This window comes from Euleptes europaea, chromosome 11, assembly GCF_029931775.1.
Source record: "Euleptes europaea isolate rEulEur1 chromosome 11, rEulEur1.hap1, whole genome shotgun sequence".
NCBI classification, from domain to species: Eukaryota; Metazoa; Chordata; class Lepidosauria; order Squamata; family Sphaerodactylidae; genus Euleptes; species Euleptes europaea.
In genome coordinates this window covers 74,560,478-74,678,191 of record NC_079322.1, presented here as the reverse complement: position 1 = coordinate 74,678,191, position 117,714 = coordinate 74,560,478, and the positions used below count along the sequence as shown (strand labels likewise).

The following is a 117,714-nucleotide window of genomic DNA, read 5'->3' as shown; positions in this document are numbered from 1 at the left end:
TGGGTTAATAGTTCAGGGACTCGCAGCCTTCTAGTCCAGGGGTGTCGAATTCATTCATTACGAGGGCTGAATATGAGAAAAATGTCACTTGGTCCAGCTGGGCCATGCATCAACAGCCCAGATCGGGAGGGGGGGGGCTGCCTTGGTTGGCTCGTGGGCCAGATGGGAGCTTTCAAGGGTTGTGGTGATGGCAGCCAACTTGGAAGGCTTTAAGAGGGGAGTGGACATGTTCATGGAGAAGAGGGGTATCCATGGCTACTAGTCAAAATGGATATTAGTCAAGATGCATACCTGTTCTCTCCAGTATCAGAGGAGCAGGCCCATTATATTAGGTGTTGTGGAACACAGGCAGGATAACACTGCTGCAGTTGTCTTGTTTGGGGGTTTCCTAGAGGCACCTGGTTGGCCCCTGTGTGAACAGACTGCTGGACTTGATGGGCCTTGGTCTGATCCAGCCGGGCTTTTCTTATGTTCTCATGGATACTGGTCATGATGCATACCTGATCTCTCCAGTATCAGAGGAGCCTGCCTGTTATATGAGGTGCTATTATATGAGGGGCTTTTCTTATGTTATGTTCTAAGGGAGATGGTGGGACCGACAGGGCGGCTGCTGCCACCACAATCCATGGTTTGAGGTGACAGCTTCACCTGGTCTTCTTAGAGAGCCGGCCCTGGTCAGCACAACCTTTGTGGCTCTCAGCCCCTCTGAAAAGGAGCCGAACCTTTGGAAGGAGTTGTGTTTTTGTCTGTCCAGGTTTTGCAGCAGCTCTGAGCACAACGTGGAATTCGTCTTGTCTCCATTCGGCGCAAAGGTCTCTGAATTCCCCTCAAGTTATCCATCTGGCTCTTGACATTTGGTTGGCAGATCCTTGCTTTGAAATATCATAGATATGTCTCTAACAACCCTCCTCCACCCTATCCATCTCTCATCCAAAACATAGCAATCCCATGGATTTCAGAGTTGCATAAATATGAGTATCTGTCTGCTCTTCAGAACCTGCTGCCACACAGCTAAACCACACAGGTTCTGTTTCAACAGAATGTTGGCCAAGGAACACAGTGTTTTTTCCAAGGTAAATTTATTATTTATTTTATTTGACTTCATTTATACTCCACTTTTCTCTCCAGTAGCAGTCTGAATAGCCCAGCTTAGCCTGGGCTCATCAGATCTTGGAAGCTAAGCAGGGTCGGCCCTGGTTAATACTTGGATGGGAGACCACCAAGGAAGACGGAAGTTGCTATGCAGAGAAAGGCAACAGCCAACAACCTCTGTTCATCTATTGTCTGGAACATCCCGTGAACGGGGTCACCATGAGCCAGTTATGACGTGACAGTATGTTCTTCTTCTTCTCTCTCTCCACTGTGGACTCAATGGTTCTCCTGTGTTCCATTTTATCCTCCTGACAACCCTGTATGGTAGGTGAGGCTGAGATTATATGACCTACTCAAGGTGACCCAGCAAGCTGCCATGGCAAAGTGGAGGTTTGAACCTGGGTCCCCCAGATCCTAATCTGGCACTGTAACCACTATGCCATGCATATTTGCTGTGTATCTGCTGTCGTGTACTTCCTGTCTTGGAGAAGCAACAAGAGGGCACCCAGATATACCCCTGAAATATGATTCCATAGCAAACACTCCAGCTTACCTAGGAAAGTGGGAACATTTTATTCCTTTGGCAATTGTTGAAATAAAACCATGGTATTCAGCTTTCCCTGGCCCAAGACTTGCTCTTCCAAGCTGTTACAGTTGCCAACCCCAAGGTGGGGCCTGGAGAACTCCCAGAATTACAACTGGTCTCCATGGAAAGAGATCACGATGGGTAGCCACGTTAGCCTGTCAATTGCAGTAAAAAAGAGCAAGAGTCCAGTAGCACCTTCAAGACAAAATTTCTGGCAGGGTATCTGAAGAAGTGGTATCTGAAGAAGTGAGCTGTGGCTCACGAAAGCTCATACCCCTTCTCTAGGAATTTCCAAACTTGGAGTTGGCAACCCTACTTCCATATGAACCCATGAAGCTGCCTTTTACAGAGTCAGCCCATTGGCCTATCGAAGTCACTATTGGCAGCAGCTCTCCAGCTGCAGCAGCAGTAGCAGTAGCAGTAGCAGCAGTAGCAGCAGCAGCAGCAGAAGAAGAAGAAGAAGAAGAAGAAGAAGAAGAGTTTTTATATGCCAACTTTCTCTACCACATAAGGGAGAATCAAACTGGCTTACAATCACCTTCTCTTCCCCTCCCCACAACAGACACCCTGTGAGGTAGGTGGGACTGAGAGAGCTCTAAGAGAGCTGTGACTAGTCCAAGGTCACCCAGCTGGCTTCGTGTATAGATGTGGGGAAACAAATCCAGTTGACCAGATTAGCCTCTGCCACTCATGTGGAGGAGTGGGGAATCAAACCCGGTTCTCCAGATCAGAGTCCACTGCTCCAAACCACCACTCTTAACCACTACACCACACTGGCTCTCCCCATCATCTTCTACCTGGTTCTTTTAATTGAAGATGCCAGGGATTGAACCTGGGAACTTCTGCGTGCAAAGCTGATGCTCTACCACTACGCCACGGCCTCGTTGGAGGAATGCTGCTTGGGCCAAGGAATGGATACACAGCAAACATTTCAATTTACCTTGGAAAATATTCAGTTCCTTTGCCAATACACTGTTGAAATCAGGCTTCGGACTTGGATGAGCAGGATGGTAGGTTACAAGCCAGGGTCAGAAGACCAAAGAGGAATTGGCTCTGAGACTCATTAGACTGAGGTAATATTTTGCCTTTTCACATCCAAGGATTGTGTGCTCCGTTCTTAAAAAAGCAAACAAAGCAAAGATTGATGGATGAGCTCTCCCTGTGAAACCATTAGGATACCGAAAAACAGAAGAAAAATACAATAAAATAAATTGCTTGCAAAAAAATGAAGACAAAGTTGCATCAAAAATGATAACCATGGGGATGTTATTAAAAGCAGGTCATAATCAGTTGGGAGGCTGCATTCATCTTGCGACCCAATATGGCATTTTAAAAATATTTTTAATTGAAATTTCAAAAACTAAACCACACATAACAAACTCAATCATTCCCTTACATACAGTATAATCCACCTTCCAGGGGCGTCCTTTTAAATTTATCATTACCAGCTTACAAAAATAGTAATAATGACTGGGGGGGAAAGGGGTAATGGAGAAAAACAATGGCTTTTCAACTATCCTTCAGTACACTGCTTAATCTTGAACTATGCTAATAGTGTTAATCACTCTTACCTATTCTCTTAATCTTCAGTCAGCTAAATGGTATTTTTGAGTGCTGGCAAAAATGATCTCCCAATATCAGAAGCAGTAACTGAGGCACAGAAATCTAGTCCTGGCTAGGAATGGCACAGGTTCCCAAGTTCTGATTTAGGTGGACCAATTCCCTGACCAAATCCTGTACCAGAGCCAACCCAGGTTGCTGCGGGGACTGGCCGTGGCTCAGTGGAAGAGCCTCTGCTTTGCACCCAGAAGGCCCCAGGTTCAGTCCCCGACAACTCCAGTTAGAAGGATCTTGAGAGACCTCCGCTTGAGACCCTGGAGAGCCATCTGAAAGTGTCCATTAGAGATGCTCACAAGGCTGCGTCTCTCCTTCCTCTGAGATTCATTAGGCTAATTCATGATAATTGAAGAATGACGTACCTAAACTGGCCTAGGTGTTTACTTTTTTTCCTGTTGATCAGACCTTTTAGAGGCAGGTCGATATATTGACTTTTCGAAGATGCTCTTCTCAAACAGCAATTAATGAATGTACAGGGTTTCCCTGAGGCATTTCCATCTTCCAATCAAAGCACTTTTTAAAGAGGAAAATATATATATACTTTATTTTCAAAGGAAGTCAGTGCGTTTTGATCGCAGCACTTGAAGAATTACCAAGATGTGAGAATTTCTGGAAATTTGGGAGGAGGATGGCATTTGAGGAGGACCTCAGTGGGGTCTAATGCCAGAGAGTCCAACCTCAAACGCAGCCATTTTCTCCAGGGGAAGGGATCTCTGTAGTCTAGAGTTGTAATTCCAGGAGATCACTAGGCCCTACCTGGAAGCTGGCAACCCTACCTCTTGAGTGTCACACAAGGAGGAATTTGGGGGCAGGAACCGGTGTCAGCAGCACACCAGTGGGCTTATGTCACTTCTGGTAAAAACCGGATGTGACATGGTAGATGCGCCAGCATTTTGCAAAATGCTCAAACGTCTGCTAGATCACTTCTGGTTTTTACTGGAAGTGGCGCAAGCAGCCAGCACAACTCCAGCATGTGGTCCTTTACTTCCTCCGCAACTCCGCAGCGAAAGGGCCTCTGCTGCATAGTCACGTCAATGTTTGGGAAACTATAGCCTCCCTTTTTTAAAAATAAAACTGTTATTTTCCACATTACACAATACATAACACACAAACCTGATGCACCACTAAGACAAGACCATATTCTGCCATACTCAAAGTGAGCCTGTAATCATCTTACCCTGTGTTATTCTTTAGACACTTTACATGTATAAAATATAAGATATAGCTGAACCATAGAGGGAGGAAGGGAAAATTGAATGTGTACTCAGATAACACAAATAATATCACCTATTGTGATACAGTACTGCATGGATATCATAGGCCAATAATTGTGTTTTCTATGTTGTATATATTGTATTGTTAAATTGTATTATCTATGTTGTAACTTTAGTATTATACTTGATCTAATCCAATATTTCCTTTATAGCAAAGTGACTTAATATTCATATATATTATGTTACTAGACATATGGAAGAAGAAGAAGAAGAAGAAGAAGAAGAAAAAGAAGAAGAAGAAGAAGAAGAAGAAGAAGAAGAAGAAGAGTTGGTTTTTATATGTTGACTTCGTCTACCACTTAAGGAAGAATCAAACCAGCTTACAATCACCTTCCTTTCCCCTCCCCACAACAGACACCCTGTGAGGTAGGTGAGGCTGAGGGAGTGTGACTAGCCCAAGGTCACCCAGCTGGCTTCATGTAGAGGAGTGGGGATACTACTATTCCATAATCATTTCTACTGTAACCATTCATTTTATCATTTAGCATAATCATAAGATCGCTCTGAATGACAGCTTATAAAAGCTTTCCCAAGCATTCCTGAATGGCCTTTAACCCTGACCTTGTTTTTTGAAAGTTAAGGTCCGCAGGCAGATGGTTACAAGCCAGCTATGTTTTATGACACCTTCCAAGAGAAAGGCAGAGTTGTTCCTGGCTGTCTCTGCTACAGAGAGGAAGGATGAGGGGAATACAAGGTTAGCGGGCATAAAATGGTTCTCGCATAGAGAGTTTCCCAAACATTTCCATTTGGCAAGAAAGCAGCGTGCTGTTTTGCAAATGTTCATGGAGAAGCACAAACCCCTTTTTCCTTGGGCAACCACTGAGGAAGATACACTGAGCTCCAAGCGGAAGGGAGAAAACTAAAAAAGTCCCCATGATGTTGGCTGCATCTCTATGCCACTCCCAGGGAAAAATTGGTCATGATGTAGGGTAGCTCTAGGAATTGCCAGAAACTATGGTTTTTACCATTGAGTTTCTAGCAATTCCTAGAGCTCCCCTATAGCTCTTCTGGGTTTTCCCTGGAAGTAACACCGGGACACAGCTGATGTTGCATGCTGCTCTATGTCATGCCCTCTGACAAAGCTATCTCCTAACAATGAGCACCCATAAAGGAAGTATCAGCTGGCCATTCTGGGCCATTATCCTAACCAAAAAAGTCAGCCAGAAGACACAGCAATCCAGATCTTAAATTATTCAGGGGAGGAATTATTTCTTGGCCTGAGAAAAGCGGCGGGTTGCCAGCTCCAGGTTGAGAAATACCAGATTTGGGGGGGGGGGTGGATCCTGAGGAGGGCGGGGCTTGGGCGGAACGTCAATGCCACGTATAATGCCATATTCAGCTTCCAAAGTGGCCGTTTTCTCCAGCTGAGCTGATGTCTTTCACCTGGAGATCAGTTGTAACGGCAGATCTCCAGCCACCACCTGGAGGTCTGGAAAAAAGAGGCACTTGGTACTAATGAGGGTACAGCAGTTCAAAAAGGATAAGTACCAATATTCTATAATGCAAAACAAAACTTTAGTGAGAGTGAACAAAGTGCAAGGGTGAACTGAGACACAAGTCAACAACACAATACAATAAACATATACATAGCTCTCAAGAAGTCTTCAATGTAGTCGTCTGGGATTAATAAGCTAGTCCAAAATATTATTCATTCATGAATGTTCTTAAAAAGACGGTGGAAGTGATCAAATCGAAACGAAGTCCGGATTAACTTAACGTTTTCACCGCCGCAGCGGCGGCTTCATCAGCGCACCGTTTAAATGACGGGACATAAGGCTCCTCTATAAATGCAATAAATAAATAAATATTCTTTCATGCTTACAATAAATAGGTTAATTTAAACATTGCACAATAAAACTTAAAAAAGAACAAAATTCTTAAAAAAGAACAAAATTCTGCCTGACATACCTTAATACCAAAGTAATTAATTCTCTGAAAGTATCAAGGGAATTCAAAAGCGCTTGAAAGGCTGCTCCGTTCAAAGTCAGATAATGAGGTTACAGGTGAAGTTAATTTATACATAGTTATCTAACACAACAACCTTAGAGGGAACCTAACTTAAAGTGACACATCATTAATTTAAGCCACTGGCATATATAATTGTAAAATTGAAAGAATGCTATAAAAAGCAAGACAAGTCCATTTCGTTATTAAGCCCAAATGGAGAATAAGATTTAAATAAATGTATAAAGCGCATTTCTTGTTGTAATAAAATCTTTTGTACATTTTCCAAATCAAATTGATTGCCTTTGTAAGTCCAGATTACAAAAAAGCGAATGTCTTCTTCGCTGTGTTTATTGTTAATAAAGTGCAAAGTGAGGGGGGCATCTAAAACCTTTTGTCTAATCCTAGATTTATGCTCACCTATCCTAAGTTTAACTTGGCGAATCGTGCTGCCCACGTACAGCTTTCCACATTTGCATGAGACGCAGTAGACACATTTACTAGTGGAACAGTTTTAAAATTGATTTAATGTAAAAGTAAAATTTGAGGTAGTTGATGTAAAAGTTTTTAGGGGCAAACTTAAAGGACAGAAGGAGCAGGAGCCACAAGGAAAGTGTCCATTGATAGAAGGAGAAAGTCTCTTGGGAAGAAAGTCTGAATGGACAAGACGGTCTCTTAAAGAGACATTACGTTTTAAGCCAAAAGTGGGTGGATTAGAGCAGCCTGGTATAGTGGATAGAAGATGCCAATGTTTCTTAATAATCCTTTGGATAGAGGAAGAATGACGACTGAAGGTAAGTGAACAAAAGATTCTATTATTGTTGTTTGATTTCTGTTTCGGAATAAGCATTGAGGATCGGTCTCTCAAGCCTGCTTTGAGCTTGGCACGATATACTACGTTGTCTGGATATCCTCTATCGGCCAAGTCAACTTGTAAATGTTGGGCAGCTTGTTCATAGTCTTTTACTTGTGAGGAATTTCTTTTTAATCGAATGAACTGACTGAAGGGTAAATTGTTTTTGAGGTGGTAAGGATGATAAGAGTTGTATCTCAAGCCCGAATTCCTAGTCATGGGCTTCTTATAGGGTTTAAATGCAAGTAATCTGTCAGGTGTGATGAATAATTCTAAATCCAAGAAAAAAATGGAATCATTGTGACAAGATCCTGTAAAGTGCAAATGCTCATCTAAGGTATTAATCCAATCTGAAAACTTATAGAAAATGTCTGCACTTTTAAAGCAAAATAGCAAGTCATCAACAAAACGTTTATAAAAAATCATATCACCAGCGAAGGGATTGTTGGAATAAATGTATCTTTTCTCAAAGTCAACCATATAGAGGTTGGCCACGGCAGGGGCGCAGGAGGCACCCATTGCTACTCCTTTAGTCTGGAGAAAAAAATCTGATCCATATCTAAAGAAATTGTTTTCCAAAACAATATCAGAAATGTCAAGTAAGAAGTGAGAAGGTGGTGTTAAAGAGGACCTGCTATCTAGATTATAGCTCACAGTCTAGATAGCAGGTCCTCTTTAACACCACCTTCTCACTTCTTACTTGACATTTCTGATATTGTTTTGGAAAACAATTTCTTTAGATATGGATCAGATTTTTTTCTCCAGACTAAAGGAGTAGCAATGGGTGCCTCCTGCGCCCCTGCCGTGGCCAACCTCTATATGGTTGACTTTGAGAAAAGATACATTTATTCCAACAATCCCTTCGCTGGTGATATGATTTTTTATAAACGTTTTGTTGATGACTTGCTATTTTGCTTTAAAAGTGCAGACATTTTCTATAAGTTTTCAGATTGGATTAATACCTTAGATGAGCATTTGCACTTTACAGGATCTTGTCACAATGATTCCATTTTTTTCTTGGATTTAGAATTATTCATCACACCTGACAGATTACTTGCATTTAAACCCTATAAGAAGCCCATGACTAGGAATTCGGGCTTGAGATACAACTCTTATCATCCTTACCACCTCAAAAACAATTTACCCTTCAGTCAGTTCATTCGATTAAAAAGAAATTCCTCACAAGTAAAAGACTATGAACAAGCTGCCCAACATTTACAAGTTGACTTGGCCGATAGAGGATATCCAGACAACGTAGTATATCGTGCCAAGCTCAAAGCAGGCTTGAGAGACCGATCCTCAATGCTTATTCCGAAACAGAAATCAAACAACAATAATAGAATCTTTTGTTCACTTACCTTCAGTCGTCATTCTTCCTCTATCCAAAGGATTATTAAGAAACATTGGCATCTTCTATCCACTATACCAGGCTGCTCTAATCCACCCACTTTTGGCTTAAAACGTAATGTCTCTTTAAGAGACCGTCTTGTCCATTCAGACTTTCTTCCCAAGAGACTTTCTCCTTCTATCAATGGACACTTTCCTTGTGGCTCCTGCTCCTTCTGTCCTTTAAGTTTGCCCCTAAAAACTTTTACATCAACTACCTCAAATTTTACTTTTACATTAAATCAATTTTAAAACTGTTCCACTAGTAAATGTGTCTACTGCGTCTCATGCAAATGTGGAAAGCTGTACGTGGGCAGCACGATTCGCCAAGTTAAACTTAGGATAGGTGAGCATAAATCTAGGATTAGACAAAAGGTTTTAGATGCCCCCCTCACTTTGCACTTTATTAACAATAAACACAGCGAAGAAGACATTCGCTTTTTTGTAATCTGGACTTACAAAGGCAATCAATTTGATTTGGAAAATGTACAAAAGATTTTATTACAACAAGAAATGCGCTTTATACATTTATTTAAATCTTATTCTCCATTTGGGCTTAATAACGAAATGGACTTGTCTTGCTTTTTATAGCATTCTTTCAATTTTACAATTATATATGCCAGTGGCTTAAATTAATGATGTGTCACTTTAAGTTAGGTTCCCTCTAAGGTTGTTGTGTTAGATAACTATGTATAAATTAACTTCACCTGTAACCTCATTATCTGACTTTGAACGGAGCAGCCTTTCAAGCGCTTTTGAATTCCCTTGATACTTTCAGAGAATTAATTACTTTGGTATTAAGGTATGTCAGGCAGAATTTTGTTCTTTTTTAAGAATTTTGTTCTTTTTTAAGTTTTATTGTGCAATGTTTAAATTAACCTATTTATTGTAAGCATGAAAGAATATTTATTTATTTATTGCATTTATAGAGGAGCCTTATCTCCCGTCATTTAAACGGTGCGCTGATGAAGCCGCCGCTGCGGCGGTGAAAACGTTAAGTTAATCCGGACTTCGTTTCGATTTGATCACTTCCACCGTCTTTTTAAGAACATTCATGAATGAATAATATTTTGGACTAGCTTATTAATCCCAGACGACTACATTAAAGACTTCTTGAGAGCTATGTATATGTTTATTGTATTGTGTTGTTGACTTGTGTCTCAGTTCACCCTTGCACTTTGTTCACTCTCACTAAAGTTTTGTTTTGCATTATAGAATATTGGTACTTATCCTTTTTGAACTGCTGTACCACCTGGAGGTCGGCAACTCTCGAAAAGCTGGAGGTCGGGCTCTAATGGGCGCATAAAATTTGTGGCGATAAATCCTTGTCCGATCATGTCTCATCCAGTGGGTGTCACTCAAACCAGTTTATTCAAATACGCCTTGCGAGTATGCAGATCTCATTGTTGGCTTTGGCTTTTGGTTTGGACTCCTGCCTGTTGGTCCGACAATGCCAGCACGATTGGACTGGAACGTTTGGTACCCTGTAATAGACGTGTGCCTTAGCGCGAGTTGTTTGTACAGCCCGAGAGGCAGAGACGTGTTTTCTTTGGTCCCTGATGCCGGTGGCATATGTCTCCCAAGGCTTCCTCTTCCATTCAAGTCCATCTCAGAGAACTGGAGCCAGGTGACTCACCCACGGGGGCTTCTGTTTTCCTAAGAACGTCTCCCTACAGAACCAATCGCCAAACTTTCCCAAGAAACATCTCAAAAGAGCTAATTTTAAAGAAACAAAAGGGAGGGAGGAGGAAGCAGGTCGGGACAAACAGATGCCCCCCCCCTTCCATTTTCCTCTCCTTTGTCGGAAGTAGGGAAGCAAAATTCAGTTCAGAAACAACAATAAAAAAACAGGCGGTGGAGTGAGCTGTCAAGTCGCCCCACGGTGTGCTGTTTTGCTAGGGTTGCCAGGTCCCTCTTCGCCACTGGCGGGAGTTCTTTGGGGCAGAGCCTGAGAAGGGAAGGGTTTGGGGAGGGGAGGGACTTCAGTGCCATAGAGGCCAATGGCCAAAGCAGCCATATTCTCCAGGGGAACTGATCTCTATCGGCTGGAGAGCAGTTGTAATAACAGGAGATTTCCAGCTAGTACCTGGAGGTTGGCAACCCTAGGGAGGGGAGGGACTTCAGTAGGGTGTAATCCCATAGAGCCCACCCTCCAAAACACCCATTTTCTCCAGGGCGACTGGTCTCTGTAATCTGGAGATCAGTTGTAATCCCAGGTCATCCCCAGGCCCCACCTGGAGGCTGGCAACCCCTCTAGTATCTGACCCTGAGTAGCATGAGGAATGAGAAACCTTTCCCGAGTCCCTTATTAGTGAAGGATATACCAGATTCAGATTCAGACACCTTTATTGGCATAGTAAGGAAATACCATCAAAAGGAGTCTCCGGACTCCTTCCCGAGGAAGAATAATATACTTCTGCAGTATAGAGTATAGTATAGAGGGAGGCATTGAGAGCAGGAATTGTACCAGCTGTAAGGGTTTGAAATGCTTGGAACTGTGAATAAAATGTTAATGAGAGGGGAGTGAGAAATCCGCTCCAGCTGTCAACCAATCAGCCAAGAGCAGTCTCTTTCCTACGGGGAAAATAACAAAAAGAGGGGTAAAAAGGAATTTTGTAGCACCTTAAAGACTAACAGCTTTATTGAAGCAGAAGACCTCGGGAGCATCAAATGGATCATCAGCCAGCAGAAAAGTGCAAAGATGCAAGTTGCCCTACTTCTGTGCACACCAAAAAGTCGGCAAGCGAATTCCGGGAGGGGGGGGGGACAGTCCTGTGATGGCTGAAAGTAAAGTTGCCAACCTCCAGGTTGGGGGCTGGAAATCTTCGGGAATTACAATTGATCTCTAGACCAAAGCTTCTTAAACTGTGGGTCGTGATTCCATATGGGCTCGCGTAACTGAATGTGGCAAAAAAACTGGCAACAGAAAAAGGTTTCTTTATGATTTATTATCAGTAAATGTTTGATTTGTATACCTATTTTATATACCTATATACTCGGGGTCACATAAAAATTTCTCGGGCGAAAACGGGTCGAGTGGGAAAAGTTTAAGAAGCCCTGCTCTAGACGACCAAGATCAGTCCCCCCTGGAGAAAATGGCTCCTTTGGAGAGTGGTGAATTCTTTGGCATTATGCCCTGCTCAATTCCCTCCCCTTCCCACACCCCACCCACCCCAGGCTCCAGCCCAAAATCTCCAGGAATTTCCCAACTCTAGGGTTTCCAACCACCAGGTGGGGGCTGCATAGGGTTGCCAACCTCCAGGTACTGCAAAGTTAGCTTGCTACAGCGTGTGTTTGGAAAGGTATGCAGCAACTAGAAGACACCACTATACATGAAAATATGTGTATTAAACTATCAAAATGTGGTGATCAATCAAAAGGTGCAGTCATACATAAGACAAAACTTACAAGACATGCAAAACATAACAGTAATCCTACTCAACAATATACCATCTCAGTGTACAATACCAAAAGGTCTCATTCATAAGATAAATAAGAAATTAAAGTCCAAGCGCTAGGTCTTCCCCAAAAAGGAGCCAGATTGTATAAAGTTACTGTTTCTTACATCTTCAATAAGAAATCCCAGGTAGCATAACCTGAAATTGGCTCCAGTTGTCCTATGAGCGGAGTAAGCCCTGGGACCGAATCACGTGAGCCGAGTTTTAGAAACTGGCAGTCCAGCAAGCAAGGGAAAGCCCTCTGACCTAGCAACTATAGGGATCCGGATATAGCCCTGTTTCAACACTGTCTTCTTCAGGGATCAACATTAACAGCTATGTAGCTTGTTCCTGTGTTGATGGGAACATACTGTCCAGATCCCTGTAGCTGCTCGGTCGGAGGGCTTTCGCTCGTTCGATGGGCTGCTTGCTTGCTTCAATGCCATAGAGTCCAATGGCCCAAGCGGCCATTTTCTCCAGGGGAACTGATCTCTATCGGCTGGAGATCAGTTGTAATAGCAGGAGATCTCCAGCTAATACCTGGAGGTTGGCAACCCTAATTATACCCTGGTTCCACCCCAAATCTCCAGGAATTTCCCAAACCAGATTTGGCAACTCTACACATCAGTGAGCTAAAATTCATGTCCTTATTAGCAACAGCCAGCTGGGCTCTAGTTGATCCTTTTAAAAGAGCGAAGAGCTTTCCCCTGCCTTTCATTTTGCACATGGGAGCCAGAGTTTGTTCTTTCTCTTGAATTAGGAGAACACCCCAGGGACTACGTTGGAAGCCCGGGTTGCACCGAATTCACGTTCCACAGATTGGGGGTGGCAGAGAGGAGAGCCAGGGCTGCAACCCTCCAAAGCTTGTTTATTCGGAAGGCAACCCTCCTGGCCTGTTGACAGCCACAGAATACTGTCGGGCCATGGAGGGAGCCGTGCCGCTGAAAGCCAGTGAATGTCACCAGAGGCTGTTGCCTACACCCGGAGCTGAGAGAGTTCAAAAATCTCAGCAGGAAAAGGCAAGAGACCAAAATGTACTTCTCTGCCTAGCTGCACTGTAATTCTTCCACGTGCTGGAACAAGTAATTCAAAGCTTTGCACATCGAAAATGCCTGTGAATTGGGGGGTGGGAGGGGCTGTGGCATCTGCTTAGTAGAGCATCTGCTTAGTATGCGGAAGGTCCCAGGTTCAATCCCCGGCATCTCCAGTTAAAGGGACTAGGCAGGTAGGTGATGTGAATAGACCTCTACCTGAGACCCTGGAGAGCAGCTGCTGGTCTGAGAAGACAATACTGACTTTGATGGAACGAGGGTCTGATTCAGTATAAAGCAGCTTCATGTATTCATGAGAGAAGAAGAGTTGGTTTTTATATGTCAAGTTGTCAACTTTCTCTACCACTTAAGGAAGAATCAAACCAGCTTTCAATCGCCTTCCCTTCCCCTCCCCACAACAGACACCCTGTGAGGTAGGTGGGGCTGAGATAGCTCTAAAGAACTGTGACTAGCCCAAGGTCACCCAGCTGGCTTCATGTGTAGGAGTCGGGAAACAAATCTAATTCACCAGATTAGCCTCCACCGCTCATATGGAGGGGTGGTAGGGTTGCCAGCCTCCAGGTTTTAGCTGGTGATCTCCTGCTATTACAACTGATCTCCAGCCAATAGAGATCAGTTCACCTGGAGAAAATGGCAGCTTTGGCAATTGGACTCTACAGCATTGAAGCCCCTCCCCGAACCCATCCTCCTCTGGCTCTGCCCCAAAAACCTCCTGCCGGTAACAAAGAAGGACCTGGCAACCCTTTGGGGTGGGGAATCAAACCTGGTTCTCCAGATCAGAAGACAGGGCTGAGCAGAAAAGTAGCCAAGTATGTGGATAACACCAACTACTGTAAAATGGTGTGAAAATGTCAAATTCCTAGAGAGCTATTGAATGAGGTGACATCTTTTTACCCATTTTCCTCCCATCCACTGCTCCATTAAATATGGGTGGGGGAACACGGCTGGGAGCTGGGAGCCTGCCCAGTATAAACGGGGCATCCAGCCGATAGAGATCAGTTCCCCTGGGGAAAATGGTCGCTTTGGCAATTGGACTCTATGGCATTGAAGCCCCTCCTCAAACCCCGCCATCCTCAGCCTCCGCCCCCAAAATTGCCAGGTATTTCCCATCCCAGAGCTGGCAACCCTACGCTGGTCTGATCCAGCAGGGCTCTTCTTATGTTCTTATAAACATTGCCTGCTCGATTCTGCCAAGATGCAAGGAAAGACCTTTCCTTGCCTGATGCCCTTTTAAGAAGAGGTGGGTGGGGGGAGAAGGAATTCTGGTTTATAATGGTCTACAAATCATCTACGGGAATATTTATGAGACATGTTTATGGTCCGCGGACAGCCTGATTTACAAGTGTCGTCTCAAAAGCCCACGACTGAAGGGAAACAGATTGTTGAAAGGACAAAAAGGCATTTAGGGCTTTATAAACAACCCCGCAATTGTGTTGATTTGTAAAAAGTCAGCCGGGACTCCCACCCACCCCAACCCCTCTTGCCCCTGAGAAAGAGGAGAGGTGTTTTTTACGAGCGTTCCAGAAAAAACTTCCTCGAGAACAGTCACCGAAAGTCATTGGAAACCTGTCGGGAAGGGCAGTGAAAAACACGGACACTTCGTGATTAGGGCTTCCGAAATCAAGCCTCGTTGGCCTGAGATGAAGCAAGGGAGAGCCATAAAACGGAGGAAGTGTATTGTGTTTTTGTCTTGCCAACTCCTGGGCGGACAGGCGTAGGTGGTGTGTGAACACAAATGTCAACGGCCAACCATTGTTCTTCCTTTTCTATTTAATCCCTGGCCTTGGAGAGTGAGAACTGATCGGGGCAGAGAAAAGTACGAGGGGAATAAAAAATAAATTTCCGAGAGTTTGGTCCCATTCTTAGCGTAGATTCAATCTTAAAAAGGTAAAGGTCCCCTGTGCAAGCACCGGGTCATTCCTGACCCATGGGGTGACGTCACATCCCGATGTTTACTAGGCAGACTTTGTTTTATGGGGTGGTTTGCCAGTGCCTTCCCCAGTCGTCTTCCCTTTAACCCCAGCAAGCTGGGTACTCGTTTTACCGACCTCGGAAAGATGCAAGGCTGAGTCGACCTTGACCGGCTACCGAAAACCGACTTCCGTCGCGATCAGACTCAGATCGTGAGCAGAGCTTGGACTGCAGTACTGCAGCTTAGTGTAGATTAAATTGTGGAACTCCCTGCCCCAGGATGTGGCGATGGCTGCCAACTTGGAAGGCTTTAAAAGGGGAGTGGACATGTTCATGGACGAGAGGGGCATTTATGACTACTACTAAAAATGGATACCAGTCATGATGCATACCTATTCTCTCCAGGATCAGAGTAGCATGCCTATTACATTAGGTGCTGTGGAACACAGACAGGACAATGCTGCTGCAGTTGTCTTGTTTGGGGGCTTCCTAGAAGCACCTGGTTGGCCCCTTGTGAACAGACTGCTGGACTTGATGGGCCTCAGTCTGATCCATCATGGCCTTTCTTATGTTCTTCGATTCAGTGGCTCCAGGTAAGAGTCTTCTCAGGCCTGGACTGCATTCCACATTATGAAAAGGTCATATTTTTCATCCTTCAATATTTTACATTTAGGAATATTCTCAATGTGTTAAATAGGGTTGCAGCTCTAGGTTGGGAAATATTTTTGGGGTACAGCCTGAGGTGGGTGGCAGTATAAAACAATACCTTTGGGTTAAAACACTATACAAAATATTGCTCTCTTTAAAAACTGGTCAGCAATATAAAATTAAACAATCAATCCACTCTACAACTTTTCATTTCTATTTTGATTTCGTATAATTAAAAACTATTCTACAAAACTTGGCCACTAACTTTGTGATGTACCTTAAGCAGGATGGGCCGGCCATATCTGTTGACCCAGTTCATTCTTGGCTTGCATTTTGTGCACTAATAATTTTTCGTGGAATTTCCCATGGATGCTGAATGGCCGGCATTTTTAGGGGGCTTACGTCATGCCCCCTAAGTTTTACAACGGTTTGGAAATAAGCTCAGTTTCCTATATTCTCCCCCCATTTTAATGTCTCCATATTGTTATTTGTTCTTTGCGAAAGGGAGACTCCCTCCTCCAACATACCTCTGATGGCCTCAGGGTCCTAACCTTGGCAAGCAGTCAGCCCGGGGTCTTGTTTTCTTGCTTGGCTATCAAATCCCATTTGCTCACTGCCACGTTGGTGATAAATCTTCCATATCCTCCTCTGGATTGCTGGAGAGTTTGGACAGAGCTGACCAGATTTCTCCAGGTGGTTTTGCTTAAGCTTGATCACCTACAGCAAACAAAAATTCTTGGCTAATTTGGACGATTTGTTCAGGTGATGCATCGGAGGAGTTCCGGATCTCACTAGGGTTGCCAACCTCCAGGTAGTAGCTGGACATCACCTGCTATTACAGCTGATCTCCAGCCGATAGAGATCAGTTCACTTGGAGAAAATGGCTGCTTTGGCAATTGGACTCTATGGCATTGAAGTCCCTCCCCTCCCCAAACCCTGCCCTCCTCAGGCTCCACCCCAAAAACCTCCCGCCGGTGGCTAAAAGGGACTTGGCAACCCTAGATCTCACAGATCCTTACAAGAAGTTTAACAGATTTGCTCAGTAGCAGAGCATACAAAGGGATTCAGACTACAGCCGAACCAAAATCTGGCAGGGAGAGAGATGAGATTACACGTGCCATGGACATTTTCTCCCACTGTGAAATGTTCTGCCTGCTTTTTTGAAAATTTTCCCCTTTTGTGGGATCTTTTCTTGCCGATATTTTCATAAGGTCCTGCAGAGAGAAGGTGCGCCTCTTCAGTTCACATTCTTGCACTTTGTAGTTAGCTGCTATGAGTCTAAGGACAGGATATAAATATTTCAAACAAATAAAAACACCCATTGGGGTAACAAGAAATCACTGTTGAGACATATAATAAACTAATAACACATTTGTACTGTGGTTATAGTCTGTTAAGAAACTAAGGGGTAGTCATTCGAGTTTATTAATGATGCTAAAGATGGTAGTTGTCACTTGGATTAAGCATGTGAGATAAACTTTATGGGTAGTAGTAATCTCAGTGTTATTTATCTTATCTGGCTGTTTTTCTATTTTCTGTATTTTATATTCTTTTGTATCTATGCTTTTTGTGTGTGTTTTTTCTGTATCTTTTTTGTGTCAATTATTATTATTATACTATAAAAAAAAACTAAAGTCTCATTTCCTGGGGAAGAGAGTTCCAAAGTCAGAGACAATTGGCTAGGTGCCATAGTTAGCCAATCTCCAGACTCCACGATTAATGTTAAGAACATATAAAATCAGAACATAAGAAAAGCTGTACTGGATCAGACCAAGGTCCGTTAAGTCCAGCAGTCTCTTCACACAGTGTCCAACCAGGTGCAGCTAGGAAGCCCCCAAACAAAAGCGTTTCTTTTACAAATCCCCATTCCAAATTCCTACACAAACCCTCTGGAGAGAGAATGACTTCCTTTATTCTGCAGCCGGCAGCCGGCACATCCCATGAAAACAAAGTCACCGCGGCGGCTAGTCTATCGGAAGTCCCTTGACATGGAAGCCCTGCTGGGACCGGCTTCTACTTTTTACACAGTCGCAGTTTACACAGCCAGTGGGAAGCTGCCATAGTAGGGAAGAGGGACAGGTCTTTTCTAGCTAGCATGGTATAGTGGTGAAGAGCAGTGGTTAGGAGCGGTGGACTCTAATCTGGAGAGCCGGGTTTGATTCCCCACTCCTCCGCATGAAGCCAACTGGGTGAACTTGGGCTAGTCACAGTTCTCTCAGAACTCTCTCAGCCCCATCTACCCTGTTGGGGGGAATGGGAAGGTGATTGTCAGCCGGTTTGATTCGTCCTTAAGTGGTAGAGCTAATCGGCATATAAAAAACAACTCTTCTTCTACTACTTGAGAGTTGGCCGTGGTGGCTTTTGCAAGCACTCAACAAGGAATATAAGAAAGCAAAGTCAACACAGTTGTAACATTCACTTGAAGAAGAAGAAGAGTTGGTTTTTATATGACAACTTTCTCTACCTTTAAGGAGTCTCAAACTGGTTTACAATCTCCTTCCCTTCTCCTCCCCACGACAGAGGTAGGTGGGGCTGAGAGAGTTCGGAGAGAACTGTGACTAGCCCAAGGCTTCATGTGTAGGAGTGGGGAAACCAACCCAGTTCACCAGATTAGTGTCCACCGCTCCAAATCACGGCTCTTAACCACTACACCACACTGGCTAGAAAAGATCTGTCCCTCCTCCCGACAATGGAAGTTTCCCGTGGGCTTCACCAATAAATAAATGGAAAGACCAGTGTGATTCTTTTGCACGCAAACATTGTCTTGCCCTCCAGGGTATGGGGGAAATCATGTTGTTTATCCCATACCTAAAATTCCTGGATATAGATATTAACCGGATCAACAAGGAATGGAATTTCAGAGGAGCAGCTCAGGCCAAATTTGGATTTGATCCGAGGTAATGCCTGGCAACAGGCTTCACATGTGTTGGGAATGCGGCAGAGAATTCACAAAACCAGCCCTACAAATAAGGATAAAGTATATTTTGAACATACTTTTTTAAAAATAAAGTTTCTGGGGTTCATTGAACAGTGCTACATACATCTTACAAATAATTTGTGTATCTCTCTGGTTCTTTTTTGTTTCTGGCTTGACCTTGGGCAGTCCAGAGTTAACATCTGGTGATGAAAAGCATAAATGACCATCAATCCTTTTAAAGATTTTTTTAAAATTTACAAAATGGCACTTTGAAATATCCACTATCTACAACTTGGAACTTGGAACTACAGCCTGAACTGACCCTAGAAGCTGAAATGACTAAACTGAGGCTATCGTATTTTGGTCAAGTCATGAGACGACAAGAGTCACTGGAAAAGACAATCATGCTAGGAAAAGTTGAGGGCAGCAGGAAAAGAGGAAGACTCAACAAGAGATGGATTGACTCTATAAAGGAAGCCACGGCCCTCAATTTGCAAGATCTGAGCAAGGCTGTTAAGAATAGGACACTTTGGAGGACACTGGTTCATAGGGTCGCCATGAGTCGGAAGTGACTTGATGGCACTTAACACACACACACAACCGGGAGGGAAAATTCCAAAAATGACCAGGAGAATTATCCAAGCTACCTTTTATTGAAATAACGCTCATAAATAATGTGTATTTTTTTTGTTCTGATTAATAAGCAACAAAACGATAGGCAAAACGTAGCTGAAATAGGTGTTGGCAAATTTCATTGCTGAAACTCAAAGGCACGGGTGGGGAGCTTACAATCCGGTCTCCGCTTTCCTCCCCCACAACTCCCCAAATAACATTACCCAGAATAACAGAATACAGCTCAAATGCTACCTAGCCACATCCCACAAGGACTCAATATCAACCTAGGAGATGAAATTGGGTGGAGAACCCATCAAAAAAAAGAAAAAGATGGTGGACTCCTCTGCTGGACCACTTTGGGGTACTTAGTGAACTTGATCAACCAAAGCAGGACACTTCCCACTTCTATCTTAGTAATTATTTAAAAAATGTCTTAAGAAGTCTTGACTAGACATCATATTCACCAAGGGGATCAGTACCCCTGCCACAAACTCTCTGACACCCCCTCTCTGTGCCATAGCATCTATTAGGACCAAGTGCATGAATCCGGAGTATCCTATTGTGAATTTCCTTGCCCTTCTCAATAGTTTCCACCAGTGGGGTTGGGGAAATTCAGTATGGGATGACTTCTACTAATATCCCAAGTTCTAACAGATCATACAGACGAATGTGGTTGTGGGGAATTCACAGTGCAAATCCCCGGGGCAAATATACGCACAAAAAATGGCTTCCCCTCCTCTTTTAGAAGTTTTTATCAAACTTACCAGGTTTCTTTCCCTTTCCTTGCTTACAATATCACATTTTGAATCATTAGAAAGGTAACCCACAATTCTATCAAGCTTACCAGGTTTCTTTCCTTTCTTAGCATGCTTACAGTATCGTATTTTAAATCGTTAGAAAAGTAACCTGTGAGTCCCCTTGCTGGCAGCGTTGTGTGGCCCAGAAAAGGAAAGAAACCCCTCTCCCAGTGAAACTAAGAGTGGGATAAAATCACGTTTGAGTCCCCCCCGGTAGTCCAAGTATTCGGCACAAGGAGTTGACACCAGGTTGGGTGGTCCAAAGCGTACTGGGAGCCGAACAGAAACGCAGCTGGGAAGGAGGATTCCATCCAGGGGTTTTTTTTGGTCTACACTTTGGTTCACCTTGATTTAGAATGGAGATGGCGGAAAACGGCCAAGGCTGAAAAAAAGAAAAGGTGGGCGTAGTCAGTGTTGTTCGGTCGATCCTTTGGATACAATGGCAGGACACAAAGGAGCAGACTCAGAAACTGAGCTGTTGACAGATTTACAGCTCTCCCCTGGCCGCTCGTTTTGGCCTTCAAGGTTGATTCTCCGCTTTCACACGAGGGCCGTATGCAGAAAAGGGAAGCCACTCCAGATCTGTGCCTCTGCTGTTGACACAATGGATGAAGCACAAAATGAAACCGTGCCATCTCCCCTCCCGTGTTATCCTGTCCCGTCACACGCAACAAAAGAAGGCACGGCAGCTGTCCGACTTCCTCTGAGTATGGGAATAGGGCTTGTTTCCAGTCGGCCAGGTCAGGCCGGTCACAGGATGGGTTCTGTGCCATTCCAGTTGACAACAGCTCCTTTCCACCTACAGGCAAAGAGAGACGGGTTTTAGTGTTGTTTTGGTTGGCCCTAATCGAAAGGTAACCCTGCACGGGATGGCCCAGGTTAGCCTGATCTCATCAGATCTCAGAAGCTAAGCAGGGTCTGTCCTGGTTACTGCTTGGATGGGAGACCACCAGGGAACTCCAGGGTCGCTACACAGAGGCAGCCAATGGCAAACCCACCTCTGAGGGTCTCTTGCCTTGAAAAGCCCATGGGGGTGGCCATAAGTTGGCTGCGAGTTGACACCACTTTCCACCACCAAGGCCATTGAATACCCCTCCCATAGGGGAGGGGTCGTGGCTCAGTGGTAGAACATCTGCTTGGCATGCTAGAAGGTCCCAGGTTCAATCCTGGCATCTCCAGTTAAAGCGACTGGGCAAGCAGGGGATGTGAAAGAGACCCTGGAGAGCCGCTGCATGTCTGAGTAGACAATACTAACTTTGATGGACCGAGGGTCTGATTCAGTATAAGGCAGCTTCATGTGTTCATGTGAAATACACAAAGTGAAGAGGTTAAAGGGGGTTGCCTCTAAAGTCAACCCGGAATTGATGTACCTCTGGCCCAACCTCTTTTGTGGCTTTAAGACATATGACAGCGGGAAAGAAGAAGAAGAAAAGCTGGTTTTTATATGCCGATTTTCTCTACCTTCTAAGGAGAACCAGACTGCTTACAATCTCCTTCCCTTCCTCTCCCCACAACAGACACCTTGTGAGGTAGGTGGAGCTGAGAGAACTGTGACTAGCCCAAGGTCTAGAGCTCTCTCAGCCCCACCTACCTCACAGGATGTCCGTTGTGGGGAGGGGAAGGGAAGGGGATTGTAAGCTGGTTTGATTCTTCCTTAAGTGGTAGAGAAAGTCAGCATATAAAAACCAACTCTCCTTCTTCTACTGCTCCCAAGGCAGTGAATATTCCAGTGGAACATGCCGCATGAAAAGAACCACATCATTCCACAGACATGCATCCAAGCACAGGAAAGGCAAGCCAAGGAAAGGCTTAGAAGGTAATGAAATATAACGCTGGATCAAGATTGCTCAGATCAAAGAGGAGTCCCCCCTCAGGCAGAGCTAGCAGAAGTTATTTCCTGCTCTGGAGACGAAAAACACAGGAGGATCGGCACCGCGGTATAAGCCTCTCTCTTTTCTCGGAGCTTTAGACTATATACGCAGTAAACTATCAGACCCTTCCTGCTGCTAAGGGGTGCCGTTACTCACCCGATCCGCACCCATCCCAGCAATCAACCAGTATTCATGAGAATAGGCCAGGCATTCTCGAGGAGTAGGAAGAGGAAGAAGAGTTGGTTTTTATATGCCGACTTTCTCTACCACTTCAGGAAGAATCAAACTGCCTTATAATCACCTCCCCTTCCCCTCCCCACAATAGACACCCTGTGAGGGAGGCGGGGCTGAGAGAGCTCTAAGAGAGCTGTGACTAGCCCAAGGTCACCCAGCTGGCTTCATATGGAGGAGTGGGGAAACAAATCCAGTTCTCCAGATTAGCCTCTGCCGCTCACGTGGAGGAATGGGGAATCGAACCCGGTTCTTCAGGTCAGAGTCCACCGACTCATCAAGCCTCTATTTTTTTGTTCGAACCCCACAAAAGCAAAGCAGGGTCAGACCCCATTAGTACTTCATCACCACCATCATCACCTTTATTAGGCATTTATCAGACCATAGTTATAAAAGTTAGTTATAAAACAGGACTACAGCAGAACATCAAGAAGGCAAAAGTAACGACTACAGGAGAATTACTCAACTTTAAGGTTGACAATGAGGAAATTGAAATTGTTCAAGTCTTTCTATTCCTTGGCTCGGTCATCAACCAAAAGGGAGGCTGCAGCCAGGAAATCAGAAGGAGAAGTAGATTCCTTTGAAATGTGGTGTTGGAGGAGAGTGTTACGGATACCTATCAGCTTTCTTCCTATCAGCTTTCTTCATTGTCCAGCTTTCACACCCATACATAGTAAAAGGGAATACGATGGCATGAATTAACTTCATCTTGCTGGCCAGTGACACATCCTTACACTTAAGGATCTCTTCTAGCTCCTTCATGGCTGCCCTTCCCAATCTCAATCTCTTGATTTCTTGGCTGCAGTCTCCCTTTCGGTTGATGATGGAGCCAAGGAATAGTAAGTCTTCAACAATTTCTGTTTCCTCATTGTCCACCTTAAAGGTGAGTAATTCTACTGTAATCATAACTTTTGTAAAGCCTGCCAGATCTGTTTAATCAGAAATTGCTGCGAGACCGAAAACACTTGAAGTGTGTTCCATGGGCGACAATTACTGCCTCCCAGACTCTGCAAAGCTGTCACCTGGAAATGACAGAGTTTCTCTAATGAGGGAAAGGCAATCAGGCGGGATCGCTAATGACAACACAGAACGGGGGTGTTTAAGCAAACAATAGGTTTAATGGCAGTGGAAAGAATCCCTTTCCTTCTTTGAAAACACACGTCATCGGCAAAAGAGAATGTCTTTTCGGCGGGCGGCATGCAATTTAGTCGGCATTGTTGAAGAAAGGAAGAGAAAAGCTGCTGTGTGCATTTCTCCTGTCTGCATCCTGCAATACTTCCCCAGACATGTGCCGGAGACGTAATAATGGAGGTGAGGAAGTGGTTTGCACAGTTCTTGCAAGAGTGGGATGGGAGAAGCAGGCAGGGAAGATGGGATGCGGAGGCAGGATCGGGTTCAGCACGAAGGCGACACTGCAACGCTTCAAGACGTGGGATTGGACCCGAAGTCCTGTGAGCAAAGTCTCCCATTGCAGATGACTGAGCCCCGCCTCGAAATTCTTCTCTTGAAGGGAGGGTCTAGGGACCCTTGTAAACAGCATCTAGGCGAGGTGAGAGACTGCACTGGGAGGGGGGATTCCTCTCTAGGAATCACCAAAAGCTCTATGGTTTTGCCACAGACTTCCTTGCAATAACTACAAAGGTGTGACGTCACTTCCGGGTTTTCCCAGAAGTGGTGTCATGCTTTTGCTGATGGCCCCCCTATGTCTCCGCCCCATCTGGTCTCCTGCTGGTTGCCAGACCAGGGCTGGCAACCCTACTTCAACGTGTTTTAAGTCCTGATTCATTCTAGACAATTAGTTCATTGCCAATGAACTATAGGAATAAAACACGGTACAGAATGTCAGACGTGGACCAGGGAGTTCTGGATTCCAATTCTATCTCAGCTAGCCAGAGGATCGGATGACCGCGGGCCAGTCATGGCAAACATACACAAGCAATTACACGCATGATATCCTGAGCTCTCTGAGAGTAAGGCAAGAGAGAAATGTACACATCACATGAACACATGAAGCTGCCTTACACTGAATCAGACCCCTGGTCCATCAAAGTCAGTATTGTCTACTCAGGCCGGCAGCGGTTCTCCAGGGTCTCAGGCAGGGGTCTTTCACATCACCTACTTGCCTAGTCCCTTTAACTGGAGATGCCAGGGATTGAACCTGGGACCTTCTGCATGCCAAGCAGATGCTCTACCACTGAGCCACAGACCCTTCCCTAAAAGTAAAAGTCACTTTAGTTGTGGCTCAGTGGCAGAGCTTCTGCTCCTTGTGCCCAAAGTCCCAGGTTCAATCGTTGACATCGCCAGTTAGGAAGTGACGTGAAAGACTTCTGCCTGAGACCCTGGAGACCTGCGGCCTGTCTGAGTAGACAACACTGACCTTGATAGAACCAGTGATACTGATAAGCAGAAAGAACTCTACAACTAGGGTTGCCAACCTCCAGGTGGCGACTGGAGATTTCCTGGGATTACAACTGATCTCCTGGAGACAAGAGATCGGTTCACCTGGAGAAAACAGTCACTATGGCCATTATACTCCACTGCGGTCCCTCCCCTCCCCAAACCCCGCCCTCCTCAGGCTCCACCCCACAAAACCTCCAGGCATTTCCCAACCCAAAGCTGGCGACCCTACCTACAACCCATTTGACTTACTTGGTCCGAATGCAGTGTTCCAGCGGAGGAATGAGGTCGCTTTCTTGGCCTTCAAGGTAAGGCTGAGATGTATCTGTGGAGAAAGGTCAGACAGGGTCAGTGGCGGAAATTTAAAAAGGTGTCACCTCCACTGAAATGGGTTGTGAGCAAATGTAAAGAAAGGGAGCGGGCTGAAGGCTGTTCCCCTCAAAAGCGGAGGAACGCAATTGATGGGGAAATCCTTTCCTCTTTTAAATCTTCTGGTTTGTTTTTAATGGCTGCGTGCTTTTATTGCATTGTGTTCGTTGTGAGCCGTCGAGAGGCGATCTCCAATATATAAAGGTTCTAAATACGGACGTCTGTCGCTAAACATGTACTGCAGCATTTCTTTTGTAGGCTTGCAACCAAAGAGTTGCAGTGCCTCTCCTAAGGAGAGACAGGGTGGTGTAGTGGTTAGTGTGTCGGACTAGAATCTGGGTTTCAGTAGCAGCCTCGTGACAAACGTAAATGTTATGTTCGTAAATAAATAAAATTAAATTAAAAGATTTTAAAAGGAAACCAGGATTTTCAAGTCGACTTTATGCAGCTGTTAAATTTCCTAGTTCCTGCCATTGTATCTCCTATAACTATGTATGGGTGTGAAAGCTGGACAATGAAGAAAGCTGATAGGAAGAAAGTAGATTCCTTTGAAATGTGGTGTTGGAGAAGAGTGTTATGGACACCCTGGACTGCCAAAAAACAACAACAAATCAGTGGGCTATAGATCAAATCAATCCTGAACTGACATTAGAAGCTAAAATGACTAAACTGAGGCTATCGTATTTTGGGCACATCATGAGATGACAAGAGTCACTGGAAAAGACAGTCATGCTAGGAAAAGTTGAGGGCAGCAGGAAAAGAGGAAGACCCAACAAGAGATGGATGGACTCAAAAAAGGAAGCCACGGCCCTCACTTTGCAAGACCCGAGCAAGGCTGTTAAAGATAGGACGTTTTGGAGGACATTGACTCATAGGGTCGCCATGAGTCGGAGTGACTTGACGGCACTTAACACACACACAAACTTCTTTACCGACGGTAGCCGTTAGCTGATTCTCGCAGCCCCTCTGCTACTGTGGAGGGAAGGCAAGGGGTTGGCACTGCACAGATCTGGAATCGGTGAGATCCCAAAGCAGACAGGAGGAGGAGGGAACGGAAGAGAACCGCAGAATGCAGCTCCAAATATCCCTCCTCTGCCTGTGCAATTCTGCCTTCTCTGAATGACAGCTCTCGGCCGGAGCCCGCCCACCACTATTGGGAGTCTTCTTGGAACAGCAGCTTCAACGAACCCGGCTGCTGCCAGAGCCCCCGTGGTTGTGCCCGGGTGGGTGTGCCGGGGGGGGAGGGGGGGAGGAGAGTTTCCCAAAGTTCAAATTGCCGCATGCCAAAAGGCCAGAGAACAAAGACAAGCTCTGGAAAGTATGAGAATCTAGGTGCTATAATCGTAGCTCGTAGGTGAGGAAGAAAAGCAGAAAAAGGTAAAGTTACCATGGCATCTTTAGCAAACCCTGCATTAGTCAACAGGGGAGTCGAAAGAATCTTTTGGTAGCTTAGGAGGAGGTGACAGATGATATTATGCAACTCTTTTTATTAAAAGGGAGCAGGTGTCCCCAAATTCTAGGAGACTCAGGGCAGGGAAGGGGGAGTGGTTGGAGCTAGGGCTGCATCCGTCTTGAGATGGAAGAATTAAGCGGGAGAATTCCTCTTCCTTCACTTATCTCCATGCCGGCTTGATTTGCGAGGCTGATGTTATGTATAAACTCCACATCAATAGGGTTGCCAACCACCAGGTACTAGCTGGTGATCTCCTGCTATTACAACTGATCGCTGGCCATTAGAGATCAGTTCACCTGGAAAAAATGGCCGCTTTGGCAATTTAGACTCTATGGCATTGAAGTCCCTCCCCAAACCCCGCCCTCGTCAGGTTCTGGTACAAATAAATAAATGTGTGGGATTGGTAGCATAGAGGGTGAAAAGGGGGTTTACGTGGATGGAGGGAACGGAAGGCTGACGCCAACTGGGTATGATTAACTGAAAATGTTTTTAACTGTTTTTGGAAGAAGAAGAAAAAGAGTTGGCTTTTACATGCCGACATTCTTTACCACTTAAGAAAGAATCAAACCGGTTTACAATCACCTTCCCTTCCCTTCCCTTCCCCACAACAGACACCCTGTGAAGTAGGCGAGACTGAGAGAGCTCTAAGAGAGCTGTGACTAGCGCAAGGTCACCCAGCTGGCTTCATGTGGAGGAGTGGAGAAACCAGCCAGGTTCACCAGATTAGCTTCCACCGCTCATGTGGAGGAGTGGGGGAATCAAACCCGGTTCTCCAGATCAGAGTCCGCCGCTCCAAACCACTTCTCTTAACCACTACACCACGCTCGCCTTGATCCATGATATAAGGAGGGATTTAACAAACAAATAATAAATAATAAATTCAGTTCTGGGATTTCAGAAATTTTCCTAGCTAAACCAGAACTAAAAGTGACACATGGCATAGAGGGAAATATCGGAATAGCGGCGAGACCGAACGGAGGGAATCTGCTTATTCCTGTGTGAAATGTACCACCGACGCTTCCAAAACCCAGGGGTTTCGCGCCGCAGCGTTTCGGGAGATGTTTCTTTCCATACCAACGGTTAGGCGGATCTCCTCTTGCTGGTTGGCTAGGCCGTCGTAGTAATACAGGTCAAACCGCCGCTCCGTCTTCCAGTCCCCGAGTAAATCCTTTCGCATGCTGAAGAGGACGCTGAAGTGACTTTCGCTGCACACCAGCCAAATGGGGAATTTGGGGGTCTTTAAATAACAGCCAACCTATGCAAGAGATAAAAGATGCTTTAAAAAAAATCATGCAAAACAATCTCCCCCTCCTGCTTTCTGAATTGCATTAATAACCTCTTCCTGCTTCTATGAAATTCTAGAACTTGGTAACAGCTGTGGAATAATGAAGCTGCTAGTCCTCAGAAAAGGTTTAAGTTTAGTTTTATTAGACTTTTAACCCTAGGGTTGCCAGCTCTGGGTTGGGAAATACCTGGAGATTTGGGGGGCGGAGCCTGAAGAGGGCGGGGTTTGTGGAGGGACTTCTATGCCAGAGTCCAATTGCAAAATGGCCATTTTCTCCAGGTGAACTGATCTCTAGCTAGTACCTGGAGGTTGGAGGAGGAGTAGGAGGAAGAAAAGTACCAAAAACAACGTGAATGCAAACACAGTTTAGTGCAACAGACAGGTGCAATTGAACACAAACAACAGACACAACAATAACCAAATTGGTAGTAAGTTGCTCTCGAGGAGTCTTCAAGCAGTCTTCTTATAGATAGTTAAGCAAGTCCCAAAGGCTTCAATGTACAGAGTTCATAGGAAACACGATGAAAATAAACGGATTGTGAAACGCAGTCCGGATTAACTTTAACGTTTGTGTTCAATTGCACCTGTCTGTTGCACTAAACTGTGTTTGCATTCACGTTGTTTTTGGTACTTTTCTTTCTCCTACTTCCCGTTAGTACCAAGTGCCTTGTTTTTCCAGCAGTACCTGGAGGTTGGCAACCCTATTAACCCATCAAGGCCAGAGTTCGGAGTTTATAGAAAGGCTGAAAGCCCCTTTGTAGGTTACAATGGAAACCTAATGGTTGCTGCCCCACAGTTCCTTGACAACCCTGGCCTCAACAAATTTTCTTTGGTTCTGGGAGTAGGGTTGCCAACTTCCAGGTCGTGGCTGGAGATCTCTCACTATTACAACTGATCCCCAAAGATCAGTTCACCTGCAGAAAATAGCCGCTTTGGAAGGTGGGCCTTATGGCACTATACTCCATGGAAGTCCCTCCCTTCCCTCAAACCCCGCCCTTGCCAGGCTCCACCCCCAAAATCTCCAGGTATTTCCGAACCGAGCTGACAACCCTATCTGGGAGCCAGCCCAACAATTTAAGAGCTAGATTCATTTTTTAGCATTCAAGATCTCGCATTTTAATAACCAAACTGTCTAGTTATTGTAGGCTTACCAACCTCCAGGTAGTAGCTGGAGATCTCCCACTATTACAGCTGATCTCCAGCCGACAGAGATCAGTTCCCTTGGAGAAAATGGCCGCTTTGGCAATTGGACTCTATGGCATTGGAGTCCCTCCCCTCCCCAAACCCCGCCCTCCTCAGGCTCTGCCCCCAAAACCTCCTGCGGGTGGCGAAGAGGGACCTGGCAACCCTAAATTATTGTTATCATAAAATATACTCCTGAACTCTTCACAGTTTCTCATCAATGTACTAAAGCTATCCCAAAAATGTCGTCGCACATCAACAAATACAGGCATAAGCCTGATTGTCATCACCAAAAAATAATACTAATGTATTATTTAATACATGTAGGGTTGTCAGCTCGGGATTGGGAAATATCTGGAGAACTGGGGTTGCAGCTGGCAACCCTACTAAGTACAGACAAGAAGAGGCCGGTGTGTTGTGGCTTCCTGACACCTTTTCAGTAGCTGTAGGAAGCTCAGAGTCCCTTGGCTCCAAGCAAGTGAAAAAATGGATCCAGAGGCAAAGAAACTTTTCACCCTCTGAGCACTGGATTACCCTAAAACAGCTTTGAAAGGGATTAGATTTGCCCGTTGTGGAAGGACGCAGGGAAGTCAAATGGGCATAACCCCCTCCCCCTGGGAGCTGGGAATTAGTCTGTCTGCAGCTAGCCTCCTTTTGGAAGGGTTGACATTTTCCCCAAATGAAACCTCGCCAGTTGCACAGGAGGGGTCTGGAGGAGGAAAACGGAGGCGTGAAAGGTTCCAACTCTGCTTAAAGGTTTTTAAACAACAAACAAACAAAGATTGACTGGCTTTTGGCTACTGTTTTTAGGCTTTTTTTTTTGCTTTAAAAATACTGTTTTTGTTCTTATATGCAATCATATAAAAAAGTAGGGGTAGGAGAACTTCCTTGCACTCGAAGGCCTTGCGCTTCTCAGTCACAGCACCAAAACAACCCAGGAGAGGGCCTTCTTGGCCATGGCACCAAAACAACCCAAGATGGAGCCTTCTTGGTCAGGGCCCCAAAATTATGGAATTCCCTCCCCAGGAGTATTCATGAGTCCCCTTCTGTCACTGTCTTTTAAAATTTCATCTGGCATTCCCTCAATGATTCCTTCCTTCTTGTCCTATATCTACGAATAAGTGGTGAGATGAGCAGTGTGTTTGATTTCCAAAATGCCACCATGTGCATGCACTGATAAATAGATCCTTATGGTGATGTCATCATTCCCATTGAGATCTGCTTTTTTTTCGGTGGCACATTTATAACTTTGGGCCTCTGTTCTCAACTCAAGAATTCCTCAGACAAACAAACCAACCATTGTGTGGAACAATGGACTTTAAAAATAGTAAACAGCAGAGGCAGAAGAGGGTAGAATACGGTTATCTAACTGTCACAATGCAAGAACCGTGGGGAAGTGGGTTTTTATTTATATAATGCTTCTGGCATGATCAGGAGATGACACTATGTCATCAAAATGGTAAGGCCCATTTTGTACATTCTTGGAATGGCGTGGGAAGTGCTTCCTTGTGGACTAGCCTCATGCTACTGTGGTGTTATCTGTGGAGCAGACACGTTGGCCTCATGTGGCTCTTTCGGTGACAACAGCGTGGGAAGGCGCCACATTGTTAAGCCAATCTCTGCCGATGTTACTGGAGCAGCTCAGGGCAAAATTGCAGGGAAACGGTCCCCTCCTTGTGTGTTTCGGGATTAAGGCAGGGCTTGAGAAATCCTAGAAATTTCAGTTGTGGTGCCCAGTATCTTCAGCAATGGTTTTTAATGCAGTGTCCCTGGGCGATCCTCAGAAGTAGTACAAAACTGATTTATAATTTCACCTCCGAATGTTTGGTTGTGTGACGTAGAAAGGCAAGTGTGGATAGGGCTATTCTTGGCTAAATGGATACTAGTCATGATGCACACCTATTCTCTCTAGGATCAGAAGGAGCATGCCTGTTATATGAGCTGCTGTGGAACACAGGCAGGATGGTGCTGCTGCAGTCGTCTTGTTTGTGGGCTTCCTTAGAGGGACCTGGTTGGCCACTGTGCGAACAGACTGCTGGACTTGATGGGCCACGTTCGAAAAGAAACATAAAGGTCAGTCAAGCTGCTCTGTGAACGCTTGCAAGTTTTTAAAAGACGTGGGAGACGTGAAATAGAGGGGCCACTTCCATCAGTGGAAGGCCTCTTAGAATGGGGGAAGGCTTCAACATTGGCTGGGCAGAGTGGCAGAATCCAAGCCAGGAGGCCAGATGTTAAGGGAGAATCTGGACAATCAACCGATTCGCATGTTGTGTTGTTGTTGTTGTTGTTGTTTTCTAGCATGTGGCATGCATTGAGAGGCACCGCAGTGAGAAAGTGCAAGGCATAGATCCTCATCTCCTGCTAAGGGGCAAACAGTCCTACATCTCTGCCAGCATGGTGTAGTTGTTAAGAGCGGTGGACTCTAATCTGGAGAACTGGGTTCAATTCCCCACTCCTCTACATGAGCAGTGGACGCTAATCCAGAGGACCGGGGTTGGTTTCCCCACTCCTCCACGTGAAGCCTGCTGGGTGACTTTGGGCTAGTCTCATGCTCTTTTCTGGACTCTTGCTCTTTTCTACTACTGCAGACAGACTAACACGGCTACCCACTGTGAATTGGGCTGGTCACAGTTCTCTCCAAACTTTCTCAGCCCCATCTACCTCACAAGGTGTCTGTTGTGGGGAGCAGATGGGAAGAAGAATGCAAGCCGGTTTGATTCTCCTTAAAAGGTAGAGAAAATCGGCATATCGACAACTCTTATTCAATCCATAAAATTCAAATTGCAGGATTGCGCAGCCTCAATTTGCCTTGGGACCATGCTTATAAGGAAGAGAGGAGTAATCATTCAACCTCCACCCTGTCTGGGTATTTGAAATTGGCTTCCCTGCTCTGCTATTAGCATTTTAAAAGGGAAACAATATGTCATTTAAAGACGTTATTTGTTTCCTTTCAAATGCTAGTAACTAAGCAGGCAGTCTCCCCTGACCTGGATATCTCAGGCTAGCCTGATCTCTTCAGATCTCAGAGGCTTAGCAGGGTCAGTCCTGACTAGTATTTGGATTCCTCCAAGGAATACCAGCGTCATGACAAGGAGGCAGGCAATGGCAAATCACAATGTGGTGAAGTGGTTAAGAGTGGTGGTTTGGAGCTTGATCTGGAGAACCGGGTTTGATTCCCCACTCCTCCACATGAGTGGCGGAGGCTAATCTGGTGAACTGGATTTGATTCCCCACTCCTCCACACGAAGCCAGCTGGGTGACCTTGGGCAAGTCACAGCTCTGTTAGAGCTCTCTCAACCCCACCTACCTCCCAGGGTGTCTGTTGTGGGGAGGGGAAGGGAAGGGGATTGTAAGCCAGTTTGAGTCTCCCTTAAGTGGTAGAGAAAGTCGGCATATAAAAACCAACTCCTCCTCCTCCTCTTCCTCTTCTTCTTATTTGAAATCCCATGCATGGTCGAGGCACTACCGGGAGCTAGAAGCCATAATGGCACCTCAACCACCCAAACGCTGGGGCAGAGAGCTAAATTTGCCATCCTGATGTGAACAAACCGTCCGATTCTTCGCCCGCTTGCAAACACCCCGGAACAGAAATTATAGAATGAAAAAGGAACACTCTTCGGAAGGCGCAAAGAGATGTTTCCATCTCTCCCCGTTCACCAGAAACGACATTTGGGATTCCCCCCCCCGTCTGTCTCTCTCGACTTGTTTTTTCCACGCTCGGTTACCACTTAGACAGCTGCAAAGTAATTGGATGCTGACGGGGTATATTTACTGAAATGTTGGGCAGGGGAAATCGCCCTGGAGTGGTGGGGTGAGAGAGAAAAGGATCATTCCAAAGGTTTGGGTTCCGTGCCAATGGGGGATGCAAAGAACACAAAGGGCTTCTCTGCATCTACCGCCAAGAGGAGACGGCGGCCCTTGATTCTGGACCAAGCCTCAGGAGATCCAGAGGAATTATATTTCCCTTTCACCCCGCCCCAGGCATGCACTGTGGTACATTTGGAGACCTGAGAACTCCCTCGTTCAGTGGCGGGCAGATGGTCTCAATCAGAGAAACTGGTTGCTCCGCATGGGGAGTTTCGCTAAGGAGGGTAAAGCAGGCACCGCTGAAATGCCGTCTGCAAGCGATTAAGAGCCATCACTCTTTGCAGAGCTCCAATTCCCGGAGAGGCCCCTTGTGAACAGTTATTTGTGATTTGCGCAGCACTTTTTGTAGCTGGTGAGGATCTGCTGAGCAGGCACAGTCGCGTGCTGGCAGGGTGGCACCACGCCGCCACCCACGTTTAATTGACGGCTGGATTCACAGGGTTGCCAACTTCCAGATGGGGCCTAGATATCCATAAGAACGCAAGAAAGGCCCTGCTGGATCAGACCGAGGCCCATCAAGTCCAGCAGCCTGTTCACACACAGTGGCCAACCAGTTGCCTCTAGGAAGCCCACAAGCAAGACGACTGCAGCAGCATTGCCCTGCCTGTGTCCCACAGCACCTAGTATAATAGGCAAGCTCCTCTGATAACTAGAGAGAATAGGTGTGCAACGTGGCTAGTATTCATTTTGACTGGTAGCCAGGGAGACCCCTCTCCTCCATGAACATGTCCACTCCCTTCTTAAAGCCTTCTAAGTTGGCAGTCATCACAACATCCTGGAATTACAACTCATCTCCAGAGGACAGAGACCAGTTCTCCTGGAGACAACAGCTGCTTGGGAGGGTGGACTCACATGAACACATGCATACACATGAAGCTGCCTTATACTGAATCAGACCCTTGATCCATCAAAGTATTGTCTACTCAGACCGGCAATGGCTCTCCAGGGTCTCAGGCAGGGGTCTTTCACATCACCTGCTTGCCTAGTCCCTTTAACTGGAGATGCCGGGGATTGAACCTGGGACCTTCTGCATGCCAAGCAGATGCTCTACCACTGAGCCACGGCCCCTCCCCAAGGGCTCCTCTAGGGCACTATACCCCACTGAGGTCCCTCCCCTCCCTACACTCCCTAGGGCCCACTCCCAAATCTCTTGGAGTTGGCAACCTTACGAATTTATCCTGTGCATTATCTTTCCTGTTAAAAGAAACACTCTCGCCCAGGGGTGTCGAACTCGTTACGAGGGCCAGGTATGACATAAATGCCACTTGGTCGGGCCGGGCCATGCCTTGCCAGCCCAGATCGAGAGGGGGGGGCTGCCTCAGCTGGTTCACAGGCCAGATAAGAGCTCTCAAGGAGCTGGAGCTGGCCCATGGGCCTTATGTTTGACAACCCTGCTCTAGCCCTTATGGTTACAACGCACGTCACTTCTACGAATAAGGGTCGACCGAGGGCACACAAAAAAGACAGAAGTTCAACTCTGAATCCGCCCTCCATAAAAGGTGAGCTCAGAGGAGATCTAAACTGGCTTATCTTGGAAGCCTTTGGCCCAACGATTCACATGTGTTTTAAAGCCGACGAGAGCCTGTTCTTGGCAGGGATCTTTTGGGGTGTAGCAATATTCCCCGGCTCCTCCCGAATCTGTGGGCTCAGAGCTGATGCTGATTGTTCCCGCAAGACCCATCGCGTATTTAATGGGCTTGAGAGAGACCAAAGGAGGCAGATGAAATGAAAGACGTTTAAAAAAATACTTTGCACGAACATCTTTGCCCCCAGATGATCCCAACTTCTCCCAAACTACCGCTAGCTCGGTCTCAAAATTGCTCCGGGCCTTACCCTATTGCTTTCTTCTTCCCGTATTGTCAAGAGATAGACGACAAATGAAAAGGTGAGTTTAACGGAGTAGAAGACATAGCATTAGCACATTGTCTAGACCAGGGTTGCCAGGTCCCCTCGGCCACTAGTAAGGGAGGGGGGTGTAGGGTTTCCAGATCCAGGCTGGGAAACTCCTGGAGATTTGGAGTTGGAGCCTGGGGAGGTCAGGGACCTCGATGGGGTACAATGCCATAGTTCCCACCCTCCAAAGCATTTTTTTTCTCCAGGGGAACTGATCTCTGTAGTCTGGAGATGAGCTGGAGGCTGGCATTCCTACCCCAATCATACCCGCATACACTCTCCTTGCAAACATCTCAAATGGGCTGAAGCTGCAATCCTGAGTTACTGGTGTGCTAAGTTGCTGCTTTCTAGAAGCATGCCAAAACAGGTCAACACTGCGTGTTGATTCCCCTCCCCCAAAAAAGAAAGTTATTGTGGGGCTCTGATCTTAGAGGGCTTCTTTGCCTCAAGTTGGCAGAGGATCAGGCGAATAGTAAACCACAGAGCAGAGGTTTCCAACCTGGAATTCTGACACAGGCTGGTGAGGTCACGCGTAACTCTAGCAATACCTCTTCCACATTTCAGGCAGAAGCTCTATTATAACAGGATGCCTTTTAAAATGAACGTATTGTTTAAACAATACTTCCTTGCAGACACACAGCTTATCTTCAGTCCCACGGTGAAGATCCTTGTGCTGTGGTGGGGGCCGCTGCGGAAGCAGCTTTCTGACAATCTGCACCCCAATCAGATCTCTAAAAGCCAACGAGAAGCCCCGCTGGGCAAAAGCCCTCCCCGCCCACTTTTAAAACCACCCGATAGGCACCAGAAACGGTGTTGGTGGGCACCGCAGTCGAGGCTCCCAGCCACAGTGGGTTGCCCTTCAAGCATCAAACTTCATTTTGATGAGTTACTTCTTCCCCCTGATGCCGGAAGCGTTTGAGCGCATACCTGGCAGACGTCGTAGTGCTCAAAGAGGGACAGCAAGCCGAGGTCACTCCGTCCGGAGATGCCTTTTAAAGCCGTGGTGTGGCCGTTCCCGGAGTCCAGCTCGACGAGATCGTTGAAAACGTTGGACACGGCTTTGCCCGTCAGCAGTAGGTTCACCAGCTCCTGGATTCAATGAAAGGAAAGGCTTTCTAGCAATGGACTTTGGCCCAGTGAGAATGGGCTGGCCCTAGGGTTGCCAGGTCCCTCTTCGCCACTGGTGAAAGGTTTTTAGGGCAGAGCCTGAGGAGGGCAGGGTTTGGGGAGGGACTTCAATGCCATAGAGTCCAATGGCCAAAGCGGCCGTTTTCTCCAGGTGAACTGATCTCTATTGGCTGGAGATTGGTTGTAATAGCAGAAGATCTCCAGCTAGTACCTGGAGGTTGGCAACCCTAGCTGGCCCTCATATTGCCTTTTAAAAACTTGGGTGCCAGTCCAGCACCTAGGGCTGCCAGCTCCGGGTTGGGAATTACCTGGAGATGTTGGAGGTGGAGCCTGAGGAGGGCGGGGTTTGGGGAAGGGAAGGACTTCAATGCCATAGAGTCCACTTGCCAAAGCTGCCATTTTCTCCAGGGGAAGTGATCTCTATCGGCTGGAGATCGGTTGTACTAGCGGGAGATCTCCAGCGACTACCTGGAGGTTGGCAACCCTACCAGTACTATGTCTGGAAATGAAGGGAACCTATGGACTCTTAGGCCTGGTTGTGTACACAGGCAGAGAGGGACGAGAGGGTGGAGCCATAAACTGCGCTGTACCACAGCCGACAACAGAGGGAAGAGTCACATTGTTTAGTGCTTCTCCATGTAAAAAGCTTCTTGCATGTAAAAAGCTATCCCTTGAACCATTGCTGCCTTTTCTCATCACTTTTAGATAAATAACTTCACTGGATGGTGCATGTACATCATTAGGGCTGCCAACGTCCAGGTGGTACAGGTAAAAGGTACACAAATGCACAGAGCCAAGTTATAGCATACAAGTATATAATACGTGATAAAGCCAAAGGACAAACAATGTGTGACAATTAAACCTAACAGTGTGTGACTAATATATACATTAAAGCACAAGAATCACAGTGTAATTTCACAGGGAAAAATGTCCTCTTCTTAATGTTTCAAAGATTATCAGTTCCATAGGATATCCCTTAGGTATAAATCCAAAAGATGGGGGACGGCCGTTTCACCTTGGTTTCTTCAGCCCCATATATATCATCTATTCCATAGTATTCCAAAATATTACAAAGTCCACTAAGGTTCAATATTAAGCCACAGCAATGTCAACAGGTTCCCTTGGGATACTAGATTGGGATACTAGATTCCCTAGTATCCCAAGGGAACCTGTTGACATTGCTGTGGCTTAATATTGAACCTTAGTGGACTTTGTAATATTTTGGAATACTATGGAATAGATGATATATATGGGGCTGAAGAAACCAAGGTGAAACGGCCGTCCCCCATCTTTTGGATTTATACCTAAGGGATATCCTATGGAACTGATCATCTTTGAAACATTAAGAAGAGGACATTTTCCCCTGTGAAATTACACTGTGATTCTTGTGCTTTAATGTATATATTAGTCACACCCTGTTAGGTTTAATTGTCACACATTGTTTGTCCTTTGGCTTTATCACGTATTATATACTTGTATGCTATAACTTGGCTCTGTGCATTTGTGTACCTTTTACCTGTGCTAATTTCCAAACCTTGAAGGTATAGGCACGGAGGTGCCCTTGTTTTTGTTTTGCTTAACGTCCAGGTGGTGGCTGGAGATCTCCCGCTATTACAACTGATCTCCAGGCGACAGAGATAATTTCAGCTGGAGAAAATGGCCACTTTGGACGGTAGACTCTGTGGCATTATACCCCGTTAACGTCCCTCCCTTCCCCAAACCCTCGGGCTCCACCCCCAAAATCTCCAGGTATTTCCCAACCCAGAGGTGGTGGCAACCCTATACATCGGGATCCCCACCATGGTGCCCATGAGCTCCATGGGGCCCATCAACACCTTTCCTGGCACTAGGGTTGCCAGCTCCAGGCTGGGAAATACCTGGAGATTTTGGGGGTGGAGCCTGAGGAGGGCAGGGTTTGGGGAGGGACTTCAGTGCCATAGAGTCCAATGACCAAAGCGGCCATTTTCTCCAGGGCTGGAGATCAGTTGTAATAGCAGGAGATCTCCAGCCACCACCTGGAGGTTGGCAACCCTACCTGGCACCCACCAAGTGTTTTTAGAAAGTGGGTGGGGGCTGATGGGGCTTATGCCCAGCAAGGCTTCTGTTTGGCTTTTGGAGATTCGATTGGCCCTGCAGATTTTTTTAAAAGCTTGCTTTGATAGCATCTGCCACCACAGAGCAAGGATCTTCACTTTGTGACCGAAGATAAGCTGTGGCCGCCATTCTATGGTTGGCTCCGCCTCTTGCGGCAGCCGTCTTGTGGTTGGACCCACAATGATCCGTCAGAATTTGAAGGGTGCCCGCAGGCTCAAAAGGTTTAGGGACCCCCGATGTACGTTTTGACAACCTTACAAACACCTCCGTTTACCTGCGTACAGTATCCGTGCGCGCCAATCAGTCGGTTCGTGATCACATCGAAATCCCCTCGAACTCTGAAAGAGAACAGGATACGGTGTAAGTGAAGTTGACTCGAAACCCATTCTTGTGAGATGTGTTGCCAGTAACGTACGGGCAAGTCTGCTTTTCACCGTGCTGGAGAAAATGCAGGCTTTGACTTATGGCAAGGCAGAGATCTTCAAATTGGTGTCTATAAAATTACGCAGAGAGAGAAAACGCCGAGCACGACAGGAACACAAGGTCCCAGCAACATCTGGAGATTGGCTCCAGCCAAAGGGGTCTTCTTCCAACTTCATGGAAATATTGTCGAAGGCTTTCACGGTCAGAGTTCATTGGTTCTTGTAGGTTATCTGGGCTGTGTGACCGTGGTCTTGGTATTTTCTTTCCTAGCCAGGACAATGATTCAGCTCAAACCCAACCCCTTTCTGACTATATATTACTCTTCCTACACACTTGACACTGAGAGACACTGTCCTTCAGTGTTACTCCTCTGAAGATGCCTGCCACAGCTGCTGGCGAAACGTCAGGAAAGAAAATACCAAGACCACGGTCATTCATGGAAATAGTTTCCGAAGGCAGCCATGACGGCCTGCAGTAGAAGAGCTAGATTCGAGTCCAGTAGCACCTTAGAGACCAATGAAATTTTGGAGGAATAAGCTTTCTAGCTCTGACCGATGTCATCAGATCTTGGAAGCTAACCAAGGTCAGCCCTGTAAATACTTGGACGGGACATCACCGAGGAAGTCCAGGGATGCAACGCAAAGGCAGGCAATGGCAAAACCACCTTTGTAAGACTCTTGCCTTGAAAACCCTACAGGGTCGCCATCAGTCAGCTGTAACTCCCTCTCTCATAATACCAGAACGCGGGGTCATCTGCTGAAGCTGGAGGGTGAGCAATTCAAAACTGACAAAATGAAATATTTCTTTACACAACGCATAGTTACATGGTGGAACTCCCTGCCCCAGGATGTGGTGATGGCTGCCAACTTGGAAGTCTTTAAGAGAGGAGTGGAAATGTTCATGGGAGATAGGGCTATCCATGGCTACTAGTCAAAATGAATACTAGCCATGGTGCACACCTGTTCTCTCCAGGATCAGAGGAGCACACCTATTATATGAGGTGCTGTGGAACACAGGCAGGACAATGCTGCTGCAGTTGTCTTGTTTGTGGGCTTCCTGGAGGCACCTGGTTGGCCACTGTGTGAACAGACTGCTGGACTTGATGGGCCTTGGTCTGATCCAGCAGGGCCTTTCTTATGTTCTTATGACTTGATGGCACTTTACTTTACTCTCTCTCTCTCTCTCTCTCTCTCTCTCTCTCTCTCTCTCTCTCTCTCTCTCACACACACACACACACACACACACACACACACACACACACACACACACTTTCCAGAGTCATAGCTCCCCCACAAAACTGGACTTAAATCTATCTCTTGTTCCAACTTCCACAGCTCTTCTTCCAGCAGAAGAACCATTGAAGCTCCAAGAAAGCTTCCAGCTTTGCCAAGTGGTGTCCAAGATACAGTTCACAGGATCCTTTCTGTTGCACAAGGAGTTGTTCACTGGTAGAAAGTCTTTTCCCACTGGAGGAAGATTTACGTCAGCAAAGGACTCCTTGGAGAGCCAGTGTGGTGTAGTGGTTAAGAGCGGTGGTTTGGAGCGGTGGACTCTGATCTGAAGAACCGGGTTTGATTCCCCACTCCTCCACATGAGCAGCGGAGGCTGATCTGGTGAACTGGATTTGTTTCCCCACTCCTACACATGAAGCCAGCTGGGTGACCTTGGGCTAGTCACACTCTCTCAGCCCTACCTACCCCACAGGGTGTCTGTTGTGGGGAGGGGAAGGGAAGGTGATTGTAAGCCAGTTTGATTCCTTAAGTGGTAGAGAAAGCCAGCATATAAAAACCAACTCTTCTTCTTGTGGCAGTGGAAGGCTCCAGGGGAGCGGCTGTGGCTCAGTGATAGAGCATCTGCTTGGCATGCAGAAGGCCCCAGGTTCAATCCCCGGCATCTCCAGTTAAATGGTCTAGGCAAGTAGGTGATGTGAAAGACCCCTGCCTGAGACCCTGAAGAGCTGCTGCCAGTCTGAGTAGACAATACTGACTGTGATGGACCAAGGGTGGAAGAAAGCCACATGATTTTTATATATTTCCAATGATTGAGTCAAAAGGGGGGATTCGAGTGGTTTAAGTCGGATTTGAATAGAATACCGTCTCTAGAAAGTCGAATATTAGAATCCACATTAAAAAAAAAAAAAAAAACTCTGTAAGAAGACAACCAAAGAATCATGTTGGTTGTTTTTTTGTTTAACCAAAACGAAAAATATGTGGACAGCATCTAGGCAGCTGGGAGGACCAAACACTTTCTTAGCACCTAATTTTTTAAAAAAGTCCACCCCTCTCAATATCTTAATAATTACGTTTGTGTTTCATTAGTTATTTTAAAGTGCAAAGATGCTTTCCTGAAAAGCTGGAGCACATACCCATTTTATGGGCCACTGGTCGCTTTTGTGAGGGTCTCTGTCTTTGTGTCTCTGCTTTCCATCACCTGCGGTGTTATCAGTGAACTCGTAAAAGCAGTTCACACCTTCTGGTCTCAGGCGCCAGGCCTGATGGCCCATGTATCTTCCCCCCCCGCTGTTCTTCCTGCCAGTACTCCCTCAGGCCGGTGCGGCCTTGGAAGTGTGATAGCCGCACCAGACTTCCTGGGATCCGTCTGATGTTTTGTATTATGCCAAGCTTGTAACTTCCCATAACAATAAGTGTGAACCCCAGTGCCCCAGTGCCCTGGAGTCAATATATTCTGTAAACCCGTATAGCCCCTCACTTGCAACTTTCTACCTGTGCCTGTCTCATCTCCTGAAGGCTTCAATAAATCTATTGTTTCTGTATCAACGTCTGAGCAACTGATTTGGAGAAGCAAACTCAGAGAGGGGGATCTCTCACATTAAGTTGCAAGTCATTGCCTCTCGGACTGCAGCTGTACCGCTTTGGACAGAATGTCAGCCGACGAGGACACCATCCCTAACCCCGATGCCCCCAAGGAACCGGACGAGCCGGAGAAGCCGGACCCGAAGGAGGAGGGAGCCAAGCCAAAGAAACCGGAGGGTCGCGCACCCGACCAAGATCGGGACGGACGTCCCCGGGGGCTTACTTATTGGCTGGACTCTCCCAAGGGCTGGTCGCTCTCGCGGACTGCGGCGAAGGATCGCCGGTTGGCCTTCCCCAGCACGGGACTCGAAGGGGACCCGGCCCGCAAAGAGGCCCTCATGGAGGAAGAACGAAAGCAGTGGCAGGAAGACCGCCGGGCTATGCAGGAGCAGATGGAGATCATGCAACGCGTAATGGGTGAGATGGCCACGACCCTAGATGCGCTGAAGTTGCAACCTCCAGCCGGTGCTCCCCCAGACGGGGCGCCGGTAGTTCCGCCCGCAACCCCTGCCCCCCCGGCCCGTCGGGACCTGAAAGTCACGTATGACGGGTCGGGAGACCAGTTGACCTTTTTTATGGTCCAAGTAGACATTTTTATGCGGGAACAAGGCCGAACCTTCGTTTCTGAGGAGTCCCGGGTGCAGTACGTGGCGTCCTTACTGCAAGGGGAGGCGGCTGCCTGGATGGTGTTGCAGTATGAACTCCGCTCGCCGGTGCTGCGAACCCTGGACGAGTTCATGGTAGCACTCCGAAACCGTTTTGAGGACCCGACTCTGGGTGAGCGGGCTAAAGCCTCCCTGATGCAACTGCGCCAAGGGACTAAGTCGGTGGCGCAGTATGCAAGTGAGTTCCAGTCACTGGCTAGCCGAATTCTGGACTGGAGTGAAGCTACCTTGGTACAATGTTTCAGGGAGGGTCTCAACCCAGACCTCCAACATTGGGCCTTCATGCAAGGGAACCCCCCGGATGTGGAAGGTTGGGTTCGCCATGCTGCTGACATCGAGAATCGCAAACAACTCCTGAACTTGTCCAAGCAACGGCTTGGGCGAGACCCCAGGCCCCGAGGTGACCGTGGCCGGGAACTCCGGCAAGGGGGTGGCGGGGGTCTCTCGGCCGCGGAACGCCGCAAGCGGTTCGAGGCCGGCGTCTGCCTGATCTGCGGGGGAAAGGGTCACTTTGCATCGCAATGCCCCTCTCGCTCAGGCCGTCCGACCCCCCCCCGCCAAACCCAGGCCGAGCCGACGAAACCGGCCGCCGACAGCCAGCCTCGCCGCAGAAGTGGACCACTGAGCCGGCGCTCCGGCGCACCCTCCGCTCTCCACGCGCGCCCCCAGGATGGGGCATCCGACTCTACGATCCCATCGGGGTCCCGGATTACAAATACCGTCTTTGATTCGGACGGCTCCCCGGAAGCCACCACCCCGTCCCCCTCTTCCAGCGAGGAGGAAGAGTGGGAACAGCCGGCAAAAAACGCCGTCGGTCTGCTGTAGAGGGGGCTCCGCAGCAGACCGTCCCTATCGTTGTGCAAGGAGCTCCACCGATGGTAAGCGCCCAAGAGGACAATGTATTTGTGCGTGTTCATCTGTCCCTACCCAAAGGGGGTCCCCCGTTAGAGGTCCCCGCGTTGGTCGACTCGGGGTGTGCCCGCACCATGATAAATGAGGAAACTGCCAAGAAGTTGGGTGTCCGGCGCAAGCGGCTTCCGGGACCCCTCCGTTTTTCCCAAATGGACGGGAGTGACTTTAAACGGGGCCCTGTGACCCACAGAACTGCAGCCGTGATTATGTCCGTGGGGGAACATTGGGAACGGTTGTATTTCACCATCGCCCCTATTGTAACCCCTGTGGTGTTAGGGATGAACTGGTTAAGGGGACACAATCCCTCCATTGATTGGGTTAAACGAGTGCTTTCCTTCCCCGAAAACCCCTGTGGGTTGCATGACAAGGAACGGGTACTCAGAACTCCAGCCGCCGCACTGGTAGGGTCCCCCGCCCCAGTCTCTCCTCAATTACCCTCTGAGTACTCGCAGTTTACTGATGTTTTCGATGTTAGAGAGTGCGACGAACTGCCTCCCCACAGAGAAACGGACTGTGCCATCGAGATTGTTGGGGAAGGCAAACTGTCTAAGGGAAAGGTTTACCCCATGAGCCCTAGTGAAAAGACTGTATTGCGAGACTATCTGGATGTCAATCTGGCGAGGGGTTTCATACGCCCCTCCAAGGCTCCTTATTCAGCCCCAGCTTTCTTTGTAAAGAAAAAGACGGGAGATTTAAGACTGTGTATTGACTTTCGCAGACTGAACGCAGTCACCCAGTCTAATGCTTACCCCCTCCCTCTTATTCCTGACCTTCTAGCACAATTAAAGGAGGGCCGAATCTTCACCAAACTGGACTTGGTAGAAGCCTACCACCGCATTCGCATCAAAGAAGGAGACGAACCCAAAACGGCCTTTTCCAGTTGTTTTGGGATGTTTGAGTACCTGGTCATGCCGTTCGGACTTTCGGGGGCTCCGAGTGTCTTTATGCAATTAATTAATGAAGTTTTGCATGATTTACTGTTTCGGGGGGTGGTGGTATTTCTCGATGACATTCTTATTTACTCTGAGACCATGGAAGAACATGTGCGCCTAGTGCGAGAAGTGCTCCAGCGGCTGCGGGAGCACAAACTGTATGCTAAGGTGTCCAAGTGTGAATTCCACCAACCTTCTATTACATTTCTGGGGTATGTGATTTCCCACCAAGGGTTGGAAATGGACCCCGCCAAGGTCCAGGCGGTGCGGGACTGGGAAACCCCCACTACCCGCCGCCAACTTCAACAGTTTTTGGGGTTTGCCAACTTTTACCGGAATTTCATTCCCAACTTTGCCCAAGTTGCGCTTCCCCTCACTGCCCTGTTGCGTACTAAGGACAGGGGGGCTAGCGCCGCACTCCCCTCAGCCCGTCTGCAATGGTCTCCCCAGTGCCAGCAAGCTTTTGAACGTTTAAAGCTACTTTTTTCATCCGAACCCGTTTTGGCTCACCCGGATTGCACCAAGCCCTTCGTGGTGCAGGTGGATGCCTCGGATGTAGCCATGGGCGGGGCCCTATTGCAGAGGGATGAGGGGGGACGGTTGAGGCCGTGCGCCTACTTCTCCAAGAAGTTTTCCCAGTCCGAAATCAACTGGGCCATTTGGGAGAAGGAGGCAGCAGCGGTCAAACATGCCCTTACCATATGGAGACACTTCTTGGAGGGGGCCGAGCTGCCGTTCGAAGTGTGCACAGATCACAAGAATCTTGAGGCTCTCAAGGGAGCTAGAAAACTCAATGCCAAACAAATTCGGTGGGCCCAATTTTTTGCAAAATTCCGGTTCACCCTCAAACATGTCCCTGGCAAAGAGAATGCCCTAGCTGATGCTTTGTCACGACTTCCCCAGTATCGCAACGATTTCGATCGCCCCGTCGACTCCCTGTTCACTCCCGAACAGCGAGGGGAAGTCCCTGGCTTGGCCGTCACCACCCGATCCCAAGCCCGCCAACCGGAGACCCCCCCTACGCTCAAAGGTATCCCGGAAGCATTCCAACAGCGACTCCGGGACGCCTCCTTACAGGAGGAGGAGCACCATCTCCTCCCCACTGGCTTGGAACGTACCAACACTTGGTGGGTGCAAGGGGGGAAACTATATGTCCCATCTTCCCTTCGCAAAGAAGTATTGGGACTTGTACATGGGGCCAGGCTAGCGGGTCATTTTGGTTTCATAAAAACGCTTCACCTGGTTCGAAGGCAATTCTGGTGGCCCGGTATGAGATCTGATGTAGAGTTGTATGTGCGCAGCTGCCCCACCTGCGCCACAGCCAAGAAACGGATGGGAAAACCCCCGGGGCTTCTCAAACCGCTTGAGAACCCCTCCCGTCCCTGGGAAATCATCGCCATGGATTTTATCACCGACCTACCTCCAAGTCGGGGGAAAACGGTTCTCTGGGTTATCACAGACCTCTTTTCCAAACAGGTTCATTTCGTTCCATGTGCAGGTCTTCCTTCAGCCCAGGGCTTAGCTAAACTGTTCATCACGCACGTCCTCAGGCTACACTCGATCCCGAGGAAGGTCCTCTCCGACCGGGGGGTCCAGTTTGTTGCCAAATTCTGGCGGGCTTTCCTAAAGTTAATGGGAGTGGAGGAACAGGGCCTTTCTTCCGCCTATCACCCCCAAACGGATGGTCAAACGGAACGAGTAAATGCGGTAGTAGAATGTTATTTGCGTTGCTATGTAAATTTCCACCAGGACGACTGGGTCGACCTGCTGCCATTTGCCGAATATGCGTACAACAATGCGCCTCATTCCTCTACCGGCTTTAGTCCCTTCCAAGTTATATACGGGACGGATTTTGGCCCTTTCGGTTCTGCCCCCGTCTCGCCAGAGCTCCAGTCTACCCCTGATCTTCAGGAGTGGATTCAGGTGGTTAAATCCACCTGGCCATGGTTGCTCAAAAATCTGGAAAGGGCAAAAAGCAAGTACAAGGAACAAGCAGACAAACACCGGTCTCCGGGATGGGAACTCAAGGTGGGGGAGCAAGTCTATCTGTCCACCAAAAACCTCCGCTCTCTTCGCCCCTGCAAAAAACTGAGCGACCGTTATGTAGGACCTTTCCCCATTACCAGAGTAATCAACGAGGTTACCGTGGAACTGAGTCTCCCTAAGACTCTCAAGGGAGTTCATCCAGTCTTCCATATAAGCCTCCTCAAACCTTATGTAGCAGCTCCCCAGTTCCACCCCCCTCCCGCTCATGAGATTCCTACCGTAGTAGGAGGGGATACCCATTTGGAAATATCCAAGGTTTTAGATTCCAAATGGAAGAAAGGGAAACTGTTTTACTTTGTTCGCTGGAAAAACCTTGGCTCCGCTCATGACGAATGGGTGGCCGCACCCCACATGGCAGCTCCTCGCTTGGTCCGAGAATTCCACCTCGCTTATCCCGATAAGCCTCGTCCTCTCGGAGGGGGGCCTTAAGGGGGGCAGAATGTGAGGGTCTCTGTCTTTGTGTCTCTGCTTTCCATCACCTGCGGTGTTATCAGTGAACTCGTAAAAGCAGTTCACACCTTCTGGTCTCAGGCGCCAGGCCTGATGGCCCATGTATCTTCCCCCCCCGCTGTTCTTCCTGCCAGTACTCCCTCAGGCCGGTGCGGCCTTGGAAGTGTGATAGCCGCACCAGACTTCCTGGGATCCGTCTGATGTTTTGTATTATGCCAAGCTTGTAACTTCCCATAACAATAAGTGTGAACCCCAGTGCCCCAGTGCCCTGGAGTCAATATATTCTGTAAACCCGTATAGCCCCTCACTTGCAACTTTCTACCTGTGCCTGTCTCATCTCCTGAAGGCTTCAATAAATCTATTGTTTCTGTATCAACGTCTGAGCAACTGATTTGGAGAAGCAAACTCAGAGAGGGGGATCTCTCACAGCTTTTCAGCTGTAGGAACAATCGGACACCTTGGAAATCTTGCTCGAAACCAGTGATATGCGTCAGTTCGGGGCTTTGGGACACACAGTCGGGACAATAGCAGGAAGTTCTAATTCCATCCCCGGGTGCAAACGGTGTGGGAATCTGGAGCTGCACCGAAGGACGTTATAGGAGGCCCGACAGCTGCCTTTCACATCATTTCTGCTAGCAAGGAAGTAACCATCAAGGACGCAGCTCTGAGATTTACAGCTCACTTGGGGAGCCCCTTAGGGGAGGGGCTGTGGCTCAGTGGTAGAGCATCTGCTTGGCATGCAGAAGGTCCCAGGTTCAATCCCCCAGCATCTCCAGTTAAAGGGACTAGGCAAGGAGGTGATGTGAAAGACCTCAGCCTGAGACCCCGGAGAGCCTCTGCTAGCCTGAGTAGACAATACTGACTTTGATGGGCCAAGGGTCTGATTCAGTATAAGGCAACTTCATGTGTTCATGAATCAGGACTGCTTGCGACCAGAAGTGGTCCGTATTTCAGAGTTTTCCATATTTTGGAATATTTGCATATACGTAGAATCACAGAATTACAGAGTTGGAAGGGACCACCTAGTCCAACCCCCCTGCACAATGCAGGAAATGCACAACTACCTCACTCCCCCACACCCCCAGTGACCCCCTACTCCATGCCCAGATGGCCAAGATGCCCTTCCTCTCATGATCTGCCTGAGGTCATAGAATCAGCATTGCTGGCAGATGGCCATCTAGCTTCTGCTTAAAAACCTCCAGGGAAGGTTTTTAATATTTTTTAAATTTAACATCATGAGATATCTTGGAGGTGGGACCCAAGTCCAAACACAATGTTCATTTATTTTTTCGTATATGTTTTATATACACTTTATACACATAGCCTGAATGTAATTTTAAACAATATTTTTAGTCATCTTTGTGTACACTGAACCATCAGAAAGCAAACTGGCGTGCTGCAGAGGGCCTGTGAATAATACCTGCATGCCGGCTCAAAAAGTCTGGTTTTCAGGTCAATCCAGATATCGGATGTCTGGATAAGGGACACTCAAAAATGCACAAGCCTGTTTGGAGAATGAATTGTGAACATGCAGAGTCTGTTTCACACGGGGTCAGACCATGGGTCCAACTGGGCCAGAACTGCCTACTCCAACTAGCAGTGATAGATTTCTCCCACTCCAACTGCCTGAGATCCCATAACCAGAGATGCTGATTGAAGGGAGGGGCCAGTGGCTCAGTGGTCGAGCATTTGCTTGGCGGGCAGGTCCTCAGTTTGATCCCTGGTACCTCCTGTTAAGAGGACCAGGAAAGTAGGTGATGTGAAAGACCTCTGTCTGAGACCCTGGAGAGCTGCTGGTAGTCTGAGTAGACAATACTGACCCTGATGGACGAGTGGTCTGATTCAATACAAGGCAGCTTCATGTGAGGGGCTGTGGCTCAGTGGTACAGCCTCTGCTTGGCATGCAGAAGGTCCCAGGTTCAATCCCCAGCATTTCCAGTTAAAAGGACAAGGCAGTAGGTGGCGTGGAAGACCTCTGCCTGAGACCCTGCAGAGCGGCTGGCAGTCTGCATAGGCAATACTGACTTCAATGGACCTTGATGGTCAGATTCAGTGTAAGGCCATTTCACATGGCCTTTGGCATGCAAAACATATGCTCTTCCACTGGTGTGGGGGTTAAGAGCGGTGGACTCTAATCTAGAGAACCGGGGTTGATTCTCCACTCTTCCACATGGGGGCAGACGCTAATCTGGTGACCAGGGTTTGTTTCCCCACTCCTACAGATGAAGGCAGCTTGGGTGACCTTGGCCAGTCACATTTCTCTCCAAACTCTCTCAGCCCCACCTACCTCACAAGGTGTCTGTTGTGGGGAGAGGAAGGGAAGGCGATTGTAAGCTGGTTTGATTCTCCTTAAAAAGGTAGAGAAATCTGTGGTATAAAAACCAACTCTTTTTCTTCTGCTTATACTATGCTTCAGTTCTTTCTGGAGGTTCCAGACTTCTAAAATCCTAATGCATTGGTTACTGAAAGTCTTATTTTGTTGATTGTACTGACTCACGATGTGTAATCTGCCTTGATTCCCTTGTGAGAAAGGCGGACTATCAATTATGTTAATGCATTTTTTTTAGAAGTAGAGTTGGTTTGTATATGCCAACTTTCTCCACCACTTAAGGGAGAATCAAACCGGCTTACAATCACCTTCCTCTCCCCACAACAGACACCCTGTGAGGTAGGTGGGGATGAGAGAGCTGTGACTAGCCAAGGTCACCCAGCTGGCTTCATGTGGAGGAGTGGGGAAACAAATCCAGTGCACCAGATTAGTGTCCGCCGCTCATGTGGAGCAGTGGGGGAATCAAGCCCGGTTCTCCAGATCAGAGTCCACTGCTCCAAACCATAGCTCTTAACCACTACACCAAGCTATGTAGTAATGAGCAACCTCTACTAGAGCCCCCTGAGAGCTGCTACCTGCCAGAGGAGGCAATACTGACCTTGACAGACCAATTCTCTGACTCAGTATAATGCAGGTTCCTCTATTCTGCTTAATGAACATTTTGGAGGAAGAACTGGGGGGGGGGGAATGAACCTCCTCAGCCCAAAGTCAAACCCTTTCTGGGAAATCCACTACTTCACTGCCGTTCTATGCTTACAGAACACATGAACACATGAAGCTGCCTTATACTGAACCAGACCTTTGGTCCATCAAAGTCAGTATTGTCTACTCTGACCTGCAGTGGCTCTCCAGGGTCTCAGGCAAGGGTCTTTCACATCATCTACTTGCCTAGTCCCTTTAACAGGAGATGCTGGTGGGACTAAACCTGGGACCTTCTGCATGCCAAGCAGATGCTCTACCACTGAGCCATAGCCCCTCCCCAACCTTTGGCAAATGCTTTTCAAGGCAGGAGTTTCCATGGCATCCTTTTGAGGCCCACTGAAAGATCAGAGTCAAGCGAGACGCTCCCTCCCACCGCGTGCCATTGACAGAAAGTAAAAGGCCAGTGGTTGACTGCTGGGGGAAATGCCAACATACCCAAGCAAAATAAACCATTTCTCCCCCCACCCATCTTTCTAATTGCAGGCCCTTCCTGCCGCTCGCTGCAAATTTGGAAAACGAAATAGTGCACGCGTGCGTGCCGAAGTGCGGTCTGGCTCTCTCACGGCTCATATCCATGTGGCCAAGCGGTAATGCTCCAGGGGTGACCTCACACCCCTTCTTCATGGCAACAGAGTGTTTGACATGAACAAAACACACAATTACGAGTCGATGACAGAAATAGAAGACAGGTTGGAAAGGAAGGGGGGAAACGGCTCAAATTACACCAATTGAAGCATTTAGGAAAAGGCGGTCCATTCACAACGGATGGCCAAAGGAACACATGTCCCACTGTTAGCAGATGAACACATGAATCGGACTCTTGGTCCACCAAGGTCAGAACTGTCTACTCAGACCGGCAGCGGCTCTCCAGGGTCTCAGTCAGAGGAGGTCTTTCACATCACCTCCTGCCTGGTCCTTTTAACAGGAGATGCTGGGGATTTAACCTGGGGCCTTCTGCACTTCAAGCAGATGCTTTACCATTGAATCATGGCCCTTCATAGGAAGCTGCCTTATACTGAATCAGACCCTTGGTCCACCAAAGGTCAGTATCGTCAACTCAGACTAGCAGCGGCTCTCCAGGGTCTCAGGACTTTCACATCACCCCGATGGTCCTTTTAACTGGCAATGCTGGAGACTGAACCTGGCACCTGCTGCATGCCAAGCAGAGGCTCTTTTGACTTTCAGTGCATGGTGTAGTGGTTAAGAGCAGTGGACTCTTAATCTGGAGAACTGGGGTTGGTTCCCCACTCCTCCACATGAGCGGTGGACTCTTAATCTGGTGATCTGGGTGGGTTTCCCCACTCCTACTCACGAAGCCAGCTGGGTGGCCTTGGACTAGTCACAGGGTTCTCTCAGAACTCTCTTAGTCCCACCTACCTCACAAGGTGCCTGTGGGAGGGGGGAGGAAGGGAAGGCAATTGTACACCACTTTGAGACTCCTTAAAGGTAGAGAAAAGCAGGATATAAAAACCAACTTTTCTTCTTCTTCTTCCACTGAGGCATAGCCTCTCCCCAGCCCCTCAGGTTCACCAGCATGAAAACCCAGAGACCCACAAGTAGCATACAACAGAGGAGGAGGAGGAGGAGGAGGAGGAGGAGGAGGAGGAGGAGGAGGAGGAGGAGAAGAAGAAGGAGAAGAAGAAGAAGAAGAAGAAGAAGAAGAAGAAGAAGAAGAAGAAGAAGAAGAAAGAGTTGGCTTTTATATGTCGACTTTCTCTACCACTTAAGGAAGAATCAAACCGGCTTACAATCACCTTCCCTTCCCCTCCCCACAACTGACACCCTATGAGGTAGGTGGGGCTGAGAGAGTTCGGAGAGAACTGTGACTGGCCAAGATCACCCAGCTGGCTTCATGTGGAGGAGTGGGTCCTCCAGGTCAGAGTCCCCCGCTCCAAACCACTGCTCTTAACCACTACACCACGCCACTACACTAGGCCACTCAGCATGAAGGACCGATCACGAGACACCTGGAACGCGAAAGTTGTCAACCAGGGCGCACAGGACAATTAGCAATTTGATGGAGTACAGTACGTTCGTTTGTAGACGCCGGGATGGAGAAGGGATTTGAATATAAATGACCCCAAGAGCACTCTAAATGAACATACATTAGACTACAGGGCAAACCACACAAAAACAATGTCACAGAAATATGGCTCAGATCAGGAGGGATCCTGGAACGATGCTCAGGAAGGATGGAGAAGCGGCAGAGGCCGGGCTCTTTGAGGTTTGAGATGGCGGCAAATGCGGCCCATGAGGCCAGGTCACATTTTCCGTGGATTAGAACAGACCGGGTTTTAATGGATCGAGCAGCCCCCTCCTGACCTCCCATGTTCCTAAGATGCCGGGCTGTTCCCTCAATGCCATTGTTTCCTTTCCGTGTGGTTTTTAAATTTTATTTTAATCTTGATGCTCTGGGTTTTATGAAACACAAAAACACTCCCCATTGTTCTTGCCATCCTCCCAGAAGCGCCGTGGAGGGGGGAAAGTTTGAAAAAGTTTCAGGAGCCGGCCCCATGGGGGGCTCCGGAGCGGAAGCGGGCATCTTCATTCAAAGCGTGCTTCTAATACGCAGGGGAGAGAGACCAAAGGCCAGACGGGAGGTCAGAAGGAGGTGGAACTTTTTCCCAGTCTCTTGTGCGGCATTCAAATATCTTCCCTGGGGAAAAGAAAATCTGGAACAAGGCCTAAGCCTAGATCTAGACTGAGAAATGTAGAACAAGCCAGGTGATACAGACTACATGGCATGATGTTCCTGAGCAAGAGAACATGATGTGCCCAATCTTAACTATCATAGAATAGTAGAGTTGGAAGGGACCACCAGGTTCATCTAGTCCAACCCCCTGCATACTGCAGGAAATTCACAACTACTTCCCCACACACACCCCAGTGACTAGGGTTGCCAACTGCCAGGTAGTAGCAGGAGATCTCCTGCTAATTCAACTGATCTCCAGCTGATAGAGATCAGATCAGCTGGAGAAAAATGGCGGCTTTGGCAATTGAACTCTATGGCATTGAAGTCCCTCCCCAAACCCGCCCTCCTCAGGCTCTGCCCCAAAAATCTCCCGCCGGTGGCGAAGAGGGACCTGGCAACCCTACCAGTGACCCCTGCTTTATGCCCAGAAGTTGGCAACAAAAGCCCTCCAGGATCCCTGGCCTATCTGGCCTCAAGGGAAATCGCTTCCTGATCCCAAAGTGGCGATCAGCATTACCATGGGCATGTAAGAAAGGGCCACGAGAGCCAAGCACTGACTCATCCCTTCCCTCCATCTCAGGATCTGCCTAACTTCACAGAATCTGCCTAACTTCACAGAGGAACTGGCTGGCCGCTGTGTGAGACAGGATGCTGGACTAGATGGACCACTGGTCTGATCCCTCAGGGCTCCTCTGATGTTCTTGTCATGGGAAGGCCTCGGCCTCTATCGGTCCTCCAGAGGAACTGGTTGGCCACTGTTTGAAACAGAATGCTGGACTAGATGGACCCTCACTGCTCTGATCCAGCAGGGCTCTTCTTGTGGTCTTATCAGGGGAAGCCCTCGGCCTCTGTGCCCTGTTCTTGGCTGTCCAGAGGAACTAATTGGCAGCTGTGTGAGAGAGGATGCTGGACTAGATGGACCACTGGTCTGATCCACCAGGGCTCCTCTGATGTTCTTGTCAGGGAAAGGCCTTGGCCTCTATCGGTCCTCCAGAGGAACTGGTTGGCCACTGTTTGAAACAGAATGCTGGACTAGATGGACCCTCACTGCTCTGATCCAGCAGGGCTCTTCTTGTGGTCTTATCAGGGGAAGCCCTCGGCCTCTGTGCCCTGTTCTTGGCTGTCCAGAGGAACTAATTGGCTACTGTGTGAGAGAGGATGCTGGACTAGATGGACTGCTGGTCTGACCCAGCAGGGCTCTTCTTAAGTTCTAGTGAAGGCCTTGGGACCTAAGCCCTGTTGTTGGCCCTCCAGAGAAACTGGTTGGCCACTGTGTGAGCCAGGATGTTGGACTAGATGGACCCTCACTGCTCTGATCCAGCAGGGCTCTTCTTACATTGTTATCAGGGGAAGGCCTCGGCCTCTGTGCTCTGTTCTTGGCTGTCCAGAGGAACTAATTGGCTATTGTATGAGACAGGATGCTGGACTAGATGGACTGCTGGTCTGATCCAGCAGGGCTCTTCTTGTGGTCTTATCAGGGGAAGGCCTCGGCTTCTATGCTCTTTTGTTGGCCCTCCAGAGGAACTGGCTGGCTACTGGACTAGGGGGACCACTGGTCTGATCCAGCAGGGCTCTTCTTGTGGTCTTATCAAGGGAAGCCCTCGGCCTCTGTGCCCTGTTCTTGGCTGTCCAGAGGAACTAATTGGCTACTGTGTGAGAGAGGATGCTGGACTAGATGGACTGCTGGTCTGATCCAGCAGGGCTCTTCTTAAGTTCTAATGAAGGCCTTGGGCCCTACGCCCTGTTGTTGGCCCTCCAGAGGTACTGGTTGGCCACAGCAGGGCTCTTCTTACATTGTTATCAGGGGAAGGCCTCTGCCTCTGTGCCCAGTTTGTTGTTGGACCTCCAGAGGAACTGGTTGGCCACAGTGTGAAACAGGATGCTGGACTAGATGGACCACTGGTCTGATCCAGCAGGGCTCTTCTGATGTTTTTATGACATCAGATCACCTAGGGAGCTGCGCAGCTGAGCAGAACTCCGTCTGACATTACTCAGGGGCTCGCCTGGGAAACGTTCGGTCTCAAAGACATCCATCCCTGGCCCTTTTCGACACCCGTTCCAAAATATGCCAGCTATGCTTCACTGCTGCCCTTCGCCAAGCCTGTACCAGAAACTTCTTGGCACGTATGTCCTCCTCGCCCCAGGAGAAGGCAAGGGAATCTGTCCTCTGCTGTTTCTCCAAGCCGAGAAGGGGGAAATGTTCTGACAGCGCCAATTAAAATACACTTAAGAAAGAACAGCCTGCTCTGTCGAAGGCTGCCCAGCGCAGCCTAAAAGCCCACAGTTTGTTCTCTTGAGTGATAAGGGATAAACTCATTAAGTTTGCTCAATGTAAACAAGTGATAAGGGCAGAGCAGCTGAGTTCCTCTGTATGTACTCCCTCTGTCTCTCTCCTCATCTCGCCTGACTAATGCGCTTTGAATCTGCTGTGCTCTTAAAGCAATGGACTAAGAGTGTGCAGCAAGTCAGATAGCATCTGCTAGATTCGAGTCCAGTAGAATCATAGAATCATAGAGTTGGAAGGGACCACCAGGGTCATCTAGTCCAACCCCGTGCATAATGCAGGAAATTCACAACTACCTCCCCCAACACCCCCAGCGACCCCTACTCCATGCCCAGAAGATGGCCAAGATGCCCTCCCTCTCATGATCTGCCTAAGGTCATAGAATCAGCATTGCTGACAGATGGCCATATAGCCTCTGCTTAAAAACCTCCAGGGAAGGAGTGCTTACCACCTCCCGAAGAAGCCTGTTCTACTGAGGAACCGCTCTTTTACAAAGTCAGTATTGTCTACTCAGACAGGCAGCGGCTCTCCAGGGTTTCAGGCTGAGGTCTTTCACATCACCTATTTGCCTAGTCCCTTTAACTGGAGATGCTGGGGATTGAACCTAGGACCTTCTGCATGCCAAGCAGATGCTCTACCACTGAGCTACGGCCCTTCACGTACTGAAGCCCACTACCCAACAAGAACATGGGGGGTCACATACTTTGCATGAGCAAATCAGGTACCGCAAACACAGATGTGGACGTGCTCATTTGGGATTACAGGTGTGGCCGATTCCCCAGAAATCCAAATCTAAGGAATTTCATCTATGGGAAGCTGACACCTACTTCAGAACATTGACATGTGCCATTCATTTTTCGAAATCTATCCCAGAGCTTAGGAACCAACGGCATTTGGGAGAAAGAAATGCAAATATACTCACTGATTGATGGATCTTGATAATATTGCAGACAGAGTCAGAAGAATGCACCCGTGTGGGCCGGATTCAAACTGGGAGGCAGGGAGCAGAGAGGAAAGAAAGTCAAAACATTGAGTTTGAAGCATCCCTTTCAAACTGGCCATTCATGGAGGAACTACACATGTATTTTCCTATATTTAAAATACAGACTTTTCAAAAATGCAAGACTCAAGCTGGGAAAGACACGTGACCATTTTCAATTGGGAATGATTTCATCATTTCATCAACCCTGAGTGTTGTGTTGGAGGGTTTACAGGGACGCCAAACTACAGCTGACTACAGATGTAGGCTTTGCAAAGAAGCGTTTCCTACTCTAGCTGGCAGCTGCTCTCTAGAGTTTTTCTACAGTCTGCTATTGAAATTCCTGGAATTGAACCGAGGCATTATCGAAGGAAGAGTGGAAACAGTGGGGGAGGGGGTGTGGCTCAGGGGTAGAGCATCTGCTTGGCCTGCAGAAGGTCCCAGGTTCAATCACCGGCATCTCCAGTTAAAGGGACTAGGCAAGTAGGTAATGTGAAAGACCTCTGCCTGAGACCCTGGAGAGCCGCTGCTGGTCTGAGTAGGCAATACTGACTTGGATGGACCAAGGGTCTGATTCAGTAGAAGGCAGCTTCGTATTTATTCAGTAGTATGTGACTATCATTTGTGTGCAGAGCGCACATCGCTGCAGAACACTCCTGCATTTTCCTTTTTGTTTGTAGACATGTTCAGTTGCTTAGAAACACATGCCAGGATATTTACGGCACCATCCTCAGTGAAGTTTCATCCTTCTCGGTCCACTGAAGACAGTGGGCTTAGAATGGTGTAACTCTGCTTAGGATGGCACCATCAAAAACGTAAGTAGGTTAGGAGAAAATCTGCAGAACTGGGAATGTGACAGTGGGAAGAAGAAGAGCTGTTTTTTATACCCTGATTATCTCCATCTTGAAGATGATGAAGAAGAAGAGTTGATTTTTATATGCCGACTTTCTCTACCACTTAAGGAAGACTCAGACTGGCTTACAATCACCTTCCCTTCCTCTCCCCACAACAGACACCTTGTGAGGTAGGTGAGGCTGAGAGTGTGTGACTAGCCAAGGTCACCCAGCTGGCTTCATGTGGAGGTGCGGGGAAACAAATCCAGTTCACCAGATCAGCCTTCGCTGCTCATGTGGAGGAGTCGGGAATCAAACCTGGGTCTCCAGATCAGAGTCCCCCGCTCCAAACCACCGCTCTCTTAACCACTACACCATGCTGGTCTCAAACTGGCTTACAATCACCTTCCCTTCCCCTCCCCACAACAGAGAAGCATCGGGTGGCTAGCCATGTTGGTATGTAGTAGTAGAATAAAACTCGAGTCCAGTAGCACCTTATAGACCAAAACATTTCCTAGGGTGGAAGCTTTCCTGAGTCACAGCTAACTTGGTATCTGATGAAGTGAGCTCTGACTCAAGAAACGTACACCCTGGAAAACAAATCGCTGGCCTTTAAGGTGCTACTACACTTGACTTTTGTTACACCATGGCAGAAAAGCCATGTGCAGGTTCGCATAAGTGGCATCATGCATTCCAACAAAACTTTATTAGGAGTACAGGAAACTGCCTTATACTGACTGAAAGCGTTGGTCCTTCAGAGTCAGGATTGTCTACTCAGACGGGCAGTGAAAGATATTTAAAATAAATTAAGAACAAGGGGGAGGGAAGAAGACACAAATTTTTCATGTAGTTTTGCCCCAGTAAGATCTCTGTTGCTCTGACCTGGATGGGACAGGCTAGCCTGACCTCGGCAGCCCTCGGAAGCTAAGCAGGGCCAGCCTCGTTTAGTACTTGGATGGGAGGCCACCAAGGAAGTCCAGGGTTGCTACGCAGGGACAGGTGATGGCAAACCACCTCTGCTTGTCTCTCGCCTTGAAACCCCGAGGGAATCTCCATAAGCTGGCTATGAATTGATGGCACTTCCCACCACCAAGATCTCCGTTGAGACTGCCACATCGGATATATTCTGGCATTGCTGCTGTTATCGTAACATTGGTCATTTATGTGTGGGTACTTTCACTCACGTTCACACACACACACCGGTCCGTCTCGGTTGTTCCTTGGAGTTATGCATGAGTTTTCCGTGTATTAGAGATGACCTCGCTACCAGCCCTCGCAAACTCCGGGTCTTTTCGTCCCTCTGTTAACCCAATTCTTCCCTCTCCCCTGAACTCAGTCTGGGTGAAATCCTTGTGCATAAGCCAAAGCATGAGACACACAACCTTGGTTTCTCTCACAGCCAATTACAAATCAGCATGTAAAGAGGCGGGGATTCAAATGCTTCCTGGGAGCTCTTTCTGGGCAGAAGAATGGACTTTTAAAAACCCCATTCCTTTTAAGGTGCTCCATTTTGTTTTTGTCTTTTAAAATGCATTTTGGCTGGGCACTTGGATTTCCATGGGGGGAGGGACTTCTCCCCCAAAGAAAGAACTACAACCAATCACAAAGCAGCATTTCAAGGGGCGGGCTTCTTGTTTTGAGCTTGGAGACTGCTGGTGCATCGCTTCTGAAGAAGACAGTGTGGGTCCAGCGAGCAACGAACCTCAGGTAAAACTCCCATGCATAAATGACCATTGACAATTTAACATGTCTGGGAAGCGGATCCTGTGTTTTACAACCATTTCCTTCCTCTCTGTAATACTAGGGAATACTCTGTGGAGAGCGGCACGAGTGTCAGGGCGGCTTCTGTTATATTTATGATTTCAGAAACGCTGGAGTCCCTGACAAAGGACAGGGAAAGGCTAAAAGGGTAATGCACTGTACCAGCAAATGCTTTTATACTTTGCTATCTGCAGACCATCACAGATCTGAACGAGGAAGGCCACCTCCGGGCCAGGTGCCATACCTGAAAAATGTTCTGCTGTAGAAACCTCAGCAGGTCTTCATATTTTGTGACTACGTGCAACATAAGCTGTGGAAGCAGAGGCAGAGAGGATTTAGTTCATGTCAGACTAGAAAGTGAACTTCTAATTATGCCAACAAACCCAAAAGGGACACAGAGCTGGTTGCCATTTTGTTTATTTATTTAATCCATCAAAAAAGAAGAAGAAGAAGAAGAAGAAGAAGAAGAAGAAGAAGAAGAAGAAGGAGGAGGAGGAGGAGGAGGAGGGGAGGAGGAGGAGAAGGAGGAGGAAGAAGGAGGAGGAGGAGGAGGAAAAAGGAGGCGAAGGAGAGTTGGTTTTTATATGCTGACTTTCCCTACCACTTAAGGGAGAATCAAACCGGCTTACAATCACTTTCCCTTTCCCTCCCCAGCACAGACACCCTGTGAGGTAGGTGAGGCTGAGAGAGTGTGACTAGTCCAAGGTCCCCCAGGTGGCTTCGTGTGGAGGATGGGGAAACCAACCCAGGTCACCAGATTAGCTTCCGCCGCTCATGTGGAGGAGTGGGGAATCAAACCCGGTTCTTCAGATCAGAGTCCAGTGCTCCAAACCACCGCTTGTAACCACTACACCACGCTGGCTCTCCACTGCTATCCCACTTCTAACTACACTGAATCACTGACAAAAACCGCTAAAATAAAACACACAGGAACAACAGCAGGAACAGAATAGACTCTTCACACTTCGGCCGAGGGTTGCCAGCCAATGGCTGGCACCTAGCAGGCGACTGGGGAGGCAGGGACATGGAAGGTGCCATTGTGTTGGCGGGGTGATGGCATTTCCAGGCCAAACCCGCAAGTGATGTCACACCACTCTAAGATTCGGCAGAAACTCTATGGTAAACCATAGATGGCCATCTGTCAGCAATGCTGATTCTATGACCTTAGGCAGATCAAGAGAGGGAGGGCATCTTGGCCATCTTCTGGGCGTGGAGTAGGGGTCACTGGGGATGTGGGGGTGGGGAGGTCATTGTGAATTTCCTGCACTGTGCAAGGGGTTGGACTAGATGACCCTGGTGGTCCCTTCCAACTCTATGATTCTATGGTTCTATAACTGGGTCTATATCCAGTTAGCCAGAGAGATATCTGTACGTACGTTAGTTGGTCTGTGACCATCAACAGATCAAGGCAAAGGATGGAGATTCTCACTCCCGTTCTCCTTTCGGTAGGGATGGACGCCTCTATCTGCCCTGTGCTGGTGTTCTGGGGTGGTGGTTGGAGTGCTGGACTTGGATCTGGGAGGGTCACGCTCCAATCCCCACTCTGCCTTAGAAGCTCGCTGGGTGACCTTAGGCCAGCCCCTCCCCCTCAGCCTAGCCAACGTTGGAGGATTATTGTGAGCACCAAATGGGGAACAGAGAAGCATCCAAATTCCCATGTGTTCTTTACAGGAAGGGCGGAATTAAAAACAGAATGTACTAAACACTCACTGAGAAAGATTCTCTGGGTGGAAACAGAACATTAATGTCTATTGCCCTTGAGGGGAATATTAATTGCAATGCATTTTGATTTTCATTCTGCAAGGATCATTGTTCCAGTTCGGTACTGTTCTGATATTACCTCTTTTCTTTGGTGGTTTTTTCCCCCCTTCATCAAATGGACCGCCAGTCGGGTTGGAGCGTTAACTGGGGAGCTGCTTTTCCGCCAGAAAGCAGCCCCCTCCTCTAAAGCAGACATGCAATTCTCGTAGCAGAGCCCCGACACTGGATTTGTTTTCGCAAAGAAAGCCTGGTGTTGGGTCTCTGCTACGTGCATATTTGCACGGGAAATGAAGCTAGCCCCGTGTGACAGCAGCCAGGCTAAGGGAAAGACAGAAAGAAGCAGAATCCCTCTCTTTTGGCATTTGCAACAGGGGATTATAGCACGTCCAGAACCAGCTGGCCAGAAAGGAGTCTTGAAATGTCAGAGGGGTTGAAAGTTGCTCTGGCATCCCTCCCTTTGCCAGACACCGGTCACAAATTTCCTGCTGTCTACCTCTATCATGAGGGCTAGCTGCATGTTTTTCTCCTCGGAGGGAGAGCCGAGATTCTCAGGATTCCAAATTCCGCGCCTGCGTCAGGCCGGCAGCCTCGGTCCAGGAGACTTGCAGCTGTCGGAGAATTGCGCGTGCGCGCACAGAAGTGGGAATAAAATCCTACCGTTTCCGAGATCCCGTCGGCTTTGTATTTTCCTGAGGGGGTGAACTGCTGTGTTCCTGAGCACCTGGAGAGGAGAGACAGATGAAACAGCATTTAACAGACCCTTGAAATCTGCAACTAGAGGGGCGGGCGGGTATAAAGATGAGGAAGGAGATGCATACTTATTTATTAATTTATTCTCTGCTTTACTCCCCAATGGAAACACCTAGAGGCTTCCATCGTCATTCTCCCCTCCTCCATTTCACCCCCACAACAACCCTACAGGGTACATTAGGCTGAGAGAAAGAGAGTGGCTCTAGGATCACCCAGTGAGCTTCCATGGTAGGGTGGGGAATTCAAACCCGAGTCTCCCAGATCCTTCTGCATGCCAAGCAGATGCTCTTCCCTAAATATATTCTTAATGTAAGGACACATGAAGCTGCCTTCTGCTGAATCAGACCATTGGTCCACAAAGGTCAGAACAGTTTACTCAGACTGGCAGTGGCTCTCCAGGGTACTAGGTAGTGATCTTTGACATCACCTTCCACCTGACCCTTTTAGCTGGAGATGCCAGGGATTGGACCTGGGACCTTCTGCATGCCAAGCAGATGCTCTACCACTGAGCCACGGCCCCTTTCCAAAAGCATGCACAGGAAGATGCCTTATACTGAATCAGACCCTCAGTCCATCAAAGTCAGTATTGTCTACTCAGACTGGCCAGCGGCTCTCTAGGGTCTCAGGCAGAGGTCTTCCACATCGCATATGCCACCTGATCTTTTTAACTGGAGATGCTGGGAGTTGAACCTGGGACTTTCTGCATGTCAAGCAGATGCTCTACCGCTGAGCCACAGCCCCACACAGTTTCAAGCAAAGGGGGGAGTATTAATGGGAAGCTTTCTTTGCCCAGAGACATTTTACTCGATCCTTTAATGTACGCTTTTTACTTACAAGGCCACTGTGGCTTTCTCGCTGCCACCAGCACGCCATAAAATATCGGCAAGAGCCAAAGCTAGGCATTTGGTCCTCTGAGCTTCTGAAGGCTGCAGGCTCCTACTGTTTGGGGACAAGAAATCCAAAAAGACTAGCGTTTATCTTCTCTGACGAAATGAGCCAGGCACAAAAAGTCTGACGCCTTCGACAGGGGAGGACGGGGAAAGGGGGAGAGAAGAACCTTTGGCTGAACTTTGTTTCGGACGCCTCTCTGGACCTGTCCTGTTTTCCGAGAGGTCAGGATTCTCAAAAGGTGGCGAGCTACGCACTAAAGGACAACCGAGGCAGAATGGGCTTTTCACCAGGTTTGCCAGAAAGCTGCACTGGAGCTTTATGTTCCCTGATGCAACAGGAGGGGAGGCAGATGCAACTTCTACCCTCCCTGTACCCGACAAGCAGAGCTCTGACTCCAAAACTCAGACCCTGAAAATCTTGTTGGTCTCTCAAGGTGCCACTGGACTCAAATCCAGCTCTTCTACTGCAGACCAGCACAGCTACACTCTGAAACAATCATTGCATCCTGAGTCCAGTCTTTGAAACACCCCTCCCACCCTCTGACTGGGATATAAAGACTCAGGGATCTCCATTCCTACTTGTATCTGAAAAACATGTTGGTCTCTCAAGGTGCCACTGGACTTGAATGTAGAATCACAGAATCATGGAGTTGGAAGGAGCCATAGAGGCCACCTAGTCCAACCCCCTGCTTAATGCAGGATCAGCCTAGAGCATCCCTGACAGGTGCTTGTCCAGCCTCTGCTTAAAGACTGCCAGTGAGGGGGCGCTCACCACCTCCACCTCCCTAGGTAGCCAATTCCACTGTCAAACGACTATTATAATTGATCTATCTACCAGAATAATAATAATAATAAGAGTTGGTTTTTATATGCTGACTTTCTCTACTTTTTAAGAAGAATCAAACTGGCTTACAATCACCTCCCCTTCCTCTCCCTACAACAGACACCTTGTGAGGTAGGTGGGGCTGAGAGCGGAGAGAACTGTGACTGGCCTAAGGTCACCCAGCAGGCTTCATGTGAAGGAGTGGGGAACTGAACCCGATTCACCACGCTGGCTCTCTGATTGGGGTGTAACTATTGAAACAAAATCAAAGGCCCTTTTTTCCTGAATTTGAAGGTGCCATTGGAATCTCAGACAATAGCAACTTCAGCCTGAGATGGAAGGCCTCGAAAGGTTCCCACTGCTGGTGTGAAAAGATCTGATGATTAAAAGGGCTAAACATCAAATCAAAAGCCAGACATGAAAGAAGAAACTCTGGCGTTCCTCATCTGCCTTTGGGACCTTGGGCGGTCCGAACCTTCTGCCTCTGGCTCTGAAGGGAAGTGGAACTTTTGGGCGCGCCAACAGAAGAAGGCAAGCTTAAGGTCCCCGTACCGCCCGCAGCTCTTTCTCATCTGTTCAGAGATGCCAGGCTGGGACTTCAGGAGCCGGAAAATAACAGAGAAACTACAAATGGGATAAGGAGTTCCAAAAAGTAAGGAGATGGAGGCTCTGACCTGGATAGCTCAGGCTAGCCTGATCTTGTCAGATCTCAGAAGCTAAGCAGGGTCGGCCCTGGTTCGTACTTGGATGGGAGACCACCAAGGAAGTCCAGGGTTGCTATGCAGAGGAAGGCAACAGAAAATCACCTCTGTTTGTCTGCCCTGACCTGGATGGCTCAAGCTAGCCTGATCCCGTCAAATCTCGGAAGCTAAGCAGGGTTCTCCCTGGTTTGTACTTGGATGGGAGACCACCAAGGAATACCAAGGTTGTTATGCAGAGGAAGGCACTGGCAAACCACCTCTGAACATCTCTTGCTTTGACCAAGATGGCTCAGGCTAGCCTGATCTCATCATATCTCGGAAGCTAAGGAGGGTTGTCCCTGGTTCGTTCTTGGATGGGAGACCACCAAAAAATAGCATGGTTGCTATGCAGAGGAAAGCACTGGCAAACCACCTCTGAATATCTCTTGCCTTGACCAGGATGGCCCAGGCTAGCCTGATCTCATCAGATCTCGGAAGCTAAGCAGGGTTCTCCCTGGTTCGTACTTGGATTGGAAACCACCAAGGAATACCAAGGTTGCTATGCAGAGGAAGGCACTGGCAAACCACCTCTGAACATCTCTTGCTTTGACCAGAATGGCTCAGGCTAGCCTGATCTCATCAAATCTCGGAAGCTAAGCAGGGTTGGCCTTGGTTCGTACTTGGATGGGAGACCACCAAGGAAGTCCAGGGTTGCCCTGCAAAGGCAGGCAATGGCATACTACCTCAGAACTTCTCTTGCCTTGAAACCCCTTTGGAGTTGCCATAAGTCAACTGCGACTTGATGGCAAAACACACACACAACAGTATTATGAGAACTGTGTTCTGATTGGTTTCTCGATTTGAGTGTGGGACCCACACAGCTGCCAACAACCTCTGGCTTCCATTCGCCTCAGTCAACGTGAGCGCATCCGCCGAGGCTTTCTCTTCCTCTATCGGGCCAGGCCAGAAAGGCCCCCTTTCCCCCCTCACAACAATAGAGGGGATTGTCATCCAGTTTGGAATGGAAAATGCTCAGGGACGTGCCGACTTACCATGGATCGCTGCTGTTCCTGCCACTGTCTCCGAAGATAAGATGCCGCAGGACACCGCCCTGGACAGCGGCCAACACCCCGCACGGTCCCCCCTACACAGCGGCGTCACGAGAAGGAGAAAGGAAAACAGGAGGGGTTGTTTGAGGCTGGCCTTTGGCATTCAAGAGAGCCCCATATCCCAGATCCCAATTCCCCAGACCCCGTTTCTTTCTTCTCTGCTTCGACCATAAGATTATATGCATTCCCAGTGCTGTATTCATAACTGAAAGTGTGGTTTGCATCTCTTCCCATTTTCCTGAAAACCCCACAGTGTGTGCAGGCCATGATAACATCACGAGGGACGGACGCCGTTGCTTTTGTTCCGCCGTCAAGGAAGAAAACATCAGCCCAATTTCCTGGCGACCAAGTTACCCGAGCAAATGTCACGAAGGGCGCGATTTTCTACAGCGGGTCTGAAGGCCCATAGCGATGACCCTGCGTGGATTTATTTAGAGGTTCGGCCAATTTCAGAGGGGTTATGTTAGAGGAAGGGGGCTTTGGGTTTCACTCTGGAGCCCTGGCTGGGACAATTCCTGGAAGACATCTGCAAAAAGTGTTGTGGGTAACGGGAGTGGCGTGGCTCGGTGGCAGAAAATCTGCTTGTCATGCAGAAGGTCCCAGGTTCAGTCCCCGGCATCTTAGGTTGAAAGGGTGGGATAAGGGTGGGATAAAAATGCATACATAGGCCTTTTATACAGAGACGTTTCCCTGCAGGCGCCCCTGCCAACTACTTCGGGTCTTCCTTTTGATTATGTGTGCATTTTGCGAATGTCAGAGATCCTCTCGCTTTCCCCCGGGGTTTTGCCCACGTTTTCCAGATTCTGGCAAAAAAAAGTCAGCAGGGTGACCACGGGGAAACGCCCCTGCATAAAAGGCCAAATAGTTCTTGCATTAGGCTTGCCAGTTCCTTACATTATATTCTGGTTCCTTGGTTGGGCCTGGAGGCAAAGTCCAAAAGAACCATGGGATTAGCGCCTAGGGTTGCCAACCTCCAGGTACTTGGTGGAGACCTCCTGCTAATACAACCAATCTCCAGCTGATAGAGATCAGCTCACCTGGAGAAAATAGCCTCTTTGGCAATTGGACTCTATGGCATTGAAGTCCCTCCCCTTCCCAAACCCTGTCCTCCCCAGGCTCTGCCCCAAAAACCTCCCACCGGTGGCGAAGAGGGAACTGGCAAAAGAGGCCAAAGCCTCCCCTGTCATTGCCTCCAGCTGGCGTTCAAAGGGTTACTACCTCTGAACATGAAGAAAAGTGGTCTGGTCCAGCAGGGCTCTTCTGATGTTCTTATGTTGTTAGTGGCCTTGGACCCAACCCAGTGGGAAAGCGCCCTGCCTACTCATGTGCAACCTCTGTAGTTTCCCCCCCGTGATTGGGTGCGACTCTTGTTCGTTCCCCTGTCTACCTGTGCAAAACCCATTAATTCTAATGAGCTGTGGCCCTGAACTGTGCCCCACAGAATCAGGCCAAGGGCCTCCTTCACACTGAGCCAGTTTGGAACAGAATGGAGCAGGTGCAGAGGAGAGCGAAGAGGATGATCAGGGGGCCTGGAGACCAAGCCCTATGAGGAAAGGCTGAGGGAATTGGGAATGTTCAGTCTGGAGAAGAGGAGGTTGAGGGCGGACATGATTGCTCTCTTGAAGTATCTGAAGGGCTGTCACTTAGAGGAGGGCAGGGAGCTGTTTCTGTTGGCAGCAGAGAAGAGGACTCGCAATAATGGGTTTAAATGGAGGGCGGAAAGGAACCAGCTGGATATTGGGGTGGGGGGATTTTTTTACAGTAACAGTTGTTTGATAGCGGAATCATCTGCCTTGGGATGTGGTGGGCTCCCCCTTACTGGCAGTCTTCAAGCAGCAGCTGGACAAACTATGTCAGGGATGCTCTAGGCTGATCCTGCATTGAGCAGGGGGTTGGACTAGATGGCCTCTATGGCCCCTTCCAACTTTGTGATTCTATGTGGTGTAGTAGTTAGGAGCAGTGGACTCTAATTTGGTGAACCGGGTTGGTTTCCCCACTCCTCTACCTGAAGCCAACTGGGTGACCTTGGGTCAGTCGCAGTTCTCTCCGAACTCTCTCAGCCCCACCTACCTCACAAGGTGTTTGTTGTGGGGAGAGGAAGGGAAGGCGATTGTCAGCCACTTTGAGACTCCTTAAAGGTGGAGAAGAGCAGGGTATAAAGACCAACTCTTCTTCTTCTTTACTTTGACGTTACCTTTTTTTGCACGATGCCGTACTTGAGCTCTGGGCTTTCGCTGAAAAGGAAGCTCTGGATTTTCCACTCCTCGCTGAAGCAGCCGAGGCTGGAGCCGAACAGAAGGATTTTTAGGTCCTTAATTAAAAAGAGGAAACAGAAAGGGGGAGGGGGGAGAATGAGTGAAAAGGGACGGGGGGGGGAGAGAAACCCCCCTCTCCGTGTATGAAAGGAAGGCGAACAGAGATCTATTTTTACAGCCCTTTCCAAGAAGAAAAGAGGAACGCTGTAGCACAGTGCCTCAGCCCACATTTTTAATTCCCTGTTTTATTTAAGAAATTTAAATTTAAGAAAGAAATAGACAAGCTGGAACGTGTCCAGAGAAGGGCAACAAAGATGGAAGCTCTCCTTCCCTGGAGGTTTTTAAGAAGAGGCTAGATGGCCATCTGTCAGCAATGCTGATTCTATGTCCTTAGGCAGATCAGGAGAGGGAGGGCATCTTAGCCATCTTCTCGGCATGGAGTAGGGGTCACTGGGGTGTGTGCTGGGGAGATAGTGGTGAATTTCCTGAATTGTGCATGGGGTTGGACTAGATGATCCTGGTGGTCCCTTCCAACTCTATGATCCTGTGATTCTATAAATACTGTATGTAGCTGGATTATTCAGCTGAGGAGTCCGCTTTACCTTCCCTAACAACGTTCCCTTGGAGTAAACTGTTCTGTGTCACTGCCACTACGGGAGTTTTTGGCTGGGGGGTGGAGGGATCCAGGCAGCGTAAATCATTTCCAGGAAGGCCTAATCGCAAGGCAAACAGAAAACCGCCGGTGCTCCGGGAGAGGCCAGGAACACAATAAAGCTGCAAAGTGCACTTTCCAGGGGGCTCGTGTTCTGCCCCTTTGGCTGACTAATGTTTGTTTTCATTGGTATTTATAATTCAATTTGCATTTTTTTCCCTTAATGCCTCAGGTATAAATGGTTTTCCAACTCTTAAATGGCAGGCCGTTAGCTTGACTTCTCTAAACGCTGGTGCGCAGAGCTGGCGATCAGCCGCTCCACTAGGGTTGCCAACCTCCAGGTAATAGCTGGAGATCTCCTGTTTTGACCACTGATCTCCAGCCGATAGAGATCAGTTCCCCTGGAGAAAATGGCCGCTTTGGCAACTGGACTCTATGGCATTGAAGCCACTCCCCTCCCCAAACCCCGCCCTCCTCAAGCTCTGCCCCAAAAACTTCCCACCGGTGGTGAAGAGGGACCTGGCAACCCTATCCGTTGCGCCACATGTGGTGTTTTTTGAACGGTTGCCAAACAGGGAAGCAGGGTTGCCAACCTCCAGGTGGGGCCCAGAATTTCAACTGATCTCCAGACTGCTGAGATCAGTTCCCCTGGAGAAAAACTGCTGCTTTGGAGGGTGGGCCCTGTGGCATTAGGCTAGGGTTGCCAACCTCCAGGTGGGTCCTGGAGACTGCCTGAAATGACAACTGATCTCCAGACAGCAAAAATCAGTCACCCTGGAGAAAATGGTTGCTTTGAAGGGTGGGCTGTACGGCGTTGCACTACGTTTGCTAACCCCCAGGGGTCATCCACAAACTCTGCAGGAGGTTGCTAGATGCTCAGGACCCTCCCCAAATGAGCAGGTAATGTTAATTTGTAAATTAATGTGGGGGGGGAGACAACATTGTGAAAAGTACAGAATGTGCTTACTGTCTCCAGGAGATCTGGAGTTTGCAGAAAAAGGGGAAATGCCGACCAGCTTGAATTTATCATTCTAAGCAGGGGAGATTAGGGTTGGGGGGGCATGGATCTGAATCAAGGAAGTTATAATCTTTCCAGGGCTCTGCCTGCTTTAAAGTTAAAGCTTTGCATCTGAGGCCGCAAAGCTCTCAAAAAATCCCATCCAAAGACCCTGGAGACTTGGGCATGGGATCTACTTGCTGGCAGTCTTCAAGCAGCGGCTGGACGAACTCTTGTCAGGCATGCTCTAGGCTGATCCTGCGTTGAGCAGGGGGTTGGACTAGATGGCCTCTATGGAACCTTCCAAATCTATGATCCCACGATTCTACTCCGGATTGGTTGCACCGGACGTCACTGGGACGAGACGTCTACCGCATCACTTACTCTGGCCAGGCAGAAGTCAATGGGCTTCGATTTTACTTGCAGCACAAACAGCGCCGAAGGATCCGGGATGTTGCAAATCTCCACGGCAGGCACTTCGTCCTCGACATCAACTACAGGTGGGGGAGAAGGAGAACAGACTATTCAGTGTCCAGCACGTGTGACTGAAAATCTGCCATCAGTTTTCTCAGTTTCAGCAAGATGAACCAAGTGTGTCTGTGTGCGCGAGGGTGGGAGTGTACAGTGGGAGGAGAGAATCTGCAGAAATTGCCACCCTCCCTTAAGAAAACTTAAATGTCCTTCAGTTTTCAGAATGTGCTTAGATGCAGGGTGATCAAAAGGACAGGGGAGGAAAAAGACAGAGGTCGTTTATGCAAGGGTACTTTCACACACACCCCTCGGTTGTTTCTTGGAGTTATGCATGAGTTTTCCGTCCATTACAGATGACCTCGCTGCCAGCCCTCATAAATCCTGGACCTTCCCTTTCCTCTGTTAACCTGATTCTTCCCTCTTGCCTGAGCTCAGCCAGGGTGAAATCACCGTGCATAAGGCAAAGTGCGGGATAACCAAGGTTGGTTTCGCTCACAGCCAATGACAAAGCAGCGTGTCCAGAGGCATTCAAATGCTTCCTGGGAGCTCTTTCTGAGCAGAAGAAGAAAGGCTTTTTCAGATCGCTCCGGGGTTTTTTTTTTTGTTTTAAGTTCTTAAAATGATTTTGTATGCGGCGATTGGGTTTTGGAGGAAGGTAACTTTTTTCTCACTACAGCCAATTACGAAGCAGCATTTCAAGGGGCGGGGATTCAGATACATCCTGATTTGAGCTTGGAGACTGCTGGTAAATAGAAAAGTGTGGGTCCAGCGAACAACAAACCTCAGGTAAAACTCCCATGCCTAAACGACCAGAGAGTCTTGTGGAAAGAAGCAAAAGAAAGGACAGATCTAGACATGCAGGTTTAGTAAAGCAGCTAGATTGGAGTCCAGTAGCACCTGAGAGGCCAGCAAGATTTTGGGGGTATAAGCTTTCGAGAATCAATGTTCCCTTTGTCAGATACAAGCAGTAATGGAGGTCCCTATCTGACGATGGGAGTTTTGACTCTCAAAAGTTTATACCCTGAAAAACTTGTTGGACTTCAAGGTGCTACTGGACTCCAATCTAGCTGTTCTACTTTTGACCGACATGGCTACCCTCTAAAACTATCTTCATGGAAGGTACGGTTTAGGGGAGCTTAACCGATACAATACTAAAAACAGTGGGTGTAACGCTGGAGAATTTGCCCCTGGGTCTGAAAAGTTTGACGACCGCTGGTTTAAATTCCCAGGTGAGCGCATTTAGGCCAAGTGCTAGGGAAAATTCCTTAGCTATACCAAGAAGGGGGGGAACCGTTCGAGGAGATCGTGAAATCTCATTCCACGGAGGTTTCCCGGAGAAGGGACATCAACCCCCCCCCAAAAAAACAGCGCAGAAAACATAAAACAGGTAAGGGTGTAAGACGACATACCTAACTCTAATTCATCATCGCCCAAGCTGCCTTGACTGGAAATGGACTTCAGAGTCTTTCTGGATGGAAAACAAATTAAGCAACGAGTTACCTAAAAGAACCGGTCAGTTTAATGAAGACGTTTTTGTACCACTTTCCCCAGTCGGCTCAAAGAAGTTCCCAATAAGAACAAAGCACAAAAATCAGATTGCCACCTAAAACTCAGAACAGCCGTAAACACGGATCAGCGAGCCAAAAGGAAACTATAGAGATCACGAAGAGCCCTGCTGGACAGTTCTGGTTTGCAGGCTTGCCAAAAGAGCAACAAAGATGATATAGCCCCTCACCGAGCAGCCTGTCCCACAGAGATGGGGCTGCCACAGAAAAGGCCCTTCCTCGGGCCAATACAAACCTACATACCCTCAGATGGAGACCAGACCTTCTGGATGAGAGAAGGTCCGACCGATTTATATCAATGTTTGCTGAGTAGAGTGTGTTGGTGGATTGTATTTACAATGTACAACTGTTTTACAACACCCAACATTTGTCTTTTTTTTCTCAAACTGTTATTGAGTCGTGACCCTTGGTTTAAATAAGTAACTGGAGAGCAATTTAAAACAATACCCGCCTGCAAATTCAGCCCTGGCTGTTTGTTCATGCAGACTTTGTACTACTTTTGGGGTCTAGTTCTTGTTCCATTTAGACCTGTTAACTTGCCTCGCCCTGATTTGCAATTCATAGTTACGGTGTGAATCATATTTAAGCTTTCCAATGCCAGACACAGCTGTACTGAATCCAGAGGTTTGCTGAGCCAATTGCAGATTTTTTTACTGACTGGGACCAAGCCCGATCGACTGAACTCACAGCAGAACCCAAACAGAACCAAAATGTTGACTCCCTGATATTATCTGTCAATGGAAATACTATTCATTGGAAAATCTTTAGGGTATGACTGGAAGGCACATAATCAGTGTTGCCAGATCTGGGTTGGGAAATACCTGGAGATTTGGGGGATAGAGCCTGGAGAGTTTGGGGTTGGGGAGGGGAGGGACCTCAGCAGGGTACAATGAAATACAGTCCACCTTCCAAAGGAGCTATTTGCTCCAGGGGAACTGATCTAACAGTTAGGGCGGTTCCTCAGTGGAACAGGCTTCCTCGGGAGATGGTGAGCTCTCCTTCCCTGGCGGTTTTTAAGAAGAGGCTAGATGGCCATCTGTCAGCAATGCTGATTCTATGACCTTAGGCAGATCATGAGGGAGGGCACCTTGGCCATCTTCTGGGCATGGAGCAGGGGGTCACTGGGGGTGTGGAGGGGGAGGTAGTTTGGAATTTCCTGCATTGTGCAGGGGGGTGGACTAGATGACCCTGGTGGTCCCTTCCAACTCTTTGGTTCTATGATTCTGTTGTCTGGAGACCATTAGTAGTTCCACGTGATCTCCAGCCACCACCTGTAGGTTAGCAACCCTACATAACCAAGCAAGCTTATAGAAGTTATGCAGGTCTGGGTTTGGCCCATGCTTGGACAGGAGACCTTCTTAGAACTTTCTGCTGTGAGCTCAAAGGAAGAAAAGCAGGAAATGAATTAGTAAACTGTTCTTAAAAAAAAAAACCTCAGGATCTTCTGTGTATAGCCTTGTATTGTAGGTGGCTTCTTGCATCAAACAGACTTTAGCAATCTTCTGGATAGCAGCTCAGATCTGTTCCAGGCATCAGTTTATTATCTGGGGAAAATACCAACCCGAGCTTAACGGGGACAACTTCTAACGGGCGCTATCCCAGATCTGGGATTCCACAAATTTCCAGTACACCAACAGGCATTGTGTCATTACCTCAAGAACGGCTTGCTTGCTGCAGACCTCTCTTTCATTTCCTCTCTTGGCTTTTATTATTTTTTTAGAAGGAGGGGGGCAAAGAAAGGAACACCCGCATGACACTTCAGATTTTCCTAGGTTGGTTTTTGGCACCCAGAGGGCAGGCAGGTTGCCCATCCCAAAAGAACCTAAAATGCCGTCCTCTCATTTTCTATCCCAGAAAAAAAAAGCTTTCAGAAGTGGATTCAACAGTACGTGGCGGAATCCGCACAATGACTATATATGTACAGGCTCGGGGTGGAAAATGAATCATCCGTGCTAGGAATGAGTCAAAGCATCAGAATCCTGCCAACCATCTGAGATGAAGAAGATCGGTCACAATATGGAAATGAAAGAGCTGAAAGGAAATAAAAATGGATTACAGTGATATGGGGGGCGATTACAGTTAGAGTTGTTCAACAGTGGAATGAGCTACCTAGGGAGGTGGTGAGCCTGTACGGCCCCTTCCAACTCTATGATTCTATGAAATACGGTCAGCTTTGTCGAAAAACGGATGCATGAATTGAAAGACTAATTTCAGTGACCCGTAAACTGTTTGTGTTTGTCTGTTAAGGGCCGTCAAGTCGCTTCGAACTCATGGTGAGCCTATGTATTAATGTCCTCCAAAATGTCCTATTGTTAATAGCCTTGTTCAGATCTTGCAAACTGAGAGCCGTGGCTTCCTTTATAGAGTCAATCCATCTCAGGTTGGGTCTTCCTCTTTTCCTGCTGCCTTCCACTTTTCCCAGCCTTATTGTCTTTTCTGGTGACTGCTGTCTTCTCATAATGTGACCAAAGTACAATAGCCTCAGTTTAGTCATTTTAGCTTCTAGGGAGAGTTCAGGGTTGATTTTATCGAGAACCCACTGATTTGTCTTTTTGGCAGTCCACGGTATCTGAAAACTCTCCACCAATACCACATTTCAAGCTACCGGAGGGTTACCTGTAGGATTCATTGGATATAGGTAAAAGGTAAAGGTAGTCCCCTGTGCAAGCACCGAGTCATTACTGACCCATGGAGTGATGTCTGCCTGTAGGATTCATTGGATATAGGTAAAAGGTAAAGGTAGTCCCCTGTGCAAGCACCGAGTCATTACTGACCCATGGGGTGATGTCACATCCTGACGTTTACTAGGCAGTAAGTTTACTAGGCAGTTTACAGGGTGGTTTGCCATTGCCTTCCCCGGTCGTCTACACTTTACCCCCAGCAAGCTGGGTACTCATTTTACCGACCTCGGAAGAATGGAAGGCTGAGTCAACCTTGAGCCGGCTACCTGAAACCAACTTCTGTCGAGATCGAACACAGGTCGGGAGCAGAGCTTGGACTGCAGTACTGCAGCTTCCAACTCTGCGCCACAGGGCTCACTCATTGGATATATACATCCAAAAAACAGAAGCCAGGGAAAAACAGGGAGGGAGGGGCAGGAATTTTATTTATTTCCAGCATTTTTTAACCCGCCTTTCATTGTTTATTGAATGCTCCATCCTGTTGATTGTACTGACTCACTCTGTGCAATCCACCTTGTGTCCCAGAGAGAAAGGACTATAAATAATGTCAATAAAATAAATAATACATCAATTGAACAGAAGCCTTGCTCAGGAAAAGCCCCATCTGGCCCTGCCAACTCTCTAAAAATACTCAGTGGGCTCCAGGAAAGGTGTCGCCGAGCACCACAGCGCCCACAAGGACCAAGCTGGAGACCCTTGCTTGGGGTTTTACAAGCCATCTCCAGGACCGTATCACTCCCATCTCTCAACCTACTTGCTTACACGCGTGGTGAGGGCAAGGAGAAAACCCTACAAGCGGTGCGTACTATGCTAAGGAAGCAATCCATCACATCAGGAAAACGCCCCAGGAAGCAAAAAGGTCTCATCGTAAGGAAACCCTGCGGTGTTCTCCATAGCCTGACAAGCCTTCCCTTTTGATCTCGGGACATCGAGGGCCCGGTGTTTCCGAGAATGGCGAGGCCCCGGGAGAAAGGCCCGCTGTTTGTACAATAATGCATACTTCCTCAACAGCTTCCTATTTCCGATACAAGACAAATAAACAGAAGAGTTTATAAAACGAGGAAAAGGTCAGCGGCGGATTCAAAAACCGTAAACGGTGAGTGGAAGGAGAAGACGCGGCTTGGCGTTGTCAGTTTCACGGGTCCTCCTCGATGGCAGAGTAGCGCATCTCTCTTCCAAAAAATCCCCCTAGGTCAGTGGTTCCCAACCTTTTTTTGACCATGGACCACTAGGACTTTTTTGTTCGGTGCAGGGACCCCAAGGTTCAAAATAAAAATTCCGAGAATTTGAAAATAAACTTTAATCATAACTGTTAGTTAAACATTAAACTTAGAATAATATTTGAATATATATATATTTATAATAGAGAACTTTTAATTGAAAATATTAATTTATTATGGGTTTATAACTTTGTTTTGCGGACCTTAATTTAGTTCTCGCGGACCCCTGGGGGTCCACGGACCCCTGGTTGGGAACCAGTGCCCTAGGTCAACGGAGTGAAACCTGCAGGCACGTTGGGGAGGTGGAGAAAGGGCGGTGGGCGCCCCCCACCAAAATGAGCGTCGTGTGGGTGGGGCCAGTCACCAAAGGATGACCAAGAGGGAATGTTTCCTCCCACCGGTGGATTCTAAAACGGAGAGGGACATTGATCTGCGCATATACTCCTGAGTGAGCTGGAAAAGATAAAAGATGCATCACCCTCGTCAATGAGACTGCTAGATCAACAAAGGGAAAGTAGTGCATGTGTGGAGGTGCCACACATTAGGGAGGGGCCGTGGCTCAGTGGTGGAGCATCTGCTTGGCATGCAGAAGGTCCCAGGTTCAATCCCCGGCATCTCCAGTTAAAGGGACCAGGCAGGTAGGTGATGTGAAAGACCCCTGCCTGAGACCCTGGAGAGCCGCTGCCGGTCTGAGTAGACAAGACTGACTTTGATGACCCGAGAGTCTAATTCAGTATAAGGCAGCTTCATGTGTTCATGGATTTACTTATGTTCTGGGGAGGGGCCGTGGCTCAGTGATAGAGCATCTGCTTGGCACACAGAAAGTCCCAGGTTCAATCCCCAGCCTCTCCAGTTAAAGGGACCAGGCAAGGTGGTGATGTGAAAGACCTCCGCTTGAGACCCTGGAGAGCCGCTGCTGGTCTGAGTAGACAATGCTGACTTTTATGGACCGAGGGTCTGACTCAGTATAAGGCAGCTTCATGTGTTCATGCAGGCTTGCTGGAAAGATAACGAAGGACAGGTGAACCATGTAAGTCACCCAGAGTTCCCTGAAGGACGTGGTGCAAATGTAAGAACAACCGCCGCATTGGTTTCGTTTGAGCACCCAGGGTGTCGTCAACGGACCCACTTGATATTAATTCATCCGGCATTTTTTTAGCATTAATTTATTCCAGCAAAAAGCAAACTCTCGCTGTCGCCGCCTCCACACCTCTGGGAGCGTTTTTAAAAACCCGGTTTGTTTTTGTGTGTGAGCATAAGTGTGTGGAGTGAGTGGGTGGAAAACATGGCTCCCACAGAGACCGTTGTGTGGAAAGCACAGCCCACATCCTATAAGACATAAATTCGTGTGCATCCACAGTTCCTTTTTTGCTTTTATGCCCCCGGGAAAGGGAGGGACCCTTCTGTTGTCTGGAGAGCCTCTCTCTTTTCCAAACTGGAATTCAAGCCTTGGGTTTGGCCTGGCAGACACAGGTCTTGGGAAAAGGACGTACGGATGCTACTACTAATTTTTAAATTATTATTTATACAAGACTGCAAGGAATTGTGGGCGGGATGAATGATTTGGAAATGCTTTCTCCCAACACACACACACCCTTCACCAGCGTGGTGTAGTGGTTGAGAGCGGTGGACTCTGATCTGGAGAGCCGGGTTTGATTCCCCACTCCTCCACATGAGCAGCGGACTCTCATCTGGTGAACCGGGTTGGTTTCCCCACTCCTCCACATGAACAGTGGACTGTAATCTGGAGAGCCATGTTTAATTCCCCACCCCTTTACATGAGTGGCGGATTCTAATCTGGAGAACTGGGTTAAGAACATAAGAAAAGCCATGCCGGATCAGACCAAGGCCCATCAAGTCCAGCTGTCTGTTCACACAGTGGCCAACTAGGTGTCTCTAGGAAGCCCCCAAACAAGACAACTGCAGCAGCACCATCCTGCCTGTGTTTCACAGCACCTAACAGAATAGGCCTGATCCTGGAGAGAATAGGTAAGCATCATGACTAGTATTCATTTTGACTAGTAGCCATGGATAACCCTCTCCTCTGTGAACATGTCCACTCCTCTCTTAAAGACTTCCAAGTTGGCAGCCATCACCACATCCTGGGGCAGGGAGTTCCACAGTTTAACTATGCGTTGTGTGAAGAAATACTTCCTTTTATCTGTTTTGAATCTCTCACCCTTCAGCTTCAGCAGATGACCCCACGTTCTGGTATTATGAGAGAGGGAGAAAAGCTTCTTCCTGTCCACTCTCTCCATACCGTGCATAATTTTATAGACCTCTATCATGTCTCCCCTTAACCGTCTTCTTTCCAGGCTAAACAGCCCTAAGCGTTTTAACTGCTCCTCATAGGGCAGTTTCTCTAGTCCCCTGATCCTTTTGGTTGCTCTTTTCTGCACCTTCTCAAGCCCACTCTGGCCCACTCCCACATGCAGCCTGCTGGGCAACCTTGGGCTAGTCATAGTTCTCTCTGCCTCACAACTTATCTGTCATGTGCCTTGCCTTCATCCTTCTCACTATCCCCCATCATAAAAGCTAGAATCTGGATTTCGCTGGTGGGTTTGAAAACCTGTTCTCTTAGGGTTGATGGTTCCTATTCAGAGATTTTCAAGCAGGCCTGCAATTCTCTGCTTTGTCTCTTCCCCAGATGCAGGCAAAGAGGAAGAAAATAACCAGAAGGCCGGGACGGATGAATCGCCAGGAGAGGCTTTGGGAAATGTCAAGCCACAGGTTTGAAACAAAACGGGGAATGAAAAGAATGAGAAAAGAATGTCTTGGCTCCAGTAATGGAAAGGGTTGGGGGAAGAAAAGGTCCCTGGCTGCAGTAACGGCCGCTGACCCACCAGAAATTAAGGGTCAGATGCTACTTGGCCATAGGGGCCAATTTGTGAGATACAAATTGTGACCCTGGTTGCTTATGTTACAAACTAGTAGCTCATAGGAAAAAATGAAAGATCAGTCTGTCTGCCTGCCTGTCTGTCTATCTATCTATCGGCTTGAGAAACACTAATGCTAGGGACTATCAGCAAGGGAAATCTCTTTCTCTCTGTCTCTCTGGGAACTCATGGTAGCCTATGTGGTTCTCCCTTCCCTATGTTAATCTCTCTAACAACCCTGGCAATTGGTTCAAAATTATTTACTGTGTTTCACGTTGGAGTGGAAATTTGAACCTGGGTCTCCCAGATTCTGGCCCGATACGCTAACCACTATGCCACAATGCCTCCATCGACTCCAAGGTTCAGTTTCCGACAGAGATGCTCTTTTGAAACCAAGAGTTGAAGGCAAAAGCCTTCCCTGCTTGTTAGCTTGACCTATCACTAGGAATTCTGAGATATACTTCCCCTACAGCTGGGGGTTCCATTTCTGCCATCATTCCTGTTGACAGGCCTTTAGTCTGCATACACTTCTTTTTTCCCAAGCTACAACATCTGGGCGTTGCAAAACTGCGGTATTGTCCAAAGAAGGCCTTTTTGCTCTAAAATGATATCCAGTTTCCTCGAATCACCCAATTACCATGAGAGAAAATCCTCTCTCATCCATTATTTATTTATGTTGAGAGCCAGTGTGGTGTAGTGGTTAAGAGCGGTGGTTTGGAGCAGTGGACTCTGATCTGGAGAACCGGGTTTGATTCCCCACTCCTCCACATGAGCAGCAGAGGCTAAGCTGGTGAACCGGGTTGGTTTCCCTACTCCTCCACATGAAGCCAGCTGGGTGACCATAGGCTACTCACACTCTCTCAGCCCCACCTACCTCACAGGGTGTCTGTTGTGGGGAGGGGAAGGGAAGGTGATTGTAAGCTGGTTTGAGCCTCCCTTAAGTGGTAGAGAAAGTTGGCATATAAAAACCAACTCTCCTTCTTGTTGTTTTATGTGATTTTTAGGGTGCTCTTCCAGACTAGGTCCGGCTCATAATTCTATGAACTCTGTAACAACCCCCGCCCCACTTTTTTTAAGATGAAAGAAGGCCCCGGCGTTTCAGCCTTTCCTTCTGAGGAAGGTGTCCGAAACCAGCTTCAGAGAGAGTGACTCCTTTACGTAAAGGTCAGCCATCTCTGGTGTTTTCCGCATTACTCAGAGGATTTTGGCCCCAGCGCCTGCAGTTTGATACAGGGCAAAAGCAAACTGCAAGACAACACAGCACTGACCGGCGAGGGGCCGATCGCTTTTAAAAGAGAGCCCTCTGCTGATATTCCAGACACGCTGCGGGCATCTCGGATTAGAGATGAAGGCATTTGCGAGACGTAATTTCGGCGGGGGGGGGGGGACTCACATGAAGGTGGACGTTACATACAGAGAGACCAGACGCATTTCGGCCTGAAAAGGCCTTCCTCAGTGGTCATAAATACAGAAAGTTAAAAAAACATTGGGAAATAAACCTTATGAGACTCACGATTAGGGTTAACAGTTTGCATCAAGCCACACAAAACATTAGATAAAAATATCTCATAAAATTTATCTCCGGATGTGTTTTTTAACTTTCTGTATTTATGACCACTGAGGAAGGCCCATTCAGGCCGAAACGCATCTGGTTTAGCATTGGTCATGTACATTGATTGCATATCACATGAACACACATGAAGCTGCTTTATACTGAATCAGACCCTTGATCCAAGTCAGTATTGTCTATTCAAACCGGCAGCTGCTCTCCAGGGTCTCAGGCAGGGGTCTTTCACATTACCTACTTCCCTAGTCCCTTTAACTGGAGATGGCGGGGATTGAACCTGCTACCTTCTGCATGCCAAGCAGATGCTCTACCACTGAGCCACAGCCCCTCCCCAAACTGTGTATCAACTGTGTATAAGAATTTTATAATTGATATTTTTATATGTAGGCTGTATGGGAAGCCATGAAGGAGCTAGACAAGATTCTTAAATGTAAGGATGTGTCACTGGCAACCAAATTTAAGTTAATTCATGCCATCGTATTCCCTATTACTATGTATGGGTGTGAAAGCTGGACAATGAATAAAGCTGATAGAAAGAAAGTAGATTCCTTTGAAATGTGGTGTTGGAGGAGAGTGTTACGGATACCCTGGACTGCCCAAAAAAATGAATCAGTGGGTTATAGATCAAATCAAGCCTGATCTGTCCCTAGAAGCTAAAGTGACTAAACAGAGGCTGTCGTACTTTGGTCACATTATGAGAAGGCAAGAGCCCCTAGAAAAGACAGTCATGCTAGGAAAAGTTGAGGGCAGCAGGGAAAGAAGAAGGCCCAACAAGAGATGGATTGACTCTATAAAGGAAGCCACGGCCCTCAATTTGCAAAACCTGAGCAAGGCTGTTAAGGATAGGACGTTTTGGAGGACAGAGATTCATCATAGGGTCACCATGTGTCGGAAGCGACTTGAAGGAACTTAACACACACACACATTCTAGGCCCTGTCTTTTAAAACCATTTTATACTGTACGCCTTGCAACAAATGTAATTATTTTGTTATAATGAATAGTTTGTAGCTCAACCTTTGAAGCTCTCTTGACATATTTGGTTGAGGTTTTTTCCCCTTTCCCCCCACCTTTTTTTGTTGCTCTAGTGCAGGAGAGTCAGCCTGTAAGCTCTCTGTATGTAACGTGGTAAGAGAATCTGGGGTTGAGGGATGCCCTACCTCAACTGGGGGGGGGGGCTGGAAACCCTACTTGTGACCCTGCAGGGGAGGCTGCGTACCCCCAGTGAGGGTCACGACTCCTGGCTGAAGACCACTGTTCTTTTCTGTCTCCACTTAACACCAAAACCTGCTCCAGACTCATAGCTGAGATCGTAAGCTTGGGGCAGGGACTGAGATCTCTAGCCAGGAAGCAGTACCCACATTGACGGAGACGTATGAGCTGCTCCATGCAAATACCGCATAAACGTTATCTCGCAAGGCCTCCGTCACGTTCCTACCTGCAGTCCAAAAACTGACCATCACTCTTTCTGGATGAGCTCTCTTTTCTCTCCCTTCCATCTCCCAGGGGTTTCTGAAAACCAGTTAACCAGTAGCTTTTCTCGTGTGCCTCCATATCGCAGCTGGATGCGGATTTCCTGACTTCATCTTGGGGTCTGCCAAGCGGGTCGTTTTCGTCGTGGATGGAGTTTCTGGCTTTCCCGTCCACTCGGCTTGCATGGGGGCTGAACCACATCTTGGAGGAATGCTCCTTCCCTACGTCTGGGGAACTGGCAGAGTCTAAAGCGAGGAGACTCGCAGATTGTCTGGCGGTTCCTTTAGTCTCTTGGAAATCATCGCTCGGCACGCCAAAAGAGCTCTTTGTATGGTCTTCCTCTCGGAGCTGGGCTGTATTACTGACTCCAGAGGGTCGCTTCAGATGCCTTCTTTTCAAAGAATCCTAAAAGATGTTGTCCAGAAAGAAGACGTATGGTCAAGAGGCCCAATGTACGTGCTGACATTAAGCAAAGACCCTGAAGGTTTCCAAATTGAGGTTTGTACGGCAGCCATTCTGGAAAGCCAGTGTACCTCTGACGTTCATAAGAAATACAAGATTTTCACCGGGATCTATGTTTGTGATGCCAGAGGTACTTGAGCTGAATTACGGTGGCCAAATTACGCAGGAAAGAGGACAGCTTTTCCAACATTACGGTGGAAACAGTTTTAAGGACAGCAAGACAGACACTTTCCTTTTGTTCTGATATTACCCCTGGTCAAAAGAAGTAATGGAAGCACAGCAGAAACCTGCCGAACCTGTTTAACCACAGATGATAATGGCCGTTTATGCAGGGCTGTTTCCTTCAGGGTCACCCCACCGACTGCTCTGGTGCTGCGTTTTGATTATCCATGCCTTTCTCGACTGTCAAAAGTCGCCTCACTCTCCCCATGTGTTTCCACGCGTTTTGCCCGTGTTTTCCAGATGCTGTTTTAGTGAGAATCCAAAAAACGCAGGCAAAATGTGCGGAAACACGCGGGGAGAGGGAGGTGACTTCTGACGGTTGGGAAAGGCACGCATAATCAAAAGGAAGCACTGGAGCAGTTGGCGATGTGATTGCGAGGGAAACAGCCCTGTATAAATGACCAAAGAAACAAAAATACTAATTAAATGTGTTATGGACAAGGACTGTGTACACTGTGGACACACAAAGCTGCCTTATACTGAATCAGACTCTTGGTCCATCAAGGTCAGTACTGTCTACTCAGACCGGCAGCAGCTCTCCAGGGTCTCAGGCGGAGGTCTTTCACATCACCTACTTGCCCAGTCCCTTTAATTTGAGATGCTGGGGGATTGAACCTGGGACCTTCTGCTTGCCAAGCAGATGCTCTACCACTGAGCCACAGCTCCTCCCAAACTCCCTTAGACTACTATCAGGGGTCTGGTAATGCTTCAGCCCTAACCTGGGCGCCCCAGGCTACACCAACCTTGTCAGATCTCAGAAGCTAAGCTGGGTGAGCCCTGGTTACTACTTGAATGGGAGACCACCAAGGCAGGCCGGGGTTGCCACTTACAGGCAGATAACGGCAAACTACCTCTGAGCATCTCTTGCATTGAAAACCCCACGGGGTTGCCATAAATCAGCTGCGATTTGATGGCAAAAAAGAAGAAGAAAACACTTCAACCGTCTCTGGTAATGCTCCAATCTGTTTACCTCTTTTACAGGGCAACCCTAAACAGAGCTCTAGGGAGACCGTGGAATTCCTCAAGAGTTTTGTCCTGGATTAAGAACCTAAGACTTAATGGGTCAGACCAAGTATCCATCTAGTCCAGCATCCTCTTTCACATAGGAGGCAATCAAATGCCCCTCAGAAGGCCCAAATACAGGAAGAGGCTAAAAATCTCCCCAGTAACTGGTCTTCAGAGATATACAGGTTGTGTATTCCTTATCCGGGCTGCTTGGGACCAGAAGTGGTCCGTATTTTGGATCTTTCCTTATAGAAGAAGAAGAGTTGGTTTTTATATGCCGACTTTCTCTACCACTTAAGGAAGAATCAAACCGGCTTACAATCACCTTCCCTTCCCCTCCCCGCAACAAGACACCCTGTAGGGTAGGTGGGACTGAGAGAGCTGTGACTGACTAGCCCAAGGTCACCCAGCTGGCTTCATGTGTAGGAGTGGGGAAACAAATCCAGTTCACCAGATTAGCCTCCGCCACTTATGTGGAAGAGCGGGGGATCAAACCTGGTTCTCCAGATCAGAGTCCACCGCTCCAGTCCACCACTCTTAACCACTACACCACTATACCATGCTGGATTTTTTTGGGATTTTTTCATCAATCTAATGAGATATCTTGGGGATGGGAGCCAAATTCACGTATGTTTTGTATACACTTTATACACATAGCCTGAATGTAATCTTAAAGAATAGTTTTCATAATTTTGTGTACATTGAACCATCAGCAAGCAAAGGTGTAACTATCTCACCAGCATACCTCTTTCAGCTGTTAAACAAGAGCAACAACAAACTAACAATGGCAGGCTTTCAGTCACCACCTAAGATGCAGTGTACGTTGTAATTTATTTTTTTAGGGGAGAGGAAACATTGAAAGCAGACGGCATGGATCTTCCTGCATGCCGGCTCGAAGGGTCTGGTTTTCGGATCAGTCTGGACATGGGATGTCCAGATAAGGGATACCATACCTGTAGTATCTCAGAACACTAGGGTTCCATTTACCCATCTGGGTATCTGCCATGAATTGGCCTGATGCCCTGTTCAGCCATTTAAACCACACACCATCATTGCGTCCTGTGGCAGTGAGTTCCACATGGAAATTACGCATTGTGTGAGGAACTACTTCCCAACAAACTTCACAAGAATGTTCTGAGCTGTAGTATTTTAGGAGGAAAGGTTTCCCCACACCATGCATAATTTTATGAACCTATAGCAAATGCCCCTCAAATCCTATTTTTTTCTAAGCTGAAAAGCCCCAAATGCTACCTTTTCCTCATAAGAAAATGATATTGCAAACGGCCTTGAATATTGTAAGTGGCCTTGAGTCCCTCAAGGGAGAAAGGTGGCTAAAAACGTTTTAAATAATGAATAATAAAGGAAGGTGTTGCGTGCCATGAGGTTCAATAACCCGTTTTAGGGAGTGGGCTTGCCAACTCCAGGTGGGGAAATTCCTGGAGATTTGGGGGTGGACCCTGGGGAGGGCGGGGTTTGGGGAGAGGGGGCATAACGCCAGAGTCCACCCTCCAAAGGCACCATTTTCTCCAGGGGAAATGATCTCCATAGTCTGGACATCAGTGGCAGTAGGGGAGGGTCTGTGGCTCAGTGATAGAGCATCTGCTTGGCCTGCAGAAGGTCCCAGGTTCAATCCCCGGCATCTCCAGTTAAAGGGACTAGGCAGGTAGGTGATGTGAAAGACCTCCGCCGGAGACCTTGGAGAGCTGCTGCCGGTCTGAGTAGACAATACCGACTTTAATGGACCAGGGGTCTGATTCAGTATAAGGCAGCTTCATGTGTTCATGTGTGTGTAGTTCTAGATCTCCAGGCCCCACCTGGAGGCTGGCAACCCTACAAGAGAAACAGGCATATTTTAAAAAATAGCAAGAGATCGCATCTTTAGGACTAAAGCAAAGAACCTCTTGAAAGCTGGCGGTGGGACCAGCCATCATGCCCCGGATGATGAGGCCGGGCTTGTTCCGGAGTTTCTCTCTCATGGCTGTCCTGGTCTCCGAAGACAGCTCCGGAGTTCTGAGCTCCCCTCTGCTATTTTGAAGCGCTCTCTCCTCCTCAGCTGGTGAACTTTCCAACGCCTGCCCGGTCTTGCCCGTTTTGCTTTCCACGCAACGCCTCTGGGAAAGAGAGGCCGGGGCGGCCGTCTCCTCGTTGGTTTCATAGCTGCAAAGAACACACAGAGATGAGCGCAAAGGAAAGAAGGTGACAAGTAATCACTGGCCAATGAATTAATCCAATTTATTGAACCAATTTATATGCACGTTACCCCACCTTCGATACTGATGAGTTTATTTTTTGATATACTGTGGTCCCCACTTTGGGGGTCCTGAATTGGGTGGAAAGGCAACATAGTAACGTTTTAAATAAATAAATTTAAATCAACCAATCTATTAATTTAATATTTCAAAACCAGCACTCCCAATGTTAGGGAACGGGCACTGTAGTGGTTAAGAGCGTGGTGTACTGGTTAAGAGCGGTGGTTTGGAGCAGTGGACTCTGATCTGGAGAACCGGCTACTATTGAACTCATATTTATATACAAATACATTGTGAGTCTTGAATATAAGTTCACACCAACAGTTGGGTACTATTTTATATTTTGCTGGTCTTACCACCTGGAGGTTGGCAACCCCAGCTGAAACCCCAAGCAAAGGTGGCACCGGGATTGCCACTAGGGGTTCCATACAGCTGTCAGTACAAATGTAGAAGCTGTCAAAGAATTACTGGCAGGGTGGGGTGGGGTGGGGTAATCCTGGGCGTTGGAGGCTATCATTAGGGGGAAGTAAAAAGAAATCAAGATTTGCGGGGTGGGAGGGGGAGATTGAGTCCAGCCATCACACAACCAGGATTCGTGTACATTTAAAAATTAGGGTGCCCCTGAGCATGTGCAGAACACCCCCTCTCAATTCTACCACAGATGGAAAGGGAGGGGACTGTTATGCAGCCCAGCCCAAGTGCTCTCCCTCTCGGTCCCCTGTGCTTTGGCTGGCCTGCTCCATTTGGAAAGGCGGGCCTTTGAGCACGGGCAGAGTGCAATGCAGATGGAAAAGGGGGGATGCGTATGTGTACGTGGTTGGAGCCTCTGTGGCAGAAGGCCAAGTTTGTTTGAATCGAGAGCCCCCGAACCTGCTGCCCTCCCCCACTTCGGAGCAAAAATTAACCTAGCCAACTAGATCACGATGGGTAGATGTGTTAGTCTGTCATTAGCAGTAGAAAAAAGCAAGAATCCAGTAGCACCTCAAAGACTAACAAAACCTCTAGCAGGGTACGAGCATTTGTGAGCCATGGCTCACTTCTTCAGAAACAGCTAGAATGTGAGTCCATCTATCCTTAAGTAGGGACCAGTGATTTAGACACCCAATGGCAATAGCACGTAAATGTCAATACCAGGTAACTGACATGAGCAGGCATGATTGGATCACGTGTGATATAGGGAGGGGTAGTTGGCGTGAAGAAATCAGCATTGGTAAGACATGAATCCCAGGTCTCTATTCAATCCCGGAGAATGCGTAGTCTTGAGCTTCACAATTAGTTGTAATTCAGCAGCCTCTCTTTCTAATCTCCCTTTGATGGACCCCCATTCTAGCTAGATCTGAAAAAGTGAGCTGTGGCTCACGAAAGCTCATAACCCTGCTAGAAATTTTATTCGTCTTTAAGGTGCTACTGGACTCTTGCTCTTTCCTACTGCTAGGCGACTAGAGGGTTTCTGAACATGTGTGTGTGTGCGTTAAGTGCCGTCAAGTTGCTTCCGACTCATGGCGATCCTATGAATGAAAGTCTTCCAGAATGTCCTATCTTTGACAGCCCTGCTCAGATCCTGCAAATTGAAGGCTGTGGCTTCCTTTATTGAGTCAATCCATCTCTTGTTGGGTCTTCCTCTTTTCCTGCTGCCCTCTGAACATGTACAGAGGGAGAAATGGCAAGAAGTGCAATTTTCCCATTGGGAAAAGGGCACTGAGGACCAGCCTTGCACATGGGGAAAAAACCCAAAAGGAATAAATAAAAAGATCTAAAGAAGGCTTTGTGTTTGGGCGAGTTCCAGAGAGCGTCGGTCTGGAGCACCTGCCAACAGGGGGAGCTTCTCTCTACCGCGCAGCCCCTCGGAGGGAGGGAAGGAGAGAAGCTTCCCCTGGTGCACTTCTGCCTGCCGCCCTCACTCGCGCAGTCCCCACTGCGGACTGGGCGGGGGGGCGGGGCAGAGAAGGGAAGCCACGCCCCGAATCTGACGCCTCGGCCCATTCAGAGATTTCCTTCACCATAGAGATGAGCCGGCAAGACGGAACGTTTCTCCCGCGCGTCCGATTGGCTGCCTTGAAGCGGTCCGGCGAGAGGGCGGGGGGGAGAACAGGAGCTCGGCTTGTAGCGCGCGCGAAAGGAGCGCACTGCGCATGCTCGAGCAATGGTATAAATACGAAGCGTGCGGCGGGGCAGACGCAATTGTGCGGGGTGGGAGCGGTTGTTAAGATAAAGCTATATCTGGGTTGCTTTTGTAGGGGTTTTGCTGCGCATAGTTAAGAACAAAGTTTTTTTTTTTTTTAAAGAAGTGTTTAGGGCGGGTAGCAGTTTCACTGTTAAAGCTTCAGGCTGTAAAAAGTCACAGAAACTCTGAAATTAATCCGTGCAAAACTATTTTCAAACCTCAGCTTGATTTTAGTTTCTCTTCCTTTTCTTTTATTTAAGTTATTTACAGTCCGTTTTTCTTACAGGGACTATTTTTAAACAATCATTTGGTTTTAGGTTCTCTTTGCTTTTGCATTCCCAATCCAAGTCATTTTATTTTATTTTATAGTCCTCCTTTCTCACTGGGGCTCCAGGCAGGTTATGCATAGGGAGTCAGCGCAGTCAATGAAATGCATTAGCCAGCACATTAGGGTTGCTTAGAATTCTCAAACCACTGTACTTTTATTTATATCTTTCTTCCTTTTTAATTCTATTTAAAACTTCTGTTTTTTAAAATGCGTGTATATATTGCAGCCTGCCTTCCTGGCTGAAACTCTCAATGCAGGTTGCAAAATAATGAAGGCAAAAAACAGTGATGAGTGCAAAGGAATTACATTTTAACAAATTCTGTAAGCCCTTGGTGTTTCGCATGAGCTTCTTCAGGGGGATCTTTCTCCTTACAAGATATTTTAAAAGTCAATCAGGGAGCCTCCCATGCAACAGGTGTAGCAAGTTATAGCTGATCAATTAGAAGGCAGCAGAAAGCTTAATTTCAGCAGTAGAGGAAATATTTTGTATACACTTTACTGGTTTTCTGTGACCAGCATTCCTGGGTGATTAAAGCCACTAGGTAAGACTTGAAGTTAGTATAAAAATAGTTTGATATTATTGGAAATAATAAAAGAAGTAAGGTTGGTCGATGTTTTCCTTTTAGCTTGGGCGAGGCTATAATGTGCACCGGTTTTTATGTTTCTAGTGAACAGCTGTGAGGCATGCAGAAAGCCAAACTGCAGGCTTATGAACAGCTGCAGGAAGGAATTGCAAATTAAAGTTGCATTAACAGCTGAGCAGAAAGTGTAAAACAACTTGTTCTATTAAGGTCAATTTGCTGCAAAATAGCAGCTGGTTGCATTCTATAAGAAATGCTGTATTTCCTATATTAACTGAAATAATAAAACGTTCAGGCTGGCAGGTGTTTTCCTTTTAGCTTGGGCGTGGTCAAGATGTGCATGCTTTTTTTAGTTTGTACTAAATAGCTGTGAGGCATGCAGAAAGCCAAACTGCAAGCTCATGAACTGCCGGAAGGAATTGCAAATTAAAGTTGCATTAACAGCTGAGCAGAATGTTTAAAGCAACTTATTCTATTAAGGACCATTCACTGTAAAATAGTGATTGGCTGCATTCTTTAAGGAAACCCTATATTTCCTATTCCTGTTATACTCGGGCGGGGGCACAATTCATAGGGAAGGGGCTTATTCATCTTAAGGCATTGCCACTCACATGCATATTATAGTTCCAAAGTACGGCAAATTAACAGGTGTTTTTTTTTCCATAAGCAAAAGTGCCTAAGGTACAAAACAATACCTGAAACAATTGAATGCATTAAGGTACAAATATTTTTAAGCAAAACGATTCTGGGATCTACTTTAAGCGCTTTAGAGGACATTTGTCTACATTTGGTTTTTAGGGATCAAATGGTGATAGGTTCATCAAAAGCCTGCCAAGACATTTTAGCCAGACAGCCCTTTTGCGTTTGAATTAAAATTTCCTCAAACCTGTTCAGCGTTTTCAAGACATCCTCATGAATTCGCGTATATTGAGTATGATTTCTAATCTGAAGATGCTGAAGGTCTTATATTACTACTATCCCTTGACTTCTTACTAATTATCTCAGGCAACAGCTTCTCATGAAATCAGTGTACTTAAATGCACGTTAATCCAAGAAATGAAATCACCTGCTTTCATAGCTGAGGTGTGAATAAGAGGCATAAGTAGAGAGAAGTTTAGAATTAATTGGTTTCTAAATGTGCACCTAATTGCTGCTAGGGTTGACCTGACCTGATTGGAACCAAAGCACCAATTTTTGCATTTCTTATGAAATGAGCACAAAATCGGCCGTCCTGACAAACCTAATTGTTACTTTTGCCATAGTTGCCAGGCTGAGATTCTATGAACCAATACCCGAGTGCTTCTATTTTATGGGTTTGTGATAATTTCATTTCATTTCTTGGATTTCTATCCCGCCCTTTCCCAACTGAAGTTGAGGCCTCAGGGCGGCTCATGAATTAAGCTTTAAAACTTTTTTAAAAAAATCTTTTACAAAACCAACAGTTCTAAAATTCCAGAGAGATTCCAGATGGTGCCTCTCCGTGCTAATACCAGCGACAGGGCAATCCGTTGAGGAAGGAGGCCAGCTATGATGGGGAACCGCCCTGTCCGCGACCATAGGCCTGGCGGGACATCTCAGTCATACAGGCCCTGTGGAATTGAGCCAAGTCCTGCAGCGCCCGAGTCTCACTTGACAGAGAGCACCACCGAGCTCTGGGTCTGGTCGAGGAGAGCTGGATACGCCTTGGGCCGGGGACCACTAGTTAGTTGTTTTTAGATGAGCGTAACACTCTCGGGGGGGGGGGGAAGGTGTATTGGGAGAGGCAGTCCCGCAGATACAATAGTCCCAGACCATTTAGGGCTTCAAAGGTCAGTACCAAAACCTTGAACCCTAATCGGGTGTTCAACCCGGAGCCAATATAGCTGGTGGGGCACCGGTTGGATATGCACTCTCTGTGGTGTCCCTATAAGTATCCTTGCTGCTGCATTCTGGACTTGCTGAAACTTCCTGAGCAGCTTCAAGGGTAGCCCTGCATGTAGAACAAATTACAATAGTCTAGCTTGGAGGTGACTGTGGATCCCTGTGGTGGAAGCAGCAAAAATTTATCTGCAATGTAGCTCTCAAGGGCCTCACGGCTGATGGGTCCTAATTGCCCTAATAATTGGGCTGGGTGAGAGCTACCAGGTGCAATAGTCTGCGCAACAAATCTTCGCTGCCGCCTCATAGGTTTTCATAAACGTCCTATAAAAGATGTTCTGGCGGCTTCGTCACTGGTACCCTGCCAAACCCGCTGCAGTCCGAGCAACAATATTTTTCAACACGTTCTGTAATTCTGCCCTTGTCAAACAGAAACTGCGGCTATCTTAATTATTTTGTTGTGGCTTTTGTCTAATTCCAGATAGTCCGATGACATCATTTCTGCATTTCAATCAACAATGAGTTGTTTAAGAATAGAGGTGTATAGCTAAGAAAAATTGGGTAGGAGTTCTGTATTTAATTATGTCTACTGGAGCTAGAAAGTTAAAGATTTTTATTTAAATGCAAGACACTATTTAAAAACCACACGAGAGACAGAAAAGGAAGAAAGAAATACACCAAGGTGGGAGCGGAAGGTCAGAGCTGCTCCAAGATACAGAACTGAATCAAGTTCCCCCTGGAAGCAAGTGGGGAAGGAACAGCCCCACCCCACATTTAGGATGGGGGATCTCTGAGTAGAAAATATGGATCTTTGGAGCTGGGAGATGTTAAGCCCTTCCATTTTCTTTCAGAATGGTTTCAGTATTAATACTGGATTAATATAATCTAAGACTACATTGTGTCTGTCAATGGTGGTTTGTTTTTTTAAATCGGGACGTTTATTATTCGTGTGTATTTTGGGAATTTTGCTTGGGGTAGAAATGTACCCCACAATTCAATTCATGCAAGTTTTTTCTCCCATGGGATTTATGTGTAGCTTTAAGTGAGTCATGGGCGGGGGTACGTTCCATGCTTCTGAAGAGAATAAAATCAAACTTTCTTTCACGATAATGTTCTTATGGCCAATTCGGCCCTGAACAATGTAAACTTTCACTATACAGCTACCAGTTGAACGTAATAGTTTGACTTTCATGGGAGTCACACCATTGGTCTATGAACCTCAATAGCACAATGCATTTTTCAAGAAATAGATACGGGTTTTAAAAAATTATCGTTGTGGGGATTATGTGAGTGATTTGCTTTTTAAGAGAAAACCCTACTGGGTCTTGCCAAAGTATCATGAAAGGGGCTGATGGTTTATCCCTTGAACCAAATAAGTCAAACTTACTTGCCCAAATGGATATGCGTCTGAAATTATTTTTCCAAGATAAACCTGTAAGAATCTTGTTGGGTATACAAGTCAAGCTAGTATCTTCAGATAGCTGTTTTGTATGGCACCTCAAAATAAGTAGTAGATCTATCTGCTACTCATGATTAGGTAATGATTTCAAGAACGAGCTGTCAAATTAAAGTGGATTTGTTTACCTGTTGTTCTCCGTCTGAGGCACCGTTCGCACACAGGGGTCTCCATCAGAGAAGGAGCTCTTGAATACGGTGGTCTCCAAATTTCTAAGCTGCGACTTCTTGTGCATAACGGCTGGACTTCCAGGGCCTTGGAGGCTGATGGTCTGCTCCAGAAAATAGCTAGTCATAATTTCAAGAATGGTTTTCAGCGGATTCTCCTTTGTCTGCAATACAAGGATATCCAGGGTTATAATTGGATTTTCCCAGGTAGCCCACTCTTAAGATGCTCCATCAGCGAAGGAATTCTCGAATACAGAGGTCTCCGAATTTCTAAGCTGCGCCTTCTTGTGCATAACGGCCTGGTGTTTTATTGCAGAGAGCTAAGAAAAAATGTGTTGGGGAAAAGCGGTTTTGGGTATAAAATCGTATCTATGCATAAGCCAGTCCAAAGTGAGAAACTGGTTTGCGGACCTCGGACATGGTCAGCTCTGTGACGGAAATGAGAACAATAACAACAATACACAAGTTAATGGGTAGAAAAAAGGCCACAGCTTTATTAATTACAACCGAAAGGAGCATTTGGCGAGGCGTGGAAGCGGATCCAGGCATCAGCTGACCACCCTGTCAATTGATGTACGATCCCCAACCCGCATTGTTCAGAGAGCAACCAGATTGGTAAACCTTGGTTCCTCTAGACATGAATCTCTTAAGTGGTTCCCTTGCCACTTGGAGTGGAGGCCAACAATCGCCCCCAAGCTGGGCATCAAATGGACTTTACCCCAAGACCCCTTATGCATAGCTAGCGCGCCTCTGTCCCTTTCTATGGTTTGCAAACTCCCAAGGTCGTGTCACGTGCTGCCAGTTCTTTTCGATAAGGCTTGATGCCTAAAGTTTGGTCTTGCTTTACAAAAATATTGAACTCCAAAAATGCGATACAGGAATGATCACATCTTCCAGAGAATTTCAGGTTCATGTCACATATTGGTCCAGGTTTTGGATGCAAAAAAGGTCTGGTCAGAGTCAAAAATAAATAAGTTCGTTATAAAGTAAATATTTTACGTTTATAAAGTAAAATATTAGCTGCAAAAGGGTTATGGTCAAAAATACGTTGTTCCTCAAAACAATTCATAAAGAGGTTAGCAATAGCCAGGGCGCAAGAAGCGCCCATGGACACTCCCTTGATCTGAAGAAAAAAATTCAGTATTGTAATGAAAAAAATTGTGCTCAAAAATGTCTGTCAAATCAAGCAGGAAATGTGTGGGAGGGGATAAAAATCATCTGTCCAAACAGCCTGCTATGATGTTTCTAGCCACCTCTAAACAGACGTTGGTGTACAAGATGCCAACGTCTAAAGTTGCCAAAACTGCAAGGTGTGGGAGGACGATCATCTTATGTCATGATCATCTTATTAAAGGTCGAGATCAGAGCAATGTTATCAAAGTTAGGGACAGGAACATTGGGTTGAAGTCTGGAAAGAAGAAGGAAGTCCAACCCAGGTGACAGCCAGGTCTCCTGTGCAAGTCTTGAGTGGCAGGTGGTTTTGTGGGTGCGCCAGCCTTTTTGAGTTCATGGGGTGGTCTCACCCCAAATGGTCCCCTAAGCGTAATTAATTTAATACTCTTTCTTCTGTTAGTCTTAGCTGGCTCATGAAGCATTGCTCGGCTTATCTAGCTGGCCCATGATAAAAAGAATTCAATCTTCTTGGGGTAGGGACCTAAATCTAGTTTTGAAATCTTTCTCTTGGTGGATGGCCCAGACTAGCCCAGTATCATCAGATCTTGGAACCTAAGCAGGGTTTGCCCTGGATAGTATTGGGATGGGAGACCACCAAGGTTGCTACAAAGGGCAGGCAATGGCAAAGCATCGGAGGGGCAGTGGCTCAGTGGTAGAGTATCTGCTTGGCATGCAGGAGGTCCCAGGTTCAATCCCTGGCATCTCCAGTTAAAGCAGCGGTTCCCAACCTTTTTTTGACCAGGGACCACTAGGACTTTTTTGTTCGGTGCAGGGACCCCAAGGTTCAAAATAAAAATTCCAAGAATTTGAAAATAAACTTTAATCATAACAGTTAGTTAAACATTAAGCTTAGAATAATATTTAAATATATATATTTATAATAGAGAACTTTTAATTGAAAATATTAATTTATTATGGGTTTATAACTTTGTTTTGCGGACCTTAATTTAGTTCTCGCGGACCCTGGTTCTTGGGAACCAGTGAGTTAAAGGGACCAGGCAAGTAGGTGATGTGAAACCCCTCTGCCTGAGACCCTGGAGAGCCACTGCCGGTCAGAGTAGATAATACTGACTTTGACGGGCCAAGGGTCTGATTAAGTATAAGGCAGTTTCATGTGTTCACCTCTGAATGTCTCTTTGCCTTGGAAGTCCTATGGGGTCATGGTAGGTCAGCTGAAAGCACTTTCCACTACCGCTTCCTGATGACATTTTGTGATGTTAGCAGGGTTGGCCCAGGTTAATATTTGGATGGGAGACCGCCAGAGAAGTTCAGGGTTGCGACACAGAGGCAGGCAGTGGCAAAACCACCTCTGAATGTCTCTTGCCTTGGAAACCCTATGGAGTCATGGTAGGTCGGCTGACTGCACTTTCCACTACCCCCTCCTGATTACATTTTGTGATGTCCTTGATAGCCACTCAACTGCAAGTGGTTTGACCCCAAAATTAAACAGAAGAATTAGGTGATGGTTTGTTTTTTTACCTTGTTCAGTTTATACAAAGGCTGCAAATGCAAAATCTTCCGCAGCTCATTCCTGTTGTTGATACTGAGGGCCGTGCGTGGGAATTCTTGGTCCATCGTGCTGCTTGTCTTGCTTAAGCCCTGTGCAGAGAGGAGAGGAACACAGATTCCATGAAGCTTTAAAGAAGCGCCCCAAAACTTCAGTTTTAAACAGTGTTGGAATGTAAACAGGCAAAAATGTTTCTCTAGGAAAGTCACTGCACATCGCAGCTTGGGTTCACGGTAGAATTTGCTGCCTGTAACGATGGGCGAAGCAGCAAAAACCCCTTGGTTCAAATTGCCCATTGAGTTTAAAAAGTACCTTCTGACTGAATTGTTTCCTCCTGGGTCCATGACTGCATTAAGATCACCGATCAGAAAACTTGTCCAAGATACATGACTTGGCTACTTCTCCCCCAGTTTAATTCTAATTATTGTTTCCAGGGGCAAGTGGAACTAATCGTCAGTGTTCATTAAATAGTCTATTTTACAAAATGGTCTCCCTGCACTCTACTGTAAATCTGGAGCCAGCGTGGTATAGTGGTTAAGAGCAGTAGACTCCAATCTAGAGAACCAGGTTTGATCCCCCGCTCTTCCCCGTGAGCAGCAGACACTAATCTGGTGGACCGGGTTGGTTTCCCCACTCCTACGTATGAAGCCTGCTGGGTGACCTTGGACTAGTCACAGTTCTCTCCAAACTCTCTCCACCTCACCTACCTCACAAGGTGTCTCTTGGGGGAGAGGAAGCGAAGGCGATTGTAAGCCAGGTTGAGTCTCCTTAAAAAGGTAGAGCAAATCAGGGCATAAAAAACCAACTATTCTTTACTGTGAAATGAACATTCCCGGGACTTGCTTCTTCAGTTAGAGACTTATACTCTTGCTTTTCTTGCACATGGGAACCCCAAAGCAGCTTTACAGCACCATTCTTTTCCATTTCGACCTTGCAACAAAAAAATTCCAGTGGTGGGTTAGGCTGGCCGGCCCACGGTCACCCAGAGAAGGGATTCAGCCCTAACTCTCCTGGCTTCTAGTCCCGCACTCTTACCTACTGTATTGTGCTTGGCACTCTTTCCCTCTTTTAAAACATCATTCCTTTTACAGTTAGAAAACAAAAATCCACACACCAGTAATATTGAAAGAGACTTTTATAGCAGTTTTTTTTTTGGAACAAAATGATGTTTAGATTAGTTTTCAGCAGCTCACAATGCATTCTTCTTTAACTGCGTAGGAAGAATTGTAGAGAGGTGGGTTGTGCAGTTGCCATAGCTAAAAGTTCAACATGATAAAAAAAAAATAGTTTTCTTTATCTGTATGATCAAGGAAGAATGCTATATAAAGTATGCCTTGCGACCAGAACTTAAGCCGTTCGATACAGTTTTTTTCTTTATAACGGATAAATGGACTTTTTAACATGCTAGCGGGCAGCTTAAAAACATGTACGCCGTGTATCAGATATGGGTACACTACTGTTTAAAGCTGTTAAAGAATGGTTCTTCAGATGCTGAAAATGGTGACTTCAGTAGCATTTCTTAACTTCCTTTCCTTTTATCCCTTAGAAGCTCCTTGATCCATTGATCTTAAGCAGCATATATCTAGTGTTGGAGGGATATAAGGACTGAAACAAATCTTGCCACTGACAATGTAGCCTTGGGGTCCCTGTCGCTTAGTAAAAAAGGCATTATGTCAGTCACAGAGGCATTGGATTTGTATATTAAAAGGGGGGAAATATAGTGCGATCGATTTCTTAACTTAAAGTCTTAGTTCTCCTCCCTGTAAGTGGTGGGATAGCTAGCAGAGACCTAGTGTTGACTATACACCTCTGTAAGAGCCTACATTTTAGTTTTGCTGGGGGTCTGTTCAGTACACACACACCCAATCGTCATAGGGTAGACAACACCAATATGACTGTTCGGAAAAACTAGGGTAACTTTTCTAGAGGGCTTTGTTAGGTCACCCCCCCCCCAATCCCAGAAGCTTCAATACGAAGCCTATGATCTTTTCAGCATGAATCTGCTTCCGTATTCGTTGCCCGCAAAACGCACTATGGGAAATGTAGTCACGGGGAGTGTGTTTTGATCTCGTATCTTGAGGCAAAGTGCTGGGAAGCGACGAAAAGGCACACATCTTCCCGAAGATTATGGCGGGTGCACGGTTGAATGAAAGCAATGAAAAGGGTTTAGAGGCGGTGGTTGTTTTTTTGCAGTTTTTCAAACTACGGCATTCCCCTAAAAACCAACATGCACCGACCAAGCAAACGGCCAGCCTCTTTTACCTTTTTGCTGAGAAACTCCCTCACCAAAGATGCGGCCACTTCTTCCACGAAAGCGATTTCCATAGTTTTGCCTCCTCCACCGTATGGAAGCCAGGATTTTGGGGAGGGAAGGGGGCTTAGTTGAATAGGGGGAGCATCCGGCAGGCTGAGCGATGCTCCGTTCGTTTGCCCAGCTGTTAACCTCTGCCTTTCTGGAGCTTCGCTGCTTTTGCAGCCTGCCGTAACCGTTGGCCGTCTGTTACGCTGTCGCCATGGCGATGGTGTCCTCGGAAGAGAATCCTCTTCCCCTCCCACCTTTTTCAAGGACCAGCCGAAGAACACCTGGAGTTTACCTGTATTCATGCATAAATCCCTGCGTCTGTAATGGGCAAATTTAAGACAAAGCATTACCCCCCAAAAATTTGTCACTATAGATTCTCCCAGGGATTGTCTGAAATGTGCTAGTCTGGGATGATGTGTGTGTGTGTGTGTGTGTGTTAAGTGCCATCAAGTCGCTTCCGACTCATGGCGACCCTAGGAATGAAAATCCTCCAAAACGTCCTGTCTTTGACAGCCTTGCTCAGATCTTGCAACTTGAAGGCTGTGGCTTCCTTTATTGAGTCCATCCATCTCTTGTTGGGTCTTCCTCTTTTCCTGCTGCCCTCAGGATGATGGGAGATAACAAATGTAAGAAATGCCATTAAAAATGAAGCGTTTCTTTGTTATTTCTATTGGTTGTGTGGCACAATGTGAAAAAGTGCTCAGAAAATAGCTGCTTCAGATGGGCTGTCAGATTTTAAGAAATGCTTGTGTGTCTATTAAAATAAAAACAAGATTATATGGGTTGCTTATGGGTGTTTTTTCTCCGTTGCGGTAAAGTGCAGTTTTCAACAAGAAACAAAAATTACACTCTTCCCCCCCCCCTTTGGTTAAAATAATAAGTGGATAGAGCGAGATCTGATTTGAATTTTCCCCTCATAGTAGGATGCAGATTTTAGGGGTCTGTTGGCTGTTTGTGGGTATAGAGGTCAGCCCTCCAGGTGGTGTCTGGAGATCTGGAATTACAACTGATATCCAGGCAAAAGAGATCAGTTCCCCTGGAGAAAATGGCCGCTTCGGAAGGTGGACTCTATGGCATTATACCCCGTTGAAATCCCTCCCCAAACCCGGCCCTCCTCAGGCTCCATCCCCCAAATCTCCGGGTATTCCCAACCAAGAGGTGGCAAACCCTGTGTTGGGTAGCCGTGCCTGTCTTGGGGTCTTGTCTCCCAACACCGTCTTGGTGGGGGCCTTCTCATCCATACGGAGCTTGCCACGGGGTCCCCTGGGAAGACAGCTGCATGTTCCTGTTCGTTTAGCAACTAGCCATAGTGACTACTTGGGCAGCTGTGATGGCTAGTTGGATTCTGCTGTATGACTGAGGGGGTCATGTATTTAGGTATTGACTTTTGGAGAGGGGGATTCTGCAACTGCCATAGCTAAAAGGAAGGGCGGAAGGGGTAGTCTAACCCTAACAAGAAGGGGTTGTGATTCCATGAAGGAGCCTCTGCTTTGCATACGGAAGATCCCAGATTCAATCCCTGGCATCTCCAGTTAGAAAGGACCAGGCAGTAGGTGATGGGAAAGACTTGTGCCTCAGATCCTGGAGAGCCTCTGCCAGCATGACTAGACAGTAGTGACCTATGTGGACCAATTGGTCCGATTCAGCATAAGGCATCTTCACGTGACCAGGTGTCTCGTGCCACGACCTGATGGCAACATCTTTTCTGACCACTGATGGAGCAACATGGGTGGGGCTTACTGGGCCGTGGGATGTCAATCAGCAATGACGATTTGGCTAAGGGACAGGTGCTGGAGGCAAGTCAAGATCCTGTTGTAACCCAGCACAATCCTAGTTACACAAATCCCTATTGGAAGATGGGGTTTTTTCTTCTTGCAAAATTCAGTAAAATGACAGCACCCCATGTGAATCATTGAACAAATGTAAAATTGCTTCAAAAATCTAAGGTAGTGAACATTTAATATAATCAGTAGAACTTATGCAACTTGAAGTAACTAAATCATGATGACTAAACGTAGCCGCGGTAAAGTATACAAAATCTTCTGTGCCCTTCAGGAAGGGCAGTCAGAACATTGGTGGACATCACACAATTCCCAATAACACAAAAGGGAAAGAAAGAAAAGCCCACAACTTTAATTCAATATGCAGGGCTGTTTCTTCTCTTTATGCTCTTGGTGAATCCTGCTGAGGCCGCAGCAGGCATCCTCTCTCCAGTCCGACCTGCAAAGGAAAATTATTAATCCCTTCAGTTGAACTCTGGGCTTCCCTCTTCATTGCAGGCCCAACTGACTGAGAGGTGGTGGGGCCCTTGCAGTTAGTAACCAGCGTGGTGCAGTGGTTTGGAGTGGTGGAGTCTGATCTGAAGAACCGGGTTTGATTCCCCACTCCTCCACATGAGTGGCGGAGGCTAATCTGGTCACCTGCAAGGCCAGGTGGAGATGCAGCAGCTACTGCAACAACTCTCCTCGATGGCCGGCTAGCAGATGATCTGGGTCAAGCTGGGGGATATCTGGAAGCTGTAGGACGGGTTCCCAATTTGGGCCTGTGGGCGCCTTTGCAATCCTGGCAGCATGATGGGGCCGGCCACAAAATGGCAGCCGGAGAAGGCAAAGCCAGCCACAGAAATGGCGGCCGCAACTTACCTTCCGTCACGGTGAAGATCCTTGTGCCGTGGTGGCAGCTGCTGCCAAAGCAACATTTTAAAAAATACACACTGCCGTTCAGAAGCCTACCTGGGCCAAAGCCCCACCTGGCCCCCACCCAAGTACTGAAAGCTTGGCGGGTGCCAGAAATGGGTACCATGGTGCTCACAGGCATCTCATTGGAGACCCCTGCTGTAGGAATGCGCTACACACTCATCAAATGGTTATTACTGGTGCCGTCTCAAGCCGTGGTGGGGATGATCTACCCTTGGGGACGGGGGAGTGTTTTGGATTATGTGACCTTGATGGGCTGGGGTTGCAAGCTGGCTTGAGGCTTCACTCATTGCACACCGAGATCTCTCAGGACAGTGGTCTGCCGGCTTTAACCAGCCCTGCTGTGGCTTGGCTTTCAGCATGCCCTGGCATCAAATAGAATACTTCTCCTGCATGCTGTCATGGTTCTTCGAAAGAATCTAGCAGAGAAGGTATGGAGCGGATGTGGCAACCAGATACCCACATTGGGGCACTGTACAATAGTGGGCCCCCAACAGCAAAAGTGTGTCATTGGTGCCATTTCTCCTATCACAGACCGACTGAGCTGACCTAGAACTGCCCCAGCTGCTAAGTTGGGCTCTTGGGAACTGCTCCAAGGAGTTGGAACACAGCCTAACAAATGTGCAGTAGTGTCCCCAAAGGTTTTAGAAAGTGGGCTTGTACAGTCCTTTGTTGCCAGTTGGAGTCACACCTGGCTGTTAGTCCCACCCCATCCTTAACCGCCTTCTACAAATTGTAACTTGCAGTCCTCAACAGCCTCAAAGTTTTAATCTTCTCACCCTAGCTTTTATTCATTGTGTTAGTATCTGAACAAAATTATTGGGGGAAGGAGGGAATAACACAATGCCTCACACTGCCCCTTTCCCACAGAACTGCTAGAGTTTTTTTTTTAAAAAAGTATCACCACCCTGCTTGTTTGCTTTCTGCCTGTAGAAATACAGTAATAATTCCAGGACAGAATCTAACACTGAATTAAATTATCTCAAGGAACCATTGAAAAGTATATCTTTAATCTTGCACAAAGAAGAAACCCTTCATAATCTTGAAACAAGCAGGCAAGCTTCTCTCAAGAGTGAAGAAAATGGGTAGAACAGGTGTATCATCTTGTAATATCTTGTTTCCAAGTAAGTTTCCATAGGTGACCTTGAAGCGTTTAAAACACGTTCGCCTTACTCTCGATTAAGCGTCCTAGAAGATGTTAGCTCGTGTTGGTAAGCCGCATTACCGTTCGATTAGTTACCGATCCTCCGCTTAGCGTACAGTGGTGGGGAGGGAAGCTATTGAATGGACTCCTGTTCTCTTGAGCGTCTGCAGTTCCTCCGCCTTCGGGCCTCATCCCAGGAGGGAGATGAGCATCACGACACCCATGAACTGGGTGAAGAGTACCACAGGGGTGAGGAAAGACCACACGGGCCACAAGGCGACGTTGAAGCAAATGGCCGCCACGATGAACATGGCCGTCGTGATGGGGATCAGGGCCGGATACGCGGTGTCGTAGTCTTCGATCCCCCGGTACCACTCGAGGTAGATGATGCAGTAGAAGGCCACGGACAAGCTCCCCAGCAGCAGCCAGCTGCCAAGGATGAACCACCAGCTCTCCGTCTGAATCATCTCTTTCACAGCTTTAAAAAATTCAATGTAATAGGTGACAGCAATCGAGGCCACTATCCAGAAAGCGGAATGGATGTTAAGTCGGGGAGGCGGCTTCTCTTTCTTCTCGGCGCTTGCCGCTTCGACGGTGGTCGCGGTCCCTTCTCCGAGCGCTGGAGACGGCTCCTGCATCCCATGAGCTTTGTGACCGAACTGTCGCCTAAGACGCAGCAGCGGCTCTAACAAGTCTCCGTCCTGGGCGGCCATTTTAACCTCCGCCATCTTGGGATACGGCACACCTTTAAGCTCTAGAAGATGGCTCAGGCCAGCCTCTGATTTTTCAGTTTTTATTTGGCTGTCTGGAAAACTTGATGCTGATCGGGGTTGAACTAAAACTTGTCCCCTTTTTTTAAAAAACGGAACTGGAAAACACAACGGAAGAATAGAAATCATGAGATGAACAGACTAATTCATATTTTGAGTGTTCATGTGAGCAGTGTTAGCATTATAATGTAAAAATCATTCCAAATACATAGATAAAGCAAACCAAATTATAAAAACAATGGGGAAAACTGGGTTTTTAATCAAAACAGCGAATCAAACAGACTTGTGCATCAAACGCCAACCATAAAGGTACGAGCAGTAGCAAAATCAAGCATTTAACATTTTTAAATCTAGCATTCCACAACAGATTTTGAAATGTCCCTGAAGAGAACAATGTTCCATAAACCAAACGTCACCACTGGAAAAAGCTCTCTCTCATCACAGTAGAACTTATTCCTGTTCATCAACAGTACTGCAGTTAGTTTCGAGTCCAGTAGCACTTTAGAGAGCAGGAATTTAAAGGTAAAAGTGTTCAATTTTCAGTATATAAATGTTTAAGATCCGACGCTCCCTTTGTCAGATTGCAGCCAGTGAAAATTTATTTTAAAGAACTGCGGGACGCCTGGTTCCCCCCCCCCAAAAAAAAAAAACCACACACCCAATTCTACCCTGATAAACAGTGAATCTGCTGGATTTTCATTTTCATTATATTATATTGGCAGCGGGACACAGGATTGCGTAGAGCCTTGTTCAGATCCATGGTCATTGGAACACCTCTTGGAGCACAGAAGCATCAAATTCTCCCATTCTCATACCGGCACACAGACTTTCAACTGTAGCCCTGTTCCCAAAACGTTGCCTCCACGATACAAACGCGCTCACAATCTGTGACTGGACGTTGTATGGATGGTTGGCTTTACAATAATAAATATCATTGTGCGTCAAGCCCAAGTACATCACAATGTGTTCCCATTCGGGTCCAAGTCTTCTAGCAAGCCTGCTCAACTGCTGGTCTGTTGGTGGACTCTCCAAAACGCGTTGCGAAATTCCAGCTATTGCATCCTCTGCAGGCTCGGCTAGCCTAACCTCACTACGCTTTGCTTCAAGTCGGTCTCTCACCCAGGGAAACTCCTGCAAGGACTGTAGAAAGGTCTCGAAAGCCCTGGGCCCTCTTGTGGGCAGGACGTCAAGAAGCATCATGGTTTTCCCATGGTTGGTGGCCTGGGATCTTATTTCCTGCACATGGTTCTCTGTTAGAATCCCTTCTTGGTAAAGATACTGGACGACAAAGTCTTCCACCAACAGTTCTCTACACAGTTCCAGGCGCAGAGAGCGAAGAAGATGCTTGTCTCTGGCGTCCATCCTTCATCTATCAGGCTGACCTGGATTTCAAAAATGGCCTGAAAAGTACAGTGATAAAATGGCAGAGAGCGTGCATGGGGAAAAAATTCGGGGGGGGGGGAATCTAAAACACAATATGGTCTTTGGGAAACCGCATAGAGCGAAATCTGTTCTGGGCCAGCATTGACAGCCCACGGCATGGAATGGTGTTCCCTGGGACCAGAATTATTTCTATGGAATAGGAAATGGTAGACCCCAGAGAGAAATGATGGGCCTTGAGAAGGGGCGTGAGTGGTCCAAGGTGTTGGGATTACAGCCATTTGGATTGGCTACAGTATCCTGGGACAATGGCGGTTTCTGGGGCCAGATGAAGCTGCTCTGGCACTGGAGTACCAGCCCCCACAGCGGCATGAAGTATCCTCCATTTAATGTTTCTGGAGGCTGCAGGGATGATCTGTGAATAAGTTCTAACTCATTTGTTATCCTGCCATGACGTTAGTCTTGGGTATAAATCTTACTGTATCCCTCCCCTTTCGTTCCCTTAGAGCCTCATTGTATCCGGATCTCACTTCTAATCCTCTGTATTCCTGTTGTGTCCATCACCGCCTGCCTGATCTCCCTGTGCACTTCTGCCCATTGTGTTGACCTCTGGCCCACGCTATTTAACCTCCCCCCCCCCCCCCGGCCATGTGAAAAATACCATCTTGTGCTTGGTGACCTGTGCTTTCATAAGCAAAACTTGTAATATATAACTCTCCTCGTATGTCAGGCCATTTGCTCATCTTGACAAGTACTCTGACTGCCTCTGGATCTCTGTTTCCTTCCCATTGTGACACCCCTAATCTCCTTCTCTGGATGCCCTCTCCTACCCACTGGGATTCCTAAATTAAAGTTTGCCCATACCGTATTAAACTGTTTTAACAACTGAATGTTATCTCTAATGCACACGCTGTTTGCAAAGGAAATACGTTATTGGTTTTATGGTGGGCAATGTGGCATGGTACCATTTTCTACAGCTGCAGCAGAACACCATGCAGTCTTGTAATGTGAAATTGCTTTGGCATGAATCTTCTGGGCATGAAGGCCATCTGCTGGTATCTTTATTTGATAATTATAGAAGTTATTAAAGAGCAGAGGTTGTTCGTGTATGTATAGATCAGTAGCCATGCAAAGCAGCTAGAGAAGTTTCTGAAGGAACCAGAAAACTCTTTGTTTTTGTCCTGCATTTGCAATTACTGTGTGAACCAATGTTTATTCCTATCCAGTTTCTAGCGTGCTCACTGCACATGGTACCATATTCTTCTCCTGAAACCATGCTGTAGGCGTTCACCATTGTCTGCAGTCCATAGTCAAAAGAATTGTTCTGTTGAACTGTGTCTGCACCTAACAGTATCTTCCACTCTGCTGTCCTAAAAGGAGCATATGCATGGTAACATGTTGCAGCGGTTGACAACACGCTGCCATGTTGTGATGGATCCAGATTTCTTGTCGAATCGACAACGCTCGTGTTCTTGCTAACAGTAAGCCCAGTACCCAGCGATGTCCAGTGGTTACCAGCTCTAGGTTGTGAAACATCTGGAGATTTGGAGGTGCAGCTTGGGTAAGGAAGAGTATAATGCCAATAAAGTCCATACTCCAAATCTGCCATTTGCAGGGAAAGTCGCCTCAGGAGTCTGGAGATAAATTGTAAAGCTGGGAGAACTCCAGGTCCCACCTGGAGGTTGGCAACCCTATGGTCCATTACTGTATCTGTTGAAGCAGTAAAACGTGGAAAGTTGTGTGAGATTGGGAGGAAAACGTTCAAGCTCTGCCCAGCAATCCTGAGAGATTTGATTAGTATGGTGCACTGGCCCATGGGGGGTTCACAGCAGGGCACCATTTCTGGGAAGTCCTTGTTGGAAGTGAAGAATGGATTGTGGGGGTATGCGGAAGTTCTGTCAGTAGGAAGAGGGAGTGTTTCCTCTTAGTCCTGTGGAAGGGATCTGGGCTGTAGGGAAGTGGAGGGGGGCCACTACAGGGCTGCCATAAATAACCCTCCCCTGTCCCTGAGTGGGGAGCCCAAGAGGATCCGAGTATGCCTGAACTACGCTGGGGGGGGCGAATCATAGAATCCTCATAGAATTGGAAGGGTCCATAGAGGCCATCTAGTCCAACCCTTCTCAATGCCGGATCAGCTTAGAACATCCCAGACAAGTGCTTGTCCAGCCTCTGCTTAAAGGCTGCCAGTGAGGGGCAGTGGCTTTTTTTTTGATTATATGAGTTCTTTGGAGCCTCCTCCTCTGGAGAGACCCTCCTGCCCTCCTTTTGGGTGTATCAAAAAGGCCACCTCAAAGTCTCTTCTTAAGACCGTCTCTTCACAGCTGGGGCATCAATAAGGCCTCTCCAGGCTCCCAGACTGGAGTAAAATGAAGAAATTTCCCCTCCATTTCCCAACCTTCCCTTTTTCTTCTTTGTATGTAATTTCTGAATGCAACAGTTACATATTTCACTTTATAAAGAATAACAGGCTCCTTAGAGTTGTGAATAGATCCCCCCCCCCCACGACCTCCTTCGGCCTCCGTTCTTCTCAAGCACAAGAGGAACAACCGAAAATCCTGCAGATGAAGAAGACGCCCTGCAAGTTTAACTTAAAATTATGGCCTTTTTTCTTTGCTTTACGGGGCCACCACCTGTTAGGATTTGCCTCTGTTCATCATACTCTTTCTGGAGGGTATTTTGTACCATCTGGGCAACCACAAGGGTGCTTCCATTTATTGACTTGAGTCCCCCCCCCCCCCACTCTCCAGTTGGAAAGAAATTCAGGAGGGGGATTTCTGTAGCTAGGGTCCTGCTGAGTTAAAAGTTTTTCTTTCTGTTTTTGTATTTCCAAATCATTATAAACCCTATCCCCCATTATATCCAGAGGGCTTTCAGGCATCTCCCGTTGTTTCCAGTGGGCATTCTTGCCATTCATTTAGTACATCTCCAAGTATACGCCTTTAATTTTACATAGTGGGGATAGACTGCATTTCTTTGACACCTTTTCCTTGGTTGGAATAACCCTTCATCTCAAAAAGGGTGAGAATATTAGACTAATTTAATGCCATTTTTTCCACCCAGGCAAAATAATAATAATAATTGGTGCAAGGGAATTATATTTTAATAAATTCTGTACCCCCTACGTGTTTTGCGTGAGCTTTTTCAGGGGGATCTTTCTCTGCTTCAGAGTCCTGTGCAATCACACAAGCTATTGTGATGCCCTTGATTTTTTTTTTCACCTAGCAATCATCCCCCCACCCCCAATAGTAACAGGAATACTCACTCGTATCTCTGCATGCAGAATTTTGCTGAGGCTTTTCACTGGGTAGTCAGTTATTCCGTACAGCCTTGGTTCAGGAATATTTGGTCAGATCTTGACATAACATAAAACGCTGCAGTTTCTTCAAAGGTGAAGGTAATCTAAAGAGGTTTGTGTTTTTCCTGGAACACTTTGGAATCCCAGAAGCCCTGGGACTGAGTGCCCACTGCTTCCGTGTGCACAGTAGACAAAAGGCATTGTGGGAAATGTAGTCCCCGAGACCTTGCTTGGCGTCTGCTTCGAACTGATTACAAGCTTAGAAATACTGTGCCCTGCAGGGGGTGGTGAGAACGGCAGGAAAGTTTTAAATAATAAGCAGCTTCCTTTAAGAGCTCGTGGGCATTGCACTAAGTAACGCAATATTATTCTTTTGCCTTGCTGTTGAGAAACCATTAGGTCACCTTTTCTACAAAAGCTGTTTTCCCCAAATCATTGTATTAAAAAGCTCTTCACCTGCCTTATTAGCACTTAAGGAGATGTACAAAAGATTAAAGCAGTTAAAAGCCAACAATGAAAAATGAAACAAGCCTCTTGCACTAATTCTCTGGACCAGTTTGGTGGATCTGCCTGCAAATGGGGGAAAAAAACCTTTCAAAGGCCCTTTGGTTTTACACTTGATCTAGGTGTGGCATGTTCAGTAAATTGGAGTGGATGCTTAGAAAAGCTTAATGCTGGGCAGAAAATCAGACCAATCGCTTAATCAGACCAATCGGTCCACCGTCTGCTCAGACTGGTAGTGGCTCTCCAGAGTCTCAGGCAGATGTCTTTATTTTCAACAGGCATTTATATAATCAAGAAAGCAAGCCTTTCTTTTTAAAAAAAAAAATATAATAGATTTTCAAACTATTAAACTGAAATGCAGTTTATATCTAGCTTTTAAAATGCTCATATGATGGCTGCAAAGGTTGTAATCAACCTTCCCTTCAAATGCATGCAAAAGGGAGCAGAAAGGAAATTGGCAGGGGACTGGCTGCAATTCTGCTCAGTTGATTTTCTCAGGAAAACAGTGTTGTACTTGTGACTCCTCTGTTTACATTGATTTCTGTTATAAGTAGAGCAATTTGGCTTCTTAATAGTCAGCGTGAGACACAATCTTGTCAGTGTTCAATCTGAATTTCCTGAGAAACCAATTTTTGAGGGCCCTAATTCTTAATCATGCACGAGGAACTGTGACTGGTTGAAGCCATAAGGCCATCAATTTCTGGATCCTAATAGCCGTTTGATACTTTTTTTTTTTAATAAACTACCTATGAGGGACTGAATCACCTTCATACGTGACATGGCTTTGTGGGATGCAATGTCCAAAACAGCCTTGGTAGGATATGGAGTCCAGAACAGCCACTATGAACTTGATCCTCTTGAGTTAGTTGTAAGCTGGATTTTTCATAATTAATAATAAAATAAGCCATCTTCATGAAGAAGTCTACAACCATCAGGATACTTGTGTAGCCCTCGGAGTCGGGCAAGTCAGTAACCAAGCCCATTGTGAAAAATTGTGATCTTATGGAACATAGATTAAACACACACATAAAGACTCAAGACACATTGCTTTCCTTAACAAAACATATATGTTTACTATATTACAGGGAGGGTAAACCTGGGATATAAAATAACTAACTACAACTCATATTCTAAACTCTTGCTGACACGTGGTTAACAGGCTCTAAGGTTTGAAACAGTGAATAACATGGCTAACATTTTCTATTCTTGTTTTGCCTCAGAACTCGAAGAATTGAAGGGAAGTAAGTCTTCTCTTAACAAAAACGGCAGTTTAACTACAGCTTAACTACAGCTTCTCAGAATGGCGCTAAACATCGTATGTAGGGCTGTCAATTCGGCTTCTATTCTTTCCTATGGGCGGGTCGGACCCCTTCCAGACCCCATAACTCAGGACTCCCTAACCCAAATCCGCACCAAACTTGGGACCTCTTGCAAGGAGGTTCCCCTCAAGCCAATGGGGAAAATGTGGGTTTGGGACCTCTACCCCCACATAACCCACAACGCAAACAATTTAAAATACAAACTTTTAATAAACTGTACAACAGTATAAACGTTTTAAACACCACACAACAATAAACTTCTTTAAAACCACACAACAAACATCACTGAGTCCCAAAAACTCGCTCCTCAAGTCGCTTGAGGTGCTCCTCAAGCCTGGGGGAAGCATTACAAGGGACTTGTCCTTAGATTTCCAGTGTGGTGGATGGGGCACGGGAGGTTGGGAATGTGATTCCAGCATGGCTTTTCCAAAAAGGAAATAAAAGGGGGAGGAAGATCTTGGTCCCTTACTGGAGGGCGTCCAGCGTTCATTGAGCGTCTGGACAAGATCCAGGAAGACACTGGCCTCGCTACGTCTGAGGGAGAGGTGAGCTCTGACCCCCCCTCAGACTGGTCTGAGGCCAAAGAAGCCATCTCGGCCTGCAACTCCTCCAGGGCAGAGACACCCCCGAAGGTGGGGTTTAAGACCCCACATAACAGAAGGGCTCCCTGACTTGCAGTAGGAGAATTGATAGGGAAGTGCTGTTTTAACCAGATCTACAAGGTTGCACATAACATACTGTTTGCTGTCCAAAGGGAGAGGAGTTGGTTAAAGGTCTCATTAACATGGTAAATCACACACTCGCAAGGTGGAAAGTTCTAATTTTGTTCACAGCCTCTTATGGGATAGCAATGGTTTGTGCAGGATGACCAATGCAGTGGATGTCATGTGTAACCAATTAAAAGTTCTGTGCATCATATTGCTCATTAATGATTGTGCCTTGGTAAACACGTCTGGGTATGTAAGAGAGAACAAGACAAGAAAGGGTTGCTTCTTTTTGCTCATGCTGCAGATGCCTTTATTTGCGCACAAATAAGCCGTTTCTGTTTCACCCTTGGGACGACACCAAGCATCAAACCTGGTACCGCAAAACGGCACGGTAACACCCCTCAGTCACTATTGCTAAAGGGCAAAAGCTTCTTTCCCATTAAGTATTTCAGAGGTAATGATTACAACACTCTGAGAATTTAAGCAATTGTATTGCCTACAAGCAATAAACAGAATGACAGACAAGAGTACCCATGTCCCTTGCTCCACATGGACCCCGAAATACAGCTGTAGGGAGACTCCAGCACATAAAGCTAAGTCTATATAGTTTGGTCTAAAACAAAAGAAGGGGCCAAGGCGAAAGTAGACCCCCTCTCTTATAGGAAAAGCAAAAGTGTGTGTATGGGTCCTGCTGCCTAGCACCTGGGGTAATTTCATGGCTGGTAGACAAGGCCACTTTGGCATACCAATGCCAGGTGCAAAATTACTCCCTCTCACCCTCCCCAAAAGTGCAAGTTGCCCAGGAAGAAGATGTTATATGTCATCCCACTTAACCCCTTCTACCCCAGTGCTGTCGTAGGACAATCTATATGAAAGTGAAGAAGCATGTGGTTCACCACTTGCTTCATGTTACAAAGGTCTTCCGTGAGTTTTCCACTACAGTCACAACCTGGGGGTGCACCACCTACACTTGCTGCGCCTCCTCTGCCAGTCTCCGCGGAGTAGCTGTGTGACAGACAAGCAACGGCAATGATATTTACAATCAGTTCTCCAGTGGGGGGTTGGGGTCACTTCCCTGACACTGTTATGTGCAAATTGATGGTAGATCTCTAGCCATGTGCACAGTTAAACTGTGGAGGTGGATGCCTTCCTTCCCCACCACCCATCAAGACTCTTCCCTCCCCCATGACAAAAAATTCCTCAATCCTTTGTCTTGGGGTGGGGGTTTAGAATGGAGGTAAGATCAGCACAGCATCAAAAGCAGGCACACAAGGGATTGTTTGTTAAAAGGATGGTTGTGGGCTTTCCCAATGTAAGTGGAGTATGAGGGGTGAATCTCCAGCCATGTGCATGGAGAAACTGAAAAGGGGGGGGGATCTCAACCTGAAAGTAGAACTAAACCAAAGGGGTTGAGCGAAACACTACTAAAATGTCAACAAATATGTTTTATTAATATGGTGCATAATTTTGTTAAAAACACAGGGCCTATAATGTAAGCTAACTAAAAATAATAAACATTTACATACAAACATTTACATACAACACATTCACAGTTGATGTATACACATACAGTGACCAAACTAAGCCAAGGCACGTTTTGGCCCATTAAAGGCCTTCAGAAGTCATACATAAAATTATATAATACACATCCTGACAACTCTGTTAAGGAAATACAAGGTAAAAATCTATATAAGCCTTCTGTAAAGAGAAAAAAAAACAAGGAAGAAAAAGTCAATTAGCATATGTTTCATAAATAATAAAATCAAAAAGATATATATAAATTATTGAAATTGCATGGTTACCTTTTATTTTGTGTGGCTTTGTGTAGGAATGTTTATTCCATATGTATCAAAATATGGCTCACTGATCACACCTGTATCAAAACATACATTTTGAAAAACATTGTTCTGAAAAATATTAAATTGTACGATCCATGAATGAATATTTTCTCTGTAACATCCATCCTTTCCTTAGGGCTATCCCAAATTTCCAGGTCAAAGGAAAATGTACTGCATTTCTTGCCTAAGGAGGATCTTTCATACGTCCTGTTGATGGAATGAATGGGGTTTGTATTGCCAGATGACAAAGTACATATCATTGTCTGTATATCCCTTTTCAAGATAGTGTCCAGTTAAGGGCACGTCCATGACTTTAGCACGAATATGCGCTCTGTGTTCCCCTATACGTAATTGTACAGCTCTAGTCGTGGAACCTATATACATATGTGAACAGGGGCATAAAATGTCATAAACCACATTTGATGTTGTCCAATTGCTAAATTGTTTGAGTTTAAATTTGAAATTGGATGAACTGGAGCTGACTTCTTTTACCGGAAGTCTGAGTGTGCAAACTGAACATGCGCCGCATTTGTGGTGGCCGGGTATGTTAACCCCGTCTCCCTTTCAAGAGATCAGTTTTGACTAAATGATCCCTAAAAGGCTCTGTTTTTCTGAGACCAAAAAAATAAATAAATACAAATTGGCAACTGTAGGTGTGCATGCAGCACCCATGGCTACACCCTGTGTTTGTATAAAAAGTGGTCCTTATATCTGAAAAAATTATTATCAAAAATGATATCTATAAGGCTCAGCAAGAAATGTGTGGGTGGCTGTAGATTGTCCGTGAATCTAATTTCTCCTCAATATTTCTAGCTTTGTCTAAAGGGACATTGGTATACAGGGAGAGACATCCAACATTGCAAAAACCGCCCGTTGGAATAGTTTGGTGCTCAATTTGGGTGATAAAATCTGCAGTATCCTTGATATAAGAGGGTGTTTGAGTAGTGAAAGGTTGTAGAAAGGAATCCATATACTAAGAGATGGGTTCCATTAAACTCCCAATAGTGGAGATAATTGGACGGCCCTGGGGGGGGTTGGATAATGTTTTATGAATTTTGGGTAGCAAATGAAAAATGGGGTGATTTTCGCCAGATTTTGAAAAGGGAAGATTTGACTGTATGTTGTTGAAATGATGAACGCATCTTGATTTTCTCATACCATAAGTTACCCTTTAACTGTCTTGACAGAAATGGAGCTAGAGTTGAATACCCAACATTTTATTCCTAGAGCAGTTTGGTGTGTGAGCCTACGATCCCGGTGCCCTTCTGCTGGTGAGGGGTTACCCTGGCGCAGGAGAGTGCGTAGAAATTGGGCAGAAATACCCAGCAATCAGTCAAAATAGTTTTATAACCATTAAAATGTAATGTCCCACCCGGCTCAACAAAACAAAAATCAAAGAAATTACAGCTTGGTAGAAAATGCAAGAATCTGGTCAGTATCTCCTCCTTAGGGAGGCAGAGGGGGGTCAGCTATCCACACACATTTATCAAACTTCTATCTATCCTGGCGTATTCTTTTTTTCTTTTTTGTTTTACCAAAAAAGGAGAGATTTATTCCTAGGGAAGTTTTAGTGTGTGCCTGAGATCCTGGTTCTCATCTGCAAGGGGGGTGGTGGTACCCTGGTGCAGGAGAGTGCGTAGAAATCAAGCGGAAAGTCCCAGCAATCAGTCAAAACAATTAAAATGTAATATCCCATCCAGCTCAACAAAATAACACAAAAATTAAAAGTACAGTTTCATGGAAAATGCAAGAATCTGGCCAGTATCCCCTCCTTCTCAGGGAAGCAGAGGGGTCAGCAGAGGGGACATATTTATCACCCTTCTATCTAGCCTGACGGTACTCTCTTTTACAAAAAGGAAAAAGATTTATTCCTAGAGAGGTTTGGTGTGTGAGCCTGAGATCTTCATGCCCTTCTGTTGGTCAGGGGGTGCCCTGGCGCCAGACTGGCAGCCAGGGAGTATTTAACTTCTCCCGGCCAATTCAGAGTAGTTCAAAATTGGAGAATCCCTTCTCTGATTGGCCAGAAGACCCAGCTTGGCCACCTATTGGCCACTGCTGTTTGGTTGTCTCTCCTGGAAGGCAAGTTTGCTTGCCTTCCAAGAGAGTCTTTGTTTCTTTCGATAGGAAGGCGGGAAAATGCCAAGTTCGGGAATGCCAAATTTGTCCCTGGATTTCCCCGGTTCTCATCTCATGTCCCTTTTGTTCACAGATATTGTGAAGCACGAGACAAGAAATAATGGTGTAGCATTTCTCTCCTCAACAGCAAGGGGCCCAAAAAGGCAACGCCAGTGCCCCTTCAGTCGCCCAAACGCACGCTCCACCACATTGCGTGCCCTACATAGGGATTTGTCAATTGGTCGCCCATAAGGCTTCAAGAGCCAGTGCCGCATGGGGTATGCCCCGTTGGCCACCATTTTAGCAGAGACTGTCTTGCCCTCTAATGTTACAGTCGGATTTCCTGGTATGAAAGCCCCCTTGTCCATTGCCCGGCAGATATTGGAGTGGGCAAAGGCACAGGCATCGTGCGCCCTGCCAGAACAACCAACTACCGCATTAATAAAACGTCCCATGCTGTCGACTGTAGCTTGCATCAGGATGGAGGACACATTCTTGCGATTGCCATACTCCGCAACCTTGCCCCATGGATTCACGATGGTGATGTGACAACCGTCGATGGTTCCAACACAGTAGGGTATTCCAAGCCGCTCAAAACCAGCCATGATCTACAAAGAAAAGGGTGCAAACATTAAGTCATATAAGCGGGCCGCTGTACTGTTGTGCCATTGCATCAGGCCAATCTTAGTTTAAAACGAACCGCAGCTCAATAATACTTCCTTTGCCATTTGATAAGATCACGAGACAATGAGGTTGTGTCATACTTGATGCAAAAGAAGTACATCCTGCCCATGCGAAGTGTGATGGCTTGACAGGTGCATTGACAGCTGGAGTATTGATACATTGAGCAGCTTGCATGCCAATGGGAAAACCAATGTATTTCACAGTAATATTGGGGGGGGGGGCTTTTAATGAGATAAAAGGTGCAAAGGTCCAGCTGAATACAGAGGCTTATTTCAGTGAGCTTTTGGAGAAGTTTATCAGGTAGCCGTGCTCCTGCAGGACCTGAACGACTCTTGCCGAATGCAGTCTGGATTGTTCCCTGCTGGTGGCGCAAATCACGTTATCGTCCAGGTATGGCTGTACCTGGATACCCTCCTATTACCGTAATCAGGATCTTTGTAAAGACCCTCGGGGCGGAGGCCAAACCAAACGGGAGGGCCCAGAAGTGGAAATGATCCTGAGCATGTGTGAAGCGCAGATACCGTCTGTAAGAGGGATGAATAAGTACATGAAGGTACGCTTCGGTCAGGTCCACCGCTCACATAAAAGTGCCGGGTTGGAGAAGTTCAAAATTTGGTCCTGCCTACCCGGATGGAGCAAGGAAAACCCACAGATCAAGATGCCCTTGCCTCAGAGAAGACACACATTTCCTTTGTCCCTTGTCATTTCCTTGTCTCTCCATGGTTTCTGCTATTTCGGGGAATTTTTGCAGTGGGTTGCAGCAGGGGGCTGTGTCTATGTCTGGGTACTAATATGGTCCCAAGGTGTTAGTGATCTGCTTATTGCATATTCAGCTTAGTGTCTTAGCCAACTCTGTGGTTAGTGGTTCTGCTTACTTTATGGTTAGTAACTGAACTTCAGGCATCTTGACCTTCACCCTAAATCCTGTTTGTTCCATTGCTATTTCTATTCCTGTTAACCAGCTAATTCAGCACCAGCCGAGGTGACTGGGTGAGTGGGACTTTCCATAACTCTGCTCTATTGTCCATTAGAGTCAAGATCCCAGGGGCTTTCCAGCACCTAGGGTTTTGGGGTTGGGGATCTTGGGATTTTCCAATACCTGGGCCAACTGGCATGTCCATCACCTTCCATGATTTGTAAGGAAGATAACAGCATTAAATCAAACTCAGATTTTCCATTTTTTCAAGCATTTGCCAACAACAGTTCCTTGAGAAATTAACTGTGCCACAATTAGAGAAAAAGGAAGAAAAGCGGAGAGAACAAAACCCCATGCTTTGTGTACGCCACTATAAAATTGTCCTAGCAGAAATGCTATAATACTGTGGTTAACTCTCATGGTAATAGGTTGGAGGTTTCCAGAAGTACACCTTCCCTGTAGAATGCACAGCCGTGGGGTTATTGTAGAGCCACGTTGCTTAAGACCAGCTTCCGTAACATTGTCTCAGGTCACCACTTGAGTTTGCGCGGATTCTTTCAAAAAATCAACAGATGGATAAATCAGAAATACCTCGCCCTCCCAAAATTTTGGAAAATTACCCATCATTCCTACTTCAGTGCCAAAAAGGTGTACAGTTTTTTCAGCAGCACCTCATTGGCCACATTCTTTCATGATCTTTGAAGCGGGTCACACCCCACCGCCAAACTGGTGCCAACGCTTCCAGAAGCAGTTTTGGTTGGCCAAGTACCACACAGCAATCACCACTGTCTTCTCAACTGGAATGGGAGCGTACATAGGGGTTTCCTGCTGCTGCAAATAATGTCTCGAGGCATCAGCAGTTTCAAATAAAGTTGCCCGGGACATGTGAAAATTGATGAGCCACTGTTGGCCGTTCCCGTCTTTCCTGTGGGCCACTGCCTCCCTGGTTGATGGTTTTGGACTCCCCTCGTTTCCTTGTCTGGTCGCATCATACTGGAGTGACAACTTGATCCTGGATCTCCTCGACCTCAGGTGGAATGTTGTATGGGCAACCCAATTGTTCCATTCTTTTGTCATCCTGGGATCGGTGTCACCCATCGTTTTCCACATTAAAGGCACAAACTCGATATTTGCCTACTCGCAGGCTCTCTGAGGGTCTCAAAAGGCTCTGCTAAGATGTTCACGAAGAGTCAGCAGACTACCAGATCACGACAGGCAGGGTGTAAGGGTAGGTGGAAGCAATCAGATCCAGGGTGCAGTACAAGATCCGGAATGTGCGATCTAGATAATCACGTTACGTTTCGCATAGGGCTTCATCAGCCTGTAATATGGTGTGCAATATATCCAAGAGGCGTTCAGTAAACTCTTACCAAAGTAACAGATTCAAATTTTTTAACATTTACATATTGGAACAATGCACTATTTCTATTTATATATGTTATTATCTTATTACTACAAAATTATTACAAATCCTATTTATATATAATCCTATGATTTAATGAGATAATGAGATAAAATATAAAGAGACCTTATGCAACCTATAAATGTAAATATGAGACTCATGAAGAGTTAAGGAATAACTTACCAATGTATTACTTTTCCTATAACAAATTATAAACAATTTCCACAGAGACCTCCGAGGGTTCAACCTAGACTATAGAGACGAAAGCAACAATAGGAACTGACTACAGGCTAAATAGAAACTCAGGTGAAGGCAATTAAAATGTGAGGTATCATTCAATGAATAAAGACAGCTATATTAAAGAGACATAGCGCTGTTAAATTCACAAATAGCAAGAGAGGTCTAGTTCTGTATTCAGACCTTTAGGTGTCAGGGTTTGAAAAAGAAATATAAGTTTTGTCTCCTGTTGAAGGAGGCACCGTTGAATGTCTTTCTGGTTATAAGGATGGGATCGGTACTGCCATAAAATGAAAAATAAGTCATTTTTATTGTAACCCTTTTCAATGAATGACTCACCAATGGAGCCTCTCTCACTTTAGCACAGATGTGGGAACTATGCTCCCTGATACAAGTTCTAACTGCTCGCACCATACTCCCAATATACATGAGCCTACAAAGGCAAAGAATGTCACAAAAACTCCCCCCATTCCAGTTCCAGGTGCACGACTCCAATCTATAAACAACCCACTCCCAAAGTGTTTTGTTATTATTATTATTATTAACATTATAAACTTATACCGCAACTCTGGGCTCAGGGTGGCTTCCAACCAGATAAATACAATAAGGCATATAAATACACAAAGTATAACACATTGAAATACACCAATAAAAGCTTAAAAACTAAATCTAGTAACAATATGCTGCCCTGACTACCAACTTGCTCTTATAAAATTTTCACCAAGGAGGTTGGCCAAAGATGGAATCAGAAGGCCAAAACCTCCAAAAGGTGGCCAAGGGTAGGCAGCGACATCCGGGATGGAGAAGGAACACAAAGGGGAAACAGAAGAAGGGGAAACAGAGAAAAGGGAAAATTGGGGGGGGGGGCAGGGAGGCTAGCTGATCTATAAAGTTGTCGCTGTCCTGAACCATATGTTGGAAGTGAAGGACTTTGCGCTGTCTCTTAACTTCAGACTCCAGAGGGGGACAAGACTAGCAAGTCAGAGATAGAGGGGACAAGACACTGGGGCATCTTTCTCTACTGCTCTGACCTATCCCTTTGATATGTAGATTGCTACTCTTAGGGAAACTTCCTTCCTTCCTGTTTCTTCCCCACTTCTCACACACACTGGCACTCTTCTCCATCTTGCCACCATGAGGGAAGGACGCATGTCCTGGATCTCCCTCCATCCTAGTTCGTTAGAATAGATAGGCAACTATACTTTATCCTACCCAGAAATGGATTTCATACAATAGATGAAGTATATTAGTTAAATAGACATAAGGCTCCTAGCAATTTTGTTCCTGGCACACACAGAGGTTTGGATGGGCTTCTCTGCGCACAACAGCCTTTGTGCACTCTGCTAATTTAACAGATTTGGGCATAACAAAGCCCTCACAATCGAACACCATACGCCTGGCGGAACATCTCCGTCTTACATGCCCTGTGGAATTGAGTTAGGTCCTGCAGGGCACGGATCTCATTAGCAAAAGATAAAGAAGCCATTGTTGATTTATCAAATACTTTGGCATTCGATTTACTGGTACCACTTGCTGCGTTAAAAGATTGGTGACGTTTGATCACAGAAAATACTACTGTTGTCTCTGCTGCAGCAATTTTCTTTGCCTCTCACTTGTCTTTTACAAAGTAAGATGAGACACTGAGTGCCAGCCAGAATCTGAGACACTCTTTAAATGCTTGGTTGAATTAAAGTGTTTTCTTATGTCATGTCAATTGCCATGCGATTCCAGGGAGTAGCAGCTAGAAAAATGGGGTTTCGTTTTAAGCATATTGATGTCACCATGCATCCAACGTCTTGTAAAAAGTTCCATCCTTATATTTCTTCTTAAATCTGGATTATCGGTCATTACATTTTTTTTTTAAAAAAGTATTTTATAATGAAACAAACATAACAGGAAAACTGGAAAGTTACTTGAAACGCCATCAGAACATACAAATGAATGTGTGATTATCAGAGTACTGTGGTCCCACTGTGGAGTTGGAGGGTGCCGCAAAGGACGGGCAGACCACACATTTAGTCAATGCAGTAGAGCATTCTTGATAGATGGCTTCTGCTTTTAACCCCTGAACAACGGAGAGTTTGCAACTCTCTGAGGCAGTCTGTTCCACTGTCAAAAACCTCCAATTCTTGTAATTTGTACCTTTTGGATTGGGTCCTGCCCTCCATCCAGAGAAACAGAAAACAAATGCGCTCCATCTTCTCTGCGACAGCCTTTCAAATATTTGAAGGTGGCTATCATACTGCCCATGAGTCATTCCTTCTCCAGGCGAAACATACAACCAGCTCTTAACCTTTCCCCATGGTTATTTGATTGTTGTTTCCATTACTTACATCCAAGGCAATAAGTGTAGTTTAAAAAGAGCAGAATCCTATTCATGTCCACTCAGAAGTAAGTCCCACTGAGTTCAAAGGGACTTGCTCCTAGTTAAGTATATGGCTGCAGACTGAGCCGCCATGACACCTGAAATGGGGGGTGTCTGGAGCGGTCTGCTCCCTTTGTTGGGCCTCGTTGAGGAGTAGGACAGTGCTGAAATGAGAGCTGGGAACGAGGACCGCATGACTGACTGACGAGAGCTCAGGGGAGGGCCCCTCCATTCTTCCGCGGTGGGGACTGCGGCCCGCCACCATCAGGTTCTGGTCTCAGCCAAGCTGGCTGGGCACAAGCTTAGCGTTCCTTGAAGTGCGGTTTCTTGTGAAGCAAAGTGAGCATGAGCATGGAGGTACGAAAAGAGCTAAGTTCTCCCTGTTATAAGACCTAACTGCCCTTATGGGATTCTGGAGCCTGGTCAGATGACCCACTTCTCCCAATCAGAATGTAAACTAGGGAGAACACTGTAGATGGACCCCAACCGGTTCTAACCGGCCTTGTTCCCAAGCTCTGAGGAGTGACCTCCCATATTCTCACAGATACACTGTTATCGCTCACAAGTTCGGTGGATGAGCTTTTTGAGATCTCAAGTGACTGGGACTCTAGCTGTCCTTGAGGGCTGATGTAAACAATTATGGACGGTTTAAGACACACCCCTTCAATGCGAGGTGTGCCACTACAACTGATAGGCCTTTGGTGAAAGTCCTAGGGGCCGTGGATAACCTGAAGGGTAAAACATCATATTGATAACATTTCCCATTGCACTTGAACCATAAATATTGTCAACATTCTGTGTGGATTGCAATGTGAAAGTAAGCATCACGGAGATCCAACACCACAAACCACATATGCTTATCTAAGAGGGGAAGTACTTCCGGAAGTGAAAGCATACGAAATTTTCTGGTTTTAACAAATTCATTGAGTTCCCAGAGAGCCAATGTAGGACGTCCCCCCCCCCTTTTTTTTTTTGTCGACAAGAAAGAAGCGGGAATAAAAACTGCATGCCTGGTCAGGAGGTGGAACCTCTGAAATAGCCCCTTTGGAGAGGAGGTTATGTATCTCCTGTATGAGTAACTCGGGGACCGGGGAGGTCGAACGGACCAGGGCTCGATATGGAGGCAGTGTATCAAACTCTATGAAAACCCAAACATCATTTGTAATTGCAAACCAAGTGTGGTAAAATGCAGATAACGGTCGGAGAAACAAACAAGAAACCTCTAGTCATGCCTGTTTAGGCTTATTTGGATGGCCAGGAGACATTCTAGGACCCTTACGGGCCCTAGGCCTCTTCTGGAACTTCCTCTCCTGCTGGGGATGAGGGAATGAAGAACAAAATTGGGATTGGTGGTGAAAAAACGGGTGCCGAGAGGAGCCGC

At 46.9% G+C, this 117,714-nt stretch overlaps 3 protein-coding genes across 3 annotated transcripts; all 3 read right to left on the bottom strand.

The window, feature by feature from the left end:
* Positions 1-20,796: 20,796 nt before the first annotated feature.
* On the bottom strand, positions 20,797-94,984 carry MINDY4 (MINDY lysine 48 deubiquitinase 4). The gene is made up of 18 exons (XM_056857137.1): positions 94,922-94,984; positions 92,632-92,751; positions 89,941-90,143; positions 83,076-83,334; positions 79,454-79,893; positions 69,518-69,576; positions 68,022-68,131; positions 65,928-66,044; positions 63,677-63,768; positions 61,066-61,170; positions 60,139-60,202; positions 57,965-58,030; positions 55,070-55,137; positions 38,174-38,237; positions 35,605-35,766; positions 27,525-27,705; positions 24,881-24,953; positions 20,797-20,928 (listed from the first exon to the last, which is right to left on the bottom strand). The coding sequence occupies exons 1-18, from the start codon at positions 94,982-94,984 to the stop codon at positions 20,880-20,882; spliced, it is 2,295 nt and encodes a 764-aa protein (XP_056713115.1). The 3' UTR covers positions 20,797-20,879.
* A 4,005-nt stretch (positions 94,985-98,989) lies between these two features.
* TMEM128 (transmembrane protein 128) lies at positions 98,990-99,529 on the bottom strand. Its single transcript, XM_056857865.1, has one exon. The coding sequence runs from the start codon at positions 99,527-99,529 to the stop codon at positions 98,990-98,992; it is 540 nt and encodes a 179-aa protein (XP_056713843.1).
* An 804-nt stretch (positions 99,530-100,333) lies between these two features.
* Positions 100,334-100,933, bottom strand: LOC130484794 (death domain-containing protein CRADD-like). The gene has a single exon (XM_056857881.1). The coding sequence runs from the start codon at positions 100,931-100,933 to the stop codon at positions 100,334-100,336; it is 600 nt and encodes a 199-aa protein (XP_056713859.1).
* Between the last annotated feature and the right edge of the window lie 16,781 nt (positions 100,934-117,714).

Coding starts and splice junctions, on each gene's coding strand:
- MINDY4 (XM_056857137.1), bottom strand. CDS start 94,984: ATGGAAATCGCTTTCGTGGAAGAAGTGGCCGCATCTTTGGTGAGGGAG. Junction 79,894..83,075: donor CCACCGCCAGCTTTCAAGAG/GTTCTTTGCTTT, acceptor AACATCTTTTAG/GATTCTTTGAAAAGAAGGCA. Junction 63,769..65,927: donor ACGGCATCGTGCAAAAAAAG/GTAACGTCAAAG, acceptor GCCGCTGTGTAG/GGGGGACCGTGCGGGGTGTT.
- TMEM128 (XM_056857865.1), bottom strand. CDS start 99,529: ATGGCGGAGGTTAAAATGGCCGCCCAGGACGGAGACTTGTTAGAGCCG.
- LOC130484794 (XM_056857881.1), bottom strand. CDS start 100,933: ATGGACGCCAGAGACAAGCATCTTCTTCGCTCTCTGCGCCTGGAACTG.